We start from the raw sequence: 144,179 nt of genomic DNA, 5'->3' as shown, positions 1-144,179 counted from the left end.
TTTGTCCTGAGGAATTTTGCTTCCATTACGATGGCTACACAGGTGATGATGACAAGAGCTTAAGCCTAGGACCGCCCCCCAAAGGGGAATTCTAGTGGGACACACCTTCATGGAATGGTACCCCAAAGGCTACACCCTTGCAAGAATCAAAGAGAAATAAAACCACTGACCTGGTTTGATATTTGCACTTGGTGGGACAAAAAATTCCCCTGAAAATGAATAATCACAAGCTGTCCCTCACACATATGTATTTGGGGGACATATATATTTGGTCCAAATTCATACGGTCTGGGTGGTCCCCAAACTCCAAATGGTGAAATTTAAAGTACGTGGTACCCTAAGGTGAGGAACAGAAGCAAAAATAAGCTTCCTCAAGAGGATCATAGTTGCACCCAGACCTTAAAGAATTCCCAGGCAGCCCTGGCTGGAGTGGCTCAGTGGATCGAGCACTGGCCTGCAAACCAAAGTGTTGCCAGCTTGATTGCCAGTCAGGGCACATGCCTGGGTTGAGGGCCAGGTCCCCACTTGGGGGTGTGCAAGAGACAACCACACATTGATGTTTCTCTCCCTCTCTTTCTCCCTCCCTTTCCCTCTCTCTAAAAATAAATAAATAAAATCTTAAAAAAAGAAAGAATTCCCAGGCAAATTTTCAATAGACCCAAAACTCGTAAGAAAATAAGGCACCATGAGTGAAAACTGACAGAGTACACAGCAGACTCAGGCTCACAAAATCTTTAGAATTCAAAATTATCAGACATGGATTCATATGTTTAATGTTTTAAAGATAAAAAATAACTTGAAAATATGAACAAACAACAGTAGGATATAAGGCTTAAGATTAGACACAGCTGATTAGCAAATCAGATAAGATCTCAAACTGCTATCCAGAAATTAACGTAGAGAAACAAAAACAAAGAACAAAACAGACAAAAAAAAAAAAAAAAAAACCGAAAAGAGCTGGGAATATTATGGAGGTTAAGACAGAGAGAGAGGTAACCTGAATCTAATCAGAGCTGCAGAGGAAGAACAAAGAAAGATGAAGAAAAGGCAATATTTTCCAACATTTCTGTAAATTTTTCAAAACCATTCATGAGCACCAATCTCTAGATTTAGGAATCACAATAAATCTCAAGTAGGAAGAAAAAAATAAGTTCATTACTATATATGTCATAGTAAAATTGCAGAACACTAAAGTAAAAGACCTTAGAAGCAGCCAGAAATGCAGATTAACCCACCCAAAACCTAGCAGACTACCTTCTCAATAGCATCAGTGGGAGCCAGAGGAAATGGAGCATTAACTTTGATGTGATAAAATAAGAGACATCTCAGCATCCTACATTCAGTGTAAATATTTTAAAGAATGAAGATTAAAGAAAGATATATTTTTTTTGCAAACAAAAACTAAAAAAGCTTACTACTAACAAACTCTCATTAAATATTTTATAAAAGCTATTCTTTAGGCAGAAGGAAACAAATCCCAGATAAAAAAAAGCCTGAGATTCAATTTAAAAATGGTCAATCAAAAACTTAGTAAGATTTTATTGACCACAAACTAGATATGACCCAACCACGTGGCTGTTAAAAAAAGTAAATGCATCCTCTGAACAGCAGCAGAATACACACCCTTATCATCAAGCGCACAGGTAACATTCTTGAGGATAGATCACATGTTTAGTCACAAAGCAAGTCTTAACATGTGTAAGGAGATTAAAATCATACCAAGTACCTTTTCTGATCATAATTAAATGAAACTAGAAATCAATAGCAAGGAAAATTAGAAACTTGAAAAACGCTGTATGCAGAAATTAAACCCACACTCTTTTTTTAACCTGTTTTCCTTTTTACTTATTTATTTTTTAATTGTTCTATTATAGTTGTCCCAAATTTCCCCCCTGTTGCTGTCCCCTGCCCTGCCAATCACACCCCACAGTCAATCTCCACCCTGTTGTCCATGTCCATGGATTATTAATACCTGTTCTAAACCCACTCTTGAACAATCAATGGGTCAAAGAAGAAATCAAAACAGAGATAAGAAACTATCTTGAGACCAATGAGAATATAATGTACCAAAACTTATGGGTTGCAGCAAATGCAGGACTAAGAGAGACCTTTTTAGTGATAAATGTCTGCATTCAAAAGAAGTAGGATCTCAAATAAATAATCTAACTCTACATCTCAAGGAACTAGAAAAAGAACAACAAACTACACCCAAAGTTAGCAGAAGGAAGGAAATGAAGATTAGAGCAGAAATAAACAAAATAGAAAACAGAAAAAGACTAGAAAAAATTCAATAAAACAGGGTTGTATGAAAGATATGGCATATGCATGCAATGAAATATTACTCATCCATAAAAAGAACGAAATCCTATCGTATGCTACAATCTGGAAGAACCTTGAGGACAATTTGCTAAAGAAGACAGAAGGATAAATACTGCATGATTCCACTTATATGATGTATGGAAAGTAGTCATACTCACAGCAGTAGAATTTACAATGGTGGTTGCTAGGGGCTGGGGACAGGGAGAAATGGGGAGTTATTGTTTAATGGGTAAAAAGTTTCAGTCATGCAAAATGAAAAAGTGCTAGAGATCTGCTGTACAATATTATGCTTAGAGTTAACAATACTGTGCTGTGCTCTTAAAAATATGTTGAGGGTTGATCTCATGTTATGTATTTTTTGCTACAATAAAAAAAGTGAGTGAACCTCAGAATAACAATAAAAAAAGTGCAAATAAAAGATTACCACCTGTCAAATTAGTAAAGATTTAAAAATGCTAGTGAGAGTTCCCTGAGGCAAGCTTTCCCATTTACTGCTAGTTATAGTATAAATTGGCAGGCATGACTGTTTTAAAAAATGCTTTGGATATATGCATCAAAGGGTCTTAAAAATGTTTGTACCCTTTGAGGTAATGATGTTACTTGTAGGAATCTGTTCTATAGTAATAACAAGTGTAAATATGTCAGTTATTTATAAGACCAGAAACTAGAAATCTTCCAAACATTCCATAAGAAGGGAATGGTTAATAAATGTGGATGCATATGATAAAACAACAAAAATGTTTAGGAAGTGTTAGTGACAAGAGAAAACTGCTTGCAATATAATATTAAGTGATAAAAGGCAAGGTAATAAATTGTAAAGTATGATTACAGACAGTATCATTCCTACTATGTCAAAAAAATAAAAAAGATAAAGAAAATACACAAAAGTGGTATATGAGGTTACTTCCTGGTAGTGAGACTGTGGATATTTAAAATAAGATTTTTAAAAATCCTTTTTTTAAAATGTTTTCCAAACTTCTGGCAAAGAGCTCCTGTTATGTTCCTAATCAGGAAAAATAGGTATAATTTAGAAATAAAATATGATCTAGGTTTCATGAAAAAAGATGATCAGTTTGTTTTTAAACATATATTTTTATATTTATTGGAAGACTTAAGTTACTCTTTAGTCTTTGCAAACATAAACATGTAACGTAGAATGAAGAGTGACCAAAAATTAGGCTCTTTATTCTAGAAATACTGGAAGGTATTTGATTGATTTTATTTAAGGTATGTTTAAGATAAACATAAACTTTTCCACAAAATCTTTTAATGCTAGGTTAAGAGAGGCAGACATAACAGGGAGAGAAATCAAGAGAAAACCTTACATTATTTATTTGTGTGGTAAACATATGGCCTCTCGTCATCCAAGTAACAGCATCTACTCCCTCTGGGGTGCTGTGGGTGGGTCATCCCCTTCAGGAGAGTGGTTTAGGGGAGACAGAAATGGAATGGCAAGCAGGGAGGGGAAGGGAGGGACTGCCCTGGCGGCCAGGTCCACCAAACCCACTCTGACTTTCACTGAGTTGGCGGATGGCACAGCCAGATTGTCCCACCAGCCTGGAGCTACTAACTAAAACAATTACATTCAAGAAGAGATAAATTCATGCTACAATCAGATTCCAAATATTAGCTGGGGATGATGGGGTAATATTCTAATTGGCTTAAGTTGTGAGCAGAAAATTCTGATAAGGGATGGGCAGAGAAAGGTACAAGCTGGCTTCCACAGGGACACAAACACTGACTCTTTGAGAAAATCATGTTTTTGTCCCACTGCTCAGCTTCCCTCCCTGCTTTGCCATTTAATCTCACATGTGATGTGTTCTATTTTTTAAATAATTTTTCATTGTTATTCTAATACAGTTGTCCCAATTTTCTCCCCTTTGCCCTCCACCACCCATCCCACCCCCATTCCCACAGGCATTCCCCACACTGTTGTCCATGTCTGTGGGCCATTCATACATGTTCTTTGTCTAGTCCTTTCCCCTTCTTTCTGCTTTCCACAATTATCCCCCCACCCCTCTCCTCTGGTCACTTTCAGTCAGTTATTTGTGTTCTATTACCTTCTCTTATATATCCTTCTTTGAAACCAGAGAAAGCAAATTTGTAGATCTTGGGTTTAATCTAGAAAACAGATATGATTTTGGTGGGCCATGTTTTTGTTTTTGTTTTTAGAATACCAAAAAACTTGAATGGATTGATGACAATTAAACATTGAGAGATTTGGCATAAAATTCAGGACTTAGGGCTCTAAAAATATTAAATTTAGCAGCAGTGAGCTGATATTTCAAATGACAATAATCAGCTGGAGATGGGTGACAGATGCCCTTTTAGGTGGCAAAGGGTCACCAATTTGCCACAGTCCTCACTCAGCCCATTTGCCCATCTGCATTTCCATTCCTGGCCCCTGTACACATTCTTGAGGTTTTCATAGCTCAGAGTGATTTACAAAAACTGGTGGGTCAGCCCTGAGCTGTCTAGGATAAAAAGAATCCATTGATACAAAACTCAGTCACTTCCTGTAAGTAACTCTGATAAAGGCAGTCTTGATTAAGCACTACGAACATGCTCAAAGGCATGCTAGGAGAGTAGAAAGAGATGCACCCCCTGGAAGTCAGGGCCGCCATGGACAGATAGAACAGAGGGCCTTAAAAAGGACATCTTAAGGGAATCTCATAGCCTAGTGTTTGGAACTTAGTAGGAGGTTAATAAATATTTGTTTCCATCCTCCTAAGAGCAGATGCAGAGCACAGTGAGGAAGAAATGGAGCCAGAACAGTGTAATGCAATGCACAAAAGCACAGCATGCCAAGAGAGAAGGAGGGAGAAAGTAATTGTAGCCTAGAGAGCAGTAGCAACAACAGACCAAGCCTAGGGAAGTTAGAATGACAGAGCCAGGTACTATAATAATGGGGGTTGCATAATTGTGACATGATTCTGACAGATATTTTCTATTCACATATCTATATGGTATGCAGAACATAGAGTAGATAGAGGAAGACAGCATTAATCAAGCAGAAATTCAGGCAGAAATTCACACCAGGGCACTGGTCATGGGAAAGAATTCAACCCTTTAAGGAAGGATTGTTGATTAAAACTATAACAGAATAAGTATAAAGATATAGAGAATAGGTAAAATTTGCAGAATAGCTGTATTCAGTTGAAGGATAGAATTTCTTTACTTAGCTGAAATAAGTTAATTCTTTAAAATTGTTTGGTTTTGTTTGGGCTTACCACTGTAGTTTTAGTAACTTTGGAACAATTTATTTCTAAAGCCTCAACTTCCTGAAGCATCATGTCACTACATTAATCACCTGTCAGAGAACGTTAGAACGTGGGATGGAAGGTTACAGATGCAATTATTTCCTTCCCAGCCCTTTCTTAGGGTCTTAGCCAACCAGTCACTGTTTTACATATGGTAGCTTTTGCAGTATTTATTTCTTTAAATATTTAATAGTCTTGAGAGGCAGTGACTGGCAATAATACATAGAGTTTCTAGGATGTTGTGAATGCTTAATAAATGGTTAATAATAAAATCCTGCATGATGAAGACAGCAGTCAGTAAACCTATTATACTCTAAAATATTTTAAAGCTGTAGCTGTAACTATTAGAAGAGTATAAAAAGCAAGCATAGTACATTGACTAAATTATGGTAATAAAGGAACATTTATTTATTTTTTAAAGTATATTTTATTGATTATGTTGTTACAATAATTCCAATTTTTTCCCCTTTGTTCCCCTCTGCCCAGTACCCCACTTCCCCCAGCAAATCCATCCCCCTTAGTTCATGTCCATGGGTCGTGCATGGGTCGTGCATGTAAGTTCCTTGGCTTCACCCTTTCCTATATTATTCTTTTCTTGAAATTAATTAATTTTTTATAACGATAAAAAATAACAATTCCCCCCTCTCAGACTTAAGACCCTTTATAATCTTATAAAGGATAATGGGTGAAGGTCTCATGCTCAATAAAGGAACATTTACATTCACTAAAAAGTTCACCCAGGTAATTTCCTTAAGGTGAATTCCTTAAGGAATTGGGGGAAAGTGGATAGAACATGGATTTAAGAAAAAAAAAAAACTTTTTTTTTTTTTTTTTGTAAACCATGTGGAAATCTGCTGACGACGAACCGGGTTACCTACATCCTGTACAGTGGCAGGGTGCTTCAAGTCCCTTCAAAACTCCCTCTAGTCCAGCACCAGTTGGCAAAGCCTTTTCAATTTCTAGACGTCTTCAAGCTTTGAAGGACTTGATTTTGGAAGAGGAGGCACGCAGGTGCGTGTGTGCGACACCTCTAGATGTATGCCGCAACATAGTGACACCAGGAAAACAAATGCTCTTATACCCGCGAGAGAAAGTTCCTGATTTACATTTAAACCTGGGAAACTAGGCTACCTAGGAACCTGGACCGCTGCGATTTTGAGATCCCGCGCAGCCTTTAGCGGCGGAAAACTCGGCGAGGGCTGAAGATCTAGTGCTGTGAGTTTAAGAAAGGGAGCGAGGGGGGAAAAAATAGAGCTGCTCCTTTAAGAACTTCCTTTCCCTTTACTCTATGTTTACATAACATGGGGGCCGATCCACCTCGGAGCCGCCGGGGGAAGGCGGGGAGTGGGCGCGGGAGGCCCCACGCACAGTGGGAGGGAGCGCCGTGCGGGTCCAGGGTTGGGGACCCTCGGCGGGGGCGGAGCGGCTCCCACCTGCCTGCGCGTGGCGGGGCGGCTCCACGGTCCTGCCCCCGCCCCTCCCCCGCGCGCTGCTCCCGCCCTTCCCTCCCTATTCTGTTCCCTTCCTCCCTCCCGCGGGGCTTCGGCGGCGGCGGCGGCGGCGGCGGCGGCGGCGGCGACGCTGGGCGCGAGCAGGTCCCCTGCTGCTTAGTCCCATTTGTTCTCTAGTCTGGCTCGGGGCGGCCGCGGCTCGCGGAGCTCCAGGGAACCCGGCGGGGCAGCCGCACAGCCACGACGGAGCAGCCTCGGGACTGGCCGCCCCGCGCCCCCTTCGCCGCCGTGCCCTTCCCCGGCGCGCTCACCCCCTTCTCGGGATGGGATTGTAGCGGCGGCGCGGACTCAGCGGGGATCGCGGCGGCGGCGGCGGCCGCGGAGCGGGGCTCCATGTTTTCCCCCGACCAGGAGGAGCACTGCGCCCCCAATAAGGAGCCGGTGAAATATGGGGAGCTGGTGGTATTGGGGTGAGTCCGGGCATCCCCGACCTCGGGAAGCTTGGGGGCGGGCGGCGAGCGCTCCGGGCTGGGTAGCTGGCCCGCGCCCGCATCCCGAAGCGGTGCCAGCGGGGTGGCTCGGGCACTCTTTGGGGACCACCAGGGCGTTGGGAACGTCTGGAGCAGCTCGGAAGGCTGGGACAGCGGGCGCTGAGGCGGGAGCTGGGATGCGCTATCCGCACGGAGGACGGCGGGGGAGGAAGTGGAGGAGTGGGGCCGGTCCCGGGAGGCGGCAGCGGGCACTGGGGCTACCTCACGCCCCGCGGGGCTCAGTACTCGCGGACGAAGTCCTTGGTGTTATCGCAGGGGCAGGGATTCGACTTCCCGGAGCGTGCTGGGCCCCGGAGGGTCGGTAGGGGCCGGGGCTGAGGCGCCACCGTCGCAGGCACTTCGCTGTGTGGCAGGAGACCCCTCGACTGGCGGAGCTGGGAGGCTCGCGAGGCCCGGCCCCGAGGGGCCCTCTATCCCAGCTCCCTGTGAGCCCGGGGTTGGGCGTCCGCGGGTAGCGCGTAGCATATTGTTATGGTGGCCGCGGCAGGCAGCCGCAGCCCTCGGGCAGTGAACTGTCCCTGACCCGGGCGGGCCAGCAGGCCCTCGGTTCTCTGCGCCGTGCGCGTCCTGGATCGGCAGGGACGCAGCGGCTCCGGCCGCACCCCCTCTGTCCCTCCACCCCGGGCCGCGGCCTCGCAGATGTCCTCCCGGCGGCGAGGAGCTCGCCAGCCTCGGCGCCCTTCCTGGCTCCCTCTTCGCTTGTGGAAACCACATTTTGAAGATAGTAATTATCCGCAATCGTTAAACGGCAGCAATTAGAGACTTCATCTACTTACCGAGTTTCCTTGTGACATTTCTATTGTTTACCCTTAATAAGCTGGGAGGGAGGCTTCGCCGGATTAAAGCTGGTAAAATTGGGCAGTGAAAGGAGAACGGCGTGGGGAGGGGGAAGTGCAGGAAACTCGGGAGAAAGAGCAACTTGGGTTTAGTACTGGAGGAGAAAAGATTATTTTCCCTTGGCTGTGTCACTCCCGGGAACCCGCGCTTTTGTCCTTCTCTGTTGCAAGACGTGTATTGAGAACATCATGAGTGCTGATAGGTAGGTTTAGCGTCCATGTGAGAAATCATGAGTGTGGGAAACCTCAGAACTCTGAAGAAAGTGTTTTGATAACTGAGTACCTTGAAGTAACTGCCGACTTAAAAATAATTTTATACAAGTGTTTTTAAGAGAAGCTTCCAGACACAGTACAGCTCCCAGTTGTCTAGTCCTCCTCACTTTGTTGCTACAGTGGTAAGTGCTGTGTTATTGGAAATCTCATTGCCTATTTTGAAGCTATGTGACAATAAACGTTTTTCTCATCTGCATCTAGTTGCGCTTAAAAGACAGATGTTAGGGTTCACTGGAAGGAGGGAGGGATGACAGGAACCCCCCCCCCCCAAACTAGGGTTTAGCTTCTCTTATGTAACCTCAGCCCAAGCTAATTTTGTGGAGTTTGGTTCTGTTTGTGTGGCTGGCTGCAAAGTATGTTTAACATTGTGATCCTGGCAGGAAAGATTAACATATGCCAGAACTTGATCTCATTATTTCCTTTTGAGGAAATCATTGTTAAAATGTTTCAGAAAAGCCATGTGTGAATGGGCCTGGAGAGGTGTTGGGTTCAGAGCTAGCTTTAAAATGCCCTAGAAAGGTTTTATACCCTAGATTGTCCTGGTATCATAGGCTTACTGTAAAGTAGGCTAGGGAAACACATGGCCAATTGCATGTTCTCTAATGCTTTTCCAGGAGACACTGAGTATGACAGAGTTGGCACTCACCGGACACTCAGCAGTCACATGTGTACCTACTATGTGCCAGCACTGTGTAGGCGTTGAGGACCAGCAGGGAACAAGGAGCTTTCATTATAGTGTGATGTGGGAGGCATAAACAGAGAGAAACATGTAAACAAATGAATAATAAATGACAATTTCAGGTGTTGCCAAGTGTTCAGCAGAAGTGGGTTAACTCAGGGAATGTCTGCTCTAGGCAGGTGTTTTCTTTAGGAGGTCAGGGCAAGTCTCTGAGGAAGTGAAACATGAGTTGAGACCAGACTGCTAAGAAGATGCTAGTTTGGTTTTCGAGTACTTAAGAAGAATTGTGGTATTTTTCTGTTCTTTTTTGAGAGTAGGTTTTTGAGTCTCTGGCAATATTGAATGCATCAAATAATGGTGGGGGAATAGGAGAAAGCAGGTAGGCTTTAAAAAGACCCTTAATTCATATTCCATCCTTAGGACTTGAGATAGTATCTTCCCTCTTAAAGCAGCAATAACAATAAGTAATATCAGCTTTGCATGCCTGATCATCTAGGACATAAAATATTGATAAACAGATAATTTGTAGATTTTCTTACCGATAAAATTAATCTTGAGATCTAAAAATGCTCAATATTGAGGAAAAAGGACTCATGGACGGGGACAACAGTGTGATGATTTCTGGGGGAGGGGGTCTAAGGGGACTAAATGGTAATGGAAAAAATACAATAAAAACTTTAAAAAGTGCCCAATATTGATAGAAGCTTTTGTAAAATACAAAGCTTTCTCCTTTTTTTTTGAAACTGTTGTGTGATTGTCCTTTCCAGTTCTCCTTTAAATTTTATAGTAAAATGTCACTGAGAAATCCTGGAGCACAGACAGGAATTGTGTGTGTACTGTATATGTCTCTGTGCGTGTGTATATATGTATATGTGAGAAGCTATATATGTATATATCTGTGTCCATGTAGAAATACTTAGGCGTTTTTTCATGTCTTACACAGTATTAAGGGTATTTCCAGGTATTTAAGATTTTAGTAGGGTCATCACTTTCTTGGCAGGTAAATGGAATTGAATTATTTCATGACTCCAACCGGTGAATTTATCATATCTGCAACTTTTTGTTGTGCTCATGACATTGAAGGTAGAAAAAAATGATTGGTCTGTGAGGTCTTTTTCACAGTTTATTTTAAACCTGAGTACAGGTTTAAAGTTGGGGAAGTGTGGCAGGATTTGAGAGGCAGTTGGTGTGGTGGAGAGAACATGAAGGTACAGACCTGGATTTTATTCCTGCTTTCTTATAGACTGGCTTTGTGATTTTGGCTTAGTCCCTCACTGTCTCTGTGTTTTTAGCGCTAATTAGGTAGTCATCAAGGGCCTTCCTGGTCTGTACCCTGAAGTACTGTTAATTGGCTGAAACGTGGAAAATGTATAATTAATGTATTCTAGGTACCCTGGCTTGTGTTGATATTGTATATTCTTGAGCTGATGTTGCTAGAATTTGAATGAGAACTCTGTTTAAATAGCAGAAAAGACCAATACTGTGACTGCTTTTTATGAAGTAGGTATGTGCAAAACAGGTTATTTAAAACAATGACAGTGGCAGACATATATTTGTCCCATTGGTGTTAGGCTGTACATGAGGGCATTTAACTTTGGTAAAACTTTTCTGTTCCAAGTTTAAGAAAGGCAATGATGTTTTGAAATTAAGCTAAGTAGGTTGAAATAGCTAGCATAAGGAAGAGATAATCAGATAGAATTTTAGAGCTTGAAGGAGCCAAAGAAGTCCCAGTACATGTTCAGCCCTTTTATTTTACTGATGAAGAAACTGAGGCTCCAGGAAGGAAGGAGACTTTTTTAAGTTCATAGCTGAGCTGAGCACTACACTGCCAGGTCACTGCTTTTTCACTTCACTGCTGTCAGTTCCTCAAAGCTTCAGGTGTTTTTTTTTTTTTTTTTTTTTTTTGTAACTTGCGTTATGGGAGCTGAATCCCTTTCTGGATTCAATTTGAAGCATACAGCTCTCTTGCTGACTAATGGCCCATCATGGTTTTTGGGAAAATATTGCTTATACTCTTAGTTTCTCTAACCTCACAGTTGAATGGATAGTATATCTTGCAAGGCTTTACTTTTCATTTGATGTTTCACAAATGGATTTTTATTGGCTCTTTCAACCAAGGGTTTTTCATCTAGGGTCCACAGATGCAATCCAGGGAGTCCTTGAACTTAGGAGAAAAATTGCATCTCTTGTTTTCACTATAACTCAGACTGAGATTTAGCATTTCACTCAATTGTGAGAATAGACAGCAAACAGACTTACTGCTAGATTTGTTAGTTACTGCATATATACAGACTACACTTACTAATGTGTCACGATTTAAAACTATCTTCATAACTAAAGGTAGTTGACTTTACTTGTAATCCTTTGTATTTTACTTTATGCCCTTAAAAACATGTTTCTCAGCAGGCTTTCCCAGAATGCTAATGGGATCCTTGGGACAAAAACAGGTTAAAACCTCGAAAATGAAGGCTTATACATATGTCTGAAAATGAAATATTTTAGTGGAAACTGACCAAGGTCTAGATGAAGCTCAGGAAGTACCTACTTTTTTCCCTTTGGATGGTATAGTGTTCTATCAAATAAGACAGAGGACCATTGCTTAAAAAGTTTATGGTCTTTATTTTTTAAACAAGCAGCTCCTTATTTCTAGATGCTGTTTTTGTTTTCACTTTGGCACTTTGCCTTGACTCCCCCTCCCCTTGGCAGTAATAAGAAACCTTAAAATATACCCTAACACTTTCCCTTTTCTCACCCTCCTCTCTAATTTGGGCCCAAAGACATCAGACACTAGTATACTTGATAGACTAAAGGCCCTTGAACTAACTTTCTTTCTTTCTTTCTTTCTTTCTTTCTTTCTTTCTTTCTTTCTTTCTTTCTTTCTTTCTTTCTTTCGTCTTTTATAAAGCAAAATCTTTACTGTCATTCATTGTCACTTGGTATGTGGGTTGATTTGAAGAGCTCAGATCTGTTGGTGTGGACGGAGTGTCTAATTCTGTAGGCTATTAAGGGTCATGATGTTATTGGCTTTGGGTTGCTATATATTCCTTTACTAACTTTAGCCTTGTTTGGGGTATGTGGCTGTCTGTATGGCTTCTCGTCTGGCTTGCTCAGATTTATTTATTTCTCTCTCTAAACACACCAAGACTGAAGCCTTCATTAGGACTATTCATTTTTGGTTGCATTTCATCATGTGATCAATATTTGGGGATGTTTTATGTAAACAAAAATAAAACCAGGTTGATTCAGGTCCCAGCAATTTTACCAGACATGTTTTATGCAAAAGATAAAGCACGTACCCAGAACCCTGCCCCCCCACCAACCTTAAAACATGCTAGTTGCTATATTTGGGGCAGACTAATATTGCCACATCTGGGCAGTGGTTTTGTATCTGCTGTGCAGGGATCAACGGTGACCTCTCTGAAGCAAACGTGTGGGGCTGTAGACTGGCTTTTGAATGGAGACCACAGCAATCTGTTGACTTCACTGGTGTGGGAGAAAAAGGTATTTTTAACTTCTTTCCATTTAATTAAAGGTTTTTCCTGGGGTGTGCAGAATTGTTTTATAAAAGGAAAAGTGAGGGTAAGAATGATTTGTTATTAGTTCTTGCTGGACTTATTGTCACCTTCATCTTTTGGAAAATAAAATAATGAGAGCAGAAAATGTTTCATATTTCTTAGTTTTGTCTAAATCAACTATTTTCAACCAGTATCTCAACTGCCTCATATGATCAAGCTTGAGGTATGTGGCCAGTACTTTATGACAAGTAATAAAGTGTGGATCTTTCAAATGATTCAAAGATGTCCCTTTAATACTGTCATTTTTTTTTTTTTATTCACTTGCATTCTGGTATGTTTTCTCAAGTGGGAGAAAAAGGGGTGGAGTTACATTAGGCAAGCCAGTAATTTATTCATTCAACAAATATTTTTAGGGTGTCTACTCTTCCACACAGAGAATACAGCTAGACAAGGCAGACACATTCCTGTCCCTTGTGAATTGCTATCCTGTTCTTGTCACAGACCCTTAGTGAACAGTCATTACCCATATACAGTTCGTTTATTTATTCCAGAAATATTTGAGTGTCTCCATGCTCTGCCCAGATGCAGTGATGAGCAGGGCAGGGCTGGTCCTTTTCTGCGGAGCCTATAGTCCAGTTAGGGAGATAGCAACTTAGAGCATTAACAGGCATCTCACCCTGTGCCAGGAAGAGGATGGCCAGTGGAGGTGAGAGGCAAAGAGAGATGAGGAAGGGGAAACACTGTATTCTGAGACCCAGGGGTGAGTGCTCCAATTGCTCCTCACGAGAACCAGGGAAAAGAGTGGCTGAATGAAATACTGAGAGAGTGAGAATGGGAGAACAGGTTATGAAAGGCTTGTAAGTTATTGGAAGGATTATGGATTTTATCCTAAGGGTGTGAGAGACTGTGGCTGGTTTTCAGCTCTGAAATGGGAGTGGGGAAAGTAAAGAGGGATGCAGCGGGAAGTGGAGAGAGAAGCTGAGGCTGGGGCCCCAGAGACAGGCAGAGAGAATGCAGTGTGAGCTAGCAGGCAGCTGTCCTGGTTCCGGTTTCTGGTTCTAGTCCCTCGGAAGACCTTGTCGCATCCCCTGCCTGGAGTTCTGTGTAGTCGGTCATTCATTCATTCAATGACTCAAAGGTACTGACTGAGGACCAGCACTGCCCTAGGCACTGGGCCATACACAGCAGCAAATGAGATAGACTATGACCCGACCTGCATGGTTGGTGGCAATTCAGCCAGCAAAAGGGTAGATAAAATGTTTAATCTCAGAGAGTGCTATGAGGAAAGTAAAGCAGGACAAGGGGGGAAATAGGTGATAGGGTGGACAGGAGTGGGAACTGTTGGGGTAAAGTGCTACAGATAAGGTAGTGGCGGGATCATTGTAGACAGAATAATCAGGAAAAGCTTTTCTGAGAAAATAGTCCTGTGTCCTCTGAAAGTGCCCACCTTTTCCAGTTTTTATTTACTTTCTTATGTTTAAGCTACCCTGCGTGGGTTTTGCTCCTACAGCCAGAGGATTCCTAGCTTTCCATTAGTTAAGGTGGTAAAGTATGTACACAGTTTACCAAAGGGAAAAGAGAAGTGTGAACAAATATAAGGACAATTATTTAACGTTCCTAGACACAAACTGGGTTCAGTCTACTGTGCTGCTTGCCCAGAGTGGTACTTGCATTGCAATAGAGCTCATTGAAACTGTCTGGGCTTCCCTTTGAGGGTAGGAACTCTGACTTCCGCCCCCCTTAAAGTGCGGACCACACCTTTATGGTGGGTACTCTCCGAGTGTCTTGAAGGAATGGGTTTCTGTGACACACTCCAGTGTGCCCCACTCAGCTCTGAGGTGTCTCTGGGGCTCAGTGAACGGTTCTCGAATTGAAAGGAACGCAGATTCTGTAGCACTGCTGTGGCTTTCTAAACAATCCTCCCAAACCGTAAGGGCCTGAGTTAAAGGCTCCCTGCAGTACTAACCGCCTACTTTACTGACATCAGATACTCCAGTTTCAGCCTTTGTTTATTTTTCTTTTTGTCAGTCACCTAACAGTCATTTTGTCACCTGCAGAAAGTTCTGCCTTGAAGGGAAGCAGGCCATCTGTTCTGATTCTGCCAGCTGCTCTGAGCTGCATTGCAGTGCACCACCGTGGCGTTGAAAGGCTGTGGTCATTAGTGCCTGTTAATGATGGCTGGAAATGCTATGGAATACAAGCCTCTTGGATGACAAACCTAATAAATATGCATCGGGGGTATTTTCAGTAGCAGGTTTTAAGACGATTGCAAGTCATTCTCTATTGAGGTTTTATTTCTAGCCATCCACATAATGCTTCTCACTCTCAAACACTTAACTCTGTTTCCTGCTTTTCTGCTTGTGCAGAATCTGTCTTCAGGATAAGAAGCATTATTTCAAGCTTTGTACTTACATTCTAATTTATGCTGGTTTAATAGAATCCAACCAAAGCAGGCAGTTGCGTGTTTGGCCTCTAGGCTTTTGGTATAAGATTGTTCTTTCCTATTACCCAGTGCCTCCAAGGAGCCTCAGAAGTCCCTCTTCCTTTCCCACCCATGCCTGGCCTTCTTGTGCTTCCTGCGACACAGTCATGGAACATGGAACTTGTGATGCAATTAGAGTTTTCTCAAGCACTTGATTGATTACCTTATCTGCACAAGGATTCTAGACACAAAGTAGTATGCTTCACACCAAAAAATTAGGCAGACTGGATTCTTGCTGTCATACAGGAGATTGCATCGTATCATAGTTTGGGTTCAGGATAGAATCTGTATTTTTCCTTGATGTGTTTGTCAGTAGTTTATGCTTCTCAACATAGTTTTTCACATATTTGAACTATTTTCACTTAATAAGCTTTCAGTTGTTTAACCCTATAAACTGTCTAATGAAAGGATTGTACCCAATGGCCATGTTATTGAGGTGGACATTACTCAGCTTTCCTAGTTGGTCTTGCAGCCAGATTGGAGACCAAATAAGAGAACTCTGGGTTTTGACTCCCCTGCTATCTTCAAATACAGTCAGCAGTAGTTCCTTAAATATGTGGGCTGGACTTCCCATAAGAAGGAAATTCTCCTCCTCTTGAATCTGGGCTAGTTTTGTGATTTGCTTTGACCAGTCTGTATAAAGGAAGCGAAGTTTTGTGACTTCTGATGTTGCCTTACAGGGTGTTGTAGCTTCTGTTTTTGTTCTCTGTATTAGTTTACTACAACTGCCATAACAAAACACTACAGACCAGGTGGCTTAAAGAACAGAAATTACTTTTCTTACAGTTTTTGAGGGTAAACGTCCAAGATCAAGGTGTCAGCAGGTTTGGTTTCTCCTGAGGCCTCTCTGCTTGGCTTGCAGATGGCTGTTCTTGCTGTGTTTTCACATGTTTTGTTTTGTTCTGTTTTTCCTCTGTCTGTGTCCAGCCCTGGTGGCCCTTCCTTTTCTTGTTAGGACACTAGTCACATTGGATTAGGGCCCACCCATAGGACCTAAGTTAACTTTAATTACCTTTTTTGAGACCCTGTCTCCAAATACATTCTGTGGTATACTGAGCATTAGAACTTCAATATATAAATTTATGTCATAACACCCTCTGAGAAGACAGTTGCCATGAAAAGAAGCCTGACTCTCCTGCTGGAGAGAATGGTTGTGGTGGGTGAGAGGTTACAAAAGTAGAGGAGACCCGGCCAAGCCCTAGGCAGTCCGGTGGAGGCCGCAGACATGTGAGAGAAGTCATCTTGGATCCTTGAGCCAATTGAGCAGAGGTGAGCTGTTTCTGACAAATTGAAGAACTGTGAGTGCCACTTGTTTTAAGCTGCTATGTTGGGATGGTTGGTTACATAGCAATAGACAAGTCAGACACCCAGCACTGTATCTGCCTGTGGTTCAGTTGTCAGAGCGGACAGACTAATACAAAAGAATTCACCGGGTTTTTGTTGAGTGGTTTTCTGTTTTGTTCAGGTTATCAATTATGTTAATAAGCATAATTTTAGCCTTTTAGATGAGTTACTCCAAATATTAAGTACTATATGATCTGAAAATTTTAGCTAACAGAAGCATTTGTGGAATAACTTTATCAGGTGTAAGTCATCTGTGAGTTTCTTTGCACTTGTTAATCTCCATAATCAATATTATCTCCTGAAATTCTTTGAGGCACTGCAGTTGAAGAATGGCCTAGCTTAGCTGAGAACCATGCGTCTGGTAGACTCGTACATAAGGAGCTTTCATCAAGGATGGCTAATATGTGACACAGGTTTTCAGTCCTTTAAAGGCCACCTGACATGAAATAATACATCTAACAGATTTGAGTACAGCAGGCCATCTAGACCAGCATCTTGCAGGTTTAGGACAGTGAATGGGCCAGAAGAATGTTTCAGCACTGCAGTTGGGAGCAGAAATAATAGGATGAAAAGCTCACTTATATCGGTTATTCCAGTGGAGGTAGCCGGCCCAGTTTCAGCTTTCTGAGAAGGTGAGTTAACTCATTCTCAGGACAGAACTTATTTGAAATCTCCAAAAGGGTCTGTGTTTTCTGTCATTCATTTCCTCCTCTGCATCCCTTCCTCTGCATGGGACAGTAGCTCATGCTGGCCCTAGCCTTCCCCTGAGAGATGGTCATGGAGGGATAAAGCTATCATTCTTTCACTCAGGAGTGTGGTTTGGAAGCTTGTGCTGGAACCTGTGAATGTTTTGGGGTCAAACCCCAACCGGCAGAGCAACCAAGAATCAAAGAACCTTTATGCTCTCAGCCAGCTGCCCTCTGGAACCTTGGTTCCCCTGAATGACCAAGTGATGGTGTCCCATGTGCATTGCCCACCAACAGAGAGGATCTGCAGCCCCCTGGCCCTCCTTCCCCAGCCTCCATGGAGGCTGTGTGAAGACCATTCGTGAGCCACCCTTGTGGAGGAATAACTGGGTGTTCCTCCTACAGGCTGTTATGGTAGCCCAGGGTCTCGGCTGTCTCTGGCTCAGTTGTCCCCAGCAGCACAAGTATGGGGACAGGTGGGACTGTATTGCCCATAGAACAGCCTGTCTGGTGGTGTATTAATCCTGTTGCTGGGAGAGCAGAGCAGATTCACATTCTGTTTGCAGCAGGTACAGGGTCTCTGCTCACTGTCCTGTTTGCTTTCCCTGTCTGCCCATTACTCCCATGTAACCTCTGCCTCATCTTCAGGGCTCTCTGCTCCTTTTGAATTGAAGTGCAGATCCCTGGTTAGATTAGAAGCGCACAGTTAAAAAAATCATCATTAAAGAGGGAGCATCAGGATCTGAGCCCCCCCACCCCACCCCAAGAATGAGGAAATTCTGGCTAGGCTGTTGCTACTTGGTGGCCTGGCTCTTTCTTTCTTTGGGTAGGTGCACAGAGATAATGTCTTAGTGCTTTCTAAGGCTGACTAAGAGTGCTTTCTCTTAGTCAGGTCCTGTGCAGAGTGCTGCTCACGCTTGGCCTTCTTATGTTCTGACCAAGGCAGATGGGTACCATCACTCATGCATGGCTATTGAGAAACTGGTCCAGGATCGACGGAGCTCTGATTTGAACCCAGGCCTTTCTGATTTCAACACGCTTGTTCATAAATCATCCCTCTGCTGTGTGTGTGGTTTTGCACTTTATTAATTTTTTAACCAAATTCTTTCCATACTGGGTATTCTTACTAAACATAGTAGCAAACCTTTACTCATTTAATGATGTTACTAGTAAGATTAAAAAAATTTTAAATGTTCACAACATATCTGAACTCTTTTGGGGAAATTGCCTACATATTTATTTGGCCCACTAATGTTCCTAGTGTATTAAAAAAAAAATCAAATATATGATCTCCTACGAGTAAAAATATGAATTCTCCTCACATCTGCATTCATATTTACTGGACTATATTACAATTAAATTAATGCTTCAAGGAAGTACCTGCTTTTATAATCCAAAATAATTCAAAGTTTATTTCTCTGATTTTGAAGCTGTGCATTGAGTTATTCTTCGTGCAGAACAGCTCTCTAATCTCATGCGCTGTGGCATGTACCCCTAAAATCTTTCTTTTCTCATTTGCTATTACTGGTGATAATTTAGGCTAGCATGTGTATTTTGTTTGTAGCTTGGGAAAGGGGCTTCAAGTTCTGTCTTCTCAAGTACAGGTCTGTCTTTGCCTGGATACTAATGTCACTGTATGTTGATTTTTCCTTTCCTGTCTCTTGCTCTTCCTGTTAGTATTGATTAAGGGAAAAAACCTTCATAGTTCCTCTTCGTCTCCTCACTCACAGTACTTAATACAGCTTGTTCTGGCAGTGACACTGGTTCAGCTAATCCAAAAAGCACAGGCCAGGAAAAGTGTCTTTTATTTGTTTATTTTAAGTGTTAACTTAGACCAGATGCCAACTTGAAGGCTTTGATGGAGCTGTTGACTTAGACCCTTCTGGAAGCTGGCATAGCTTCATGCTGTACAGTTTCAGCCTTCCTGTGAAGGCAGTTAAACCTTTTCGGTTACAGATGTGTTGAGGCGCATTAGACCCAGGATTTCTGGGGGAAAAAAAAAGTTCTTAATAAATAGACATCCTAAGGTATTGCATGGCAAAATATCAAAGGACAAATATAGCATCTTGATAAGCAATATTAGATGTTATATTGAGAAAAAGCAGAGACTTGGAAGCACTACAGGGAACTAATTCAATCAGGTGGTTCTGATAATGTAATAAACTACACAAGGGTGAAACTTGAGTGGTTTACACACCCTAGGATGCCCTTCAATTGAATTAGTGTCTCATAATGGTTCTCTGCCCCTGTACTACTGTTCTAAATATTAAAAAACTACAACTCACATTTTCCTCAGATGGGAGAGAAAAGACACAAATCTTAATCAGTATAATAATCTGTGTGCCCATTTTCCCATCCCAACCCCCTCCCATGACTGTCAAAGCTCACGTTTTGGGTTTATTAGTAGAAATACTGTTCTGGGTAATTAAGCATATAGACTCTGTGTTGTAGAAGAAATCAAACTGCTCCTTGATTTTGCTGAATACAGTTCACCCATGGTGGCAAGCCTGCAGTCTTCTCTAGCTTCTAGGGGAGCCCGCCCACATCCTGCATCCTGCCCCGGAAGAGAAGGTGGTTCTCCTTTCCCCTTATGTTCATTCTCCTGGCAGTTCACCGACAGTAGGAGGCAGTAAGAACTTGGGATCCCTTGCACAGTGTGAGAGACTTGCAAGGGGACCGAGCCCCTGCCAGGTGCTAGTTGCTCCATTTCAGCAGGCCTCAGAGGATGTGATGTCACTCTTGTAGAGAAATGGGGAAACAGAGATGCCAGGAGATTGGAGGGACTCCGATGATCCAGCCTGGTTGTTAGTAAACTATTTTGAAGTTTAGGAATTTGAATCCAGGTCTCAGTTCTAAAACTTACACATATTCTACTTTTCAAAGCATAAATCCTACATCACTGTCAGTAATAACTTTTAATAACGATCTTAGTGTTTGGCATTAGGTTCTAAAGTTGTGTTTATAACAACAGAAATGCTGGTGATGTCCTCAGTGGACCATCTGGGATGGTGGACATGGTGTAGGGGGACAGCCCTGCAGGGAGCCGGCCCCTCCGCACTGCTTGGTGGCTTTGCCTGCTAACAGTTCCCTTTATGCTCCTCTCGGGCCAACGGAAAGGGTCAGAGGATGCTTGCCCCTGTTTTTCCTGTTACCTCCATTCAGATCAAATGTGGACAATAGCACTCTACTCCCTCAGGAGATGGGCTCTGCGGGGCTCCTTAAACTCAGTCGAAGTGAATTTTTCTGTGACCTAATTGTTTGTTTTTTTTTTAATTGACTTGAAGGCTCATCATGTTAGTTACCATAAATCATGTACTCTTCCATTTTGCTTGTGTAGTAATTTCACCCCAATTTCTCCTAGGGTTAAACCACTTTTAAGTTATATGTCATAGGTTCTTATGAGTTTTAGATGTCAGCACTAATCATCAGCACTAATCACTTAGCTTTCTTCCACTGACAAATTTGTAAATGGAAATTTTTTAAGCAAACCATTTATATTCAGCTAATATGGAATTAATTAAGAAAGCTCTTTGCTATAAAGCTGATATATAAAGAACATTAATGAAATTTTGGAAGAAAGAAAAAAAATGTTAAAAATATTTTTATTTTTCTGCATACACTTAGTTATTGTCCATCTACAAAAATATTTTGTATTCTTCATTTTATACATACTGTATGTCCTGCTTTTTAAAGTGTTAGCTAACCGACCTTCATTTTAAGAATTTGATTAATGCTAGATAAGCCTAAGATATTTTTCTTGATCAGAGCAGATATGTTTTAATAGCTTATCCGAAACAAATTCTGTTTTTTGGGGTGGGGTGGGGTGAAGTATTAGGAATTGCCATGTGATGTCTAAGGTTCTTATCTGTTCAGTCAGGGTATATGAGAGAAGAAATGCAGGTTTATTATATCCACTGAGATATTCAAAAGATCTCGGAAAGACTAGCCTGTGGCTAAGGACATGGTTTCTGAAAATAAGTTTCTTAGGTATTTAAAGGAAAGGACACTTTGAAAGACACATCTCCCCATGTCAAGCCCAAGAGAACCTACTTTTTTGCCCTTTGGGCCTACCTCCCGACCCCCATTAGGCATTCATAGAACTTTCTTCTTCTTTTCTTCATCTACTGTGGTTTTTACACCTCATTCCCTCTGCTACATCCTGCTCACCTAGGATGTAGTTCAGGTGTCACTTCCAGCATGATGCCCTTCCTGACTCCTCCTCCCTTTTGCTCTAGCCTGCAGCAGTTATTTTTAATGGGCTCTCTGTGCCTTGTAAATGTCCCCTTCTTCAAGAGCCCCTTCAGGCCAGTGGCAGGTCTCTTTCACTTGCTCTCTGTCCCAGCACCTTGTGTAGGACCAAGCACTCAGCAGGCTGGTAGGTGAGTGGATGGATGGGTGTGGTCAAGGGTATTTTATCAAGTGGATGAAGAAATGCTGCCCTGGAAATAGAAGCATTCTAATATGATGGCTTCCTACTCCTTTCTTTGCTCCCTGCTCTGATTTTAAAGAATGGATTATTGACTTTTAAATGGGTATTTATTTGGTTTATTTATATTACTTTAATTAGCTTCCTGAAAGCATTGTCTTCTTTGCATCTTTTAAGTTGCATGGTTTTTCAGGACATACATTGATGGGCGCTCATTGACAGTTGTCTGTTTGGCCCTGACATGAGATGGTGGTAAATTTTCAATTTTCCTTTTAAACTTTAAGAAAGAGAAGGGATTAAAGTGGATGACTACAGGGATGTGGTCTGAAGCTGACAGTAATTTCAGTTTTAAATGATCTTAGTGTGTAGTATTAAAAATCTTTCAAGAAAAAGCAACAAATCCAAACATGTTTTGACAGTGACAAATCTTTATTTTTACTCAAAATTAGTTGCTCTGGTGTCTTATCTTTCCTCTCTGAAGCCACAGATAAATATTCTTTCCATTATATTTTCCTGATGCTTATCACAGTGGGCTTTTGTGCTCGTGTGCTGGCTGGGTCTGCACTTTTTCACTCTGCATCTTCTATTTTCCAAGTCCTTTCCTTAGGTTTTTAGACAGCTTTGTGCTTATAATGTATATGTGATATTTGCTGTTTAGCCGAATTCAATGTGTTCTTTTTTTATGTCCTTACAGATATACTTGTGTGTTGACTTTTCCCTTCCATCAGACCGTATTGAGTACAGCTTGTTATATATTTGAAGCAAGACAGGTGGGATACTCTGGAAGTCAACTTCAGCTTTATTTGTTTGTTTGTTTATTTATTTATTTATTTTCATTTCTTTTCTTTTTAAAAATCATTATCACAAGGAACCAGAGATCTTGCCATAAAATGTTTCTTTTGCTGGAGAGAGCTGTGTACGGCAGAGGGATACAAGCCATTTTTCTCCCCTGCTTTTCTTTTATTCTGACTCCCCCCTCTACCCCCAGGCCAGTGTCACACGCAGACTGCAGTCTGTAGAACTCACCAGTGAATATTTGTCTTCTTTCTTTGTTCCCACTCTAGTTCTTATAGGGACCATAAGAGATAACGATTTGTCTAAAATTCAGGTTATCCACGGGATTTACAACAAATGAAAGGAAAATATGGTAGTAAAACACGGTGCACACATAGCAGAGTGCGGCGTGGTGGTATACACTACTCTGAATTCAGGCCCTTGTCCTTCTCGGCGTCTCTGCAGCCCCAAAGCTGTGTTCTAAGTACCAACCTCACACAAGTCAGGCTCTGTGAGCATGTGTGCTGCCTGCCTCATGACTTGACAACGAGTAGGAGGGAAATGGTCTGTCCTCAGTGTGTGTGAGTGCAAATCGCTGGCAGGGGGCTGCAGTCCAGTTGATTTGTGAACTGTGGTTTTGTAAACTGGTTTGATGAACTTCTTCATTCAGTTTTGATTGACTCATAAAAAGAGACTGTCTTATGATGAGTACTGGGCTGATTCCTTTTGCCTTGTAGATTTTTCTTTCTGGTATATTATGGACACCTGCTCTCAATAATAACAAAAAAAAGATACAGAAATTGCAGATATTTTCTCAAAATGAGAAATAATGTTCAGGGATGGTAGCCCAGAGATTTTGGTAGAATGTTGGTGGCTGATGAGTCAATTTATTATTGAAGATCTGTCTGAAGTGAGACTTCTCCAAGAGCTGACACTTTTGACTTTTCGTTGTAAATGTATTAGCTACACCTGGTGACTATTTTTAAATCAAAAACGGCCTTTAGTTTTCTGATAGAAAACATTCCAAAAGCTAGAACTCTTGTCTCTTCTGGACCAGAAGTAATTGGGTAAAAAGAGACTAACAATTTGCTGAATTTTCTGCTTATTAAGAAAATTGAGCCAAGCTTTATATAGTAAGAATTTCGGTTACCCAGGGTGTTTCAGGCGTGGCATACTTACGGACCATGGAAGTTTTAGATTAACTGATGATTAAGTAGAAATCTCTATAGAGGATTTTTTTCCGGTGATATAATTGACATATAACCTTATCTTAGTTTCAGGTGTACAACATAATGATATATTTGTATGTATTATGAAAAGACCACTACAGTAAGTCTAGTTAACATTCATCATCATACATAATCACAATTTTTTTTCCTTGTGATGAAAACTTATACAATCTGAGGAGGATGCTGATAAAATGCAGTAAGTATATGGAGTCTGCTGAGTCTTGCTTTGACGGCTTAGGCTCGCCTTGTTGATCCCTGTGAACATTAGTGATCGTTGAATAACACTGAATTTGAAAGCTAGAAAAAAGGAATCCTATGAAAATCTTTTTAAAAGATTTTATTCCTATAAATAAAATTTTGTAAATAAAAGTTATCTATTACAGGCCACTTAGCTCTCTGTCAGAGCAGATTGTAGGGAAGGCATGTCCGTTGGTGCAGTTCCATTGGTTCACTGACATTCTGCGGATTTGGGTTTTGCAGCATCTCCCTGGGGGTGTGGTGTAGTGCGCCATCCCCAGCTTCTTTGATTGTGCCCAGAGGCGCAGGATTTAGGTAGTGTGGCAGCAAAATAAACACGTTTGCTTCCGTAAAGCATATAATTTAGAAGCATCAGTGTTAACTGCCAGATTATATTTTTAACCTTTTAACTGGTGGTTTCTCTTAATGCATTGGGGTGTTGAAAATGAGATTAAATTAGGGTTTCAGCTGAGGGGAATTGGTACCAGAAAGCAAAGCTAGAGTATGCCATACATTTGTGAGATATCATTCTCCAGGGCTGTTCATTTGGAGGGATGCCTTTGTTTAAATAAGAATAAAAATAACAATGGACTCCTTCAGCCCACTGACCTTGGTAATTGTGGCAACCTCTGATGTAATTTATTGAATGCCAAGTGTATTTAATTGATGTATAAAGCATGGAGTTTATATGGGACGCCTGCCAGTGGTCTCACTTAAAAGTTGAATGGGTATCTTTCTTCTCCTTTTTCTCCTTCATTCCTCTGTTTTCTCTTCCTCCTCCTTTTCTTGTTGTAGGTGAGCACTCTGAGATCATTTCTTTTCAGGAGACTTTGGCAGTTTGCCTTTGGCGACTTCCAGTAGGATTTTCACGTGGAGAAGAACCTGCCAGCATAGAATTAATCTGTTTCACAGCTCTCCTGTAAAGCTGCTTCACTCTTTCTTGCCTTCTGGATAGAGGTGACTGTTATTAGGGTTGGTGTCTGGTCCTGCAGAGCTGGGAAGGTTTGGTTGGGTGTTAGCATAACAATGTAAATTTCACCCACCCAGTAGAAACTTTGGTTTCATTTGCTTATTGCATTAAAGGTGAGGGCATCAAGTCTACAGGGAGGAGCCCAAGATAGGGTCTGTAACCTCTTTCAGAAAGTGGTTTATGGCTTCTCATTAACATAAGAATCCCAAAATAACTTCCCTTGGGAGGTGCCTAGTAAGATGATTTTCTCAACTGGAATTTTAGAATTTCTTTTTGGCCATCAGAGTGGGTCATAAGAAAAAAGGGTTTTGGAAGCCACATTAACAAGTAATTGCTTGGTATCTTGTTCAAAGTAGAGGAAAAGAGTGAAAACCTAAGCTATTCAGAGTTTATTGGGCCATTAGATCCTGCTCTGTGGCCAGGACAGCACACTTTTTCCAAGAAGTGTGGTTCTTTGTCACCTCCAGAACATTGCTTATTTGAGTATCTAGATTTGATTCTTCTGCAGATGATCCGGCACATGTGTAGGCAGGATGGTTTTGTACAAGCTTCCCCTTTTTAGTATACCAGGGAGCATAGTTAGTGTATGAAAAATGACTACTCACATTAATATGTGGTCTCTAACATTTTCATCAATCATTAAAAAAATAAGATTGTGTGATCAAAGTGAGGCTGTTTGTTTGGTTTTAAGATCTTAAGCCATTCTGAGTTAATTTAAGTTGCTTATGTGCTTTATTTAGCTAGTCAAACATGTTTTTTCATCTTGGTAGAAGAGTTCAGAAAACTGTAAGAGTGACGCTTGGATCACTCTCATAGGAATGTTATCTGACTCCAAACATTTCTACGGAAGTGGGGACAGTGAGCCCATCGATCTGCTCTGGGTGGCAGGTCCTTGCCGACCATCACTTCTTTCCTCTGCGGTTCTGGGAGGCTCCAGGATGCCTTTTTTCCCTGCTCTTTGGCTGCAGACATCCCCGGAGACGGTTGCCCTGGGCACTGTCAGGTGTTCCTATGTGTGGGGCCAGCCCTGCCGTGGGGCCAGCCCTGCCACTCGCCTGCCTGCTCTCTGCACTGGCTTGCCAGGGCAGCCTGCATCTGTTATTCGCTCACCGGAGCGTTGCAGTGCTCAGAAAATTGCTTTCTCCAGGGGCTGGCTGTTTTTGTTTAGAACAGTCATTTTTCATGAGGAGGTAAAAGTAACTTCATGAGTAGTCTTTGAAAATTGTACATGTACTTAGTAAAAAGTGCTGAGTCCCAAAGCAGGTGGTGTGTTTTTACATAGGTTTTGACACAAAGCACCTTACATTGGGCGTTTTAATCCTATCATGGAATTGGAAAAGGCATTTTTCCAGGATTTGAGCATTTCCTCTCTTTGGAATCCCCTACAACTTTCTAATCAAGTCAAAATGCAGGTGGTTCTGTGTTTTTTTTATTTTATTATTTTATTTTTTTTTATTTTTTGAAGACTGAGAAACTATTCATCAGTTGCTATTTTTTGTAATAGCTGTATAAGAAAATATTGTGAAATGCAGCTTCCTAAGAGGAATATTATCTAATAAGGTATTTGCCAAATTGAAATTTCTATAGCTGTGATTCAAGAGACATTGTAAAATGATCTATTTGGCACATTTAAGAAAAAGTCAGGTCTTATTGTTAGAGATGTATGAATAATGATGGAATATTAAAATTTCAAAGATTTAATCTACCAAGTTAATAATAGCATTTATTTCTGACTGTAGCTGATTTGTGACATAATTCAAAGATAGAGTGAGCAAATTGTTTTCAATATATTGTCAGTCTAGTAATGCTATTGTTCATTCATTCACCTAGTTTGAAGTCTCAATAGTGTGATTATGGAAACACTTAGTTCATGTTGAAACAATTATTTCTACTGTGTTGTTGGTGTGTTTGTTTTCTCAGGTGCCTTTTCCCAGCCTGGCTTTTGCTTGCTTCCTGCTGACAAAGTTGATGAACATGTGGGGAGGTGGTGGGAAAAAGTGGGGTTACAAGTGATTTAAGCTGGCTCAGCCACAGAGAGCTGGAGGGGTTTTCATAGTGTCGGCGACATAGTTGCTGGGACAGCTGGAGGTGGACTCGTTGGATAAACCACAGAATCCTTAATCATCTAACTGTGTGCCTTGACTCTTGGACACCCTAAATGATAGAGCATTACATACCCTGTCGTTTTCCTCTGTTTGCTGCCCACAGGGGGAGGAGGAGGAGGGTCACGGGGAGGAAAAGGAGACAGATGGGCCAAGGAAGGTGGACCAATAGGAGAGAGGGCAAGGTGAGAGAGACTGTGGGGCTGCCAACAGAGTGGGAATGAAACCTTTGGGGTTTTCTTTGTGTTTGGTAGTTTCAAGCTTATTCTCTTAGACTGAGTGTGAAACTAGACCGAAAATTGGTGTGTCTGTATTTTGTATTCAGTTGCTTGTGTTCTAAGCAGAGTACCATGTAGGTTTTTGTTTAGTGCTTTTGAAGTTCATTTCTTACTGAACTGACTCCTTTTTCCCCTATCTGTTCCTCCTTTTAACATTGTTTACCTTTTCTTCCGGTATGTTTATATTTAGGTTTATTTTTTAAATCTTAGATTTACTGTTGATCTAGTGCCTTAGGTTCTTTTTAAAAACACTTACTGCCTTTTGTATTTCAGCTTTCCTTTTTTTGTTACTGCTGTTCTTCCATGTTGCAAAAAAATTTTTTAAAGTTAATTTTCTCAAAGTATAATTCTGGTAACCAATAGGACTCCACCAGCACAGATGAAGAACAGAAAAACTAGGGCCATGAGAAGTCCTGACAATAATCCTATCACATACCTGCCCCATTAGCAAGCTCCGTTAGAAAGGATGGTGAAAACCAACTTCATTATTAAAAGGGAGAAGTGGGATTTTAGTATTTCAAGCTTGTTATTAGTAGGGCATTTCATTATTGTTTAAATTGGCTTTCATCAGAAGTTAATGACTAATTGAAAATGGGCCTTTCTTGCCCCCACCCTTCTGTTTTCTCCCTTGTTAACATTTTAGTGCATGTATGAATGAAATGAAAATTCAGTCCTGTGGGGTTATGGCTAAGTCATGCATCATTTACACTGGAATTACACTTGACATGTGTAATTCAGACACGAGTATCTCAGTTGAGTGTACTTATATATGAGAAGTTTGTAATTTTATAGAACTGATACATATTTCCCATTGATGTCTTTAGGAGTTGTAAAGAATAGTTAATAACAACTCCCTCCCAAGACACAAACAAATAAACAGACTCATTCCTCTAATTCCAGATACTCATTTAAAATTATTTAAAACAGTACCAATGGTTGCTTTAAATGAACCATTTGAATATATTCTAGTTAGGTGCAAATTAGTCTAATTTTTCAAAAGTAGTAACATCAGCAGTAAATACAACAGCATTGAATTCTTAATTTTTGTTTTACTTTTACAGTGAGGTCTAAAAAGAAAAGGACATAAATTTAAGTAAATCTTATGCAGACAGAGCACAGCCTTCAGCAAGGTCACTAACCCTCTTTAAGAAGGTCTTTGTCAACATCTCCTTATGAAATGACAGCCAGAAAAGAGAATGTTCTAAGCGTAAGAAGGACTTAGTTGTGTTTTTAGTTTGAAATTTTGGTTCAACCACAAGTCAGTGAAAAATTAATGATCCAAGAACTAGAGCCTTGGGGTCTAGTGGATAAGTGGGCAGTTGACTTGATATCAGGAGATGACCGTCCTTCTATACGCACTGGAGGGAGGGTCAAGAGAATGGGCAGTTACATGGAACTTGGCAGGTTTGCTGGCCAGAGCATGTAGAAGCTGACATAGCAGCTGAGTGCTTATTTCTATCCTCTTTCCCTCTTGGATTATTGTTTCATTGTCCTATCAGCTGAAGAGAGCATTGGTTCAGTAATATAAGAATAGCAATCCTGCCCTGGCTGGTGTGGATCAGTGGATTGAGTGCTGGCCTGTGAACCAAAAGGTCGCCGGTTCGATTTCTGGTCAGGGCACATGCCTGAATTGCAGGTCAGGTCCCCGATTGGGGGGTGTGCGAGAGGCAACCAGTCAATTTATCTCTTGCACATCACTTTTTCTCTTCTTCTCTCTCTCCCTCCCTGGCCCTTCTCTATAAAATAAATAATTAAAATTAAAATCTTTAAAAGAAAGAGTATCAGTCTTGTCTGGTTCAGTTAGAACCCAGAAGGCTGGTGGCAGTCTTGGACCATCAGGCTGGGGTGGAAGTTGCATGGTACTGAACTGTTTTTTTTTATAAATCTGGGATTTCCTTGGATGAGATAAAAGTATAACTTGGTTTGTTTGCATTTCTTTCAGTTTTGAAATATAACTGACATTCAGCACTCTTAAGTTTAAGGAGTGTGCAGCATAAGGACTTAACATTTGTTGCAAAATGGTTATCCCAAGTTCAGTGAACATCTGCCACCTCATATAAAAATATAACTTGTTTTAATCATTTGAAGATAGAGTGATAATTTGATTGACAATGAAAATGTTCAACACTTTTTGGGCGTTATTCAGTCTACTACACGTACAGGTCTGGGAAGTTAAATGCAGGCATGAATGGTAGACCAGAATCTCGCCTGTGCCTCCAGTGCTCCTGCTTCAGGGAACTGGCCGGCCTGTGAATGGCCAGTTAGGCAAATAAGCACCTGTTTTTTGTCTATGATTTTTCTGAGTGGAATTAGCCTCACAGTTTTTAGGAGGTAATTTGTTTCATGGGCATTTTCATGGATTTGAAGTATTATACTGCAAGGAAAATGCTTTTGTAGCATTGTACAAAGGCATTGGGAAAGCTTAAAAAATGCAGATGCATTGTGGTCGTTCAATATAGTATCAATTTAGTTCTCACTTTTTCCTGTTCTAAAGTTCTTCCATGAGCAATGATCACTAATTTACTATGACCTGAACTTGCTCATCCCTCTTGAGTGGCCTTTGACATAGAGGTAGCTGTGGGCTTGCAGATACTGACAGTGGTTTCTGTTCTACCTTTAAAATATTTACTCACCCTTTAAAGTTTAAAAAAACCTTGTTTTCTTCAAGTAAATAACCGATACGTGTATTACACATTTGTAAATCTGTGGTGCAGAATGGGGACACGATGTGTCTTCAGTGTCTTCTCTAATGGGTTTTTTTTTTTTTTTGTTCTTCCTATGGCACTGTCCTAATACGGGAGGCTCACACCAGGAATTGGCTCCATGTACCAGTAATTGTGCTCAGATCTCTCACAGTGGGCAACTTTGCAGAGTTGGGAATTTAGTGCTTAGAGTTGGTAGATTCTCCACTAACTCTGAGCTTCTTAGCCAAGAGATACTAGATTTTAGAAACTTTTAAATATGTTTCATACAGAGAGAGCCATGTCTTCCCAAATCTGAAAATGAAATCATTTTCTATTCTATCATTTCCCTGAACACTATTATTAGAAGAAAGGATTTCCATAGAAAATCTCAGGGTTACCAGAAATCTACAGGTAACAGCAGTGGAAAATTGAAATAATACCTCCCAATTTCTTTTTATAAATAAATGCCTTTCCTTAAGTAAGCTTCAATGTGTTTGGAGGGAAATAAGACACCTCACAGGTCCCACCACATGGAGGAGACAGTGGCCACCTGTGTAGTGTTTCCCTGACAATCCCTAAGCCCCTTCCTGGTCCTCCGCAGGGCAGACCCACAGTGGCTGGAGGGCCAGTGTGGATCAGCTCCTGTGACAGGCCTTAAACTGCTTCGTGGCTGCTGGGGCGGGTGCTTATGTGTTTCTCTCTCCCCACCCTAGGCTCTATCACAGCGTCCTGTGTCCGATAGACTGCATCCTAGCGTGTGCTGTATTCTATATTCGTTTATTTGGCTTTTGTGTCTCTTACACTAGAATGTGTGCTCCTCTAGCCTGAAGACAGTTATATCTCTAAAGCCTGGCAAGTGCCTGCAATATCAGAGGGACTTAGTAGAAAAATATTAAGCAATGAATGAACAAAAAAATGAATGAATCATTCAGGCCTTTCTCTTTGCATACTCACATATGTGTAAGTACATATACATTTGTCCTTAACAAAATTCTTTACAAAATTCTCAGTTTGATTTCTTTTTTCTAGATAGTACAGTTACTTTTCATTTTAGACACAGAGGATACGATTATAATGACACATATTTTCTTTAAAAGGCACTGAAAATTGATATTTATAATATTTATTTTTAGTAAAAAGAGAAGTACACAGTTTTCCAATTTTAAATTAGAAAGATCCAGACTACTGTACTATATTTAAAACTTTTAAAAAATGCAGGGCCAAATTTGGATCTTTTTTTTTTTTTTTTTTAACCTTAGCTCTCTTTTTTTTTCTTTTTATAATGTATAATTTCAATCTTACATAAAAATTCTAAAAATAGTACAGAGTTCCTGCACACCTTTTACCCTGCTTTCTCTAGTGTTTTCAACTTGCATAACCACAGAACCATGATCCAACCCAGGAAATTAACACTGACAGAACACCAGTACCTAAAACACAGATCTGATATGAATTTAACCAGATTATGCCCTGATGTCTTTTTTTCTGTTCTAGGATCCAGTGCAAGATCTCACATTGCATTGTCTATCATGTCTCCTTAGTCTTCTCCTATCTCTGACAATTCCTCAATTTTTGATGACCATGACACTTTTCATAAGTACTGATCAGTTATTTCGTAGATTGTCACTCTTTTGGGGTTGGGCGTCATGTGTTCTCTGTGCAGTTTTAAGTCATAGAAGTAATGTGCTCTTCTTGGTGCATCATTAGGCGTCCATGAAGATGACTGTCTTACTTTGACCACTTGGCTAAGGTGATGTCTGCTTAATTTCTTCTCTGTAAAGGTGGTATTTTTTTCTTTGTAATTTGCTAAAGATTTGGGGGGAGACACTTTGAGACTAATTTTTGTGTTTCTTCTTAAACTTTTCTTAATTTGCCATAGTTTAGCATTCATTAGTGGATCTTCACTGCATTAGTTTTTAATATAATGTTTGCCTAATAGTGATTTTGTATTGGATTGCCCAAAAAGTCTGTTATATTTTTTCATAAAAGACACATTTTTCATTTTCACCGATAACTTTATTGATTTAGATATCTTGAGTATGTTGGCTATCTCCTGCTATTGGCTTCTAGTGGGTAGAGGCCGGGGATGCTGCTAAACACCTTCCAATTCATAAGACACCCCCACAGCAAAGAATTATTTGGCCAGAAGGTCGATAGTACCAAGAAACTTCGCAAACCACTTTCGACACATTTGATTAGTCATAGCACCTTCTCCATATACTGCATAGATCTTTTTGTGTGTTTCAGTTGTGTTTTTACCTTTCTTGTAATAATGAAGCATAATACACTGAAAATGTTGCATATCTTTTCCATTTTCAATATTAAAATGGCTGCACAAAAATTCACCAATTTTGCTAATTTTTTAAAATGCACACTGATATGACATCTGTCACAAAACAATCTAACAAAATTGTTTCGAATGAAGTTAAAGACAACTGAGCACTACTAGAGCCATCCTATGGTAAAAACATAATGGACTTTTGACCAACCCAATATTTGCTTCATTTCTTTGACCTTTATTAATGGAAATTATTCTGTAAAGAAAGCTGTCTCTTCTCTTTCATGTGTATTTGTTATTTATATCAAAATGCAGTTTTGGGTATTTTAAGGATTACAATCCAGAAGTGTTAACTATTTTTTTGCTCATGTTGTTCCAGATTTGGTCAGTTAAGAGCCCCTGCAGATTGGTTCCTTTTTGATGTTTTGGAGCACTTCCTAGTTTTCTGCCACCATGAGATGTTCAGGCTCATCCTGTATTTTTGCTTCCCCAGCTCTGGAGTCACCCATTTTTCCAAGAAGCCTTGATTTCTTTTATTGGAGAATGATATTCAGAAACCCAGATCCTGGTGTTAAGGGAGCTCATTGCTTCTAGGGCCCTTTCAGTGGACAGAGCTAGGAAAAACAGATACGTACTAACCTATGCTTGCATGCACATCTATGTTTATTACTATATCTATTTATTTATTCTAGCCCTCCCCTCTTTCCTTATTCCCCCTTCTTTCTTAGACGATGAGATATGTGGTTCTCATTATCCACAGCATATTTAGTTATGTGTTCAGTCCTGTTGTTGTATCATTGAGTGTTCAGTCAGAGAAATGGAACTAGAAGAAGATACATTAAAAGACTAATTGCAAGGAAATGTTTCCTGTGATTGTGGGGGCTGGCGAGGCAAGTGCTGCAACTTACAGGCGTGGGGTAAAGCTGCCAGGTGGAATTTCTTCTTCAGGGAAGCCTCAGCTTTGCTCATGAGGCCTTTCAATGGATTGAATCAAGCCCGCATAGTTATCTGGGGTCATTTCCCTTACTTAAGATGACCTGACTATAGACTTTAATTACATCTACAAAATACCTTCACAGAAACACCAAGATTTGTGTTAATATTATTGAGTAACTGGGGGATGTAATCTAGCCAAATGGACCCATGAAACTGACTATCACTCTTCATACTGCATGAAGTAGTTACAGAATTGCTAACACATACTTCTGTGAGAAACAGTTTGGTTTTTAAGCACCGTTTTCTATGTAAAATGTATAGATGCGACAGTGAACATAGAATAGCATTTGTCACAACCTCCAGTTAGCTCTGCTTTTTATAAGCTTATTTATTGTCTGTCTCCTTCACTTGGACCCCTATTCAGTCTTTCCCCGTGTCCCCAAGAGTTGGTGTGGTGTCTGGTACAGTGAACAGCTGTTGAATTAAAAATGAACAAGGTCATTCATCCTGTTATTTCTTTTTTGTGAGCTTTCCTCTCTGTCAGTGTTTGCATTAAGAGGGAGGGGGTGAAGGGGAAGACCCAGTTTGGAAAGGATGGAGAGAGACCCAAAGATGGGTGTTAGTTTAAAGCCTGGATTCCAAGGAAATATTTTGTTCTCTTTACTTTGGGTTAGTACTGAAATACTTAATTAATAGACAGAAACCTATTCCTTTCACAGAATGCCTGCTGGCCCTCCCTTCTCTTCCTACGTCTTCAATAAGTTCTGCTTGGTTTTTCTATCCTTGAGAAAGGGATAACTTCACATAATTTAAAGCTCCTGAATAGATTCATTTGCGGGCATTACCAGACAGAAGCAAGGCACATTTTTGCTGTTTTGGAGTAGTAGTAGCAGCATAATGCAAATTGTCTCCTTTATTCAGCCATATTTTATGAGTTTTCCTATGCCATGCATGCATTTGGACTAACAGAGAACAGGATACAGACTCTGCTATTAAAGCATATGTACTCCAGTGCACTGTTTTTCTAACTTGGTAATACATGGTTCTGTTTCAAAGGGAAAAAAAAAAATCTGGCATCCCTAGTGTTGATTTACATTACTTTGGTAATCATGTTATTTAGGGATGCACAAATACATAACTAGGAATAAACACCTTATGCTTATATCTATTTTACAACTATAAGCCTGAGCCAATTTGTAATGAAATATAAAACTACAGAGTCACTGGAATCTAGATTAACTATGTAATTTAATGTGATGGATGATATTGTTTTGCTAAAACAAAGCACCGTTTGTGATACAGAATACTGCATTGACTCATAAGGGCCAAGGTGCTTGAGTTCAGAGTGCCTTCCTTTTCTGCCTTGGGGTGACTCAGTCTTCCCACCAGCAGCTCCCTTTTGGAATGGCTGGAGTCCTTGTGTGATTTATTTGGCCTTGTGTTGATCCACTTGCATCATCTGCATAGTAGGTTGGCCTCTGTTGGTTTCTTGTTAATACCAGACAATGGAAGTGGTAATAGTCAGCCCCATCCTGATTCTAAATGCAGTACAGACTGGGACACTGAAGGGGAAGGTAGAAAATATGCTTCTTGATATTTTATGGAGCCCCAAGAATATGTCCGTGAATCCCCATTGGAGAAACATTGATTCAGTAAAGAGGGGGGTATGCACACATACAGTTACTGTATGCAGGCTGAGGGCAGTACCAGAGGTATGTACAGGTGCCCTGGGATGGTGGGGAGGGGTCAGCATTTAAGGTGAAACTTGAAGGGTGAGAAGGACTTTAGAGAACTAACAGCCTATAGACGGTTGTGGGGACCTGGTGGCATGGGTAGCTGGGTCCTGTTGGACTATACTGCAAAGGAGACCTTTTGAAGTCGACAGTAGCATTCTTACACAGTCCTTATTATGGAATTCCGGTGTTTACAAGTTGAGAGATAAATTTTGCTTGTATTATAGCACTGTAATTAAAAGCCTTCATTTTGCTGTTAATGAGTATCTGTTTTTCTTTTTTACAGCTTTATTGAGGTATAATTTATGTGCCATGTAAGTTACCTATTTCAGTGTACAGTTGAATGGTTTTGCAGATTTGTATGTTCATTTATAAATTCATCCTGACAATGAAGTTTAGAACACTTTCATCGCCCCAGAATGTTTCCTTGTGCCAGTTTGTAGTAAATTCTTGCTCCCACCCTCCAGCTCTAGGCAGTCACTGACCTGCTTTCTGACCCTGGAATTTTGCCTTTTCTAGAAATCTCCTGTAAATAGGACCATAGAGTATGTAGTCTTTTGTATCTAGCTTATTTCATTTAACATAATGTTTTCAAGAGGCATCCATGTTGTAGCATGTATCAGTACTTCATTCCCTTTTATGGCTAAATGATATTCTTGTCTTATGGGTGGTTGTTTATCCACTCACCAGCTGATGGACACTTGGATTGTTTCTGGTTTTTGGATTTTATGAATAATGTTGTTATGGACTTAGGCTTGCATGTCTTTGTGTAGACATATGTTCTTTGGTAGATACTTAGTAGTAGAATTACTGGGTCTGATAATACGTGTTCATTACATTTTTTAAGGAACTGCCAGACTGTTTCCAAAGATGCTGTACTATCTTACTGAGTATATGGTCTTCTTGACAAGAATGTTGTCATTTGCAGTTATGGGGACAGCAGCACATGCACACGGGCAGAGGGAAAGAAAAGATGTGGTAGTCACTGTGGTGGAATGGGTTGTTTTCTTTTTCTCCCACTTGATATTCTGAATTCCTATACCAGCACCAAAATGCGTAGGATGACATTCTGAGGATATTGCTTTCTTTCTTTGTAATGTCAGTATAATTTTTTTTTCTCTTTATGAACTCTTGTTTTTTGTGAACCTTTTATCAGACACTGGAATAGTGCAAGAGTGCCCCAGTAGTGACCCCCAGCTGTGCTAAAGTATCCCCCCCAGAACTGTCTGTCCTTTGATGGAATCCTTTGGCCCAGCTTTTAGAAAGTGAGGGAGAAGCGAGAAATGTGGAGGATGAGTGGATTTTTTTTAAGTATGTGGTTTGGGTGTATGTTGAAAAGGAAAACTAGAGTATGGTTATGTCATCATTACCCGGGCGGTATTTTGACCACAGCTTATTAGTATGACAAGTTGTCTTGGAATCAGCCTCTGTAAGTAGCCCACGGACAGACAGGTTGAGGTTTAATATTTTAACAGCAGTGGATGGGAAGTACAGGTTGTTTCATATATTTTGGTCACAGTATGAAGTTTAGCACCAAGATCAGTATCTCTCTTCCCTCTTCAGTCTGATCCCGACTCTGGGTATTGGCATCATAAGCCCTGCAAACCAGAACCAGGATTGAGTCAACCTCGATCCTCCCCCCACCTCCCACACTGTATGGCTCGCTAAGTTTTTAAAAACTTTTTGCCTTCCAATTTGCCTTCTCTTTCCTGTCCCCTCCATGTCTGTCACCTAGTTCCTTTTCATCTTTTCTCCATTCCAGTGCATCCTTCTTTGTGCAAGTAGAGAGCTATGTCAACAATGAAAGGCAATTTACGTGACCCTCTTAGGATTTATATAAAAAAGTATGCGTACATATGTCGATTGTAGGCTGAAGTGTAAACTTTCTGTCTCCCTTGGTTCCCTGCACGTTGCCTACAGCCTCGCGGATCTGTGCGTCGCTGCTCAGGTGTCCCTAGTGCCCTGGAGCCTGCAGTCTCGGCAGATCCTGCTCTGCGTGTCTGGGAAACCCTGTCCTTCACCACCCTGTCTGCTCTGAATACGTCAGTTCTTCCTTCCAAGATATAGAGGTGGTGCCCAGGCCACCTGCCACCTTTGCAGACACCCTCCCCTCCCCACCCTCCCCTCCTGTTGCCTCACAGCACTTTCACACACCTCTCTGTTTGACTGTCCCAGAGCACTGTGGCCGTGTGCTTGCGCCTCTGTCCCCTTGCTGGCCTGTGTGCTCCTTTCCTTACATGTTTGTGACCCTGACATTTAGTACAGTGTGTGGCACCGAGCGTGCATCAGTGAGGATTTGCAGGTGAGAGAGCTGAGGAGTCTGAGCTCAAGGTGGGGCTGAGCGACAGACAGGTGCTTGTGGGAGATGGGAAGTTGCCCGTGAGCATCAGGAGGAGGCATGTTGGGTCACTGTGCATCTTTCAGGATTAGACCCGACCCACTGCTGATGGATAGAGCGTCATCAGATACCACCTCCTGTGCGACTATTTCAGTAATCAGAAGCCCTCGTGCTCAGAAAATGTGGACTTATATTTTACACAAACCCTTTATGCTAGGGTTGTAATGAAATTGTAACAAGAATTGTGAAGTTAGATGCCAGAGTGTGCAAACCAATTAGATCAGCCTTAAACTACATATCCACGATTACGGAAAAGTGGGGGCTTTGCATAGGGTCTTTTTTCCTGTTTAACTTCTGCTTTATGCATAGCTCTGCTTTGCTCTGGTTAGGTATTCTGGATGCAGCAGCTCATTCTTTGTCCTTTTTTATTTCAACAACTTGCCAGGTGTGATCACAGGTGGAATTGTGCATTATAAAAGAAAGCCTGCCTGAGGTGCAGGGAGTCCATGAAGGCAATGCTATGAAGAAGAAATGTACAACTGTATCTCATCACCAGTACTTCTCTGTTTGGTTTCAATAGTTCCATTTTCCTTGGAGATTGGAGCCCACCATCTACTTTTTTGTAAAATCGACATCACAGTTGTGAAGAATCTTTTTGTCATTCTGCCAGATTAATTTTTACCTGAACTTCAGGAGTTGTATTGCCTCAGTTCATTTCCAGATCATATCACTTCTCATACCTTGAAGCACCTGTGAATAAGGTGTTAAGATCTCTATTTAAAATATTGCATACCTTATATTTTTGTACTTGTCCTTAGAGTGCAAGTGTCTGTCAGAGGATAATGCAAATATTTTTTGTCTTTCTCTTTTATATTTAAATGACATTTAATATCTTTCCTTGCATGTACAGAAACACATTTTTTCTGCTCTCTTCCTTTTTTGGTGGTGGTGGTGGGAGACTTTAACAGGTCTTGCTTCCCGCCCTGGTTGATGTGGCTCAGTGGATTGAGCACCAGCCTGTGAACCAAAGTGTCGCTGGTTCGATTCCCAGTCAGGGCACATGCCTGGGTTGCAGGCCAGGTCCCCAGTTGGGGGCGCGTGAGAGGCAACCACACATTGATGTTTCTCTCCTCTCTTTCTCCCTCCCTTCCCCTCTCTCTAAAAATAAATAAAATTAAAAAAAAAAAGAAAAAAGGTCTTGCTTCCCAATAACTTTCTATGCTTGTCCTAACTACGTTGTGGGGAGGGTTGATGGCTTTTCGAGATATCTGTGGGATAGTCATTACCAATATTGTTATTAAGAGGAAACGTTAAAACTTAGACCTCTGTAATTATACTTGCTATCTTCCTTCTCAAGGCAGGTGTAAGGATAAATACTAAAGTGCTTTGATCTCCTCAAAAGCAGAGGAGTTTAAGGAGGAAATATTATGGGGATTATGTTCCTGGCAAAAAGCATTATGTAACTGTCAGGTGTGCCTGGTAGTTAACATTAAGATTCAGTGTTAAGTGCCAAAATGCCAACTTAAAGGGAACCATTTCCTCATGGATAGCCAAAGTAAAGAAATTCATTTAAACCGAGTTTAAGAATGAAGATGGATTTTAATGAGTGCTGATTGATCTGATAAAAACTTATAATTTACCCCATTCATTATCTCTTACCCTTTTGTTTAGTGTTTTCTTTCTTTTACCATTTTAAAATAGTTTTCAAGTAGTATTTTCAGATGAGTCTATACTGAGATAATGCTGTGCAGTGGCATATTAATGAATTTTGGGAGTAGATACTTTACATAAATAATTATGTTTAAATAAATGTTTAACTATATTTTGAGGTATTTATAGAATCTGGAAAATATCTTACAACCTTTTATTTCTGTGATGCTAGGTGTTTGAAGGGTTGTCAGTTTCTGTGATTCTAGGTGTTTGAAGGGTTGTCAGATAGAAAAAGGCGGCTTTAACCTGGTATAAGGAAGATTTAACAGAGACAAGGGCGTCCTTGAGCGGGCCTTCCCTGCGGCCATGTTTCAGTAGTGGTGACTGGTTGGGCCTCTGTCTCAGAGATAGCAGAGGGGCGGGCCTCTTGGTGGCAGTGGAGAGGCTGGGCCAGGTGATGCCCAGGTTCCTTCAGTCCTAGATCCCGAGAAATCTGGTAAGAAGACTGAGGTGTGAAAAAGATTAAATGATTTTGCCTCTTTGATGTTAAGAACTTAAGGAAGTGAGACGTTCAAGCACCATTGTCGTGTTACAGCTGGAGCTTAGAAAGAAAAGGTGAAAATGAGATTGAAGGTAGTTTAAACTGGGTGCTGCTGATCAGTTTTCTGACGGTGTCGTCTGCCCACACGTACGCACAGGACCCTGTGGAACCTTTTTGGAGCATCTTTGCCCACCTTGAGAGCAATTGCGGGGGTTTCATGTCACATGGTCTTTTGCATACACAGTTTCTCTGTTCCTCCCTGCCCCTCCTCACGTTTGCCTGGTGAATTTTTACTTCCTATCCAGTGGGCTGCTCTGCATTTTTCTCTGTGAACTCTTCTTTTGACCCTTGCCTACCCCAAACTTAACTGGCTCCAGGGGTTCCATCCTTGATGCTTTGTTACTTACAAAGACCTATTTTAGAACAGCACCCTGTATATGTGTTATTCATTTCTCAAGGGATTGAACTTGCTAAACATGTTACATGAATGTGATAATTCCTTAACCATTGGGACATACTGCATGGCTAATGGTTTTCATCTCAGCTCTGTAATGGTAGACAGGTTGCCCCAGTTTCTCATTTTGAATAAGGGTAATAACAGGGCCTCCCCCATAGGATTGTTAAGAAGATCAAATGAGTTAGTACATGTGAAGTGCTTAGAACAGTGTCAAGTAAGCATTTAATAAATTCCAGTTATTATTCGGACCAAAGCTAAGAACTGAGTTATTAAGAAACAAATTATTAGTAGGGTTTGTTTAAGAAGACAAAGCAAGTTTGGGGCTTCAGTATAATGAAGTTAAGTTCCTCTTAACAAAGATAACCCCCAAGTCACCTAAATACTACACCTGAAATTTAATAAACATTTCCTTGCTCATGAAATAGCCTAACATTGAGCAGTTCACTATTGCTGTGGTCCAGAGGGTCATTCAGGAACCCAGGCTTCTCTCATGTTGTTACTCTCAGGAAGTTGGTCTCACATAGTATGAGCTGTCCTAGCTCCCGTCTGTGTCCTTCAGGGAAGAGTAAGGTCAGGGAAAGTGGTTTCAGTTTTAAGGAGAGGAGCCAGAAGTTTTATGCATCACTTACGGTCCCATTCCATTATCCCATCCAGTCACATGACCACATCCTAAACTGTCTTTATTTTAATTTTGGCAGGTTGTGAAGACTTTATTAGCTTTGTATTTGAATTTGGGAAGAGGGAAACTTAGGGAACTTTCCTCTTACGATTGGTTAGTGTCCCGGCTCTGCCACTGAATAACTGTGAGATGTTGGGAAAATTGCTTAACCTGTCTGTGCCTATTATATTTAAAATGGGGTGATAAGTGTATGTATCTCACAGGGTTTTGGTGAGGATTACATTAAGTGAGTACATGTAAAGCATTCAGGACAGTGCTTGGCATAAAGGAGGCACTATGTGGATGTCAGTGATTGTGACTGTTGCATTACTAAAAAAAAGGAAGAAGGGAGAATGAGTATTGGCGGGAAAAGGGAGGAAAACCAGACACTGGGGCTCCCTGGCCTGCCTCATGACCTGGGGTTTCTGAGTGGCCGCAGCTTTACTCTGGTTACTGTGGGTCCCAGGAACTTTGGGGCTCCTGGCTTGCACAGGACTTGTTTAGTTGTGCTTGGGTCATTAGGAGAAAGGCTTATGAGCTGTGTTTTCATTTTTAGCTCGCTCTTCACTGTAGCTTGTCATGTATATACGAAGGGCGTAACTTAAAGGAAACATTTTACTTATAACAATATTAATTTCTCATTTCAACACTCATTCCTCCTTAATGGTGTATATAACAGTCAGAAGATGGATATAAAGTGAAATTTCATTCACTGAAATCCATTTCCAGTTGGTGTCATTAGACAATGTGTACCGTCGTCGTCGTCGGCAGCCGTCCGTCTCGAGAGACGATGGTGTAGCTTCTTAAGAGTCTATCTGCACCGCCGAGAATGGTTGTGCAGTCCGACTCGGGAGTGACACGGTATCTGTCTCCTCCCGTGTTGAATCGACATCTTGCGATGACGCTGGAGTGTCCTCTCCAGTGAAGCTGAAGCTACAGAGCCTTTCTGATGTCATTAGAAAATGGGAAAGGCAGTATGCAGCCCAGTTATTTCTAACTTTTCCTGTTTTTTCTTCAAGACATTATTATCCCATATCTTTTAGTGACACGGTGGGCTGCATGGTATATACACACACATCAACCCTGGCAGTTCTCAAACTTTGCTGCTTAGAGCACTGTTCTAGGAGATGATTTTGCATGTGCCATGATAGTAGAGCATTAGGTTAAATAAATTTGGGACACACTGCATGCTGTATGTGCCACTTGGAGATTCATAGGGCATATTAGCATATTAAAATTGTGAGAAGTGTGATAGCAGAAAAAGCTGTTTAATTTTTTTTAGCTTACCTAACAAACTCTTTTGAAAATGAACTTTTTTGATTTATTGGTTTATTTTTGAGTACCACTGCTCTCTTAAGTATTCTGGGAAACTGGGTTCTGTACATTCTGGTTTGGACGGTACACAGAGTCCTGATCCACCTCAACGTTTACTACATATCAGGCTGCTAATTCTATGAGTTGGCTGAAATTCCTGCCCTTGTTTGTCATCAGAGCTTAGAGAAGGCGTCAGAGAGATGATCCTGTGTGAGGGAAATGGAAGTTTGACATTGCTTAATATGTAGTGTCAAGAATTCTCTCCTAGGAATTAATCTAGAAATAAATTTTTTAGATTTAAACTTTTCAGAGGTCTGTTAGTACTCTTAATGATAAATTGCGTGAGTTAAAAATTTGACTAAAGTTCTATATAAAAGAATTAAGTATATTCATGTCAAGAATATCTGTGGTAGAAATAGAAAGCTGGGGATGTTTTTTAATTTAAAAGTACAAAAACGATAGATGCAAGGAGTTTTTTTTTGTAGAGTGACAGTTTTCCCAACTGTGAAGAACTTACTTTTGCTTCTCTGCCAGAGGTAATCCACGCATAAATGCTGTTTGTGAATGTAGCCATTTAACAGTTTAGACACATCGTGGCCTTCTATTGAGTATAAATTTATATTTTCTTCCCATCCTAAGAGTTGATTTTATTTCTGGGTATTGTATCAGAAACAAAATGAACACTATACCATTGGAAATTAAGACAATGAGACCACCTTATTTAATGAAATACATGCTTTTCTAAATGTTTCATTCTAATTTTTAAAAATACTCAATTTTTAGTCCTGACTGATGTGGCTCAGCTGGTTGGGTGTTGTCTGGCAAAGCGAAAGGTCGCTGGTTCAATTCTGGGTCAGGGCACAGGTCTGGGTTGTGGGTTTGGTCCCTGAATGGGGCATGTATAAGAGGCAGCTGATCGATGTTTCTCTTCCTCTCTTTTTCCCCTCCCTTCTCCTCTCTCTAAAAATAAATAAATAAAATCTTTTTAAAGATACTCAATGTAGATATTTAGAAGACATAGAAGAATATAAATAAGAATGAAATCACATAATTATGCTGTCAGTAACCATTGTCAATATTTTGGTGTATTTCAGTTTTTCCTATGAACACTTATTTTGAACTCATTAGTGATACTCTATGTACATTTTGTTGTATTCTCTTGTTCTTGTAATCCTTTTTCATTGCTATTAAGAATTTGTTGCGAATAGAATTTCATCATGTAAAATTGCGTTATTTACTTAACCCATTTATTAAACATGTAGGATATTTGCAGTTTTTCCCCATTATAGGCAATGATATAATTTAACATCTTTGTGCGTAAAACTTGACTTGCATTTCAGGACTATGTGCTGACAGTAGATCTCTCAAATTAGAATTACTAGGTCAAAGAACATGAGTACTTATATATATATATATATATATATATATATATATATCAACATACACATGTTGATATATGTTGCTAAATTATTTTGCAGGGAGATTATACCAATTAAGATTCTCACCAATGGTGTATTACTATTTCACTTCAACAGTTTGGTAGTTTTATTGGCAAATAATGAACTCTTGTTTTCATTTGCATGTTTTTGATTCATGATGAGATTAAAACATTTAAAAATATTTATTAGTTATAGTTAATTTTTCTTGGATTTTCTACTTCTGTTCTGTTTTTCTATTGTGTATTTATGGGAATGTCTGTTTTTCTCTTTCATATGTAAAGACATTTATGTATTAAAGATACCGAGCTTTTGTCATATTGTTGCCAATATTTTTTCTAGTTTTGTTGGATGTGTAATTTTATAATTTTTGATATGAAGAAGTTTCAGATTTTTATATATTTAAGATCTTTTACTTTTTTCCCACTGCTTTTATGTTCTTAACATTATTTCTGATTCTGGGCTAGTATAAACATTCAACTTTTTTTTTTTTTTTTTTTTTTTTTTAGTTTTATGATTGTTCACATTTACCTTTGAGTATTTTAAATTTTGTTTTGTGTTAGACTGTAAGATGCAACTCTAACCGTTTTTTTTATTTTTTTTCTTTCAAAGTAGCTAGTCAGTTTCTGTACACAATTAATTGAATAACCCAATTTCTTTCCCATTGACTGGTGGTCCTTTATCCTCTATTACTTTCTTACAGAGTTAAGGGTGTATTTATGGAGAAAAACATCTTCTGTTCCATTGATTTGTGGTTCTTGTTCTCAAGTACTATATTAATTATTATAGCAATAACACCAGTTTTATATGTTCTTTTCCTATAGTTTATACCCCTTATTTCTAATTCAGTGGTTTTGGTTAGTCTAGGATTTTTAGACCAGAGTTTAATACAAAAAGGTAACATCCTTGGTTTGTTCCTGATTTTTAATATAAATGCTTTAATGTTTTTTCTTTAAATAATTTATGGGGAGAAAGTCATTTTTTATTCTTGGCTCTTTAAAACATCAATCAGGAATGGATAAAAAATTTTTATCAAATCCCTTTTAAGTATCTGTATTAGGACTGAATTTAGTAGTTGTTTTTATAAGTGAATCACACTTTACCAGAACTTACACTGAATCCCAAAATGTGTCCCTAGAGAAAAATACTTTGGCTTTGAGCAAAATATATTTTTTGATGCTAACATGTTTTCTTTCCCTCAAAAGGCAGTAGAACATTTTCTTAATTATGAGATAGAAAAACATCTTCAAGCAAGAAATGGAGTTTGAGAATGGCTCCTAGTCCTCGACATTATTCATAGGAACTCACTTAGAAACACAGTGTCCAAAAATTAACAAATTCTAGAAATCTTGAGGGCCGAATTGCACTAGAATTCAGAATCCTACTGCTGGTCAGGCATGCAACCAGGAAGGTGCCTCCTCATTTGACTTGCATGAGCATCTGCCCCAGCGTTGTCCGAAAGAAAGTTTGTGATGGTGGGAATGTTCTGTAGTAGCTCTGCCATGTAGCCTGTAGCCACTGTCTACATGTGGCTGTGGAGCCCTTGAAATGTAGCGCATGGGAAGAATTGAAGTTTTAATTTTACTAAAATTTAAATAACCCTGTGTGGCTAGTGGCTATCATATTGGACAGTATAGCTCTCAAACTGTGTTTCTCTGAATAGGGCTATAAATTTCCTAAGAATCTTCTTATATTTTAAGACTTTGTAACTTGGGAGATGGGGTGTGGGGTTCTGATGTGTTCTGATTCTTAGGTTATTGATAATATACTCCCTGTATTCACATTGTGTACATGGCTGTTGACCGACTTCTATATCCATGTAAACATAATGTGTTATTTGTGTTAATTAAGTTAATGTACTTTAATAGTGAAGATGAAGGTGGTAGTGTGTTTTTTTTTCTTTTTTGCAGCTTATGGCTTAATGCTTCAAACCAAAATTAACTTCTTGATAGCATGCATTGTAGCACTGAAGGGTTGGTTAACAAAAATTATTTACTACAGAGAGGCTCAGAACGCCCTTTTGTATAATTGATTTGATTCACCTACTACTTTGCTGTTATAAAATGAGGTTTTAGAGAGTGCTTTCATTTTTTTAAATAAACGGATTTTTGAGTACATTTTTATATCTAAGTTTTTTAAATCTTGTGTTTTACTTATTAGTTATATGTAGGTGTCCTAGAAATAGAAAAATCTTCTTTAGAAAAGTTATGTGAAAGGGAGTGAATCTGTGTAGCATCATTAGACATGACATAGAGCTGCGAATGTCTTCAAGCTTGGTAGCTCAGTAAAAAATTTATATTTGGTTTAAAATTACTCCTCTGTCCCCCAAATTCTGTCATGGGTAATTGAATAAAGCTAATATATTTTATAACAAATTGTCTTGAGGACTTAATTGTTGTATACGATATCAATTATATATCTTTTTAGTAAGTAATTTGTCAGGGCATTGACCAGTCATGTTCCAAATTTGGATATGCTTGCTCTGACATGCTTATATTTCTAGGAATTTCTAAAAATTCTCTGTATACTCTAGAAATTTAAACTAAATAAACATTAGTAAAGTAGCACATATATTAGTGTGATTATTTTTAGGAGTAGTAAGGGAGGCTTGCCATGAAATTTTTAAAAAGGAAAGGAGCCCTGACTCTGGGGCTTAGTTGGTTGGGCATCGTCCTGCAAAGTGAAAGGTTGTCGGTTCAATTCCCTGTCAGGACACAAGCCAGGGTTCTGTGTTGGGTGCCTGGTTGGGTTACATACAAAAGGCAACTGATCGATCTTTCTCTCTCATGTATGTTTTTCTCGTTCCCTTTCCCTTTCTCTCTCTCCCCCCGCCCCGCCCTCTCCCTCTCTCAAAACAAACAAAACTAAAAATGAGAAAAAGGGAAGAGATTGGAAGTAATTATTTTTGTAGTTAGGAGTAGTTCTGATGAAGTTATGCTACAGAAGAGATTCCAGTACTAGATTTAATTTCTGGCTTTAATACTTACTCAGACTTTGGGCCAATAATCAAATTTCTTTGTACTATCAGGTTCTTTATTTGACATGCCCATAGCTTAATACACATTCAATGGTGGCCTTAATGTTAGTTTAAGATGCTTCCCTTTTAGGCAGCCTATGAGATGCTTACTTTTTAGAGGCCTCTATAGTAGAAGTTGTATATAAACAGATTTAAAAGAATCAATGCTTTGCCAAATAATTACTAAATTTTATACTGATTCTTTTATGTCTAAATTTGGGTTTTAGAGATTAAGACCTTTGTATACACATTATTTAGGTTATTTGAGGGATGATAAATTTCAATTGATAAAATAATTTTTGAAAAGAAAAAATGTACAATTATATTTCATCTTCCTCTTTGAAAAAGTATACATTAAAATATTTCTTTTTTCTTTCAGCCAATTTAAAAAGGGACACAGTTGAAATTATCTCTAATTTTAGACTTCTTCAGAATAAAAGAGCATTCTTCTATTTAAAATATTTTGATGGGTACATATTTGATATGTTATGTATGTGTCTTTAGGCCCAAGTTTTTAGGTACTGAGGAAGTTGCTTAAGTTAATTTGCTTTTGAAATGCAGGGTATTATTTAATGTTTGCTGGGTGATGCTGTGTAACCAGTCATCGCCAACTCAGTGACCTAAAACAACAGCCATTTATTCTCATGAATCCGTGGGTTGTTGAGGGATCTGCTTTACGAGTGGCTTCACTTCACGCTGCATTTAAGTGGTTTGGGTCTCCTCCGTGTGTCTCTTATCCTCCTTGGCGGGCTGGTTGGGACATGCTTTCCTGTAACTGTGGCACAGGTGCCAGACGATAATCCCGACTGCCAAACACACTTCAAGCCCCTGCTTGGGTCACATTTGTTAACATCCCGTTGGCCAAAACAAGTCATGGGGGCCCACCCAAAGTCCAGGGCAATGAAATTAACTGTAATGATAAAGTCATGGTGAAGGGCATGTCTTCAGGGAGGAGTGAAGAGTTGGCACCAATAGTTCAGTCTACCAGAGAGAATTTATACACCTGACCATTGTAATTTAGGTGATGAGAGGCTCAAATAAAGTGATGGGAAAAGAGTATGTAGGATTTAATGTTTTTCAAAATTATAATTGGTAAAATGAATAAAGAGGTGTGGAGTAAGATAGTGCTAATTCAAGAATAAAATCTGATAAATCTTTACCTGGCTGTTCTTGAGTTGTATAAATCTTGTACTATATCAAATCCATTTCTTGGGTTTTTCTCTTCATGTGATATTTCTTCTTTTAGGAATTAAACATTACTGCAGGGTAATACTTAAAAAATAGTTTTCACCCACAGGGTAAAAAATAGATTCTTTCACATAAAAGCACTAATGTTATTAATACATACTTATACAGAAGTCTTACCTGTTTTAAAAGTGACAGAAAGAGCCTTCCCTATAACTGACTTGTTGCTTACCTTCAGGTATTCAGTGAAAATAAGCTCTGCTGTTGGCCCTCTAGCTATGCTGAAAAATCAGGTTCAGTACAGTAAAAAAACTTTATCTTGTGTGATTCAGTGACAGTATGAGTTTGAATGGAAAAGACTTCAAAGACAAATGGATAGCTATTAGATAATAAATATTCTTTTCTTAAAGTTTATTTTTTACATAGACTAGATTTGCTTTGCATGTTCTTGTCTTTTGTTGGCCTTGTTGAAGGGAGAGCCAGTAGGGAAGTGTGATTCTTCCGAGTCCATAGAGCCTGAGAAAATGCAGGAAAGAGCACTGATTGCCCAGGGGCCAGGGCAGGTGTGGCACTCTTGAGGCTGGGGTCACCCTTCCGGGCCTCTCCTGAGCTCCCTTGCTTTGCCCTAACCCAAACCATAGAATGCTATGCTTTCCTACTTTATGGGGAAGGAAAGCAAAGTTCTGCGTTCAGGGACTTGGGCAAAGCCACATACAGGATTGGATGCAGAGCCAGGATGTGGTCCCCCTCTTGCCGTCACACCCTACCTTCTGCTGCAGGGGGCTGGATAAGCGCATGTGTGCAGCGTGAGTGGTGTAGACCCTGAACGAACAGCTTAAAACCTTCTGAGCGTGGGGGGAGTACTGTGGTCCTGATATTAAAAAAAACACTTTTTAATGTTTCACCCTGAAGCTAGAAAACCTCGAGATAAGAGAAAGGTAACCTGGAAAGGTATACCTGCCATATATCAACCTCTGCAAGGATGTGGGAGTCCTTGTGGAATGGTAGTCAGTGGTTAGAATAACGACCGCCGCCTTCACCTTCATTGGGCAGGTGGCAGATGGATGAAATGCCTTCTGTGTCCATGTTGAATTGAAATATCTGAAAGAGGTTTGGACATCTCTTTTTAAAACTGAATTTGGAACTTTGTGTTGTTTTCTTTGTAGCTGAGGAAACTGAGGCCCGTCTTGGGTAAGCTTGCAGCACCAGCCAGGAAAAGAGCGGGAGCTAGAATTCCTGTCTTGATCTCTACACCACTATCATTATTTCCATACCAACGTTGTGCCTGTTTTGTTGAGCCCCTCCTTAGCTTTAAGGTACTATGCAGAGCGCAGAGGTGTGTGTAGAGAAACGGGAAACTTCTCAAAGAGCATCCAGTCCAAATGGTATAAGTGGAAGATTAACCTGTGTTGTCACACAGGTCTGGTACAGAAGACTGTCATTAAGGTTCTGTGACTCAGATCACGTGTAGGAAACACAAGACACCAGGGTAGTGTCCTAATTCAAAGCTTTCTGCTCTGATTTATGTTTTTGCCATTGTATTTTGTAACTCACTTTCATTAGCATTTATCAGTGTTGTTTTATAGTCTTATTACCTTGCCTACCTTCTCCACCTGACTGAGTCATTGAGAGACAAGGTGTCTTTTTGTATCACTCGCCCCTTACCACCCAGCCCTGGGGCCTGACTTACCTGAGGCGCTTCATTTGATGCATTCTGAATGAATATATAGATTTTCATATTCAGTTGTTCTTATGTAGCTACTTGGAGCAAAGATCATTTCCAGCCAGAAATGGGACATTGAGAATTTTTGTTTTAAGGCCAAGCCTTAGGAAGATTTTCTGAACGTGTTTATGTTTAGAAAGCCGAAGCAGTGAGTCACCAGAGGGGGTAGACTTGTTACGGCGCTGCTCGTTCTCTGGCTGTCAGTGAAAGCCTACTGTTTATTTTATGAGACCCTACAATATGCAGTATTTGTGAGGCACAGTGAAATAATGTTGTGTCTCTGGGCTTTGTATGTAAAGTTCATTCAGGCCGGGCAAGTCCAGATGTGGATGGCAGGTTAACTAATACAGAGTGGGGACCATAATGATGTAAAGCTGGTGTCAGGCACTTACTGGTTTCTGAGCATTTTCTTACGCACAGTTGCAATTGTGCATCCACTGTTGTGGTGAGTTAGTTGTGCTCCTTCAAGACAGGTGCTGCGTGGCAGGGGTTTATCAGACTGTGCCCTGCCTTTGTGCCTGTGGTCTCTAGTGTCGCCGATCCATTCATCTGCCGTGCACAGTCTACTCTGGTTGCAGTAGTTGCCTGTGATTTATCTGTGACAGAGATGTTGCTTTCGAGGGAGGGCAGAGCCTTCAGTCTGTAACGAGAAGCAGGCGGCCTGTGGAATGTGATCATTTGATGCTGATGATGCCTCCACTCTGCAGCCCACTTTCTCTTTCCCAGTTCCACGTGGATGCTGCTCTGTGTGTTCAGGCTGTTTTAACACCAAATGCAATGCCTCCAAATTGTGACTGGGAGCCCCCAGCACCCTCTCTTGCTGTTGTCTCCTATAGATAATTCTTAGGGATCGAGCAAAAAGGAAAACGGACTCACGAACATGGACAAGAGTGTGGTGATTATGGGAGGAGGGGGGAAGAAGGGGGCTAAATGGTAATGGAAAAAAATTCAATGAAATTTTAAAGAAATTTTAAAAACTGAAAAAGAAAAGAAAGAAAATTCCTTTTGACAAATGCATTTTTAGATGGCAGGCATCTTCTCAAGACTCTGTGTTGTATTCCAAGAAATGCCTTTGAATTTAAAAATCATCAGAGTTGCCTGCTGGAAAGAGTATGACATTTGGAGTCATTTCGAGCCAGGTGTGGATTCGGGTCCCGTCTGCCCTGTCCTAGTCACACAAATCTGTGTGTGCAAGCCTTCAAGCGTTTCCTCTGTCCACTAGGAGTAATAACACCTTCCCACCAGGGTTTCTTGGTACTAAGTGCACAGAAAATGCTATTTAAAAAACATTAATATGTGACCTCTGAATTTGCAATCAAGAAAAACCCTTTATTACTCCATGAGGTTTCTTATACAGGTTTTCCATTTGCTCTGCCTATATGAACAGTTAAATTTTCATCACACATTTACTAAATAAGTGGATGTCTTTAAGTATCCAGATTTTTTTTTTTTTTAATGTGAAGCCTGAAGGGCAGCTTGTAGGTTTGACTCGCAGTACCCCTATTCCTGTGCAGTAGCTGAAACAGGTATGTCAGTAGCACTTGGAAATCTTATTTCTACAAATGAACTGGCAGAACAGCTAACCAGGCCAGGAAACATTCCAGCCTTTTCTGTGGAACAGTAACTTTTTGCCTTTGTAAACAATTTCATCTGTATGTCTGGGTTCTGCTCCACTATACAGAAGATGGTCCTTCTCTCCCATCATGTAGTTGATTTGGAGGGTTTCAGTGCCTACCATGTGCCCTGTGCAGTGGGCCAGGTGTTGAAGATGGACCCCCTGTTCCCTAGGGGGAAGAGGGGCCAGGTGGGGAGGCAGGAAGAGGGAGAGGAAGATTTGGTGATAGTGTTCAGGAGGAGGTGACACTGCTTAACTTGAATTAGATCAGGGGATGAAGGAGAGACCGGGAAGCAGGGAGAGGGAGACTGCTGAAGGGTTGGGGCTTGTTCCAGGCACCTATTTCTGTGTAACCAGCTATGCCGAACTCAGTAGTTTGAAACAACCACCATTTTATTTATTGCATGATTCTGTGGGTCTGGAATTTGGACAATGGTCTGTTGGGCAATTCTTCTGCCCCACATGGTATTGGCTGAGGTCGCTTGGCTAGTCTGGAGAGTCCAGCATTGCTTCACTCTCTATGGCTAGTACCTTATCAGGGTGGTTGGAAGGCTGGCCTCAGCTGGGGCTTGCAGCTGGAGTGCCTGTCTGTGTCTTCTTCAGCATGGTGGTCCCAGGCTTCTTTCATGGTAGCTCAAAGCTCCCAAGAGACACAGGGAGGAACTGCAAAGCTTTTTCAGACCTGGCTTTGGAAGTGTCAGACTGCCACTCCCTCCCCATCCTGGTGGTAAATAAGTCACTGTGGCCCACCCAGGTTTAGGGAGAGGGACTTAGACTCACCTCTCAGTGGGATAACCAATGGAAATTTTGGCCGTCTTTGATTTACCACACTGTATTCCTTGATAGGAGAGCCAGTTGAATGGAGTGGTAGGTGCGTGATGCGTGACCAGCTTTGGAGGCAAAGGTAAAATGACAGTGGATTGAAGATTCAACAGGTGTTGGAAGTGACCGAGTGGATGTGCAGTACTCTTCCCAGGTTCTTGGCTGTGAGAAGATAGAAATGGGAGTGGAGATCAGAGTAAGACTGATGATTGGAGGGATTTGCTTATTTTTCAGTTTGCTTGTTTGACTTGAGGATGGGTGAGGTGACCAATGATCCGATCTTTTCCAGATCATATTTGTGGATTTTTGTTCTACTAACTGATTAACAGTGTTGAAATTCTCTCTTGTCTTTGGTGATACAACTTTCTTCGGTCCTCATCCTTCTAAGCCTGTGGCTAAGAAGGGGTTCTTTCTATGAATGGTTGTATGTCCCAGGATCTGGCCTTGCCCTTCTTTATTCTGTATTTTTCTTAAGTAATCTCACCTACTCTCATGACTTTAACTGCCACATGTATGGAGAAAGCACCCAAGTCTCTAACTTTGTTGCCTCCTACAGGTCTTCCCTGGATGTGGTTTAATTTCCTTTTCTCTTTTTAATAATGCTATCACTCTGGCCTAGGCCAGAAGCCTATATGACATTCACTTTCTCTGTCCCTTGCTCTGTGTAGCTAAACAGATTACCAAGTACTATTGATTTTTGCCATTAAAACCAAGGTTCACCACTGTGGCTGCAAGTAAGCATCACCTGCGGACGTTTTAAAATGTGCATACCTGGAGCACAGCCCCAGAGCTACTGAATCAGGGTCTCTTCAGACTTAGGCATGCCTGTTTTTTGAAAGCCCCCCTGGTGATTCAGATGTTCATCTATTATTGAAAACAACTCTCTAAAATTTTTCTCTAATCCTCCAACTTTACTTCCATCAGCAGTGCTTTGGTTTAGGGTTTTAGTTTCCTGTAGCTACCACACAAATTACTACCAGCATGGTGGCTTAAAATAACAATTTATTCTTTCACTGTTCTGGAGGCCCCAAGTCTGGAATCAAGGCATGGGCAGGACCCTGCTGCCTCTGATGGCCTTAGGGGAGGAGCCTTCCTGGCCTCCTCCTTCTTTTGATGGTTCCAGGCACTCCTTGGCTTGTGGTTGCAGACTCCAATCTCTGCCTCTGTCTTCACACAGTTATCTCCTCCCATTCCCTGGGTCTCTTACAAAGACACTTGTCTTTGGATTTAGGGCCCACCAGTAACCAAGGAAGATCTCATCTCAAGATCTTTATTTTGACTACCTCTGCAAAAATATTTTTTTCTCCAAAAAGGGTCGCATTCACAGGTCTGGGACATGCACATATCTTTTCAGAGGCTGCTATTCAATTTACTGTACTACTTCTATGGTTAGGATAGTTCTTCCCCACCTGATCATCTTGACTCTAATCTGGCTGCCCATCCTGCGCTGTGCTGCAGTTACTTTATACAGCAGGTCTTTGAATATTGTCATTTTGTTCAATGTCATCATTTTGTTATAACGTTGATGAGATACCATAGGAACTTAACTCTCATTTATATTAATTAGCCTATAGTAAAATTGGTTTCATAATGCATCGTTTTTCTTAAAGTCACAGAACCTACTTAACAACATTACGGGAGAACTTACTGTATACCCAATCATATTGTTACAGAAACAGGGGAGTCCAAAAACAAACCCCAGAGTTTTTGGCTGGGAGATAGGCAGCAGGAAGCAGCTTTCAGGATGCCCTTGCATGCCTGGAGCTAGTGGCTGGATACATTGTTGCAAAGATCCGCTTTACTTCCAAGACTCGGGAAGATGGGAGGGATCTTGGACTGTGGGCTGATACTGGACTGTGGGCTGATACGGAAGAAGCAGACAGAGCCTTAGGAGGGTTCTGTGAATGGTCAGAACGGTTTGCAACACCGACTGCATGAGAGGACGCAGGGGGAGAGGGAGGGGAGGAAGAGAGAAGGAGCTGCGGACATTTTGGGCTGGCTCTGGCTCTAGGAGGCTCTCTCTCTCAGGCTCTCTCTGGCCCTCACGCCCTCACTCTCTGGCTCTTGTGGGCTCTCTCCATCTGGCTTGGAGCAGGGGTCTCCAGGCTGCTTTAAGAAGAGGCTCTTGCCAGGCTGCTTTGAGAAGGAGAGGAGATCCATGCGGTTTGCAGGAAGAAGGCAGTTTACAAGGAGGCTGAGAATCCAGGCGGTCCTGCATTGAGAGCTGGAGGGCACCACAGCACAGAAAGGACCTCCCCAATCAGAACTGAGTGATTGGCAGCTACTGGTAAAGCTGAACTGTGCCTAGGAAGTAGGGAAACGGTGTTTCTGACTTTCCTAAGACTGGCCAGGTCTGGGAGGGGGAGGCAGGACTTTGTGTAAATAAACAATTCTTTTCCTTTTCACCAAACTCTGGTATTGAGAGTTATGATTCTGGCGGCGGGCAATCAGAACCCTAACTAAACAGCCCGTGGGTTCTGTTTCAATCAGAGCAGCCCAGGGGTTCTGTTACAATATTAGTCCTTTGCTTAAATCTTACCAGATTCCCCATTCCCCTGAGAGTAAAAAGCCATGCCCCTTATCATGGAGTATCAGGCTGTTACAACCTAGCCCTTGCCTACCTTTTACCCTTCTTTCCCAGTATTTCCTCTCCTTTTGAACTGTATGCTCTGGAAGTACTAAATTATCTGTAGTCCTCCTTGCCTTTGTATATACTATTGCCCTGTGTTCCACACCTAGTCTTGTTCAGAGTTTAAGACAGTTCAGGCGGCATCTCCTCCGTGAAGCTTTCCTTAGTGCTACTAATGGACAAAATGACTAGTGCGCTCACCTGTGTTTTATCACACTTGGTTTTGTGCCTTTCTTTCCTTTTATCAGAGAGCTCTGTCAAGACAGGGAAGACTGATATTCATTATTGTGGCCCTGGTACTTGGTATTATAAATATTGAGTGAAGGACAGTGTAGCTTAACCTAATTTAGAAACTTGTCTCATCTTAACGTTGGTTTTCCTCTGCTACCTTAGTTATTTCGAGTAGGATTTTTTACTGATAATCATCTAAATGTATTAAGTAAGAAGTCAATGTAAGTAGACTGACATTTTATTTGCTTGACCTGCAATATTTTCATCTATGCTCAGGCAATTTAAATTAAGTGTTTCTGCATATGTTAAGGTTGACATTTCTGGTTTTTGTATTTTTCCCTTTATATTAGATATGATGTGTAAGTAGCAGAAACCAAATTGAGTTAGCTGAAACTAAAAAGAATTTCATGAACAAGAGTCAAACTGTGTCTGGGCCCTGGGAAGCCCTCATGGGTCCACCCTTTTCATCTCTCTGCTACTTGTCTCTGTGCATCTGCTTCAGTCCAGACTGCGACATCCCCACAGCTCCGGTGCTTGTGTTGTACAGCTCTAGCATCCACAGAGACTGGCTGGGTGTCTCTGTCCTGTTTTTGTGTTTTCTGGGATGAGACTGTCTTTGGCCAGCTTGGACTAGATGCCCACCTCCAGCCAGGGCAGTGCAGATGGTGTTGCCCTGGCCATTTCATTCACCCGTGGTGCTGGGGCTCTCTTAAGTAGTTAAGGGATAGATTTCCAAGAACGAAGTGTTGTTGACAGCAGGTCCCTAAAGAGTGTCTGCCATATTCTTACTAGGTAAGATCCTGTTGACCAGCAGCAGATGGTTGAGAGGAAGATGCATCAGAGAGCCAGGGAAGCATGAGGGGCGCAGGAAACCTTGCCAGATTTTGTACCAGTTGCCTGTGGTCCACAGTGGTGAAAATGGTCTTCTGAATTGTGTAGAGTCCTGGCTTTAATTGATTCACATTCCTCTTATTACAGAATGTTCACCTTGATTTAAGGGATATGAAAATATATTAAAACATAGTGGGTTTATAGTGGTAGTTTATTCACAGGTATGTACATTATACTAATAATCACAAACATGTTTTAAATAATGCACATTATTCTGATCTTGCTGCAGAAAAAGGAGATGAATACTTGAAATAAATTATCTATATTATAGAGACATTTTTGTATAGCTGACACTCCTTTGTGATGGCAATGGTAACAGATGAAAAGCACAGCAGGAATAACTTCTGGTGATAATTTAAATCATTGTCATACTGTCGCTACGCAATTGTAAAACAAACACACAAAAACACTTGGTTTCAACTTTTACTGTTCTCAGTGGGCCTGATGTCCTTTCTCTGCCATACTGGCCACCGTGCCCTTTCTTGACAAAGGCAAGGGTGTTAGGACAGGGACTGTTACCAGATGTGCTGCCCCTGACTTTGGTGTTCTGAAGGAGCCCTGGAGCTGTCATACTTATCCATGTAAATATGACCTTCTTTCAGTTCTCTTGGAAAGAATTGCCAAGGGAGAGGGGAAGAATAGCCATGTCAGTGTGGCAGCTTGTGACAGCAGTCAGAACATACAAGAACCGATTAATCCAGAGTTTGAAAATTCAGCTGAAGACAGAAAAGCAACCTGCAATCCTGCATTTGTTTCAAACACTGGTATTAGCTTAAGGTATTAATACAGGGAATCTGCTTCAGGGCATGAGGTGTTTTCCAGGTGACTTCTTATATTATTATTTGACAGTTTGTGGACTAAAACTCATCTTTTTTACCTTCAGGCCATTTTGTGGGCAACCTTCCGGTAGTCATATTTTATGTTTAATTTTTATAAGCTATTTTTTGGCTCACCTGAGTATGTGGGGCTCAAATAGAAATGGGAATGAGCGTAGAGAATTCAGAACTTATAAGAATGCAAGTAACTAAGTTTTGGTCTTCTTACAAATAAAGATCCTCCAGACATTAACATGATTTGAGAGTGAGAGATGAGGTTTAATTAATATGCCATTTTCTAACTAGTTCATTTAAAAATATTTCTTAAACGTTTCTCTGGGGTGCATTAGAACAGCGCTTGTTGAATGGAGCCAGCGCTAATACAGCCTGTGTAGAATTCTCACTTGCTTATTTATATGCTGTCTCTTTCCAAAAAGATGTGAAGAGTCTGATTTTACAGGATAGGAAACCTGTAATTACCTTGTGCACCAGTCCTAAATTAACTTTCTGGAAGCATCTGACTTTCGCTATAGCTGACGTCTGTTTTGCAGCCCTTTCCTTTTGTGGGGTGTTTAGTGGGCAATTCTTTATGACCATTCCTCTCTTTTCCCTGTTCTATCTAACTTTTCTTCTTAAAACTTTTAAAACATCCTTGAATGAGTGAACTCTTTCATCTTTGTTTATAGGTACAATGGTGCATTACCTAATGGAGACAGGGGCCGGAGGAAAAGCAGATTTGCTCTCTATAAACGACCTAAGGCTAATGGAGTCAAACCCAGCACGGTCCACGTGATATCCACGCCACAAGCATCCAAGGTAGGTGGTCCTGGACCGCTGGGAGGGCTTGGCAGACAGTAACTCATGGTGATTTTCTTGTTACTCCTTGTCCTTTCAGTGTTATTTCTCTCTGGGACAGTTTCTCAACCATTTGAAGCTGGATAAATCTTGGTTGTGAAGTGCTGTCCTGTGCATTGTATGATATGTAGCAACATCCCTTCATCTAGTAGATGCCTGTAGCATATCAGTCCCCCCCCCCCCCCACCAACTGCCACCAACATTGTGACAACCAAAAATGTCTCCAGACTTTGCAGAATGTCCCCTGGAGGGTCGAGTGAGCAAATCCCTCCTGCCCACCTCATAAACCACTGCTTTAGGTTATAGTGATTATATATATTTAGGTTATGTATCAATTTAGAATAGTTGTGGTAGGAAGATAAATGATGTTCTTTAGTCTAAGGAGTGTTTTTTATTAACTCTTGGTATAAACTTCATTAAGATTTATTTTCCTTCTGCTAATTGAGTAGTGGGTGTTTTCACATAATTTTCACTAATGTGGAATTGAATTTGTGTAATTATTAAAAGGATTGAAAGTAAACAGAGCTAAATGCTATAAGAAGTCTACACATATTTCCTATCATAAATTTAAAGCGAATAAAATGTTAATTTTTAGAATTATTTTATATGCTCTGATATAAAAGTGGGGACATGAATCTCAGTTTCCATTTTGGTTGATCTGTTCTTCCTGTTTGATGACAGTTTTCCTTTTAATTAAATAAATTCTTTTATGTATAATATAGTTTCCTTTTCTATAAAACAATTAGATTTACCTGAAGTATTTCATATGGAGCACTGGCTGTGCATGTTTATCATCGTGGGTTAGACCATCTGGAATAAATAAGAGACTTGATTCTCATTTTTACTGAAAACCCATGTTCAAAGAGAAATGAATGACTTCATAGAAGCACATGTGGTATTTATACTCAGTCTTAGAAACAGATCACTTTTGTTAATGTTTTTATTTTAAAAGCTCCTGTGGTTGTTTCTGAAGCTGTGCCTGGGAAAAGTTTGCTAGAATGTACCAATTAAAATTGTCTCACATTAATGAGGGAATGGTTAGGCAAGGAAGTATAAGGCTCCAAAGAAATAGGAAAAGAGAGATTAATATTTAGTGGCAAAGTTTTTGTCTAGAGAAGGGGGAATAAAGTAAAAGTTTTAGGAAGAGAAGGACATTTTGTCAGGAAAACAAAGAAAATTGGGCTTACAAAGATTCTGAGAAATGGAGGAAGTGAAATAGCAGCAGAATCTGCGAAAGTCAAGGAAATATGAGAAACATTTTATAGTCCAAAAATCTTTGGTGTGGAAGAACACCAAGACAAGTGTTTTCTAAGCATGGGATGAGTGCCAGAATATCTTGACATTATCGACATGGTCCTTATAATATTGTCTATATGTTGACATTTATTTTTCTTTCCTCTGGCTTTGTACCTTTTTTTATTACATTAACTTTTCTTCTTTTAATCTCAGATTTTATTTTAATACAATGGCTTTAGATATTTTTAAAAATTTTATAGAAATCTTTGATTACTCAGGCTTCATGTTATGATACAATATGAAAATTAGATAGTATTAGAAGGTCAGTGGCTCTTATTCATTACCCATCTCTGTCTGCTCCAGTTTTAGCTTTTTATGTTTTATACTTATGACTGCATTTTACCTGATGTCGTTTTAGATTATAAATCTCTTGCTAGTTGTCTTTCTAAATCTGTGTTTAAAAATATCAGCCATAATACTAATAGCAAGGCAACTTGGGTTTTGGTCTTGACCCTCTCCTCTTGTAACCTAGGAAAAATATATCCTCGTTTACAAAATGAAAGGGTTGGCTATAGGCAGGAGCCACATTGAATCAGATAAGATACTTTGGTGATAAGGAACATGAATGATTCTGGCATAAAAATTAAAAAAGCAAAAATGGAGAAATTATTAAAGGGTAGTGAGAGAATAGCTCTCAGAAATGGGGGAAAGTTGAGTAACTAGGTTTTGTGAGAACCTGGGTATCAAAATGCATTAACGTGGATTTTCTTTCAAGGGTGTTGTAAAGTGACTTGGCTCCAGCTACCTCCTATCTCTTTTAAAGGTTTTAAATTCTTAGGAAAGAGAATCTGATAGGCCTGGTCTAGGTCAGTCAACCATGGTGAAAGGAGATGAGTAGACCAGACATATTTATTGCGAGCTGATGAACTGCCCTGTACGACCTGTCCCTCATGCATCTTATTCATTTTCGTACCTGCAGGTTGAGAACCTCGCACCTAGTATTCCATCCTTCTCTAACCTAGCACCTTAGTCACAAACTCCTCACTCCTGTACCCACCCAGACTCCCATCCCTGATCAGTTCTGCCCTTCCACCCCAGCTGCTACCGTCTCTGTTGGCACCCTTGTCAAAACCCCTTACATATTTGACTTAGATGGTCCTCTTACTGCTACAATTTAACTGAGTCCTGGTTTTTATTGATGTGCTCTTTTTACTCTTTTTTTTCCACCTTTTCCTATTCCTGGAACTAGAAATGATTTCATTCTATTTCCATTTCAGTCTCCCTTTTAACCATACATTATTAACTTAAGCTGCCCTAATCCTACTCCTGACCTCACTGACCTAGAGTTCACTCTTCTGCATCTTCCAGTGATTCAGCACCTAGGCAGGCCCATCTCTGTTTCTCCCCAACACCTGTTTAAACATAAATTAGCATCCATGATTCATACAGTGCTTTAACTCAGTTTCAGAGACTGTCACTTCCTTTCCACTTTTCCCACTGTCATTTGAAAGGGACCATAATCTCTACTGTGTTTAGCTTTAGCTTCTTATCCCATCAAGACATCTGGCTCTTTCGCCTGTCCTTATTTGCCCCCATTGTTAGCCCACTGGACTTTTCCATCTGTGTTGCTGACTTCATCCCACATTCCCTTTCCCCAGTACCTTTTGGCACTGCTCTTTGTGGATTTGTGGGACCGGGCCCTGCCAAACCCCACTGGGTTGTTTTTCTTTCTCTTGCTCACCTCATTTCCCACTGGAGTGCCATGGTATGTGGTGGTACTTGGCAAAAGCTGCTTGTCCTCAGTCAGCAGTGGTTTGTCTGCCCTGGAAGTTCTGATTCTGCAGAATTGATCAGGAAAGGGTCGTTTTTGAGTGAAGTTCTAACAGTGAGAGCTAGAACGGTAGTTGTGCTTACCGTGGTTCCATTTGAGCACTTGGCCTTCTGACTGTTATTTCTTCCCTCTGCCCTAGTCACATCCTCTGCCCCACAGTCTTGGGCAAACAAGGGAGTGCGCCTTTGCTGATGGCAGCGGCCGCTGGGAGACGGGAGCTCTCAGTCTTCTGTGCATGCCAGTGTCCGAGCTAAGTCAGGTGAGGATGGCAGGGCGTGCGGCTATTGGGTAATCTCTAGCTGTGTAATCCTCGGTTGTGTACATATTTGCTCTTGCAATGCTAATACTCAGAGAGATTTCACTTAAAAAAAAAGACAACCCTTCAGTCCTGTTTTACTTTTGGTGTGTATGTTACACAGACGTAGGGTATTTAGCAATTTATTCATCCATTCGTTTCCTCACCAAATATTTATCTAGCTAGTTCTTTCTGTGTCCAGGTATCATGTTAGCTATTAGATACACTAAAGTCAACAAAAAATGCCTGCATGGAGCTAATTGTCTAGCAAGTAGGCAAACAGTAAGTAATCATGTGAGTACGTATTTAACTGCACATTGTGGAAAAGCACAGTGACGGAGAAGAATAAGGTGCGAGGGAAGACGGTACAGAATTGAAATTGGGTAGGCAGGAAAGACTGAAGGAGTGGCTTGTGAGCTGATAGCTGTAAGCTGTAGGAGGAGTTAGCCAGGAGAACAGTCACATTTGGAGCTCTCGTGAGTCTTCTGGAGAATTCGGATATTTTTCTGAGGGGAAACGTGGAAGGGACCAGCATGACATGACTGAGAGTTTACGCTGATTTATGTTTGTTCATTTACTTTTTAATGAGAGAGGGCAACTGGTTTGCTCTTACATAATCAGTAAATAGTATGATGGTGGTGGTGGTGGTGTTGCCGGAGAGGTGAATGTGTTGGTAGCAACATGGTTTAAATTTAGCAACATCACTGTGGAAAGCTCTTCCCTCCTGAGATTGTTCTATGTGGAAATCTCCTTTTTCGGTTATTTTTCTTTTCCTTTTAAATAGTGACTGAATATCACTTCGTTCCAGTTTGCATATTTCAGTATGGAAAATATCAGTGGTCTTAAAATGACATTTTAGTGAAAAATTAGGGCTATTTAATGTGATTGCTACAGCCAGGACTGCTCTTCAACTGTTTTCACTGGAGTGGCTCTCCTGTTTGATAAGATAATGAGACTCTTCCTTATCAGTCAGCAAATAATGTATTGTAACTGGGTAAACTGGTAGAATTAATACATAAATTTCAATGTAAACTCATTAGTTCAAGCTAATTTTATAGGCTACAATCAGGTTTACTTTTGAGGCACTTACTGTCTATCTCTCTAGCCTTGGATCTTGGTGGCAAGGGATCTTGGTGGCAAAGGATGACCTAGCTCCCATTTGAAAAGTTTTATACTTTTAGATATCATAAGCATGAATATTCTGAACCTGTCCAAGAAGAAATAAAAAAGAAATAGTAGTAATAAGTTGCAGTCCAGAATATCTTTTGATAATATACAATAATGCAAACCTAAAACAAATAACTTGTGCTTCCATAATGGAGTACAATTTATTTCAACAAAAAGATTTAAAAATGAATAACCTAACTTTATACCTTAAGGAAGAAGAAAAAGAAGAAGAAAGGAAACCCAAAGTTAGTAGAAGGAAGGAAATAGCAAAGATAAGAGCAGAAATAAATAAGATACAAAAAAAATAATAGAAAAGCAATGAAATTAAGAGCTGGCTTTTTGACACATCTTTAGTGAGACGCATCAAAAAATGAGAGGACACAAATCAAATTAGAAATGAAAAAGGAGATGTTATAACTGATAGCACAAAAATGCAAAGAATCATAAGAGAATTCTGTGAACAATTATATGTCAACAAATAGTCAATCTGGAAGAAATGGATAAATTCCTAGAAACATACAAGCTACCAAGACTGAATCATGAAGAAATAGAAAAACTGAACAAACCAGTAAGGAGATAATTTAAATTTAAATTAAAAATAATTTTCTGTCTTAAAGGGTTTTTTAAGACTTTAAAAACAGTTTTTATGTGAATGTATCATGGCAGCTCAGAGTTCTGGTCCCGATGGTTGCAAAACGTATCTGCTGAGATCCGAAAACAGCTTTCAGAAAACCTAAACCAAGCCTGTGAAATTTCTGTCATTATTGACAAAGCTCTAGCCACTTCTCAACTATATGGTTTAACAATTTACATACAATATTTAAGACTTTGAAGATAGATAATAGTTTTTGTTGATTGTTTTGGAGCTGGAAGGAACAATATCTGAGATATATTAAGCTTTATTGTCATAATCAAGAAAAATTGTCTCAGGGAGTAATGTTTAGCTGAAAACTATGAATTTTATACAGATGGTGAAAGTTTAGTGTTAGAAAAAAAGTTGTCTCCTGAAATTCTAGAAAAACTTTGGGATATTTTCATTTGATGCTGTCTTACTATATTTAGCTAACTCTGCATGATGCCATAGAAAGATAAAAGTAAAGTAGGCTATTTAACATTTTTCTTGATATTTTTATATTTATTTTATATCAAATCTATGCCATCAAGTTAAATAACATATCTGAGAACTTAGGATGGAAATAATGCTATGTTTAAGTTTGGCAGCTTGACTTGCAGTAAAGCAGCGTAATTATTTATCACCATTTTCCCTTCAGATTTATGTGAGTCTCTAAGGTAGGTTGTAAGATGTTTTAGTGTATTTTTAAAATTAAAATTCAAAGTATGATTTACAATATCTACTGTGAATAATTCTAGAAAGTTGAAGAGTTGATTCAGAATATCACATTTTTCTTAGTTTCTGCAGTTCATATAGTTTGACAGTTATATTTTTGTTTTTCTGACCCTTGTTCTAGTATATATAGTTTCATTGTTCCAGGCACTAATAACTAATGGGATTTTTGTGTGTGACCTTGCGATTACAAGGTCATTGTCTTCTTCATTTCTGTTCATTGATATTTAGCATAAATCTCTGCTTTGCTGTGTGGTTTGAACAGAATAATTTTTCATTGTTTTCTGGCAGAGAAATCTATGTCTTTTCTGTATTTATGATGTGGTTGGCAGAATAACGGCTGCCAAAGATCCCCACCCTTTAAATTCTCGGACCTGTGTTTATGTCCTCTCACAGCCGAAGGGACTTTGCAGATGGCATTGGGTTATCAGAGTGAGCCCAGTGTAATCACAGGAATACTTAACAGTGGAAGAGGGACGTAGAAGACTCACAGAGATGTGAGGGAAGAAGGGGCAGGAGAGTCTGGAGTATGAGCAAGACTCAACATGCTGTCCCTGGCTTTGAAGACGGAGGAAGGCGGTCATGCGCCAAGAAATGTAGCGCCCTCTAAAAGCTGCAAATAATTGGCAGGCAGCTGTGAAGGAAACAGAGACCTTAGTCCTGTATTACACAGACTCAGTTCTTCCAACAACCTGAGTGTCCCTGGAAACGGATTCTTCTTCCCCAGAGCCTCTATAAGGGGCACGGCCCTTGATTTTGGCCTTGTGAGACTTGGGGGGAGACACCACCAGATCTGTGAGATAATAAATTTGTGTTGTTTGTAGCTGCCAGGTTTTGTGGTAATTTGTTGTGGCAGCAAATGAAAACAGATATATACTATTTTAAGGGAAATTAAATACAAAGTACCTTGGATTACTGAGCAGCTCTTAACCTTGTATTGGGGGAAAGGAAAGGATGGGGAAGCCATGAAGGAATTGGGGGACTGGGAAAGAGGTTTGTGTGATTGCTCTTTTTAAAATTCTTTTGGATCCAGAGCGCTGGCCCTGAAAAGTTTGACTCTAGCACTCAATAACATATTTTGTAGTGTAATTTTCTGTATTACTCTGTATTACAGATATATAATAATGATACTATTGACTTGATGCAGGTATTAGTTGGAAAAACCACATTTAATTGGTGTCATTAAAGCACAATTTTATTAGAGTTGCTTTTAGTATGTCAATGTGGGAGAATACTTGTGTTTATACTTATAATTATGCCTTTACTAAAACTTACTTGAATTATGACCCTGATTCAGGCACTAACACCCATCTTGGTGGGTTTTTGTGTGTGTGTGGAGGAAAAGAATCTTTTCTTGTAACTTTCGTTTGTAAAAACATTGAACATGAAAGTTGGAAGGAACTTATTTAGACTGACTCCTCGTTTTATAAATGAGGGACTTGAAGAAGTTCAGAGAAACCCAGTATGGAGTCTCAGGTCACTAAGCCAGGTGTGTTGCCCAGGACCCAGGAGTATTGGTCTGTTGTTGCAGGTGGCAGGTGGCAGGTGGAAAGTGCTATGAAAGATGGGAACCAGGCTGGGTCCCGCCCTTGATCCTCCCACCTCCCAGGAGTGACTTGGAAAATCCATTTATTTCCAAACTAGGACTGCTGTAACTATAAAACAAATTAATATAATTGTTAGTAAAAGTGGAAGTTTCTCTGGAGACTAAGGATTAGTAGCCCTGTTAGGATAAAGCTGTCCAGTCTTAAATCAGATTCTGTTCAGGGAGAACCTTTGTTTAACAAAATGAACAATGATGGAGGCTTGAGTTCAAGTAGTTGGTTTGTTTGCAGTGGTGGTTACAAAAGTGAGCGGTAAAAGCTACATCAAAATAAATTCTGTGCAGCTCAAAATAAGTGAAAGCCTGTAAGGGAGGGTCACAGACGTGTCATTGACCGACTTGACTTGGCTGTGGCTTCTTTTGTTACACCTTCGCCTTTACAATAAAGTACAGGGTTGACCTTCTGTCTGTGAGAAGGTACTTCAGCCTCTTTGAAGTCCTGCTGCCGACTGATTCACAGGGATACCCCTTTACAAGCTCTCCCTTCATCACACCCAGGTCACCAGGGAGGCGTGAATGAGTGGCTCCAGCAACCTTTAGTTTTGTCTTACAAAGTGAGAGTTGATGGGAGCGTATTGGAGCCCGGGCACAGGAGCTCCAGATAGGTAACTCATCCTTGTCTTGCTGCTTATCCTTAGTCCGCTGTCAGCAAGCCTTGCAGGGCCGGTCCTCTCTTCTCTGTGGTCCAGCCTGCCCATTCAGGTGAAACTCCCCCCTGCCATGTTTTCCCTCACCGTCACGCCTTCCATGTTCCCATTTATTGGAAAATGCTTCAGCCTTCTGTACTAACTGATACTCCCACTGTTCTTTAGAACATGACCCAGTTGTCATTTCCTCCTAGAGACCCCCCTGACACTCTTTTCTTTCCCAGCCTCAGTGAGAAGTCCTTTTGTGAACTGAAGTTCCAAAAACGTGTACATCCTGCTGTGTCAGTTGCCCTACTGTCTTGTCATGCTGGGCAGCAGCTTCTTGAGGGCAGAGACCGTCTTTCCTGTCTGCATTCCCGTGGCCCAGCACAGTTTCTCGAGTGTGTAACCAAATAGTGTGGCCTGCCTTGGGCATGTGTGAGAACAGCTGGTTTTCCAGATGGGTCTGTAACTTCTGTGTGGTGTTCTGCAAACCCACAGGCACATGCACTGATCAGTTTATAATTCAGGTACATTTGGTAATTAAAATTACTCTTTTCATGCTGTTTTTGATTTTTTTGTATTATAGACACCAATCATGATAACCAGCTTTATACAAAAACTTGTGTATATCTCTGACCTTTTTTCCTTTGATCTCAGGAATCACATATTTGTTATTGACAGTTTTAAGAATAAATAGGTAAGTTTTGTAAATTATGAAGACAAGAATTGAATGAAAGTGTGGGCTTTGGAGTTTAGACTCTCTGAATGCTTAGTTTCCCTTGTTTACAAGCTGGGGACTCTGGGGCAAAATACCTTTCTGTGACTCACTTTCCATTTTTAGAAAACAGATTTGTGTCAGTCTGTATAGGTCACATTATCCTGCAGTAACAAACAACCTCTCAACCTCAATGGGTTTACTACACAGAATATTTATTACTCACATTTCATGTACATTGTGGATTAGCGTGGAGGCTGTGTTCATTGTGGTAATTCAGGGACCCAGGCTGATGGAGGGAACATCTTGACTTAACACTTCAAAGATCATGGATGAGGTAAGAGAAAGACTGAGCTCTTAAAGCCTTTATCTGGAAGTGACATGCTTGCATTTCATTGGCTAAAGCAAGTCTCGTGGTGAACTGAATTCAGAGTTTGGTGATGCACAATCCTTTTGCAGGGAGAGGCATCAGATACTTGCAAATAGCAGTCTCTGCCTGGAGGTAGTGACTCATGAAGGAAACACTTTGAATATACCATATGGCTAGTATAGTATTGGGTTGGCCAAAAAATCTATTTAGTCTTTTCTATGAATTAAAGGACACATTTTTCATTTTCACCAATAACTTTATTGATTTGGATATTTTTAGTATGTTGGCTCTCTCCCACATGGTATGACATTGATTGTTCTCAATTAATGTCTCAATTTGATCACTATCAACTTCAACTGGATTACCTGACCTTGGAACATCATCCAGCAAGATATACACAGCATGAAACTTCGCAAACCACTTTTGGCACATTTGATCAGTCACAGCACCTTCTCTGTACACTGCACAAATCTTTTTTTGCATTTCAATTGCATGTTTATCTGTCTTTAAATAATAAAACATAATATGCTGAAAATGTTCCGTATTTTCTTCCCTCTTCAGTATTAAAATGACTACACAAAAATTCACCAATTTTGGTAACTTTTTTTTTTAATGCACGCTAATATGACAGCTGTCACAATACAATCTAACAAAATTGTTTCAAATGATGTTAAAGACAGCTAAGTGCTACTAGAGCCATTTATGGGGAAAAATGAACTTTTTGGCCAACCCTATACATGGTAGTGATTAATTAATGTTTGCTAATATTATTAGTGATTGGTTTCTCTGAAAAGCATTAATTATCTCTTACAAGAAATTATAAATAGGCCCAGGATATGATGAAACCTTGCATCCATATTAATTATTAACAATTTGATTTTATGAAAACTTTACTTAAAATGCACTGATGGATTAAAAATTAAAGCCTGCAGCTTCATGATATGAATATAGGTTTTCTTTGTAAACTTGAGAATTTAAATTTATCATTTTTTAAAGGATCACAGCATTGGATGTTGAAAAAAAAATAGTTGCTGAATTATTGAACTCACTAACTTTGAGAATCAGTGCATTTCCTCCCTGGATAATGTACTTATGAATTAGAACATTTTGATAAGGCATTCTTATGTGAAAATGCATCTGGCCTAAATGAGTTTTGGTTTGTCATGCATTCTTCAGACTGCCAACATTAGCTTCATTCTTTGCTTTTTAAACAAAGGAGTAGTTCTGTGTTTTCTAATGTGGATTTAAATCTTGGTTTCACATGAGCAGTTAGATAAAAATCTTTTTTGGTCCTTCTATAGTGCCTGCTTCAAATTGTTAATATGAATATCAGCATTAAAAGAAATTATTTTATTCTGTAATTTAATATCGTAAATCCAAGAATACCATCTGTTTAACTTCTAAATACCATCAATATTTAAGTTTTATAAACTAGGTAGAGCTAATATTGTTATAATTGGTTCCCCTAAAGTGCAAGAGAAAGAGAATTCTGGTAAACAGAGCTTATCTAGCATTTTTCATTTTAAGAAGACTTTCTTTATGCAAATCATAAATGTGGAGTTTGAGAGATTTTCATAGCTTACATACCTTTTTAAGCAGTAGCCAGATCAAGAAACAGTGTTACTAGTACCCCAAGGACCCCGTTGCTCCCCGACTTTCACTGCCCCCCCCCACAGTAACCAGTTAACTGTCATCAGGACCCAATGCTGTAGTTTAGTTTTTGTATTTTCTATAAATTGGATCTATAAAATAGATTGTTCATTGCTATATAGTATTCTGTTGTGTGAATTTACCTTGTTATCCAGTATGATTTACAATTTTTTAAAAAAATTATTTATTTTTAGAGGGGAAGGGAGGGAGAAAGAGAGGGAGAAAAACATTGACGTGTGAGATACATCCATCGATTCCTCTCACACGCCCCGAACTGGGGACCTGGCCCGCAACACAGGCACGTGCCCTGACTGGGAATCAAGCCAGCAACCTCTCGGTTCGCAGGCCTGTCCTCAGTCCACAGAGCCACACCAGCCAGGGTGCTTTACAGTTTTAATTGCACTAAAACCTCAGTTAAGTTTTTGTAAATTATTTAAGGTATTGTTTTTTAAGTTAGCTATTTTACTTTAGGACATGAAGTCAGAATACACAGAAGTCAGTAATAGCTACCAGCATTCACATTTATAGCTTACAGCAGTGTAAAATCTGGTAACTTCACTTAGAAAACTGATTTGCCTGTTAAAACAATAATTACAGAATTGAGTATTTCAGTGAAGAACTCTTAATTGTATACTGAACTTTGAATTTTATGGTGTCTTGTATTCCTCTCCTGAAAAACATATACCTGTGTTACAGCTAAGGGCCTGAATGGCACATTTTTTTCACTTTTTACATTTGTGAGATAGGGAGGCAACCTGATATTGGAGGCAGGGAGAACACAGACTCTGATGTTAGATGAACCTAACTGTAGTGGGTCTTAGCTCCTCCCTTTGCTAATGATGTGACCAGGACAAGCCACAGGGCCCCTCTGGGTGTAACAGCCCCCTTCAGCTGTGAGGATTAGATAGAATGAACAGTACACACACCACCTGCCTCCTGACGTGGGTGGGCTCTTGGGAACTGTTCTTCTAGTTACCTCACAAGGGAGTTGTAAGGATGCAGTGGAATCATGTGGTATTTCGAGAGCCACTCTGTATCCCTATAGTAAGCTATTATTGCTCAGGGGAAACATAATCAGTGAGTTGAAAAGACTTTAGAATGATTCCCCTTTTAAAGTGCTAAAGGTGCTTATTCTCACGGGCTGTGTAATTGGATTTCAATATTTAAAAATGAGAGCACATCCTTAATATTTAAACCTTTACTAATTGCACACACACACACAGAGCATCCTTAAAACTTTCTTCTGAAAGGCGAGTGAACTTCCTTCTGAAAGGCAAATGGCCTTTCCCTCACTTGTGAAATCTGTGTTGTCATGCCCCTCCCTCAACTTGCATTAGTCTTGTCCCCAGGAGTCTATGTTCCCAGTGGACTCAAGCTCCTGGAGAGCAGGCCCTGCCCTGCAGACAGGCGCCCAGGGGAGAGTGTTCGGTGACCAATGGAATGAACAACAGCCATCCATGATTTTAGAATCCCTTACTGCCCAATTAATTTACATAATTTCCTGAAAGTACAAAGGAAATGAATAATTTTTGGTCAGAGACATATGAAAGCTTTTCTCAGAAAATACATATTTTTAGCATTCCAGATAGTTGAACTGGTTGATAAAGTAAAGAATAATGTATATAAAAAAAAGAAATAAACTAAAACAGGAAAAAAAGAAACCCAATAAAACAAAAAAATGTTTTAAAAATAATAATAATATATAAGTTGGGAGGTGGCTGATTGAAGTTAGATTTTTCTACGGTCCTTGTAACAGTATTACTTAATTTTACATTTTGCGGTATGAGGTATGCATGTTAAAATGGCTAAAGTAACCCTAAGGGATAGATATAGAATATGGAACTTTCAATGACATAGAAAAGGGGGGGAAAAAGGAATGAAAAAGATGGCAAATGTGGTAATCCTAAAGAAAGTAAAAGAGGAGAAAAATAAGATAACAATAAGGAGAGTCTACCTCTGGCAACGCCAGTGGGGCTCCGATCTATCAGAGCAACCCTCCTAGAGATAGGAATTCTGAACAAAATATACAAAACAGCTACCTGAAGCCTCCAGAAAGAGCTCAAAATCAGGAAGGATGTAGAGGGGAGCCAACATTTAAAAGAAGGAAGAGCTTCTACATGCAAAACTATGTACAATCTTACAAACATAATATTGAACCAAAGAAGCCAAAAACTTCAAAGGGTGTTGCTGTGTAATTCCATGTGTATAAGTCAAAAGCAGACAAATGTAGAGTGGTGTTGGAAGTCAAGGTCTGGTACCCTCTGTGGGGGATGGGAACTGGCAGGTGTCTGGGGTTGTGAGCAGCAATGGTCTATTTTCTCGATCTGGGTGCTGGTTGCATGGGTGTCCTCGCTCAGTGAAAATGCATCAGCATTGAGAGTATGCGCCATTTCCTATATCTGTATGACGCTTCGGCATACAATTTTTAAAAATCAAAAAGGGAGCAGAAACAAGGTGACAGGCAGACAGAGGATGACTGAAAAGGGGCCTCAAAGTCAGACTGAAGAGCTTGCACGTGACCCTGCAGGCATGGAGACACTGAAGGGGTTAAGGGGGCATTGAGCTGTCAGGGAAGCTGCTTAGCTGCAGGAGGAGCGTGGCTAGCAGAGGGGAGAGCCTGCCTTGTGGGACATTATTGAGAAGAGTGGCCGGAGAAGAGCGGGTCTAATGATGAGGACCGAAGCCAGGCTAGAGGGTGTGGGGTTGGAGGAACAGGAGAGATTTGGACATAAAATTGAAAGAACTGTAACTGCACAGGGACCTTATTTTCTTTAATCTGGCCTTTTATTTTATTTTTTCCTTTGACCCAAGCTGGCCTCACCCAGCGCCCTGGCTCACCCACCTCCCTCCTCCTTGCTTAATCATTAATCCCTCAGGACAATGAGGTTCTGGTCAGCCTCCAGTAGTCCTGGGCCTAGTGACTACAGAGTTTTCAATCAAACTAAAGACAATATCTTGGCCTCAGTTGTGTTTTAGCTCCAGACCCACAGAAGGCAGAACAATCCCACAGAACAAATCCTTGTGAAATTGGACAGAACAACTCCATGGCCGACATCAGGACCAGATGCAATGATCAATTACCCCCCTACTCTAGCACTAATCAATCAGTAGAGACCACGACCCTAACTCCTTTAGTAACCACGATTAATGATGTTTTCCCTATATAATTCATCCCCCTGGAAGCTATTGGGGAGCCAGGTCTTTGAGCATTAGCTACCTGTGACTCCGGGCATGGCGCCATCGCCTTAATAAATCCTTACTTTCTTGGCTGCAAACTCCTGTTAGTGTCTTATTGGGCTTTGATGTGTGCAGGCAAATGGACCCCTTGAGTCTGGTAACAGGACTTGGTGGTTCATTCGATGCATGAGACCAGGTGAGGAGAGGGAGGAGTCCAAAAGGGTTCTGGGGAGAGGCTGGTCACTGCAGCGAGTGAGGGGCTGAGTGAGGGGCTGCTGGGAGAAGCAATGAACTTGAAGGAAGGATTTTTGCTGAGAGAAAAGTTAGCCATGTTCACAGGCCACAGGGAAGAAGCAAGTAGAGAAAGAACTGGGACAACACAGTCCCCTGAAGCAGCAGGAGGGAACGAGAGGTGCAGGGCAGATACGAGGTGGACAGGAGAAAATTCACTATGGTGGATGAGAAAAGGGGTTCTATGGAAAGTAACCTCACGGGGAGATTTGATCATAAACTCCTAACTGGGCAGGTCACTGGGTAGTCACACCCCAGGCATGTAAATTTTTACAATTAGTAAAAGCTTTATCTTTGCTTCGAGCAAAACCTTGTGGATGCAACATTAAGTATAGTTCTTTTGTAAAGGGACTTATCAAGCAAGGAGCCCTGGAATTTTCGATTTCATTAGCTTCAGGGTAAAATTGCTTCTGGTGCCAATGGTGAGTGAACCTTTCCTACTTCTGAGGCAGGACGTGAAGCTGCTTGCTTGGAATGAAAGCAGCTCCCATTGTGCTCTGCCTTACTTTTCCCAATGCACAATGGGCCTTACTCCCCTCTGCCCACAGTGCCTGGCAGAGAGAAATAGAGCAAATGGCAATGATTTATAGAAAGCAGTAGGAGGGCTATTTGTGTGCAACAACCCTGGGGAGCAGGCTTTGTCTTCCGTATTAGCAATGAGGAGGATGAGGGTCAGAGGGGGAAAGTCTCTTACCCAAATTCACTAACACTAGTGAGAGGATGAGCTGGGACTTGAACCTGGGATAACGTGACTCCAAATCTACGGCCTTTCCAAAGCCAAGCTGTAAAGATGCACAGCAAAGTTTGTGGAGTAAGTGATTTAGTAAATGAGTGCATGAGCGAATAGTAAATGAGTAAGTGATGAAATCAGCTAGTGAAAGAATGGGTGAGGAAATGGAGACGAGATAAAAAGATGAAACAACAAGCTTACTTATGGAACATTTGACGTGTGCCAGGTGCTGTGCTAGACTCTCGTGGATCTTATTGTCTAGTGGAGAAACCAGATATTATGTGCCAAGAAAAGGGAAGTGGACCAGATGCCTTGGGAACTTACAAGTGGACCTCACTTATGTGGGAGACCTGAAGGCTTTTAATATTTGAGCTGAAATCTGAAGTGGTGGAGCTGTAGGTGTTAGCCAGGGCAGAAGGCTGGAGAAAGGGGTGCCCAAATGTAGAAGGCCCAGACCTAACCTAGGAGCCTGGCTCTTTGAAAAAGCTCAAAGGAACTGAGGGATGGTGGAATGGAGTCGGGAAGGGAGTACCATGCATGCAGGCGAGCTGTGGTCTAGGTGTGGGGCGGGATAGGGTGGGGGGATTAGGGAGGTCAGCCAGCAGTCAGATTGCTGGGTTGAGGCGGGCTGTGTTTTTGATGATTGCCCCAGCTTGTCCTCTACGTAGCCAGCCCCACCCAGAATAGGCAAACCGTTAGGGACGGTGGGCAGCTCTGCTAAGTCTGCTTTGGGAGTCTAGGCCACAGTTCTAGCAAGTTAGGGGTTGGTTGGAAGTGGGGTGACTCATAAGGAAGCTCCTCCTTCCCTTTTTCTACTTAAGGTGGGAGAGGTTCCTCATTTATGGACTTCCTACCATGCACTTGGCACAGTGCTAGGTGCTGTGGATGCCCCAAGGACTAAGATATGCAGCTCTTGCCAGGGTGGAGCTCTGCCCAGCAGGGGCTGGCCTACTAATGGAGTCATTGGAATAAAGGGTGATGAATATTTTGTTGTGTAGGGTGGGGCTGGAAAAGTGGGCTGGGCGTGGTCATGGAGGTCCCTGTAAGTCACACAGGGCCTCATTTGAAAGATAGTGGGGATCCATGGAGAAATTTTAACAAGTGAGGCATTGCCTTTTCTCTCTCTTAGGAACACTGCAGAGAGTGTAACGGTCAGCTCTTTGAGAGAAAGGGGCAGTGGCATTGAGGAACGTCTAGACCAGACATGGCTCTGAGTCCAAGGGCCAGTGTGGCCCTCGATGAAGAACCAAAGATGACACCGAGTCTCAACTCCACCGGGGCCCTAGTTTAGGCTCTGGCACCATCTCTGGGCCAAACCCAGATACAGACCTTGTTCCTATCTTGAATCCACCCGTGAATCCTGGCTTGGCTCTTCTTCCAGACCTTAATCTAATTCCGAGTCCTGTCTCTGAGCCAGCCCCTGGCCTGGTGTCTGATAACAGCCCCAGGCCTGTTGACAGTGAGGCCATGGCTCCAGCCTCCCTCCAGATCACCACTTCCCACTCTGGTGAAGCTCTGGGCCTGGATAGGAATCACATCTCAAGGCCCAGCTCACAGGGGCCCCCGTGTTCAGCCTCAAACCTTGTTCTGAGCCCTGGCTCTACTGAGGCCCAGTGTCTGAGCTGGAACAACTCCTCGGGGCTGAATTCTGAGGAGGCCTTCAACTGCCACTCAAGCACAATTTTTGATTTGGGTCAGAGTAACTCCAATCTTCCCAGGCCTGAATCAGATCCACTTATAAGGTCCTATTCAAGAGAAGCCCTAGCTCTGGGCTCATGTATCTCCAGGCCAAGCTCAAAAGGCCTCCTTACTCAAGCCTCAAACTGTTCTCTGGATACCAGCTCCAATGACCTGCTCAGTGTGGGCTCAAGAGCTACCTCCAAGCTGGACCTGAATGTGGCTCCAGGTTCCTGTGGGACCCCAATCCCAAACACCAACGAGACCATCACTTTGGTTTCACATAACACCTCAGGGTCTGTTTTGAAAGGAGCCTTTGGTACAGCCTGGAACGCGAGTTCCAAGGGAACCATCAATGTGGCTTCAAATAGCAATGTGAAGTCTGATTTGAACATGACCGTCACTCAGGCCTCATGCTTGGCCCTGAGTCCTGGCTCCAATGATGATATTAGCCTGCACTCCAGCACCTATGGACCCAATTCCGCCTTTTCTCCACCCTCATACATGACCTTGATACTAGGCTCCAAGGAGACTCTGAGTCTGGGCTCCAGCGAGACTCTGAATCTGGGCTCCAGCCTCATCTTCAGGGACATGTCCACGCTGACACTGAGCAGCCAGCACGATTATTCTGAGGACAACACCATCCACACTGTGCCCCTGGAGGAAGATCAGCAGAGCTTGAGCAAGATGGCTGGTGCTGAGGTGGGCCAGTTCCCACTGTTGTTCCCCACCCACAACACCACAGACAAGGACACCAGAGCCTTCCAAAGTGTCCCTGAACGTGAGTGTGGCAGGGGTGACAGCCCTAGAGAGGGCACTGTCCTGGAAGAAACTTGTATTTAGACTTGTGGGGCAGGGAGGGGAGAGGAGAGGGGAAGAAAGGGAACATCAATCAGTGGATAACATGCAATATATTAATTATGCACAAGAGATTCAGTGCTCAGCCTCTGCTTGTTGAGGGATTTGGGACAAGCTACTTAATCTCTCTGAACTTCAGTCTCCTTAACTCTAACATCATCCATATGATAATACCTTTATTATGTCCAGATTACAAGTCAACTAACTATACCTTCCTTTCAAAATGTATGCCTCTTTCTTTTTTGATAAATTTCAGACCTGGCTCTCCAGATCAATGGAGGAGGCAGGCTCTAGGCTCAGCTCACCTCTATTATAGAGCGTTTGAGGTTCCCCACCTGAGCAAGGCCTTGGGGTCCTATCTGGAACCTTCACTCACTTCTGATATACAGGTGTTTTGGAAATGAATCTCCTGTTTTTGATGTTGTAAGGATCTCTCAATTATTTAGATCTCTAAATATTTATGTTTGTTCGTGGACCAATACTATATTGCAATTAAAAAATTACCATGGCTTTGCAAATATGTATTCGTATCTGGTAGGGTAAGAATCTCTTTAAAATGTCTCAAAATTATTCTGAGGGTAACAGCATCCAAACCATGCTCTGATGTCTATTAGCAAGCCCTCATTCTTCCATATACATTTTATTATACTTTTTAAAAGATTTTATTTATTTATTTTGAGAGAGAAAGGAAGGGAGGGAGAAAGAGAGGGAGAGAAACATCAATGTGTGGTTACCTCTCTCATGCCCCCAAACGGGAACCTGGTGTGCAACCCAGGCATGTACTCTGACTGGAATCAAACTGGCGACCTTTTGGTTTGCAGGCCGACGCTCTATCCACTGAGCCACACCGGGCAGGGTCCATATATATTTTAGAATATGTTTGTCTAGGTCTTCAGAAAAATCTTGCTGGCATTTGTATTGGAATGCTATTAATTTATCCATCTATTGAAGTTTTCCTTTATATAGGATATAGCTTTTACTAGAACTGAAAAATTCTCCCTCAAGATCTATTGTATTTTTCGATAGGTTAATTCCTATGTACTTTATAGTTTTTATTGCTTGCATGAATCATATCTTATTTTTTAATACAATTCCTCTTTTGTACTGATGATGCTTGATGGTATAGAGAAATTTTGTTTCTGTATGTTGAACTTTTTAAAATACAACTTTATTGAGTTATAATTTAGATATCATAAAATTTCCCCACTTTAAGTGTATAATTTAATGGTACTAAAATACACACAGAATTGTGCAACTATCACCACAATCAACTGTAGAACGTTTTCATCAACACCCCCCACCCCCCAAGAAACCCCCAAACCTCTTAGATATCATCCCAAACCCATTGTCCCCCAGTTCTAGGCAACCACTAATCTACTCTCTGTATAAATTTACCTGTTTTGGACTTTTCATATAAATATGTGGTCCTTTGTGATCGAAACACAGTAACCCCACTTAATTCCTTCCCCCTAATTTATATGCTGTCCTGGTAATGCATATTCATTATTTTCTTAATCCTATAACATCATTATTATTTTATGTAGTTAATGTTCTTATAGTTACCCAAATATTAATCTTTCTTTTATTTCATTGCTTATTGCATCTCAGACCTTCCATCTGACATTGATTTCCTATGGCTTGAAGAGCATACTTTAGAATTTCCTTTAGTGAATTCTGCTGATGGTAAACTTTTATCATTTTTTGTCTGAAAAAGATTGCCTCTAGTTCTCTTTCATTCCTTTAAAACATGTTAAAACAATGAAAACTTGAAGAAAAATTGAAAGCACAGTATAAAATTTTTTGTCTGTGAATAATTTGATTAAATGGCCAAGTGATGTCCCACATCCCTGAATTTTGTTTTTTATTTCTTACAAAAAAGAACAAAGGTTAACCATCAAAATCATGAAATCAATGTCAATACACTGTTACCATCTAATTCGCAGACCCCATTCAAATGTCACTGATTGTCCCGGTAATTTTTTCTGGAAGAAAAAGATCCAGTGCAGAATAACTCACTGCACTTTTTTGTCTAGTTTGTTTTGTTTCCTCAGTCCTCACCTCAGCCTTTCCTTGACTTTCATGTTCTTTTTTTCTTTCTGAACATGTGCTTCAATGAGCTGTCAGGCCAAGGGGGCAGCAGCTGAGCAGAGCTCAGGGCCTAGAGGGGAGTCACGCACGGCTCCCTTTTGTCACCTCAGGAAGCCTATTTTTTTCCTTTCAACCCTGAGAAAGTGTCAGAGGCTTGGCTAGCAGTCTTGTGGATGGTTTTCTGGGTGTACTTGGCCACCCCGCCCATGGCTGCAGCCTGGGCTACCCCTTCCACTTGTGCTTCAGGTCCTGCAAGCCCTTGCTGGCTATGGCTGCAGGGGGCCTCTGAGGAGTCAAGGGTAGCTGAAGCCACATTGGATCTCCGGACTTTCATGTTCTTGATACATTTGAAGATTACAGGCCAGCTGTTTTGTAAGTTGTACCCAGGTTTGGGTTTGTCTGATGCTTCCCCATGATCACCTCCGTGTCATGCGCCTTTGGCAGGAAGAGCATGGAAGGGGAGCTAGCCTTTTCTCATGGCGTCCCACCTGGTGGTGTGTGATTTTGGCTTGTTCCGTCACTGATGATGCTCACTTTGGTCACATGAGTGAGATGGTTGCTGCCAAGTTCACCACTGTGAAGTCACTATTTACCCCTTCGTAATAAATATTGTGTGAGGAGGTTATCTGAAACTGTGTAAATACCCCATTCCTCATCAAACTTTCTACTTATTCATTTACTTGTTTATATTAGTATGGAGTTGTGGCTTCCTAGTTTATTCAATGGACTGTATCATGTGTTGCTGCCATTATTTATTGTGATACCGAAACTTTCCCCAGTTTGACCAGTGGACTCCTCTTCAAGCAAGCTTTTGTGCCCTTTGACATAGCCTCATTGTTGCTTGAGTTCTCTTGTTCTCCGTTTCAAGATGTCTCTTGTCTTCTAGCTCATCTTCTATTTTTTGCCCAAGTCCTAGAATCAGCCCAAGGAGCCTTGTTCCTTTTAGTGGAGAATGGTACTTAGAAGCCAAGGTCTTGGTGCTGGCTGTATTTACTACTATTGGGATGTCTCTGCTTCTTTCTCTTGGCTTAATGCTCCAGCAGCCTCTGGTGGCCAAGAGGGCCCTGAAGTTCTAGGCTCTCATAGGTCCTCAGAAGGAGAAGACACACTTTCTTAAATAAAGAGCTCTATTGCCCTGCTCACCCAAGAGCCCATCCCTGGACCAGTCACTGTGGCGGTGGGCACAGGGCTCTTTTTATTGGCCAAGCTTGGGTTGCAGACCCGCGCCTATTTGAAGAGGGGGATAGGTGGGGCTTCAAGGGTTCAGCTTCATCTAACTATATGGAATGGGTAACCCACAGGGAAGGCAGGAATTCTTTTACCAAAGGAAAGATGAGCAAACCTGGGGCTGACAAAATAGCAAGTATCTACTACTATAACAAATGAGAGTTTCATTATAAATTGTGATAATGGTTGAAAAAAGAGAGTAAGCTGATGCACAAGAGGATCACAGTGGGACCCCCATTAACCCAAAGGTCAGGGGAGGCCTCTTTGAGGAGAGGCAGGCAAGCTTAGACCTGAAGGACAGGTGTGGGACCTGGGCAAGGGGACGTGGCAGTGAATTGGTCCAGGTAGAGGAAACTGCCTTGTGCAAAGGCCCTGAGCCTGGAAGCTTGTCTGGCCAGTGTGGCCAGAGCATGGTGAGTGAGGGAGAGCAGCGACAGTAAGGCTGGGGGTGGGGTCAGGGAGGCTGACCTGGCAGGGCCTTGAAGGCGCTGACAAGGATGCTGACTTTATGCTCAGTGAACTGGGGTGCCATTGAAGGGTCAGGGTAGGGGGAGCCCAGTCTGGCTGCCGGGAGAGTAAGGATTAGAGAAGCCCAGTTGGGGAGGAGAGAAGGGACTGTGGGTCCCTAGGTATATTATATCTTTCTACTCCTTTCTTCCCTCATCGAAACAACGACATGCAGAAGCCTTTGATGACGTGGACTCATGCCTGGTGAACGTGCCGGGGAAGAAAGAGGATGGCAACAAAATGACTCTGGTATGCATCCTGCCCAACAAACAGCTGACTTCCTGGGATGCCCCCCAGCCCCCACTCCCCAGCCCCAGCCATCCCTGTTTCTCTGCCCAGCTCCTCTTTTCTCCATGGTGTTCATCACCATCCGATGCACAAGAAGCTTTCCATCTTTTATCGGTCTCTCTCGCTATATGTATCTCCTATGCACTGGGCATTTTCATCTGTCTTATTCCCAGCTGTATTCCCAGCATCTACTGTGGTGCCTGGCATATCAGAGGTGCTCAGTAAGTTTTCTAAACAACGAAATGAATTGTGAGAGGGTCTGTACTGGAGACAGAAAGGCTGGAAATGGCCTGTTTCAGGACATAGGCCTGACGCAGGTCTTGGCCACGCACCAGGCCTCGGGAGGCCAGAGAAAGCCAGTGTCTGCAGGACTTGTTGAGGGCCAGTTGGGGCAGACGGGACAGGCTGGTGGACACGAATATGACACACAGAATGTGGACAAGGCTGGCTGATGGACAGAGTCTGGAGGTAGGGGATAAGGACTTATAGGGGGGAGGCCCTGCCCTGCCCTCAGGCTGATTCAGAGTCCAGCTCAATGCAGCATGTGGGTGGGGGTGGGGAGAAGGTGACAGAACTATGAAGAGGTGTTGCATTTGGGAAGCATCTGTCTTTACCCCACGGCATTGTTCCAGTTGTCCACCTTGCTCTTGCCACACTAGCCTTCTTCTGTTCCATACCAAACTCATTCTTACCTCAGGGCCTTTGCATTTGTTATTCTGTCAGGAAGGTTCTTCCTATAAGATAGGCCTAAATAAAACTGAAGTGAGGTCTGTGTTACATAATGTATGCACAGCACTGAGCACGGTCCCTGCACAGAAAGACTTTGTTACTGCAATCACTCGGCAAATTTAGGTGAGCCCTTGCTATGTGCCAGGCACTGTTTCAGGCACTAGAGATACACTAGTGAAATGACATTCTACTTTGGAGAGACAGACAGACCCTCCTTCTTGTTTTTCACATGGCTACCTCTTTCTTGTCATTCAGGACTCAGTCTAAATATTATCTCCCCTGAGAGGCCTTCCTGGACAGTGTTCTAAGTGAGCCATCCCCCTCCCATCACTTTAGTAGCCAAAGTCATTAATCGCTGTTTAACAAACTGCCTCAACACTTAGTGGTTTAAAAGTTCACTCTGACAGCCAGGGAAGTAAGGATGGAAAGGGCCCAATTTCTCATGATTCTAAAGTGTGACTGGGCTCAGCGGGTGGTTCTTCTGCTCTGTGTGGTGTAGACAGAGATCACTGGGGGAGGGGGCCTGGAACATCCAAGATGACCCCATCTTCCCAAGTCTCTGTGTACCTGACGTTGCCATTCCATGGCAGCTGGGTTCCAGAGGGGAAGGGCTGCCAGTTCCTTTAAGGGTTAGGCCAGCAACTGCACAGCAGCACTTGCATGGCCTTCTGTTGGTCCAAACGAGTGGTGGGATGAGCCCAGAGCCGTCTTGATAGGCAGAGTAAGAAAGAACTTGTGGGATCTTGAACCCACCACACTGTTCATCTGATTACCTTGTTTTGCTTTCTTTACTATATGAAGTCATTTTATTCATTATTTTATTTATTTCATGTTTTTTTCTCCTCCTTCTGCCCTAAGATAAGGAGAATGAATAGATGAATTGGACCTTAGTAAATGTGTTGCCTCTCTCAGGTAGCAGAATGCCTTAATCTGATTAGGACGTGTCCTCAAGAAGGGTAGATAGCAGAAGGCCCATAGGAGGTATTACATATGGTGAGATTTCAGCTTGAGGTGTGGGGGACCCTTTCTGTCCCCGCAGCCGCTGCTTCTCCCTTAGTTGACTGGCAAAGGGGGAGAATTCTGCAGCCCCTGATATCTGTCCTCTTCCAAACGCTGGACTTCAAGGATTATCCACACACCCCTGCGGTCACCTTCTCAAGGCTCACCCACTCCCCAGATGTTCCCTTTGTGGTTTCTCATTTCTCTTGAGCAACGCTGGGGCTGGCAGCTGGGGAGGAGCAAGCTGACATGCCTGCAGGCGGCGGGTGGCTGATGCAGGGGTAGGGACAGCCCCTGAAAGCTGGGTTCAGTGCGGCTCTCACCCTGTGGCTTTGCCCTCTGCTGCCCCCGAGGCTGTGAATGTCATCACCCTCCAGAATAGCCAGCATGTGCTGGAAGGTGAAGGAGAGAAGAAGACTATGGTGAAGAAGATGATGGTGCGAGAGCCACGTCTGGTCTGTGGCATTGGGGTGGGAGGAGCGGAAGTCCTGAGTCTACCCACTGATGAGACAGGGAGCTAGGCAGGGAGAGGAGAGACGAGGAGGCAGGGCACTTGGCCTTGAGTCTCAGCTCCACCTCTAGCTGTTCTCTGCCTGTCTAGAGGGAGCCCAGGCAAGTCATGTCCCTTCTCTGAGCCTCACTCTGCTCACCTGTGACAATGCCTGTGTCACTGCTTGGCGGGGGAGAACACAATCCAATGGTTTACTGTAGAGCATTGTGTACCTGGGAGCAGTTTTATTACTTAATACCAAAAGTTAGTTCTGGTGGGGAATTTTCTTATCATTTTGCTAAATACAGTCATTTCTCAGTTATCCACCAGCATGTGCTGGGTGGGGATAAGCAGAGAAGTTTCCAAAATCATACTTAGCTTTGAGTCCCTTAGAGAGGGAAAATATCCCTGCCCTTGATACCTTCATTTAACTAATATTAATTGAGCACCTATTGTCTGTAGGTAGTAAATCAAAAGTGAGAAGTAATTAGAAGGACATTTTAAAAGGAATTCAACTGGATTTCTCTCAAGGGCCCTTTGTGGTGTTTTTGCTTTGGGCTAGTAAGTTTGTAGAGCAGTTTCTACTGAAGTTCTCCATGATTCAACTGCATTTTCTGCTTCATATGGTCTTGGGTCAGTTGCTTCCTTTCTTAAGTGATCAAATTTGAAACAGATTCTATTTTTTGGATCCAAAAACTTTCCATTTCCCACATCACCATGTTCTGTTATCAATACCTGATCTTCAGAACCTTCAATTTTTACTGGAGTAAACTGGTCCAAGTTATATTGTGCAAATGCATGGGCTGCTCCTTCTCTGAGAAGATTATCATTATTAAGCAGTAACTGAACATCGTTAAACACCTCATTAAATTCTCCAGGAGGGGCATGAATGATGAATTTTGCTGCGATACGTACCTTCTCCTCATCAGACAACTGCTCCTCCAGGTCCGCCATTTCCCTTCGGCGACAAACCGCGGTGGCAACGGCGGCCCTGCGCGCGGCGCGCCCCCTCTTGAGGGTTTCAAAGGCTGGGAGATTTGGGGGAGCTCTAGGGGAGATCTCAATAGCATGTTCATTAGCTTTCTGCTGAGGAGCCAAAATGAGATTTATTTCCCTGACTTCATCTGTCCTTGGGTGTGGTTGGCACTAATTGGATTTCTGTTATCTATGTCAGTGAGTAGGGTGATTTAAGTTATTTATCCTCTGGTTAGGAAACAAAGGATTTCACGATTTACCAGATGGTTGTAAACTGCTTGGTCATTTAACTATCTCAGTTTGCCTGTTCCACTTGTCCTGGTCTACAAGCCTGTGTCAGAAGAACACTTAACTGCTTTTCACTGGTGCGTTGGCATGAGCAAGGGCCCCATTGGCTGGGAACTCCTGTGTCATCATGTCGACCTCACAAAGACTGTAGCACTGGCCTGGGCTTGGGGGAGCCTAGGTAACCTGAGAGGTGGCTCTGGAAACATTCCAGGAGTGGGGGCAGCCTTCACAGCCTTCACAAGGCAGTTACGGTCTTGACCCCACCCACCCTTCCTGGGTAAAAGTCTCTCTCCTAGGGTTTTAATTCCACAGTTGGAACTTCATACCTTTGTCTTAAAGCTGAATTTTCTGTTACCACATGGATACTCCAGAAGGAGGTAAGGCATTGAACTTTACACCAGCAACTTCAAGCTCACGGAGAAAATTTTGTGAGTGCGGTGGGTGAGAGTTGGGGGCAGGTGAGGAGGAAGAGAGAAGAAGACTCAAGGAGGCAGTCCCATAGGTTGGGGGACAGAGAAGGCAGACAACCCGGAAGCAAGACTTGGTCTTTTTCTCAAGTCCCCCTGCCCCCACTGTACCCTTACCCAGGGGGAGGAAGAGATGGTGAGGATGAATATTTATTGAGGGCCTACTGGGGGCCAGGCCCTGTGATCATCACTCTCTGCATTATTCACTTTGTTCCCTACAGTAATCTTGTGGATTGCATATTAAGATTGATGCTCATTGTGGTAAGGCTACGTGCCCAGGCTAACACAGCTGGTGGGAGACAGAGCAGGTTTTGAATTCAGGTCTATCTAATTCCAAAGCCCGGGGTTTGTGTATTATAAGCATTGGGAGACTTTTGTTGCTTTCATTGATCTTTTCCTTTTAGGATAGAGGCTTAATAGTGGCAGAGGGTTTAGAGAATGAGAAATGGGAAGACGTAGATTCACTCAGTGATTCATGCTTGGAGAATCTCTGAAATATTGTAGGGAAACCTGAGTGTAGAGGACCTGGGCTTGAATCCTGCCTCTGCCACTTGCTGGGGACTTTGCAAAAATCACTTTATATCTGTGAACAGTCTGAATTAATATGCCAGTAAATAAGGTTAATGACACTTACGTTGAAGAGTTGTCATTCATTCATTCATTCAATTTTTTATTTTATGAATATTTTCTGAACTTTCCCTGCGTGCTAGGCACTATGTCATGTGCTGGGAAAACAAGGGTAACTAGACAGCTAGACACTCACTAAGCTCATTTTCTAGATGGAGACGTATATGTACAAGTAAATAAACAGAGCAATCCTCTGATAAAAGAGTTGCTCATGTGAGGAAGGTTCCTCACCCACATTTGAGGGTCTCAGGAAGACTCCTTGAAGAAAGAGATTCTTAAGCTGGCATCTAATACGTGACTATATGTTAGCCAGGGGAGGTGATGGAAGTTTAGTTGGGTAGCCTTGGGTAAGTTTATAGGAAGAAAGAAGAGTATTTGCAAAGTCCCCAAGTCAAAAGGTTGGTCAATGCACTTGAGGCACTGGGAGAAGTTGTGAATGGCTTGAGCACGGGATGCAACTTAATTGAGAGTGACTCAAGGATTGCACCAGGGAAGGGGATGGATGTCGCTGAAGAGATGGAGGGGTGAGGCATGTGGGCAGAGCTTACTGGTAAAGGAAATACACATATCAGACAGCAGATCAGGGTGTCCATCCACCAGCTATGTGATCATTACTTTGGGGAGAGGAGGTAGGGAAGAGCTTGACCAAAAGGCTGATTCCTGGGCCCCTTCAGAGCTACAAAGTAGAGTTTCTGAGAGCAAGGTCCAGCAATCTGTCTTTTAAAAAAATATGTAAACTATACCCCCACCCCAGAGTCTGAAAGCCTATGAGAAGTCACAGAGGAGGTCCGAGAGGGAAATGGTGTAGTTGGATTTACAAGCATTTTTCCTTTATTTGAGAATATCAATATTTCCACTTAATTCCTGAAAGAGTCTTGACAGAAAATCTGTAGTTGGCGGTTCTTTTCTTTCAGCAGCTGAAAAATGTATAGCACTTCTCTTTGGCCTCGTGGTTTCACATAAGAAATCCACTGCCATTCAAAGGGATGTTCTCTTAGAGGTAATGTTCTCTGGCTTCTCCGAAGATTTTTTTTATTTCTCTTCTTTTTCTTTTAGTTTTCAGAAGTTTAATCATGATGTTTTGAAATGGATTTCTTTGGGTTTATCCCATTTTGGATTTTCTCAGCTTCCTGAATCTGTATGTTTATATCTTTCACTAAATTTGGTTTATTTTCAGCTACTATTTCTTAGAAATTTTTTTTTCAGCATTCTTTCTCTTCTCCATCTGGAATTCTCATGATAAAAATGATTATATCTATATATATAATTTCCTCCTACATATCTCTGAGTCTGTATTTTTTCAGCCTGTTTTCTCTTTGTCAGTGAAATTAAGTAAATTTATTGATCTGTTCATCAAGTTCATTGATTTATCGTCTGTCATCTCTACTCTGCTATTGAGCTCATCTAGCGAGTTAAAAATTCTTTTTTAGTTATTGTGCCTTTACAATAACTTCTACTTTAATTCCAGTTATTGTATTTTTAATAACTTTATGTATTGATTGAGATTTTGTATTTTTATATGTTTCAAGAATGCTCAGAAATTCTGTACTTCTGATTCATCTCAGTGTTGGCATTAGTTGATTATCTTTTCTTAAGATAAGATTTTCCTATTTTTTGGTATGATGAGTGATTTTTGATTGTATCTTTGGTGCTCTGGACATCAAAAGTCTCTTGACCCTACTTTAATCTTCTGTTTCAGCAGGGAGTCAACCTTGGTCTGCTTTGTTCCTCTGGCACTGCTGGGGCTGCCTGTAGGGGCAGACGGTGCTTCCCTGGGACATGTGTTGTCCTTGGAGATCCAGGAACTGTGGGACCTGGCAAGTTCTCTGCCACTGGGTGGAGGGCCCAGAGATGCAGGGCTCTGCTAACACTGACACTGAAGTTGGATTGGCCTGTCACTGCCTAGATGTAGATGAAGAGTGGGGATTTGGGCACCTCACTGGGACTTCCCCTCTATTGGACTTCTCCTTTCCTGATCTTTTGGTCAGAAAGCAAGCTTTTCTTCTCCTTTTTCTCTCTCTGTGCGCATGTGTGTGTGCGTTTGTAAGCATTCTTGGCAGAACTGTGTTGCAGGCCTCTCTGGTGCTCAGTCGGGGTTTTATGGGAGATAAAAAGAAAACCGGGGAGCACTCACTATCATGTCATCCCTTAAGTCCTGAGGTCTCTAGCTAGTTCACTGACTTGTCTGTTGAGCTTTTTTCAGGGTATTTAGTTGTATTTAGGAGGCAGGAGTAGGGAAAAGTGGGTCTATCCCCTGTTGTCTGTAACAAGCATTTAAAAATTGTGATACAATACACTTAGCATAAAATGTATTGTTAGTAACATTTAGTACCTTCACAATGTTGGGTAACACCACTACCTAGTTCCAGGATATTTTTTGTCAGTCCAAAAGGAAACTGTGTACCCATTAAGCATCACTTCCCAGTCCCTCCTTTCTCTGCCCTGGCAACTTTTTTGTCTGCTTTAATGTGCTTTCAGCATCTCTAGATTTGATTATTCTAGTTATTTTATATAAATGGAAGCATCCAATATGTGACCTTTTGTGTCTGGCTTCTTTCACTTAGCACATTTTCAAAGTTTATGTTTAGCATGTATTTAATTCTTTTCTATGGCTGAATAAAATTCCGTTGTATGGATATACCATTTTTGTTTATCCATTCACCAGCTGACAAACATTAGGGGTATTTCTACCTTTGGCTGTTGTTAATAGTGCTGCTACGAACATGTGTGTACAAGTTTTTGTTGGAACACCAATTTTCAATTCTTTTGAGTATATACATAAGAGTAGAATTGCTGGATTGTATGATAATTCTATGCTTAACTTCTTGAAGAATTACCCAGTTGGTTTTTACAGAGGTTACATCATTTTACATTCCCACAAGCAGTGGGATTCCAACTTCCCACATCCAATTTGAGGGCTCCAATTACTATACATCCTTGCCAACACTTGTAATTTTCCATTAAAAAATTATAACCATCCTAATGGTGTGAAGTAGTATCTCTTTTTGGTTTTGATTTGCATTTCCTTAATGACGAATGATGTTGAGCATCTTTTCATGTGCTTGTTGGTTATATATATATACGTATATATATATATATATACGTATATATATATATATATATATATATATACACATTTCTTAAAAATATTTTATATATATGGTCTGTCCAGAAGGTATCCAGCCATGTAATATGAAAAATAGAGACATTTATTGAAGAAGCTACAGGTTACAAGAGACATTGTACATAGGACAATGATGCCCCAGTTCCCTTCAAAGTAGGCACCTTGGGACCTCACACAGTTCTCCCAGTCACCATCAGCTGCCCTGTGGTATTTCCTGAAACTCATTGGTTTTAGTTTTGGGGAAAGCCAGAAGTACCAAACCTGGGCTGTAAGGGGGGCCGAGTCACCTGGGTGATTTGATGTTTCACCAAGAACTCTGCACAAGATGTGATGAATGAGCAAGCACATCGTCCTCATGAAGCTGCAATCACCTGTCGCTCCTAGCCGCAGCCTTCTGAGTCATGCGAACAGTTTCTTCGGAGGCGTGTTCAAGCTGAATGCAGAACCGATGCAGATTCATGCTCTACTCGCTCAGTCACTTTGGATGTGACAGCCACGCAGCACACATGCTCACTCAGCGGTGGCTACCACCTTCACTGACTAGTACAGTGCAGTCATCATCATTTACACATGTGTATTCCAGTCCACTCGCCTTGGCTACCAGCTTACATTGGTGTTGCACAAACCTTTCTTGTTCTTTAACCATGGCTGGACTTTTTCCAGACGGACTATTTTTCAAGTATATATGTGTGTGTGTGTGTGTGTGTGTGTGTGTGTGTGTGTGTACCCCCCCCACTTCCTTTGGAGAAGTGTCCTGTTTAAGTCATTTGCTGATTTAAAAATTGGGTTATCTTTTTGTTGTTAAGTTGTTAGAGTTTTTTTAATTTTTAGTTTTCTCTATATTTTTATTTATTGAATTGATTGGGGTGACATTGGTCAATAAAATCATATACGTTTCAGGTGTATAATTCTATATGCATCAGCTGTATATTGTATTGTGTATTCACCACGCCAAGTGGTGAGTTCTTTATATATTGTGGATTCTAAACTCTTGTGAGATATATGATTTACAAATATTTTCTCTATTCTGTAGATATTTCTCTTCTTAAAAGTATTTTTCTTTTAAAAAAGATTTTATTTATTTATTTTGAGAGAGAAAGGAAGGGAGGGAGAAAGAGAGGGAGAGAAACATCAATGTGTGGTTACCTCTCTCATGCCCCCAAACGGGAACCTGGTGTGCAACCCAGGCATGTACTCTGACTGGAATCAAACTGGCGACCTTTTGGTTTGCAGGCCGACGCTCTATCCACTGAGCCACACCGGGCAGGGTCCATATATATTTTAGAATATGTTTGTCTAGGTCTTCAGAAAAATCTTGCTGGCATTTGTATTGGAATGCTATTAATTTATCCATCTATTGAAGTTTTCCTTTATATAGGATATAGCTTTTACTAGAACTGAAAAATTCTCCCTCAAGATCTATTGTATTTTTCGATAGGTTAATTCCTATGTACTTTATAGTTTTTATTGCTTGCATGAATCATATCTTATTTTTTAATACAATTCCTCTTTTGTACTGATGATGCTTGATGGTATAGAGAAATTTTGTTTCTGTATGTTGAACTTTTTAAAATACAACTTTATTGAGTTATAATTTAGATATCATAAAATTTCCCCACTTTAAGTGTATAATTTAATGGTACTAAAATACACACAGAATTGTGCAACTATCACCACAATCAACTGTAGAACGTTTTCATCAACACCCCCCACCCCCCAAGAAACCCCCAAACCTCTTAGATATCATCCCAAACCCATTGTCCCCCAGTTCTAGGCAACCACTAATCTACTCTCTGTATAAATTTACCTGTTTTGGACTTTTCATATAAATATGTGGTCCTTTGTGATCGAAACACAGTAACCCCACTTAATTCCTTCCCCCTAATTTATATGCTGTCCTGGTAATGCATATTCATTATTTTCTTAATCCTATAACATCATTATTATTTTATGTAGTTAATGTTCTTATAGTTACCCAAATATTAATCTTTCTTTTATTTCATTGCTTATTGCATCTCAGACCTTCCATCTGACATTGATTTCCTATGGCTTGAAGAGCATACTTTAGAATTTCCTTTAGTGAATTCTGCTGATGGTAAACTTTTATCATTTTTTGTCTGAAAAAGATTGCCTCTAGTTCTCTTTCATTCCTTTAAAACATGTTAAAACAATGAAAACTTGAAGAAAAATTGAAAGCACAGTATAAAATTTTTTGTCTGTGAATAATTTGATTAAATGGCCAAGTGATGTCCCACATCCCTGAATTTTGTTTTTTATTTCTTACAAAAAAGAACAAAGGTTAACCATCAAAATCATGAAATCAATGTCAATACACTGTTACCATCTAATTCGCAGACCCCATTCAAATGTCACTGATTGTCCCGGTAATTTTTTCTGGAAGAAAAAGATCCAGTGCAGAATAACTCACTGCACTTTTTTGTCTAGTTTGTTTTGTTTCCTCAGTCCTCACCTCAGCCTTTCCTTGACTTTCATGTTCTTTTTTTCTTTCTGAACATGTGCTTCAGTGAGCTGTCAGGCCAAGGGGGCAGCAGCTGAGCAGAGCTCAGGGCCTAGAGGGGAGTCACGCACGGCTCCCTTTTGTCACCTCAGGAAGCCTATTTTTTTCCTTTCAACCCTGAGAAAGTGTCAGAGGCTTGGCTAGCAGTCTTGTGGATGGTTTTCTGGGTGTACTTGGCCACCCCGCCCATGGCTGCAGCCTGGGCTACCCCTTCCACTTGTGCTTCAGGTCCTGCAAGCCCTTGCTGACTATGGCTGCAGGGGGCCTCTGAGGAGTCAAGGGTACTGAAGCCACATTGGATCTCCGGACTTTCATGTTCTTGATACATTTGAAGATTACAGGCCAGCTGTTTTGTAAGTTGCACCCAGGTTTGGGTTTGTCTGATGCTTCCCCATGATCACCTCCGTGTCATGCGCCTTTGGCAGGAAGAGCATGGAAGGGGAGCTAGCCTTTTCTCATGGCGTCCCACCTGGTGGTGTGTGATTTTGGCTTGTTCCGTCACTGATGATGCTCACTTCGGTCACATGAGTGAGATGGTTGCTGCCAAGTTCACCACTGTGAAGTCACTATTTACCCCTTTGTAATAAATATTGTGTGAGGAGGTTATCTGAAACTGTAAATACCCCATTCCTCATCAAACTTTCTACTTATTCATTTACTTGTTTATATTAGTATGGAGTTGTGGCTTCCTAGTTTATTCAATGGACTGTATCATGTGTTGCTGCCATTATTTATTGTGATACCGAAACTTTCCCCAGTTTGACCAGTGGACTCCTCTTCAAGCAAGCTTTTGTGCCCTTTGACATAGCCTCATTGTTGCTTGAGTTCTCTTGTTGTCCGTTTCAAGATGTCTCTTCCTTGTCTTCTAGCTCATCTTCTATTTTTCCTGCCCAAGTCCTAGAATCAGCCCAAGGAGCCTTGTTCCTTTTAGTGGAGAATGGTACTTAGAAGCCAAGGTCTTGGTGCTGGCTGTATTTACTACTATTGGGATGTCTCTGCTTCTTTCTCTTGGCTTAATGCTCCAGCAGCCTCTGGTGGCCAAGAGGGCCCTGAAGTTCTAGGCTCTCATAGGTCCTCAGAAGGAGAAGACACACTTTCTTAAATAAAGAGCTCTATTGCCCTGCTCACCCAAGAGCCCATCCCTGGACCAGTCACTGTGGCGATGGGCACAGGACTCTTTTTATTGGCCAAGCTTGGGTTGCAGGCCCACGCCTATTTGAAGAGGGGGATAGGTGGGGCTTCAAGGGTTCAGCTTCATCTAACTATATGGAATGGGTAACCCACAGGGAAGGCAGGAATTCTTTTACCAAAGGAAAGATGAGCAAACCTGGGGCTGACAAAATAGCAAGTATCTACTACTATAACAAATGAGAGTTTCATTATAAATTGTGATAATGGTTGAAAAAAGAGAGTAAGCTGATGCACAAGAGGATCACAGTGGGACCCCCATTAACCCAAAGGTCAGGGGAGGCCTCTTTGAGGAGAGGCAGGCAAGCTTAGACCTGAAGGACAGGTGTGGGACCTGGGCAAGGGGACGTGGCAGTGAATTGGTCCAGGTAGAGGAAACTGCCTTGTGCAAAGGCCCTGAGCCTGGAAGCTTGTCTGGCCAGTGTGGCCAGAGCATGGTGAGTGAGGGAGAGCAGCGACAGTAAGGCTGGGGTTGGGGTCAGGGAGGCTGACCTGGCAGGGCCTTGAAGGCGCTGACAAGGATGCTGACTTTAAGCTCAGTGAACTGGGGTGCCATTGAAGGGTCAGGGTAGGGGGAGCCCAGTCTGGCTGCCGGGAGAGTAAGGATTAGAGAAGCCCAGTTGGGGAGGAGAGAAGGGACTGTGGGTCCCTAGGTATATTATATCTTTCTACTCCTTTCTTCCCTCATCGAAACAACGACATGCAGAAGCCTTTGATGACGTGGCCTCATGCCTGGTGAACGTGCCAGGGAAGGGAGAGGATGGCTACAAAATGACTCTGGTATGCATCCTGCCCAACAAACAGCTGACTTCCTGGGATGCCCCCAGCCCCCACTCCCCAGCCCCAGCCATCCCTGTTTCTCTGCCCAGCTCCTCTTTTCTCCATGGTGTTCATCACCATCCAATGCACTGCTTTCCTATTTTTATCGGTCTCTCTCGCTATATGTATCTCCTATGCACTGGGCATTTTGATCTGTCTTATTCCCAGCTGTATTCCCAGCATCTACTGTGGTGCCTGGCATATCAGAGGTGCTCAGTAAGTTTTCTAAACAACGAAATGAATTGTGAGAGGGTCTGTACTGGAGACAGAAAGGCTGGAAATGGCCTGTTTCAGGACATAGGCCTGACGCAGGTCTTGGCCACGCACCAGGCCTCGGGAGGCCAGAGAAAGCCAGTGTCTGCAGGACTTGTTGAGGGCCAGTTGGGGCAGACGGGACAGGCTGGTGGACACGAATATGACACACAGAATGTGGGCAAGGCTGGCTGATGGACAGAGTCTGGAGGTAGGGGATAAGGACTTATAGGGGGGAGGCCCTGCCCTGCCCTCAGGCTGATTCAGAGGCCAGCTCAATGCAGCATGTGGGTGGGGGTGGGGAGAAGGTGACAGAACTATGAAGAGGTGTTGCATTTGGGAAGCATCTGTCTTTACCCCACGGCATTGTTCCAGTTGTCCACCTTGCTCTTGCCACACTAGCCTTCTTCTGTTCCATACCAAACTCATTCTTACCTCAGGGCCTTTGCACTTGTTATTCTGTCAGGAAGGTTCTTCCTATAAGATAGGCCTAAATAAAACTGAAGTGAGGTCTGTGTTACATAATGTATGCACAGCACTGAGCACGGTCCCTGCACAGAAAGAGTTCGTTACTGCAATCACTCGGCAAATTTAGGTGAGCCCTTGCTATGTGCCAGGCACTGTTTCAGGCACTAGAGATACACTAGTGAAATGACATTCTACTTTGGAGAGACAGATAGACCCTCCTTCTTGTTTTTCACATGGCTACCTCTTTCTTGTCATTCAGGACTCAGTCTAAATATTATCTCCCCTGAGAGGCCTTCCTGCACAGTTTGTTCTAAGTGAGCCATCCCCCTCCCATCACTTTAGTAGCCAAAGTCATTAATCGCTGTTTAACAAACTGCCTCAACACTTAGAGGTTTAAAAGTTCACTCTGACAGCCAGGGAAGTAAGGATGGAAAGGGCCCAATTTCTCATGATTCTAAAGTGTGACTGGGCTCAGCGGGTGGTTCTTCTGCTCTGTGTGGTGTGGACAGAGATCACTGGGGGAGGGGGCCTGGAACATCCAAGATGACCCCATCTTCCCAAGTCTCTGTGTACCTGACGTTGCCATTCCATGGCAGCTGGGTTCCAGAGGGGAAGGGCTGCCAGTTCCTTTAAGGGTTAGGCCGGAAACTGCACAGCAGCACTTGCATGGCCTTCTGTTGGTCCAAACGAGTGGTGGGATGAGCCCAGAGCCATCTTGATAGGCAGAGTAAGAAAGAACTTGTGGGATCTTGTACCCACCACACTGTTCATCTGATTACCTTGTTTTGCTTTCTTTACTATATGAAGTCATTTTATTCATTATTTTATTTATTTCATGTTTTTTTCTCCTTCTTCTGCCCTAAGATAAGGAGAATGAATAGATGAATTGGACCTTAGTAAATGTGTTGCCTCTCTCAGGTAGCAGAGTGCCTTAATCTGATTAGGACATGTCCTTAAGAAGGATAGATAGCAGAAGGCCCATAGGAGGTATTACATATGGTGAGATTTCAGCTTGAGGTGTGGGGGACCCTTTCTGTCCCCGCAGCCGCTGCTTCTCCCTTAGTTGACTGGCAAAGGGGGAGAATTCTGCAGCCCCTGATATCTGTCCTCTTCCAAACGCTGGACTTCAAGGATTATCCACACACCCCTGCGGTCACCTTCTCAAGGCTCACCCACTCCCCAGATGTTCCCTTTGTGGTTTCTCATTTCTCTTGAGCAACACTGGGGCTGGCAGCTGGGGAGGAGCAAGCTGACATGCCTGCAGGCGGCGGGTGGCTGATGCAGGGGTAGGGACAGCCCCTGAAAGCTGGGTTCAGTGCGGCTCTCACCCTGTGGCTTTGCCCTCTGCTGCCCCCGAGGCTGAGAATGTCATCACCCTCCAGAAGAGCCAGGATGTGCTGGAAGGTGAAGGAGAGAAGAAGACTATGGTGAAGAAGATGATGGTGCGAGAGCCACGTCTGGTCTGTGGCATTGGGGTGGGAGGAGCGGAAGTCCTGAGTCTACCCACTGATGAGCCAGGGGGCTAGGCGGGGAGAGGAGAGACGAGGAGGCAGGGCACTTGGCCTTGAGTCTCAGCTCCACCTCTAGCTGCTCTCTGCCTGTCTAGAGGGAGCCCAGGCAAGTCATGTCCCTTCTCTGAGCCTCACTCTGCTCATCTGTGACAATGCCTGTGTCACTGCTTGGCGGGGGAGAACACAATCCAATGGTTTTGTGTAGAGCATTGTGTACCTGGGAGCAGTTTTATTACTTAATACCAAAAGTTAGTTCTGGTGGGGAATTTTCTTATCATTTTGCTAAATACAGTCATTTCTCAGTTATCCACCAGCATGTGCTGGGTGGGGATAAGCAGAGAAGTTTCCAAAATCATACTTAGCTTTGAGTCCCTTAGAGAGGGAAAATATCCTTGCCCTTGATACCTTCATTTAACTAATATTAATTGAGCACCTATTGTCTGTAGGTAGTAAATCAAAAGTGAGAAGTAATTAGAAGGACATTTTAAAAGGAATTCAACTGGATTTCTCTCGAGGGCCCTTTGTGGTGTTTTTGCTTTGGGCTAGTCTGTGGTTTAAATAAACCTCCCGACCATGGGGCTTCAGAGACGCAGCTGGTTAGAACGTGGGGTGTTTGGGTGGCTTTGAACTGAGGCTCCAGACAGGTCTGAGCAGTGAGCTGGCTCCCTCCGACTGGAGGCTGCCAGAGCGTGGAGGTGGGGAGTTCTGCCCAGGCTGAGGGGCTGCTGTAGCTGCTCCTGGAGGGGTAGCCGCAGCCCTGGTGGTCTGCAGCGGCCTGCTCCCCTCATCGGCCCTTCTGTGTGCCCTGCTCAGAGGCAGATCCAGGAGGAACCACTGGATTCCCTCTCCAGCCCCGTCCGCCAGCAGGCCATGGAGACCCTGACGCAGCTGAGGTGTCCACAGCCCCTCCCCGACACCCATCTCCTCTTCTTCTTGCCATGGGCTCCACCTCTGTCTTCTGGAGCCTCTCTGCTGTGCCCTAACCCCACTCCTGGGCCTTCTCCTCTCCCCGTGCCCAGTCCCTCCCAGGGCTGTCCGCCCTCCGCACCCACTTCCCTCCTCCCCCCACCTCACCTCACCCTTTGTGGATCTGAATCTCAGGCCCACGCCTGGCACCCCGTCGAGGTACCCTCGCCCCAGCCCTGCATTCATAGCTCCAGCCTCCCTCACTCTATGCCTTTGCTTTCTGTCTCCTCACCAGTCACAGCCATCCTGTGCTGGATCTTTGGGAAAGGTCAGAGCTGGTGAACACGTGTGTGAAGAGTGTGTTCTCCCTGCCTTCTGTGCAGGCCATGCAGGAGAAAGATGAGGCCAAGGCTGACACCGTACAGGTAAGCAGCGCCCTCCCCGGTGGGTCCTAGGGTGGTCCAGGGTCCTCAGAGTGAGGTACATGGTAGGACTCCCAGCAGGGAAAGGAAGGGTGCTTGCTCGAGTTGCAGGGCCTGGGGCAATGTGCTGACCCTCTCTTGGTATGAGAGGGATGTTTGGTGAGTGAACGGATTTTTGGAATAGGGATCAGTCTCTCATCTGGAGGGTTCTATTGACTTCTGAGCCCTGCCCAGTGAGAGGCAGGTGGGCAGGCATTGGTATGGCCAGAGGAGGTAGCCAGGATTGAGAGGAGGCTGGTTGAGGGCTAGGTCACAAGGAAGAAAGACTGGCTGTGGCCCAGAGAAGCAGGACCTCAAGGAGCTCAAACACATGAAAGCCTTTCAACCTCTGCAGTTGTCCTAGGAGGAGCGGTCAGAGGTGACCTTTAGTGTAGGGTGTAGGGTCAGTGGGGGAAGTCAAGGGAGTGGTGTTTCGGCTCAGAGTAAAGCTCATTCATTCATTCATTCATTCATCCTTTCATTCATTGAATATTAACGGAGGGCCTACTAGAAGCACAGGGGTGGGATAGAGGAGGCGCAAGGGCAGGGGTGAGATAGACCTTATCAGAGAATTATGCAGTTAATGCAAAATTACAACACTGGTACATGCTGCGAGCAAGAAGTACTGCTGCTATGAAGAGCCTGGAATGGAGGGGACCTGGCCTAGGTGGGCGGGGGTTCAGGATTCTTGGTGCTGGAGCTGAGAGGTTAAAGAAGAGCTTGTTAGCTGAAGGGAGTGGGGCTGGCAGAAGGAAAAGCATGCCGGGCCGAGGGAACAGCCTGTGCAGAGGCCTGAGGCTGGAGAGAACATGGTGACAGCAAGGATGACACTGAGGCGGTGTGGCTGGAGCCCAGGGTCGGGCGAGAGTGCTGAGAAGTGAGGCTGAGAGCTGTGGGGGCAGACCACGTGGCGGTAAGAGGGCTCTGGGTCCCAGAGGTGGTGCCCTGAGATAAGACCCAAAGGAAGGGCGGGCAATCCTTGTTTGGGCCCAGGAAGGCGAAGGACCCCTTGTAGTAACAGGTCCAGCCAGCAGAGGACAGCGCTGCACAGTGCTGGGCTGCAGATGAGAAGGACCGAGGGGCTTAGCTGGAGAGTGAGGTTTGCTTGGTGGTTGTGGTGCAACCCTGGTGTGAATGAACAGACTCAGGAAGCCTGGGCAATACCAATGTGAGAGGCAGACATGGGGAACTGGCAGGACAAGGGAAGGCAGAGGAGAGAGGGCCTTTCCAGAGTGGCTCCAACCCATAGCTCAGCCTTGTGTATGTGTAATGCCTGCACCTTCCTAAAACCGAGGCCTGTGGTGTGATTGACAGGGGAGGAGCCCGGGCATGGGAGAGGTGGCGGCCCTGAAGAGGCGACTTGGAAAACCTATTTAAGTCTAGGAGTAGCAATTAAAAAAAGAACCAGAGCGCTTCCCTAGAGACAATAATAAAAGTTTACCTAGCTCTTAGAGTTCTGGAGCATTTTCCCACTCACCCTCTCATTTGTTGCTTACTTGGCCTATGGTAGATTCTTAGTGAATGTTGGGTATCTGCTTCCTTCACTATAAGGTAAAAAGTGCAGCGATAATAACGACCAATTTGTGGATAAGGAAACTGTAACCCATGGAGGGGAAGTAATGTGTCCAGTATCATACGTTAAGTTAGTCTCGGGTGGGACCGAAGAGCAGCTTCCTGGGTCCACACAAGGGGTTGCCTGGGGTGAGGGTCTGCTCCAGAGGCCTGCTAGTAGCTTGGTCCTTCTCCTGTCTACAGACACTTTACTGTCATACCTTGGAAGCCCTGCAGACACTGCTCAATGCTCTCTTTGTTGAGTGCCCCATTGCTGCTGGGCTGACGAGCATTTTGGAGGTGAGGGGACAGGGGGGAGGGGAAGGGTGGAGAAGAAAGGAGGATTGGCTTAGGAGGAGGGGGTGATGGGTGCTGGACCCAGAAGGAGTGATTTGATTTCAGGATGTGATCTTGTGCGTGTTCTGCCTCCCTGTCCCAGACCCGTGCCTCTTCACTCTCTCCCTCCCTTCCATACTCCCATGGTAGCTGCCCCCGTATCTTTGCTCTGTTCATTCATGCCCCTGTCTTCTTCTTTGAGCCTCATGATTCTCCATTTTTCATCTCTCTCCTCATTGACCATCCTCCCTCTAGTGTTTCAGTCCTATTCTCAGCTTCTGGACCCCATGACTCCCTATGCTCTAAGAAGAAGAGAAGATCTGTGGGGAGTGGTCTTTATGCTCTCCCCAGAAGCTGATCAGTGAAGACTGGGCTGCCCACCCAGGCAGTAGGGGCTGGCAGCCAGCCTGGAGCTCTGAGTCTTACCCTTGTCCTCACAGCCCCTGGGGCCCTGGATGAACTCTGGAAAGGCCCATGAACGAGCTCTTGCTGTGAGCAGCAATGTTTCTGTGTTGAAGCACACACTTCTCACCCTGCCTTACTCTGTGAGTGGCCTCCGGGAGATGGGGCGGGGGCCTCCTGGGGGGAATATTCCCAGTTCTGAGGGAGCCTGTGCACCTGTCCAACCTGTCCAGAGATTCCCAGGTGGCTCTTACCGTCCTCAGAGGGCTCCGCTATCAGGGACAGACATTCCATCTCTTTTTACCATTTGCTGTATAGCATTATTGAACCTATAAGACTCAGTCCCTAAGATTATTATAACACAAATAGGTACGTTTCGGATTCACGGGCCTGGGGCTTCTGCTGGGAAGACTCACCGTTCGCATCGGGGATCCCGATGAGCATATTGGCCGGGAGGCTCTGGAGGGCATCGCCATCCTTTATACCATCCTGGACCTCCGAAATCGTAAGTCTAGAGCACCTCTGAAGCAAAGCTTCTGAGCAGGCAGGCATTCAGCTAGGCACTTGACTAAGGCAGTAGCAAGGCACTGGTGGGTGGGAGATGGTGGAGACCAGCACAGGGTCTGATGGGGTATGTAGAGGTACAAAGAATTAGTCCCCACAGGACCAGGGACAAAGGCCATAAACAAACCTATTTTGATTGAAGCAATCCTTCTATCTAAGCTTTTCCTCATCCTTCCAAATGTAATCTGTGACTCTCATTTTCACATTCCCGTGGAACCATATATACTCAGGCATGATAGCCCTAATCTCTTAGTTCCTGGTCTGTCTTCTCCACTAGACTATAATCTCACTTGAGGACAGGGCAAGGCTGTGTCTTGTTCACCGATGAATCCCCAAGGGCTAGCCATGGGCCAGGCACGTGGTGGGTGCTCAGTGAATATTTATGGAATGAATGAACAAAGAACAGATTGTATCTTAGAAGCACAGTGGTTCAAACCTGTAAGTGGAGAACATTCCTGGGATGTTCTTCCAGGGAGCTAGCGTTGCAGCATGGGCTGACACAGGTGCCCAGAAGGCACTGCACCTAGAAGCGCACCGTATCATCGATTACTTGTGTCCTTCTTTTTTCCACAGTCCCAACACTGCCTCAAACCAAGGGACCTTGGCATGTTGTTTAAACTGCCCTGGCTCTGGAGGCAGAGTGACCTGGGTACAAGACCTGGCTCTGGCCCTCCCTAGCTGTATGACCTCAGACAAGTACTTTCCTTGTCCAGGTCTAGATTTATTCATCTGTAGAAAAGGGTAAAATAGCATATAACTCGCAAGCTTTCTGAAAAATTAAATGAGATCATATATGTAAAAAGACCAGCTCAGTACCAAACATTATAGGCACTTGTCAAATAGAGCTTTCTTTTTTCTTTCTTAAAGACTTTATTTCCTTGTTTTTAGAGGCAGGGGAAGGGAAGGAGAAAGAGAGGGAGAGAAACATCAATATGTGGGTGCCTCTTGTGCACCCCCAACTGGGGACCTGGCCTGCAACCCAGGCATGCGCCCTGACTGGGAATTGAACCAGTGACCCTTTGGCTCGTAGGCCGGTGCTCAATCCACTGAGCCACACCAGCCAGGGCAAGTTTTCTTTTCTCCATGCCTACAATGATGGTCTTATTAGTTTCAGGCCTTTGGGATCTGTCTGGTGTCCCTGCTTTTCTTGACCTCTAACATTTGGGACAAAGATTTGTCCCCTGGACTATTTTCGCTGCTGCCCAGGAACCACTCAGACCTCCTGAGTAATGGGTAAAAGTGATATAAGTCATGTTAATAATCAGCCTTAAGGTCAGGAATAGTATAGACCAAGTTAGTATTGCTAGATTTTACAAATAAAAACACAGAACACTCCCTTAAGTGTGAATTTCAGATAAACAATGAATAATCTGATTGAAAGTATTATATATTTGAGATATATTTTCACTAAAAATTATTTGTTTACCTGAAATTCATATTTAACTGGTTATCCTGTATTTTATCTGGCAAGCCTAGGCCAAATCCACTCTGTTAGATTCTGCAGGAGAAAAGTGGTTTGTCTGGACCCCCTGACCGTAGGAAGCAGCAAAGCTAGAATATAAAACCTGCGTTTGCCTGATTCCAGGTCCCAAGCTCCTTCCCTTTACAAAAAACCCACGCACTTGGTTCATGTGGTCACTCCACCTGATGGACCTTTCTCATGCCCATGTCTTGCCTACACTGGGAGATCCAGGAAGGACCCAGGTCAGGCCATAGTAAGGGCTCATAAAATGCATCTGAAATGTTTTTCCTTCAATAGAAAATACAAACCATCATATGCCAGATACTATTCTAGGCACTGGGACATAGCAGTGATGAAATAAATATAAAATCAATTAACCAAATAATCCACCCTGTTGAACTTACCTTCTTGTTGTCAATAGACAACAAAATATAAAAAGTAATACCTATAGTAAGTCAGATGATGATGAGTCCTAAAGAAAAAAGAAAGCAGAAAAGGGGAGTTGGGAATGCCAGGAGCAGGGGGATTGCCGATTAAGGGGCATTGCCATACGCCTACCGGAATGGCAAAAATGAAAGGGACAGTGCCGCACGCTGGTGAAACGTGAGCCACTGGAGCTCTCAGGATCTGCGGTGGGAGCATCACTGGCCTCCACCGCGGAAAGCTGTTTGTCAGTATCCCCTGAAGCTGAATCTATGTCTACCCAAGGACACAGCAATTTCTCTCCTAGTTATCTGCCTAGCAAATGTGTCCATGTAGTCAGCAAAAGACATGATTAGACATACTAGAGTGTTTATAGCAGCACTATGCACAATAGCTGGAACCAACCCAAATGTCCATCAGAGGTAGGACAGATACATAAATTGTAGTATATTCATACCATGGGAACTTGGGCAGCACTGAGGATGAATGAAGCAATGCTGCTTGCAACAGGGGCCATGAATCTCACCCACATGATGTTGAGTGAAGGCCAGACATCAAGGATCGCATAATATATAAGTCCATTTGTAGAAGTCCAACAGTAAGGTTATCTAATCTGTGGGCTGAGAAGTCGGAATAGTGGTTACCCCAGGGGAGGGGAGGGACAGAGTGGACTGAAAGAGGGCATACGAGGGGCTTCTGGGGTGCTGATCACATTCTGTTTCTTGACCTAGGCACCAGTTACGTGGATAGGTTGAGCATTTGAAAATTTATTTAGCTGGGTACCTATGATTTATGCACTTCCTACATCTATGTTTAACAAGAAGTTTTAGAGAAAGGGTGATCAGGCCTCACTGAGAAGGTCCTCTTCTTACAGGAGCCAGGGATGAGAAAGAGATCCCCAAGACGGAACTGTATGAGAGCAACAAGCGTTTCCTGTGGCCCTACAACCCCGTCATCCCACGCCAGAACATTCAGCGTGTGCTCATGGTGACTGCTTGCTGCCTGCCAGCCCTGGGCCTTCCCGGGAATGGGGGAGAAGGGCAGCACCAGCCTGCCCAATGCCCTCCCCTCCTCACCCATGTTCCAGGAAGGCTTCCCTGACCACGTGGGCCATCCTGAGTGCCCATGACCCCTCTGGTCTGAGCCACAGTGAGTGGGCTGAGTCACCCAGCTCTGGGGCCACGTCGCCTCTTGTTTTGCAGCTCCTCCCCAGAGGTTGCGGGCTCTCCCTGCTGACCTCTGGGTGTGCTTGGTGGTGTTTATGCAACTGTGTATGGCTCATTCAGGGTCTGTCCACGTGTGCCAGCATCTCTGTGCCTTTGTTTCAGGAATTCAGAAGCTTCCTGGGGCCCGAGGAGGTAAAGGACGTGTTGCTAGCAGCCCTGGAAGGGCTGAAGGGTGCCTCGGAGGCTCGGGGGAAAGACTCAGGGGAGACGATGCCGCTGGCCTCAGAGGAGATACTCCGCTCAGTGCTGGTGTGGTACGAAGACAGGACACTGGAAGTGGTAAGGCCCCTGGGAGTGGGGGCTGGGCTGGGAGACCCCACAGGGCCTGCTCATCCCTCAGGTAAGGCAGGGGTGGTGGTGGCTGAGTTCAAGGCGGGGAAGAACTCACCCATCCAGTGTGGGGCAGCGGGGGTGGGCAGTGAAGACAGAGTAGCTCGCTTTCAGGGAAGGAGCAGGCACTCTGCCCACTTCCCCTTTTCTCTCCTGTGTGTCCCCTTCTATCCTGTCACTCCTTTCCTCCTCCGTCTCCCTGCCCCCACAACTCCCTTGGCCTCGCCATTGGCCCTCTGCGTGCTCATGGCTTCCCGCCGTCCTCCAGATCCCAGAAATCGTGGAGGCTGTCTACGTGCAGCTGAGCCACATCCAGGAGCCACAGGCCCGCAAGGTGGCCCTGCTGCCCGTCTCTCTCCTGGCCCGCTCCTTTATGCCCAAGGTCGTGAAGGCCCTGCTCCTGTGCCCTCTCCCACTAGACAGGTACCAAGGTGGGGGTTGGCCTCAGAGGGTTGAAGCAGCCCCCGCCCGGGCCTGGGACTCTTCTTCTACCCAGAGGAGTCCCTTGCCCTTCTAGACGGCCCCTCTTCTGTGATCTGTGGTACTACGACGACCATTAGGCACTTCCCAAACACTGCTAGCTGTCTTTGCTCAGCATTAATAGTGCAATAACCCCATTCTACAGATGAGGAAACTGAGGCTCAGGGGAAGTTTCTTACCCTAGGCATCCACTGAGCCAGCAACAAAATGAGGACCTGAACTCAGATCTGACCAACTCCAAGCCCAGAGCTCTATAATGATGCCATAGAAAGGAGGCCTGAGTGACAGTCCTGACTCAGCTTTCAGCTGCTGTGTGGTCTTGGGTAGCCTGCTTGTGCTCTCTGGGCTTCAGTTTTCCCCCACAGGCCAAAGGAAGAAATAATGCCTGCATTCCCACTCCATATGGGTGGTTGTGCCGAGTAACGCAGCCAGTTGTGCCGGGTCCGTGCAGGAGGGCGCACTGTGCCCTCAGCCTTCAGGGAGCGGGTGGTCTGATGGGCAGAGGGGACTGTGGCCAATGGTGAGCTCATGGCCAGGAGAGACCAGTGTGACTGGTGCAGCCTCCTGGCCCTGGAAATGCTCCCACACCTTTGAATGACTAAATCAAGGCAGAAAGCGTGTGGTCCACATCTTAAGATGGTTGGTTGAGAGTGAAGGTAACAGAATTGTGCAGAGCTATGCAAATGGGGTGTGTCTCTAAGAAGGAGAGTTGGTGTCATTCACAGAAGCCAAGGACATCAGTGGTGAGGGCTGGGGTGACACATATCTGTCCTCCCACCTGCAAGAATTTAAACCTTGTGACTGCACTGCCCACCAGAGGGTTTGCTTCTTGGAGCCACTAGACATGCAGACTCACAAGGCTGCGGAGGCCACACTTGAAATCAGAGTCACTCAGGATATAGGACAGGATGGCATCAGGGGCTCCTCTTTGCAGGAGACCTTGCAGCAGCCCATGAAGCTGGCCAGACGGAGCAGGAACAAAATTCAAGGAGGCCCTTGCTCTCAGGTGACCTGCCTGCCTGCACTTGTGTGAGCCTGAGAGTGAGGGACTCCTTACGTTTTGTGCCCTGGATGCTTCACTTCCCTTACCCCAGCCTTGGCCCTGGTTCCAAGAGTTGGTCTCGTGGGTCTCAGGCGGAAGGTGCGGGAGCTGCCTTAGCTTAAGTGGCTCAGGCCACACGGGGACTAGCATTTCTTCTAACAACTCTATAGACTTGGCTTCCAGGGTCCCCGCAGGGACAAGCCCAGTCACCCCAGGAAGCTCAATGCTACAATGTCCCCATCGGTTCTTATAGTTAATTTATAGTTCCTCCCAGCTCAGATGCAATTTACCAGTTGGGTCACTTTTCCCATAAACAATGTTACCTAGCAACATAGTTGACATACTATCTTTATCAGGTTTCCAGGGGAACAGAGCTGGAAAGTTAATGGGAGGCTCACATGTTCCTGCAGAAGGTAGAAAGGGCTGGGTTAACCCTGTAGCTCACCGGCCCATCAGAATGCCCGCAGGCCGGTGCCGCCTGGCGCAGGCGCCTTCCCCTGCCTGGGGTACTGCCTCCTAAGGGACGGGGGCGTGGGCTTCTTGATATCATGTGACAGATGCAGGGTCCAGGCCCCAAAGGGCTCCTTGGCCTGAGGGAAGGAGCACAGGCTTTGGGACACCAGACCCGGTCACTTCTTGATGATACAACTCATGAGCTGTGTTGTCTTAGACTGGTGACTCCACGTCTCTGAGCCTCAACTCTCCATGTCTAAAATGGGAATAACAACCCACCTTGAGGGTCATTGTGAGAATTCAGTGACCCTGAATGTCTTAAATGTCTGTTCGTATCTGTATCCCCAGAGATATGCTTAGTGCCTGGACGATAGCAGATGCTCGATATTTGCTGAAGTAATAAATTGTCTGTAAAGCACCTGGCATAATAGCTGGGAAATAGGGTTTTGTATCGCTGTTAGCCCCCTGCCTCACAGGGAGTGTTTTCTGGACCATTCCAGGAATTTGCTAGCATGCCCATGGGTAACAGTGGGAAGCTGGGTTGCCCCCGCGGGCCTGGTCCCCATAACTATCTTACCCCCAACCTCCCAGCAATGGAGCAGAGATGTGGAGGCAGCTGATACTGTACAAGCAGAGCCGTGACGTCGTAAAGGTCCTGGACCTGCTCCTGCTCATCCTGAAGGAGGAGCCTGTCACCAAGAAGGGCGGGGCCTCCAGCAAGCCACTAGCGGTGAGACCTGTCTGCCTGCCCCTTTTCTCCTCCCCCCTCCTGCTGGAGTCAACCCGCCCAGCTTCTAGGGTGCTGCTCTGCGAGCAGCTAGTTGTGTGGCCTTGGGTAAGTGTCTGTCTGTCTGCTCTTGACTGTGATCCATCGATGGCAGCAGTGCTGCTACTTACAGTTACGTCAGTGGCCTGGAATAGTAAACGTCTAACATTTACCTGGCACAGAGCAGATATTCAAGAAATTTCAACTGATATATTTAACAATTGTTTATTGAGCACACGTAAGTTCTGGAGACTCAGCAGAGAGCAAGACATTCTGAGGGAGGGAAGCAAATAAGCAAAGATATGGGGAATGGAGGAGTGGGTGGTATTATCCTTTACAGAGGGAGATCCTCCTGTTTAGGAACAGTCTGTGTCTTGCCCAAGGTCACACAGCCATTGAGTGGTGGTGGCAGGACTCAAACCCAGATCCCGTGCTTCCCCATCGGATCTCTCTGCCAGCATCGAGCTCTATGGATCAGGCGCCCCGTGCCCTCCCTGATTTCGGCATTTAATTCACTCCTCCCATGTATTCTCCAGTCACTCATCCATGCGTCTTGCTGAACAAGCATAGTTTGAGCATAGATACGGCGTGGGCAAATTTTTACCTTGTGGCATTGATACACCATTTGAGCAAGATTAAGCCAAGAGCAGAGCCTTATGGCACATCACCAGAGGCTTTTCTCTACACCGCAGACTGCTATCTTTGAATAAAGTATTAGTTTTGGGCTGCTGACAAGTGGAAAGGCTTTGAGTCCAAGAGACTCATCTTAGCTCTGCCACTGCCTCTCTGTGTAACCTTGGCCAGTCACTTCCCCCTCCTTAGCTTTCATAGTAAGATCTGTCAAATGAGTAGTCATAACTCCTGCCTCTCTGTCTTACCTGTTGAGAAGAGTGAGATAGTGGATGCGTGAAAGGGTTTCCTAAGCCGTGAATTACAAATAAGGGCCGTTTATTGTTCTCCTCCAGCCCACATTATGTCATTTATTTCCATGGGAACAAGTCATGGGCTCTTTCACTTCACAATTAAATGGGTCAGCTGCATGGTGGCACAAATTTCAATCATTTCTTTAGGAAACAGTCTCCCTTCTCCTTCATTCACTTCTCACCACATCTGTGGGGCTGGCTGGACGAGGCCCAGTGACCTCACCTTATGGAGGATGAATCTGAGGCTCAAAGTGGGGCAGGGAGCGGTGGAGCCAGAAAGAGCCATCAGGTCTTGTGACCCCAACCCATTACTGCCTGCTCCCTGCCCCCACATTGTCCTGCAAGTCAGGGAGGATTCAGTGAGCCCAGTGTGAGGGGTGGGCCCAGGCCAGGACCAGAGTGAATGTAGGTGGGGAAGTTGGAGGGGGACAGCGGTGAGTGCAAATTTGGTCCTTGGGAACCTGGTGGGACAAATGCCAACGAAGCCAAATTCCCAGGGCTTGGGAGGATTGGTGTCGGGGAGGGTGCGTGAGGCAGGTTGTCATGGAGTTCAGAACAGGTCCCTCCTGGCTCCTGCTCCAGGCTGTGGCTTGTTTCTTTTAGCTGCTGGCCACATGGGGAGGCAGTGAGGGCAGTCCACCTTAATGGCCCAAAGTAAAGGGTCAGCTGGTGCCGCTTTGCGGTCTGTGTTCCTGTGGTACAAAAGAGGACGAGGAAGGGCATGCCACAGCCCTATCTGAAACCCTCGGTTCAAGACTCAGCCCTGCACCCCAGGGGCTAGGTGACCCTTGGGCAAGTCCCATCACCCCTCTGCTCTTGTCTCCTCACTGGCACAGTGGGATCAAGACCACCACCATGATCTTCCAGGGGTGTGTCAACATCAAAGAGGCAGGCTTTTGTTATTGCTCCAGTGCAGGGCTCACCCACAAAGCCAGAAGTGGGAGTCGGGATTCGGGAAGATCTGGGCTTTCCCAGGCCACGCCAGAGTAGAGCAAAGATCCAGGTCTGACCTCCTAGAGAAGCAGTCCACCCCCTGCCAGCAATGCTGAGACAGTGGGCCAGGACTTCCCACACGCCTCTTCTCTGCCCCCAGGCAGCCAGCGGCCTGTGTGAGCTCCTGTCCGTCGACAGCTGCCTGGACCATGTGAGGCGCATCTATCCCCAGCTGCTTCTGGCCTTGCTCCTTCAGGTGCATTACCACATCGGCCTCAACCTGTCTGGCCTCGTGGGTTCCCACAAGGATGCCAAGGAGGATGCACAGCTGTCTGCCTTCGTACCTGTGCGGTATGCTCCTGCTGTTCCTGGCTCAGGGAGGGCCACCCCCCAAGGGCCCTTCTGAAAGTCTTTAGGGCAATCGGTAAATAGAAATCAGCTGTGAGACTTGAAGAGAAAACAGAACCACACTTCTATGAGAGGCAATCATTTGTTCAGCAACTATTTGTGAACCCTTGCTGTGTGTCAGACTCTGCTTAGTGCTGGGCTGCGGGAGAGAATCGGCCCTCCCCAGGGGGGTTTTATCTAAGGCCTGAACATCCAGTTTTAAATGATTAATTGGAATAGGTAATAAATGCACATGGTAAAAATCTCAAAAGACATTTTCTTCACCCAGTCACCCTCCCCAGAAGGACAGAGTTCTTTCATGACCTTCCAGAGGTGGTGTGTACAAAGATAAGCACACATTTATTTCTCTGTTTTTCTACCGATGGAACTGTGACCCTTACGCAGTTACACATTTTCGCTTTTAGCATATATTATGTCTTGGAGATCATTACATATAGTGCCACCCATTATTTTTCACAGCTGCATGATATTTCCATGTAAAAAATTAATTTCAATGTACCGTAATTTATTTCACTAGAGTCCTCTTCATTTAGGCACTTTGAAGCCCTTTTTGATTACAAACAATGCTGCCGTGAGTTTGCTTGTCCACATGTCTGTATGTGCACACATGCGATCGTATGTATAGGAGGAATTCCTGACAGCAGAATGGCTGCAGCAAAGAAGGTTTCTGCATCTAAATAGTCAGGTGGAATAGGAATGTGTGGGGAAAAGGGTTCTTGACCAGTGATGTGATGGAAGAGAAATTGCAATATATCCTAAAGCAACGAACTTGCCAAATAGCCTCCAACAAGGGCACCGCCACCAGTGGTGTATGAGTGTCTGTCTCCTTGCATTTTGCCAGCACAATACTGTATAAAACATTTTCATCTCAGCCAGTCTGAGAACTGGGGGAAAAAGGGTACAGTAGTCCCTCTCTATATCGCAGTTCACTTATCGCAGCCTCACTGCATCAGGGAATTTAAAAAAATATATTTGATTATTTATCGCGGATTTTTCGCTATATCACGGGATTTTGCGGTACTGTATACGTATGGTGTTAAAGTTACGTAGGTTTCAGAGTGTAGAATAAATGTAAGTTTCCTACTTCACGGGGGAGGGGGCTCTAGAACGTAATACCTGCGATAAGTGAGAGAATGCTGTATTTTGCTGCAATTTTAGTTTGTGTTTCTCTTCTTGTGAGCGGGGTTGAGGTTGAGATGCTATTTGTGTTTTCTGTGAGCCACTTGTTCTTGTCCTTTGTCCAATTTTATACAAAACTGTTGGGAATTTTCCTTAATTATTTGTAAAAACGCTTTACATATTAAGGACACTGCTCTTTGTCATTTATATTCTAGTTTGTTACGTGACTGGCAACTATTTTATTGTTTATTTATTTTTTGTTTGTTTGTTTTTGCCACTCAGAGATTTTAAATGTATGTAGACCGGTTTGTTAGCTTTTTCCTTTTCTGGCTTCTCTTGAGTGTTATGCTCACAGTGGTGCATTTTGAGGGGCACAGGGCAAGCAGTTGTGCAGCTGGGCTTGGATTTGAGTCATGGTTCCACCACTTTGTGCTTTGCACTTTAGGGAAACTACCTTAACGTCTTGGTGGCTTGTTCCTTTGCCTATAAAATGGGGTAAGAGATTTCTACCCCCTAGGTGTGTTGTAAGGACTAAAGAGGATGGCATCACAGCAGGACACTGGCACTCATTCCCCTGGCGCTCACAGGTGCTGCCATGAGGGTGTCACCCCTGACTCAGAAAGCTGGTGGCTGGAGGGAAAACAAAACCAGAGGAAAGTGGAGGGGGAACTGGAGGAGGAAGAAGAGGAACACATCGTGGAAAAGTCCTGGGCTGCCGAGTGAAGGTGCAAACTCCGGACATGGAGGGCTTCAATCCGCTGACGCTTGCACCAGAGAGCTGGAAGAGAGCCTGAGCGCCCACCCTCACCTCTGCCTCGCAGGAGGCAGCACCTGAGACAGAAAACCAGAGGTGGGCAAGTGCCACGCTGAAGGGGACCAGAAAAGCCACAGGGTGGTACCTGGGTGGAGAGGGCTGCATGCTGGGTCCCACCTGGAACCTCCAAGTGTGACCTTATTTGGAAAAAGAGTCTTTGAAGATAATTGAGGAGCTTGAGATGACATCCTCCTGGACGAGCCAGGTGGGTCCTAAATGCAGCAGTAAGTGTTCTTACACGAAGAGGAAAAGACGCACACGGAGGGGAAGGCCACGTGAAGAGAGGCAGAGACCGGAGTGCCGCAGCCACAAGCCAAGGAACGCCATGAGTCACCGGAAGCAGGCGGAGGCCGGGACGGGTGCTCTCCTTGACCTTCAGAGGGAGCAGGGCCCTGCTGGCAACTGGATTTGGGACTTGTGGTGTCCAGAATGGAGAGAGAATAAATTTCTGTTGTTTTAAGCCACCAGTTATGTGGCCGTTGGTTAGGGCAGCCCGAGGAAACTAGGCATCGGGGCGTGGAAGCCAAGTGGGTCGTGGGTGCTCCAGGCCCCGGTGAAGGAATGGAAAAGCTCTAAGGAGATGGCTAAGTGCACAGAGACTGTCGCACCCTCCCGTGAGGAGAGGTGGGTGGAGGCGATGAGTGTGGGCACCAGCTCTGTCACACAGACTTGGGTTTGACGGGGGTGGGGGCGTCCTGCTGGACCGGACACCATAGATAGAGCTTGACAGTGCATCCCGTGCAGTCCAGCTTCCATGCTCTGCAGCAGCCCCGGGCTCTGAAGCAGCTGGTGTTAGATCCTTGCTCCCTGCCCTCTTCCCACCCCCCATCCCAGTGCAGGAACAGGGCAACACTGGCTCCATTTGCTGGGAAAAGCCAAGGACCTTCCAGGAAGGTGAAGCTCGCAGAGTTGGTGTTTGGAGAGCCGAAGGAAATGCACCCCCTACCCCGCAGCTTTCTCCCAACAGTGTACCTCTGCCTTTTTACAAAGCAGCGCAGGCTGGCCTTCTTTCGGCTTTTCCAGGTGTCTCTTCGGGAGTGAGGTGGGGAGGAAGGGTGATGAAGAAGGTCATTTTTGTTAAACTTTGGAGCCTTATTGAGAAAGTGGTGAAGTGAGAGAAGACAAACTATGAATGACGTAGCTCTGTGTTTGGAAGTTTTGGCCTAAATCTACATTCTTTGTGGGCTGCACAGATGAGGTCAGGGGTCTACTGTGACTGTCTGAAACCTCTTAAGTCACATTCTTTCCTGTGGAGCTTCTGAGCCCTGAGCTCAATGCTGTCCCCAAACCAGTTAGCGAGAGGCGACCAACTGCCACCGGACATGGAGACACACAACAGAGAGCACACGCAGGTGGTTCGTTCTGTTTTAATTAAAGGTGCTGCTAATACTGGAACTGGAAGGTATAACCTTCCTTCTCTAAACAAAATGCATAAATCTCAGCTTAGCCAGTGCTGGGAGTTTCAGGGGCAGAGGGAGGACAGTGGATGGGAGAGTTGGGGAGGGTGAGCCCTCGGCTGTTAGGGTGAACAACACCTGGGGTCTGCCCCACTCCATCCCCTCGTGTGTGTGTGTGTGTGTGTGTGTGTGTGTGTATGCATGTGTGTGCATGTATGCACGTGTGTGTGTAACTAGAAACTCTTAACGGCATGGCTGGTGAAGGACTGTCCCCGACAGCACATGTTTCAAAGAATCCGCACAAGGATTGCATGACTTGAATTTCTACACTGGACTCATATTCGTTACAAAACCCCAAACAGAAAAATTCAGAGCAAATTCCTGAACATCACCTGAGTTCCAAAATGCTTTGATACCTTGTCCGGGATCCTGAGAACCACCAGCCGTGGGCATCAGCTGAACTATGCCCACAAAACCGTGTCTTAAACTCTTAAAGCAAGGGTTTGGCTTTCTGGAAAACTGTGTTTAAATGTAAACTTTATTACACACATTGTCAGTTTTTATTTTACTAAAGGCTCATACACGCATGCACAGATCTAAACGCGTGCATATCCAGACACACACATATACAAGATATTCCCATGAGCAGCCGGGGCCGTGGCAGGCATGCAGGAGGATGAGAGCCCCTGGCGGAGCCCTCCTCCTGCTCCCTCGTACCGGGGCTCCTCAGGCCCACCCAGGGCCTTCAAAGCACAGACCGGCGTCCGAGCCTGATAGTCCCTGGGTTGCGCAGGCTCCCCAGGAACTTTTGTTGTGCACCTAGACTTGGGACTCACTACTTAAGTGTCCTGAGCGAATGAAGGACTCAGGGTTGGACAGGAGACTGTGTCTGAAGGAGCAGAAAGGACTGTCCCATGGAGCTCCCCCCGCCATGGGCTTGATGGGGGTGGAGGGCAAGGTTGAGGCAGGACCTGGGCGGCGGGAGGCTCCAATCCAATCTCTCCATTCAGTAAAGAAACTCAGGGGAAAAGAGAGGGTAAAGCAGCAGCTCCAAAGAGAGGGACGTCTTGCTTCTGTTTACTTTCTTGTTCTCAAAGCTAAAAATTGTTTGTAAAAAAGCCACTTTTTGTGGATCCACTGGACACCACTAGCTATTGATTAGCATGACAGAGAGGAGCTTGTCTGGCCAGATGGGAGCTGATGGTGGGAGAGTCCTGGGTGGAGGGCGGCCCAGCCTGCTGGGGGCGGGGTGACATGAGGTCTCAGCTCCCTTATCTTGGCAGCTGGGTGGTCAAAGTGGTGAAAACCCTGCTGCTGAAGATGGGCTGCTCGTCCGAGGCCACCTTTCTGGATGAGCAGGGCGGCTGGGAGCTCATGGGACAAGCGGAGAACCACCACCGAGGAGTGACCCTGCTGGCTAGGTGAGGCAGGGGTTGGAGGGAGGGGAGGGACCTCAGCGTCTTCAGACAGACTTGGGTTTGCATGTCTCTGGGCAAAACCCTTCCCTCAGTCCATCACCTCTCCTCTAAAACCAGCAGATCCTGTCTGCCTTGGTGGATAGACAATATAGATGTGAACGATGGTACATGCTCTTCAGAGCAAACTGCTTACCACAGTACCTGGCAACCGCAGAGCACTTAGGTTGTTTATAAAGCACCTTTCCTCACAGCATCATGAATTTAATACCCCCGATGCTACAGAAATGATGGGATGGCTGAGAGGTTCAGAGTGTGGCCTTGGAGGTAGTCTGCCTACGTCTGAATGCCCGCTTGCTGTGTCCCATCTGTGTGACCCAGGGCAAGTTACATCCCTGTCCATGTCTCCGCTTTCCCTTCAGTAGTAAGGAAGTAATAATAGGACCCAGAGCCAAGATTTGGGGTGAGGATTAAGTAAAGAACTTGGAACAGCCCCTGGCATATGGTCAGAGCTCAGACACACAGGTTAGCTCTTACTATCGTTATGCTGCCTGGTGGGGCAGGAATTACTGATGCAGAGGACGATGCCAGAGAGGGACAGTTGTGTCCCAAAGGTCACACAGCCAGGAAGTGGCCAAGCTGGGAAATGACCTGCTGACCCCAACTGGGGCTCTTCCCTGCAACCACACACAGCCTCCCATGGGGTCAGGAGAGGACAGACACCTTGATTTTAAAGATGTGAGTCCTGCAGGAATGCCTGCCTCAGCCCTGCACCAAGTGCCCAGGATGGGGTCTCCTTGGGGTCTCAGGATACAAGCACATTTATTGAGCACTTACTATGCTTGAGGCACCATGCAAAGAGCTGTATGTATGTGGATTATTCCATTTAATTCTCACCGCGACTGATGAAATAGTACTACTGCTATCCCAGTGTTCCCAAAGAGGAAACCAAGGCACAGAGAAGTTAAGTGACTTGCCAACGTCACACAGCTAGTGGTGGGGCCAGGATTTGAACCCGAGCTGCCTTACTCCAGTCTCTGTGCACAGCTGCCACACTTCCTGGGTTCACTGATAATGGAGCATAGTGCAGTGGTCCCCAGACTTGAGCAAGCAGGGCTTGTTTCAACACTGATTGCTGGGCCCCACTCTCCGAGTTTCTGATTCAGTCGGTCTGGGATGGGGGCCCGAGAATGTGAATTTTTGACACGTATCTAGGGATGCTGATACTGCTGATCGAGGGGCCACGTTTTGAGAACCACTGACTTGGTACAATGAACAAGGCAGCTGGAGTGGGGGGCCCTGGGCTGCGGTGCCAGCTCTGCCATTTTTCCAGTTCTGTGATCCTGAGCAGGTTACACTTGAAGCCCCTGTCCCCTTATTTACGAAAATGGGAATAATAATAATGGTAATCTGCTCGAGGCTTAATGGGGAGGATCAAATGCAATAACAATGTGAAAGCACCTGGCTGCTGCCGGGCGCTTAGTGAGTGGGTCCTCACACCCTCTCCTTCCGGCCTCCTCCTCCTGGGGTGGTCCTGTTCAGTGGGCAGTCTGAAGCCAGGCTGTCTTACTGATTTGCCCTGTGCTGTTGGGCAAGCCACATTCCTACTCTAAGCCTCAGTTTCCCCATCTGTAAAACAAAATAGTTAAACTAGATGGCCTCTGAGGTCCTGTCCAGGTGGGAAATCCTGGGACTGCAGAAGCCCAGGTAACCCTGTCTTGTCCATGGTTTGCAGTGTCTCAGCCAGACTCCCGCACAGCAGGCCTCCCTGGGGCCGGAGAGCCTGAGGGACTGCTCCCCTTCCCCACCTGCAGGGCCATGGTGCACTGCTCCTGCGAGGACCTGTGCCGCATCCTCTACCTGCTCATCCCGCTCCTGGCGCGAGGCGATGAGAAGCACAAGATCACCGCCACCGCCTTCTTTGTGGAGGTACCAATGGGGCACCGCGTGCAGGATGGGGCTGCTCCCAGGCCTTCCCCTGAGCATAGGCTTCAGTTCACATTAGCGGTCTTTTTTCCCGCGCAAGTAGTACTTAACAATTGACAGTCTGTCGTGAGCATGAGTTCTCCTGAATGTGAAGAGCTCCTTCTTCCCTCCCTTTTCTCCTCCTCTCTCCACTCCTTCACCCCATTCCACTCTTCTCAGACCCCTTCTGTTCCCCAGGCAACCGCTATCCTTTGCTGGGCATTTCTGTATGCCAAGCACCAGATTGGAGCTATAAACATACGTTTGACTCTGTCCTGCCCTCAATGAATCCTTGGTGCAACAAAGGAGCGAGAGGACATCCCCGTTATAACATGGGGTGCTGTAGAGTGATGTGTGCTATGATGGGGCTCATCAGGGAGGGCTTCCTTGAGCAAGTGACATCTAAGCTGAGTGAGTGTGTGTGTGGGTACTAGGAAGGGGTTGCTGGGGAAAGATGAGTCAGGACATGGATAGGGTCAGACCCAGAAGGGGAGACTGACTTATAATAATAGAACATGTACTGAGCACTTACTACCTTCCAGGCACATTCTAGGAGCCTTACACATACCGATTCATGTAATCCTCACACAATCCGGTGGTGCAGATACCATTCTATCTCCCATTTCAGAGGAATAAACAGGCACAGATTTAAATAACTTTCCTAAGGCCATGCAGCCTGTAAGTGGCAGATCCAGCATTCAAACCCAGACATCTGAGCTCTTAGAACACTGTGTGTATGTGTGTGTATGTGTGCGCGCGTGTGCGCGCGTGTGGTAAAATACACATGGGGCAAGAGTAGGTTTACACTTGTGAGTACATTATTTTCGTATTATTATTTATTAATTATTGTATTATTTTCCATACGAACAGCTGTAAGCCTACTTTTGCCCCACCATGTATATCATAAAACTTACTGCTTTAATAATTTTAACTGTACAGCACAGTGGCATTAAGTGCATTCGTAGTGTTGTGCAGCCATCACCACCATCATCTCCAGAACGTTTTCATCTTCCTTCCCAAACTGAAACTTCCCATCCCCCCTCCTCTGGCCCCTGGAACCACCTTCTACTTCCTGTCTCTGTGAATCTGCCTTTTCTAGGTTTTGGATAAGTGAAATCTACACTATCTGGCATATTGTACTTAACATAAGGTTCTTAAGATTCACGGATGTTGTAGAATTTCGTTCCTTTTTAAGGCTAAATCATATTTCGTAGTATGTATATACCATGTTTTGTTTATCCATTCATCGGTTGACGGACACTTGCAAAACCCACTCTCTTAACCTAGCCCTGTGTGCCTCTTTTGACTTGCCGATTGTCGTGGAGCGGGTCAGGGCTATCACCGGGGTCTGTACAGTGGGGCTCAGAGGCAGGAGGCTCAGTTAAGGAAGGCTTCCTGGAGGAGGTGCCATTTGAGACAGGCCTTGACAGGTGAGCCAAGTCTGCCAGGCGGACAGGAGGCAGCATGGCATGCCACGTACTCCTTGCATATTTTCTGCCTCTGCAGAAGTCCTCTTCTGGACTGCGAGTCTGCAGAACAGGGGCCATGCATTGCAGCCCCAGACCCAGTCCTCAGAGGGCTCCCAGATGGGGAGATTGAATAGAGGAGTGAGGGTCGGAATGGACACTTTGCCTGGCTTTGCAGGCACCAGCAGAACATCACCTCCAGGATGATAAGCATGGGTCTTACTTCTAATTTTCCGCATGGTTCCGGTGTGGAAAGGGAAAATACCATTTCTTGAGGGCCTACTATGTCCCAAACCCTGTGCTGACCGCTTTCATTTGTTAGTTACCCTTCTAATCTGCACAGCAGTGCTGCAAAGGAAGACTTGTGAGGCGCAAGTTTAGGGGCATTTTTCCAGGTCACGCAGCTCAGGAAGTCCAGAGAGCTTCAGACCACGTCTCCATGACTGGCTCTCCTATTGCAATCAGCCTTAGTCTTAAGTGGCTGCCACACAGTTTCTTTGGGGAGGGGGTGGAAAGTTGGACCTTGCCAGATCTTGGGGGATGCTCTTGTGTTCACCACAAGGTCAAGGACTCTAGACTTAATCTTCCGCAGCATTCCCCTGGAACCCTGAGCAGTGGCCCTTCCTCTGGGAGCAAGGGTCCTCCCCTAGGCTCTCCTACTTCCCAGAAGAGGTGGTGGTCTGCTCCTGGCCAGAGCCAGGCCTGCTGCGTACACTCTGGAACTTTGATGTAGCTCAGATGTTCCTCCCTAGCCCCCCAGGCCCCTATGCTGTGAGTGTCGTATGTGTACTTGCTTCTACCAATGGCCGGAGAACTCCTCTAGGGAGCTTTGTGACCTTGGGTGAGTCACGGAACCTGCCTGTGCCTCGGTTTCCTCACCTGTAATACGGGGATAATGAACTGCCGATCTCATAGGTTTCGATGAGGATTCAGTGAGTTTACATCCAGCACTCAGAACAGTTCCAGGACACAGGAAGTGCTCTCTGTGAGTCAACTCTGTTGCTATTATTACCATCATCATCATCTTTACTCTTTCCTGTATTTCTAGTGCCCAGCACAGAACCTGGTGCATAGCAGGCCTGAGTATCTTGTATGGATGGGTAGGAGCCCCTCTCCCCAGCTCCCTCTTCTCATTATACAGACACATGGTCTCACTAGTCTCAGTAGATATAGGGCAAGGTAAGAGGTAGGAGAAGTGTTTATGAGGACAACTAGGAGGAAATTGAAGAGCAGTGGTTGTGGTGGGTGGGGAGGGTGTGGAGGGAGAGGAAGGAGATGAGAGTGATGCCTGGTTTGGGGCTGGGAAAAGAACTGGGGGTGGGGGGATTGCTAACCCTGCAATGGGGACACAGGAGGAAGGGCAATTCTAGTGAGGAAAGGATCCAAATTTCATGTTTCAGGCAACAAGTGTCCCCTAAGCACATATGCCACAACACAGCTGTCTCAAAGGGACCCAAAGGAGAAACACTCATTTGTGTCCTCAAGGAAACCCACAATGGGAGAGGGCAGGCAGATACATTAGCAGAGGGGAGTCCTAAGGTCTCCATGTTCAGGGCCCTAGGGGGCCCAGAGAAGGGAGCCAGCTGCCGAGGTGAGTCTTGGGGGCACTGTCAGACATGGCTTCTCAGGGGCTGAGTTCTAGATGGAGTCACGCAAAGTAAGCATGGGCTAGAGCGGAGGTGGCTGCTGTGGCAGAAGGGCATCCTGTCCACCCTAAAGGGACAAAACAGTCTGGGTCATTCCATGAATGGTGCGCAGCTTGTTTAGAAGCTGGTTGATAGTGAGTGTGGCTAGAGGGCAGGCGGGCACGAATGGGGCCCCAGAGCAATTAGGGTTGATGGTGGAAGGCAATGGGGGAGAATGGGGGCTCTGAGCTGGGTAGTGACATGTTCAACTCTGACATGAGGTGCTGGACATCCAGTGGAGGTGTGCGGTAAACTGTTGGTTTTCCAAATTGGAAGCTCCAGATGGAGGCTGAGCTGGAGGCACAGACTTAGGAGTTATTTACCCAGGGACAGCAGTTAAGATTCTGAGAATGGGGGGCTCACTGGGAAGAGTAGGCAGAAAGGACAGGGCACAGGGCCGTCACCACTGAATGCCGGGTGGAGACAGAGGACCAGTGGCTATCACTAACCAAAGCTGGACTGTCCAATATGGTTGCCACCAGCCACATGGGACCTAGTGACCCTTGTAATGCAGTCTGAATTGAAATGTGTTTGGAGTATAAAATTCACACCAAGTTTCAGTGTGAAATATATCAATAATTTTTATATTGATTACATGCTGAAATGATACTAGTTTGGATATACTTGGTTAAATAATATGTATTAGTAAAGTTAATGTTACCTATTTCTTTTCACTCTTTTAATGCGGTATTAGGAAGTGTAGGCCTGTACATGTGGCTTGCATTGGACGTTGCTGACTGGGCAATAATTGTTCGTGCCCCACACCCGGCCCCTGGTCATCCGGCCTGTGCTACCAGTGCGTGGGGACCCAGAGGGCTGCCTATCCCCTCCGTCCAGGGAGTAATCACTGTTCCTCCCTTAGCTCCTCCAGATGGAGCAGGTGCAGCAGATTCCTGAGAAATACTCTTTGGGGCGGATGGTGGAAGGCCTGAACCACCGCGATCCCATCATGAAGGTTCTGTCCATCCGAGGCCTGGCCATCCTGGCCCGCAAGACTGAGAAGGTAAGCCAAGGGTAGAGGAAAGCCCAGCCCAGCTGGACTCTGGGTTGGAGGAAGGACGGAGCTTGCTGTCATCGACTTTCAGATGCCGGTGGCTAGAATCAGAATCGGAGCCTGTTTCTGTCCCTTCCTCAGCTGCTCCATCTGTAAAATGGGTATCCCTTAATAATTCCCTAAATACTTCATTTGTTTTGAAGTAGTTTGTAATCCAGAGTTTTCATAATGTCCCTAAAGGCAGCGTGTGTGTGAGAGGGGCTGGGGATGGCAGTAGTTATTCCTGCTTTACAGATTAGGAAACCAAGGCTAGGATTGTTGGGACATCATTAGCATTTCTTAAAGTGCTTTGTTTTTTTCTACCAAGCACTGTTACGGCTCATGATATATATATATATATATATCTATATATATATAGCAGGTGAAATGACAAGATGTAGACTCTAAAGCTAACTAATAATTATACAAGGAAGGGAGTAGACAGCCAAGTGCTTCGGGTATTCAGGCCAGGAAGGAGTCGGCAGGGCCAAAGAAGGCTCTGAGGACAGCAAAAGCTTCAGTGAGGGTGTCCCAGGCCGGAGGGATGGCAGAAGCAAAGGCCTGGAAGTGAGCCTTGTTGCACTGAGTTCTTCTCGGTGAAGCAGAGGCTGGGTCTCCCACCTGTTAGCCCAAGTAGGAGGCCCCATTCCAAATGCTCCTGCCCCACAGACCACCAAGGTGCAGGCTCTTCTGCCCTTCATGGTGAAGGCTCTGAAGAATGTGGATGGGCTGCTGTTGATGGAGGCAGGCGAAAACCTCAAGACCATCTTCAAGGGGCTGGACCACAAGAAACTGAATGACAGCTCAGCCTATGTGGAGCTGCTGCAGATCCTGCTGCCACACTTCAGTGATGTAAGGGACCCCCTTGGGTGTGGGTGGGAGGGGTGGGAGTTGGCCATAGAGGATGGTTCTTTACTTCCCTGCAGGTTGCCATACCTCCATGGCCCACTGGCACCTGGGCAGTGCCAAGTGGGCAGGGCCAAGTCAGCCCAGGGGAAGGGGTACCTCATTCATCATTCCAACTTGTCTACATCTTTTTGTAATAGGTCTGCATAGAAAGGTCCTTTTCTAATTGGCTTGCATGGAGGGAGCTCTTCTTTTATAATCAAGTCTCCCAGTGACTTGCTTCATTGCTATTGGTCCACCTACAGGAGGTGCATTTCTTATTGGTCCAGGCAGAGGGCTCATTTTCCCACTTGACTCTAAGACATGTTTTGGGTGAGCAGGAGGCCTGGCTGGGAAGAGCGGGAGGAGCTCCAGACCTGGGCTCCAGCAGGGAGACACCAGCCCCAGATCAGGCCCACCAGGGGGCCTCTGCTCTTCTCTGTCTCTGTGCCTCCTGTGCCTGGAGGGCCACTCAGAATGAGTGGAAGGAAGGCCGTGGTGTGTCCCTGTGAGGCGCAGAGGCCCAGGCTGCCTCCTGGAGGAGGGAGCGTGCCTGAGCCTCCACGTCTCTCCCAGTCACGAGAAGACGTGCGCTCCTCCTGCATCAAGCTGTACGGCAAGGTGGTCCGGAAGCTGCGGTCGTCGCCCCGCACCCCTGCCATGGAGGAACAGCTGATCAGCGCCTTGGTTCCCCTGCTGCTGACCATGCAAGAGGGCAACACCAAGGTGGGCCCGGTGAGTGTGCGCAGGCCCCTGGCCCTGCGGGTGCCTCTCCCTCTATGGAAACTGATCCGGAGTCACTAACCACTCTGGTGAGAAGTCTGTTTTCCGAAAGCACCTGTGTCAGAATTCCTCTTCCAAACACCAGCTGCACTTGTCCACTTCAAATAGGAATTGATTTTCCAAAGTGCCGTTTCACACGACTTTCTTCTGGAACATGTTCTGGCTGTCCCGGAACTCCACAGCTCTGGTATTCTCTTTCTGTTGGTCCTCAGTGCTGCGTGAAGACCCTGTCCCGCTGTTCTTGCTTCATGGCGTGGGACTTGCCAAAAAGAGCTTATAGCCGGAAGCCCTGGGACAGCCAGCAACGGACGGTGGCCAAGATTTGCAACTACCTTGTGAGTGCTTCCAAGACGCCAGTGGTTCCTTATGAGTATGTTGGAGGTGGGCAGTTCTTTCCTTTCCTCTTCTTTCTTTTTACATCTTGACTGGAAATTCCAATAGCACCCATGAGTTGTTGGCTCCTGAATGTTCATCTCGGTCTCTAACTTCTCTCCTTACTCCTAGTGTTCCCTTTCCAGGGGTTTACCACACACAACCCCCAAACTGAACCACACGCACTGCAAGCTCAGCATGTCTCTTCCAAACTTATGACTTCCTGTTGCAATTCTGCTCTGTCCCTCTTGAGCCCCAAAGCTGAAACCCAGAATCGGCCTAGACGCCTTCATCTCCCTCACCTTCCACACTGGATCAATCTTAAATATCTTAAATACGTCTGAATCTGATTTTCCCTCCCCACCCCCACTGTCACTGCCTTTAGTTCAGGTCATGGATGTCTCTCAGCTAGGACTTGGGTCTAGCCCTCCAGTGGGTCTCCCAGCTTTTAATCTCACCTTTCCAATCCATTCCCCACTCAGGCCACCAGAGTGGTCTGGTGAAAACACACATCTGTTTATCTTGCTGAAAGGGCTTTACCGGCTCCCTTTTCTACAACAGGAATTCCCAGAGTGTCTTGTCTATGACAACAATTCTTTTGTTTCTTTTTATCCTTACCTGAGGACATGCTTATTGGTTTTTAGAGAGAAGGGAAGGGAGGGGGAGAGAGAGAGAGGGAGAGGAACATCGATGTGAGAGAGAAACATCGATCAGTTGCCTCTTGTATGCACCCTGACAGGCCCGGCCCCCAGACCTAGGCACGTACGCTGACTGGGAATAGAACCCGAGATCTCTTGGTTTATGAGATGATGCTCCAACCAAGTGAGCCGCAGCAGCCAGGGCTATGACACCAGTTCTATAGGATATGCCCTACTGGGGAGAAAGGATGTTCTCAGACGTCCCAAACTAGGTTTGGGAAACACTGCATTGTCATCTTCCTCTTGGGTATTTGCAGCACCATCAGCTCTTTGAAGTCTCTGAGATGTTCCGTGCTAAGGGCACGTTTCATGGCTGTTTAATTTACGGTTTTCCAAACTTATCTGACCACACAGAACCCCTTTTCTAGGTAACACCTGAGAACATCCTAAGGTAGTAAAGTGCTGGATATGGCCCAGTACCTCTGCATAACATTTAGGAAGCTTTGCCATCTGGTCTCATTTACGCTCCCTGTTGTCATGGGCAGGGTTCCCCTGGATGCAGACTCTAAGACGGATTAGCACGCACAGGGTTTAAGAGGGTGCACCCTTGGGGTTAACACCTGCAGAAGGGAAAGCGAGGAGCAAGAGTGGTAGAGCAGTCAAGCCTCCTCGTGGTTGCAGGGAGGCCTCAGCCAGCACTTCGTGAGATTCCCCAAATTGGAGTCGGGGGTCATATCTTTACATCCTGCCTGTCTCTGGCCGCCAGCCCCCCCTGGGAAGGGATGTGACCTTGGGTTAACGGTTTTCTTCAGCCAAAGCAATCTCCATAGCTGGGAGAATGCATTTTTCAAACCCAAAGGGAGATTTGGACCGAGCATGTCAGTATTCCCCATACCAACCTAACAAATATATACAAAATATCAGATTGGGAAGATGTTTCAGGACCACCATTCTCAGGAAGGCTCAAAATCTCCTCACCCAGTGTCTAATATCGTTACCATCATTTTACACAGAGAGAAAACGCCCTGGAGGAAGTGCTTGGCCAGGGTGCTAATTCACATACTTGCAGTGCCCAGGGACTGGGCAGACATGATCACGAGTGACGTGGCAGCGGTAGTGCCTGTGGCAGCCTGCAGGGCCCAGTCCCTGCTGAAAGCCCGAGTGGAGTGCTCCAACTCACTGTGCAGCCACTCTTGCCAGGTCTTCGCCTTCACAACAGAAGCTAGAAACCCAGATTTTTTTTTTTATTATTAGAGAGAGAAACATTGATTTATTGTTCCACTAATTGATGCATTCATTGGTTGATTCTTGTATATGCCCTAACCAGGGATCTGACCCATAACCTTGCCATATTGGGAAGACATTTTAACCAACTGAGCTACTTGGCCAGAGTGAAACCCAGATTTTTATAAGACATTAATCAGTAATCAGTTTAGCTTGCTTAAAACACTGTGTGGGTCACCACTCGGCTGGTCACTTATGGCCCGTGGGCTGCCAGCTTGTGACTCTGCAGGATTCTCTGTCCCTAGTTTTGCTCACGCGAAGGTTAAGTTCTACCGTTTGGTTTAGGAAGGGGTTGGGAACCTAGTCATCAATTCATTCATTCACTCACTCACTCATCCATCCATCATCCAACAGTTTCTGGGCACCTGCAGCATGCCAAGTCCTGTGCAGGGCATTGAGGCCCTGAGTGCAGTGAGATGGCTCCTTCTCTCTGGGGAGCTTAGGATCCAGTGGAGGAAACGGGTATAAATAATTACAACACAATGTCATAGGTGCTGTGACAAAGATTGTGCAAGATGCTGCAGAAACATCACAGGTGCTGGGATCAGCTCTGCCTGAAGTTTGCGGGAGCTTCAGGGAGGAGCTGGCTTCTGAGCTGAGCCTCAAGGGATGAGAGGGAATTCCTCAGATGAAGAGAGGGAAGGGCGCTGCAGTTAGGAGCAACTGCTTGTATCAGGCACAGATCTGAGGAGAACTGGGCTACATCCTGGGACTGGAGCATAATGTGCATGGCAGGTGAAGGCAGTGCGGAAGTTGAGGCCGAGAAGGAACATGATCATAAAGGCTTTGCGTCATGCCCAGGAGTTCACTCCCTGATGTGGAGAGTGTCAACAGGGGAGTGATCAGATCAGATTTCTCTTCATTTCCCACAACAGCCTCTTAGCAAGATGTCTGCCCCCTAGTTTCTACTTGATCAAATTCATCCCAAGCCCCACTGTCAGATTATTTTGCCCAAATTATTGCTTTGCCATCACCTTATCAAGAATGAATGTTGGGCCCTGGCTGGTGTGGCTTAGCCGATTGAGCGCTCACCTGCAAACTAAAGGGCCTCTGGTTCAATTCCTGGTCAGGGCACATGCATGAGTTGCAGGCCAGGTCCCTGGTTGGGGGCGCGTGAGCAGCAACCATATGTTGATGTTTTCCTCCCTCTTTCTCCCTTCCTCCCCCTCTCTCTAAAAGTAATAAATAAAATCTAAAAATAAGAAGAAAAAAAAAGAATGAATGCTGGCTTCCTATTTTCTAAAGCATAAGTCAGCCCTGTACCTGCTTGGCTTTTAAGGGCCTTTAAGAACTTCCTCACTTTCCAGTTTATTCCCACCTGCTCTGCAACTTGAATCCTTCACCCTGGTCAGATCTTTCTCCTTATCGATCATGTCCCTTGTACGTCATGTGCATCCTCACCTCTGAATGGACTTGCATTTTAGAATTTTCCTTCCAGCTGCAGCAGGGGGGTGGGTTGGAAGAGGAGACACTCAAGGCAGAAAGACCACAAAAGTGATTTTTGTAATCCGCCAGGAGAAGATGAGGCCTGGCCTCTGGGGGCTCAGGCAGAGATTTTCAGGAGGCAAGAGGCCAGGGCTTGGCTGCCTGACAGTCACCATTCCCAGCTTCGGGAGGAGTGGATGAGTAATTAGTTCTCATGAGGGCTCAGCACTTTGGGGGTTCTCTTTGTCCCAGGTGAACACCCACCGAGACAGCGCCTTCACATTTCTCAACCAGAGTCTGGAGTACGCCAAGAATTCCCGAGCCTCCCTGCGGAAGTCCTCCGTCATGTTCATAGGTAACCTACCCGGGCACTAGTGCTGCTCCTGGGGCTCTGCACAATCTCCAATGTGGAAGGAAGCTGCCAGCCCTTTGGGCACCTGGATGGGTGCCTCCCCTGGGGTTTGAGGGTTGGTTAGGGGATAGTTGTGGTGCAAATTAGAAAGGTCTTCTCTCCTCTGAGATCACTGCGTGGACCACAGGCTTGATTCAGCCTGGAGTCCTTGTGCAGGTCAGAACCTTGACAACTATACATAGCAGAACAGTTCCCCCTGGAGTGCAGCCTGGGCCCAGGCGCAGCGGGGACCTGCCACTGTGGACGTGGAAAAGTGACGTCGAATCTCAGCTCCATGATGCCCCCTCTTTGAGCTCAGTTTTCTCACCTGTGAGATGGGGAGCAACTCCTGTTTCACAGACTAGACAAGAATTTTTTTTTTTTTTTTAACGTGAAGCCTGGCACGTCAAGGTGCTCACTCAGTGTTAGTTACCTTCATTCTCGCCACAGTGCCAGGCTCTGTCTCTGTGTGGAAAAAACAAATAGCAGAGTCCCCTCACCCAGAATCCCCTGCAGGACCCTTCTGATGACATGCTGGGTATGTCTTCTCCCAGCTATACTCCCGCTCCCCACAAAATAATTACACACCCTTCACCGAAGACCAGGAAGCCCTGCTGCAAAGAGGCTTAGAGACGATGATGCTCCCAGCCCTGTACTTTGTAAAGTGATGTTTCCTTGACTTTCCTCAAATCAGTTGCAGTTTTTTATCCATCCATCCATCCGTGGATCCCTTCGGTGGTTTGTTTAGCAAATGGTGGTTGACCCTCTACTCTGTGTCAGTCACTATGCTTAGTCCAGGGAAACAAAGAACCCTTCAGGGGGTGATGCTGTTCACATGATCAGTGATGGGACAGAGGAGTCATGCCTGGACTGGGGGAGCCCTCAGAATGTGGGGGCCTGTTCAGAGGCAGCTTCTCCCGGGGAGTGACATTACTTCCTAAATCTTGTTCCAAATTAATCACTTCTAAAAGTGTTGGTGTTTAACACCGCAGGAGTCTCCTCTCTGCCAGGCGCTGTGCTGGGGGAACACAGTTGAGCAATGCCAGCCTTGCCCACAGACAGCCCCCACTGTGGGGCAGGACTCCAGCCTCCATGGGTGACCGATCTTTTGTGAGACTCTGAAGAAAGTTAGGAACACCTATTCTAGGAAAATGCATATCTGCATACAATTGTGCTCATGCTCTAGGATCCTTGGAGACTGCCCTCCCTCTCCCCCAGGGAGTTTAAGCTGAAGAAACTCCTGGTCTGATGGGAGAGTCATAAGTCACATATAAAATACAACAGGCCATATACAGATAGAGAGAGACTCACAGGGACTCTGGGAACCCAGAGAAGCATTTAACCTAGCTTGGGGGCAGGGGCAGGAACGATTTCCTGGAGGAGCAACTATGTTGAGCTGAATATTCAAAAATAAATAGGAATTAGCCAGGTAAGAAAGTGTAGGAAGGGCCTTGCAAGAGGTATAGGCCATTTAAGGATCTGGTGGCACTTTGGGAGCCAGGCATGCAGGCTGGGGGCAGGGGAGGGCTAAGTAACATCGCTGAGGAGCTGGGTCTCAGCCCCTCCAGGGGCCCTGCCAACTGCCTGCCTGGAGGGTATACCAGGCACTTGGTGTCTTTCATGTTATTGTGGTTCAAACTCCCCAGAGAAGGGGCAGCTGGGGCAGCACCGCCTCCAGTCTCAGGTGAGGATACTAAGGGCCAGTCTGACTAAGTGACTGCCTGGGGCTGTCTGTCAGAGTTGGCTACAGCCCACATCCTGCCCCTGTCCTGGTGCCATCCCTGCCCTTTGAGCCTGCCACCTCTCCCAGGGCCTCTGTTGCAGGGTCAGAATGAAGCTCTCCTTTTGTGTCCCCATTTGCAAGGCTGGAGAAGGGTAAGGGAGAGTTTCTCTGAGGAGGTCTGGTCCGAGGGTGGAATGGGGGTGGGGTCAGAGTAAAGAGGTAGATATGCTCACCTCTCGGATTATGCTCAAGGGTCCCTGGTCCCCTTCATGAAGATCGTAATGACGGAAGAGCATCTGCATGAAGTTAAAGCCGGTAAGTTGTGCTCTTCGTTGGTGAGATTTCAGGGGCCAGTGAGAGAATGCGTAGGCCCACAGTGGGTCATAGAAGAGGAAAGGGATAAGTCCCAAGGGAACGGTCCTCAGCTCAATTCAGTTGTGTTAAGTCTTTATGCAGATGAGTACATGTTATGTACCATGGAGTCGCCAAGACAGAGGACATAGCCCCATCCTAAGGGAGCTTATAGTCTAAGAAACCAGACTCAGAGAACCAGACTCAAAATCACTTAGTTCAGGGCAAGCACTTCAGACTCTTAAAAGGGGAAGATTAATTTTGTAACTGGGAAAGCTGATGGGAAAACTGAAGGTAGGCTGGGGCACTCCAAGAAGACTTCCTGGAAGAGGCAGGTTTTGCTTCAGGCGTTGAAGAAGCTGAGAGGAAGGTAAGATGAGGGGAGGTTGAACAAAGGGTGCCGAAGCCATGTCATGGAAGTGAGAAGGAAGGTAAGGTGTGAGACCCATGTGGAGACCTGGTCTTCACAAGTGGCCCCTTTCCTTCCCATGACTCAGCTCTGAAAAACTTGAGACAAGACCCAGAAGCCTCAGTATGTATCTGTGCGGCCCAGGCCCAGGACAACATCCTGGCCAGCTGTTGGCTGAACTCATCGCCACTGCCACATGGGGACTCAGCCATCATACATCGCGGGAGTCCTAATGATGAGAACCTGCCCACTTGCCATCGGCGGCGCTGCTGGATCATGTGGGCACTGGGCTTCTGATCGATGTCCTTGAAGCAGTGTTTTGATATGATATGGTTACAATAGTTCCAACTTTTTCCCCTTTACTCCCCTCCACCCAGCAACCCCGCCCCAGCAATTCGCCCCCAAGTCCATACCCATGGCTCGTACGTACAAGTTCTCCTGCTTCACCCTTCTATGTATTCTTTTTATCCTTCTTCCCCCTTTAATAAATAATGATTTTAAGAATAAAAAATAACAATCCTTCCCTCTTAGATATTAAGACCCTTTATAATCTTATAAAGGACAATGGGCCAAGGTCTCATGCTCCTCTAGCTGCTTCAAGCTGGACATGGTCATCATCCTACCTACCCTTGGGTCCAGAAATCCCTAATAAGAGTGGGGGTGTGGAGGGGAGGGTGGCCTTCCCACATGGGGAAGGATCGTGCAGACTCCAGGTCAGTTGGCTGTCTCCGGACAACGGCGTGCTTGGTTAAACAGGCTGGCATCCTTGTTGTGTTCTGGGGGCAACATATTTGGCAAAAAGGGTTAAAAGACATCATTCAATCCATAACCACTAGATGACAAAAAGCAGGGATTAATTTTTCAATGTTCCACATTAGGGGAAAAAAAAAACAAAAAAAAAAACTTCTTTGGAGGAAGGTGTGCTAGGCACATCTCACTTGTCCAAAACCCTTTTGCTCATTATACTTAGTTTTGGCTGAGGGAAATATTTTAGGTTTCCCCCCTCTCCAAATCTCTGGGCCCTTTCAGTCCACCCCATTAGGATAGAAAAGAGAAACCAGTTTTAAAGTGAAGCCCACAGACCACCCCATTCTTCACCAACCCAGCCACTTAGTTCAGCCAAACCGTTGAGTCTCAGGAGGCAGCGCTGCAGACAGAATTAAGTGAGGCCTATACGTGCAGACAATCACTCGGGTAATGCGGTCATAGGCTTATGCCCTTTGAAAACAGAAAACACATGTTAATTTATGTATTATAACCTACAAACAAGTCCCTAAATCTGTAAGACTGTCTTATTGGAAAGACATCCAGTTGCAAGGCACTTGACATTCTTCTTGCCTGTAACTTAAATATCTTTGATGATACCACAGACATGGTTTAACTTTCAAGTGAAAACATATTTTAAATAAAAAGAAACTTTAGAGACGGTTAGCTGCACTACTTTATAGTCTACCGCTGATCATTGTGATTTTCCTTGAATAATGGTTTTTTTCCCTAAGATTACCCTCCTTGTCATTAAAGGGACTGCATTAAGTCCATTTTTAATTTATTCTGTTCATTTGCATATACACAACAAGAGCAGCAAATGATCACTTATGATCTTTAGTTTTGCTTTGCTGGAACTTACCCAAGGAACATTTAGGGTGACCTTCAGTCTGCTCTTCAGGGCACAGAAGCTGGGCCACACACCTGGCATTCAGCCTTGCCTGTACACTCCTGTCTTTTCTAAGTCCTTCTGGTTTTTCATTGTGCCTTAAGGTCCCTTCTAGCCATCTTTCAGGAAAACAACCTTCGTTCCTTCCCTGGAAAGATTGCTGTGGACCGTACAACCAACCATGGTACCAGGCCTTTTATCTCGCGAGCTTTTATTACTTTCGAAAGTCATTCCCAGTTCCTCAGGGCTTTTTGGCAACAACCTGAGCCAAAGCATGTCTCCTTTAGGCTTGACATTCCAGTCACAGTCTTCGTCAAAAAAAAAAGAAAAAAAAAACAACAACCCTCTATTAACAACTGGTCTTATTAGTTTTATGCAAATAAACTTATGTTATTACTTACTTCTTTAGAATGCCAAACTCTGGAGGGATCAAATAGGGAGAAAAATATACAGTGTGAAGGAAATTCCTTGTCCTTCTAATATTCACTAAACTGGCATTTCCATTTTTCATATTTTCATTTTTGCCCCACTAAAAATTTTTTTGTCTGTTTTCCCATTACAGTTGTCTCACATTTTTCCCCCTCTTGCTTCCCTGTCCCTGTTCCCTCCCTCTCCAACATTTAGTCCCCACTCATCTGTCTATGTCCGTGCGTCATCTATATATGTTCTTTGACTAGACCCTTCCCCTTCTTACCCCCTTCTCTCCCTCCCGCCTCCCCCCTTGTTACTATTAGTCTACTCCTTGTTTACATACCTGTGGTTCAATTTTTCTCATTTCTTTGTGTTGTTCATTAGTTTCCTGTAATAGGTGACAGCATAAGGTATTTTTCTTTCGTTGCCTGGCTTATTTCGCTAAGCATAATTCTCTCTAGTTCCATCCGTGTTGTTGCAAATGGTAGAAGTTCCTTCTTTCTCTCTGCTACATAGTACTCCATTATGTAAATGTACCACAATTTTTTGATCCACTCATCTACAGATGGGCACTTAGGTTGTTTCCAGCACTTGGCTATTGTAAATAGTGCTGCTATGAACATAGGGGTACATAGGTTCTTTTGAATTGGTGTTTCAGGATTTTTTGGATATAATCCTAGCAATGGAATTGCTGGTTCAAAAGGCAGTTCCATTTTTAGTTTTTTGAGGGAATTCCAAACTGTTTTGCATAGTGGCTGCACCAGTCTGCATTCCCACCAGCAATGCAACAGGGTTCCCATTTCTCTGCGTCCTCTCCAGCACAAGTTGTTTGTTGATTTGTTGATGATGGCCATTCTGACTGGTGTGAGGTGGTATCTCCTTGTGGTTTTTATTTGCATCTCTCTGATGGCTAGTGATGTTGAGCATTCTTTCATATGTCTATGGACCCTCTGTATGTCCTCTTTGGAGAAGTGTTTGTTCAGGTCCTTTGCCTATTTTTTAATTGGGTTGTCTGTATTGGGTGTTGAGTCGTGTGAGTTCTTTATATATTTTGGAGATGAATCCCTTGTCTGAGATGTCATTGGCGAATATATTTTCCCATATGGTTGGTTTCCTTTTCATCTTGCTGATGTTTTCTTTAGCTGAGCAGAAACTTTTTAATTTGATGTAGTCCCACTTGTTTATTCTTTCCTTTATCTCCCTTGCCTTAGGAGATATATCAGTGAAAATGTTGCTACGTGGGATATCTGAAATTTTCCTGCCTATTTTTTCCTCTAGGACTTTTATGGTATCACGGCTTACATTTAAGTCTTTGATCCGTTTTGAGTTTATTCTGGTGTATGGTGTAAGTTGGTGGTCTAGTTTCATTTTTTTGCATGTCCCTGTCCAGTTCTCCCAACACCATTTGTTGAAGAGGCTCTTTTCACTCCATTTGATATTCCTTCCCACTTTGTCAAATATTAGTTGATCATATAGACCTGGGTTTATTTCTGGGCTCTCTATTCTGTTCCATTGATCTATATGTCTGTTCTTATGCCAGTACCAGACTGTTTTGATTACCGTGGCCTTGTAATATAGTTCGATATCAGGTATTGTGATTCCTCCTGCTGTGTTCTTTTTCCTCAAAATTGCTGTGGCTATTCAAGCTCTTTTTTGGTTCCATATAAATTTTTGAAGTATTTGTTCTAGGGCTGAGAAATATGTCATTGGCATTTTAATAGGGATTGCATTGAATCTATAAATCGCTTTGGGTAGTATGGCCATGTTAATGATGTTGATTCTTCCCATCCATGAGCATGGTATATGCTTCCATTTATTTGTATCTTCTTTAATTTCTTTCTTCAGTGTTATGTAGTTTTCTGAGTACAGGTCTTTTATCTCCTTGGTTAAGTTTCTTCCTAGGTACCTTATTTTTCTTGTTGCTGTGGTAAATGGGATTTTTCTTTCAGTTTCTCTCTCTGAGTTTTTATTGTTGGTGTACAGAAATGCCTTCAATTTCTTAATATTGACTTTGTACCCTGCTATTTTGCCGAGTTCACTTATTAGGTTGAGTAGTTTCTTTGTGGAGTCTGTAGTGTTTTCTATGTACACTATCATGTCATCTGCAAATAATGACAGTTTTACTTCCTCTTTTCCAATTTGGATGCCTTTTATTTCTCTTTCTTGTCTGATTGCTGTAGCTAGAACTTCCAAGACTATGTTGAATAGGAGTGGAGAGAGTGGGCATCCTTGTCTTCTTCCTGATCTCAGGGGGAATGCTCTCAGCTTTTGCCCATTGAGTATGATGTTGGCTTCAGGTTTCTCATATACGGCCTTTATTATGTTGAGGTATGCTCCCTCTATTCCCATTTTGCTGAGAGTTTTCATCATAAATGGGTGTTGTACTTTATCAAATGCTTTTTCTGCATCTATTGATATGATCATGTGGTTTTTGTCTTTCATTTTGTTTATGTGGTGTATTACGTTTATTGATTTGCAAATGTTAAACCATCCTTGCATCCCTGGGATGAATCCCACTTGATCGTGGTGTATGATCTTTCTAATGTGTTTCTGGATCCGGTTTCCCAATATTTTGTTGAGGATTTTAGCAACTATGTTCATCAGCGATATTGGCCTGTAGTTTTCTTTCTTTGTTGTGTCTTGACCTGGTTTTGGAAGTAGGGTTATACTTGCTTCATAGAACGAGTTTGGGAGTCTCCCCTCTTCTTGGATCTTTTGGAATAGTCTGAGGAGGATAGGAGTTAGTTCTTTCCTAAATGTTTTGTAGAATTCCCCTGTGAAGCCATCCGGCCCAGGGCTTTTTTGTGCTGGGAGTTTTTTGATTACTGCTTCAATTTCACTAGCTGTTATTGGTCTATTCAGACTTTCTGCTTCTTCTTGATTCAGTTTGGGAAGACTATAGGTTTCCCGGAATTTGTCCATTTCCTCTAGGTTGTCAAATTTCTTGCCATACAGCTGTTCATAATAATATCTTACAATCCTTTGTATTTCTGTGGTATCGGTTGTGATTTCTCCTCTTTTGTTTATGATTTTATTTATTTGGGTCCTCTCTCTTGTTTTCTTGATGAGCCTGGTTAAAGTTTTGTCAATTTTGTTTATCTTTTCAAAGAACCAGTTCCTACTTATGTTGATTTTTCGAATCGTTAGTCTCTATGTCATTTAATTGGGCTCTGATCTTGATGATTTCCTTCCTTCTACTTGATCTGGGCTTTGCTTGTTGTTCTCTCTCTAGTTCTTGTAGCTGGAGGATTAAATTTTTTATTAGAGATTTCTCTCTCTTTTTTAGGTAGGCCTATATTGCTATGAACTTTCCTCTCAGAACTGCTTTCGCTGTATCCCATAGGTTTTGGGCTGTTGTGTGTTCATTATCATTATTTTCCAGAAACTTTTTGATTTCTTCCTTGATGTCATTGTTAACCCATTTATTATTTAATAGCATGTTATTCATTCTCCATGAGTTTGAATGTTTTTGAGTTTGTTCCTTGAGGTTGACTTCCAATTTTAAGCCGTTGTGACCTGAGAAGATGCTTGATATAATTTCTATTTTCTTGACTTTGTTGAGGCTTGTTTTGTGTCCTATATGTGGTCTATCTTTGAAAATGTTCCATGTGCACTTGAGAAGAATGTATATTTTACCTCTTCGGGGTGAAAAGTTCTATATATATCGACTAAGTCCATTTGATCTAGAGTGTTGTTCAGTGCCTCAATATCTTTGGTGTTTCTTTGCTTTGAAGATCTGTCCATTGTTGACAATGGGGTGTTAAAGTCCGCTACTAGGAGTGTGTTGCTGTCTATATCTTTCTTGGAGTCTTTCAAATTTTTCCTTACATATTTGGGTGCTCCTAAGTTGGGTGCATATATATTTATGAGGGTTATATCTTCTTGATGGACTTTTCCCTTAAGTATTATGAAATGCCCTTCTTTGTCTCTTTTTATGGCCTTTGCTGTGAAATCTGTTTTGTCTGATATAAGTATTGCTACCTCAGCTTTTTTTTCATGTCCATTTGCTTGAAATACTTTTTTCCATCCCTTCACTTTTAGTCTGTGTAGATCTTTTGTTCTAAGGTGGGTCTCTTGTAGACAGCATATATGTGGGTCATGCTTTCTAATCCATTCAGTTACCCTATGTCTTTTGATTGGTGCATTTAACCTGTTTACATTTAAGGTTATTATTGATAGGGACTTATTCATTGTCATTTTCCCCCTTTGTACTTGTGTTCCTTTCTGTCTCTCTCTGTTTCTTTATCTTCTTGAAGCAGACCTTTTAGCATCTCTTGCAATGCTGGTTTGGTGGAGATGTATTCTTTTAACCTTCTTTTGTCTTGGAAACTCCTTATTTCATCCTTTATTTTGAATGAGAGCTTTGCTGGGTAGAGTATTCTAGGTTGTAGGCCTTTGTTTTTCATTACTTGGAATATATTTTGCCATTCCCTTCTGGCTTGTAGTGTTTCTGCTGAGAAATCTGATGATAGCCTTATTGGAGCTCCCTTGTATGTTATTAGTTGTTTCTCTCTTGCTGCTTTTAGGATTCTCTCTTTGTCTTTGAATGTTGCCATTTTAATTATGATGTGTCTTGAAGTGGACCTGTTGGGGTTCATCTTCATTGGGACCGTCTGTGCTTCCTGGACTTGCATGATTCTTTCTCTCTTCATGTTAGGGAAGTTTTCTGTCATTAGTTTTTCAAAGAGGTTTTCTATCCCTTGCTCTTCTTCTTCTCCTTCTGGGATTCCTATGATACGGATATTATTACGTTTCATGTTGTCCTGCAGCTGTCTTAGAGCCTCTTCAGTCTTGTTCAGTCTTTTTATGTTTCGTTGCACTGTCTGTGAGTTTTTGTCTACATTGTCCTCCAGCTCGCTGATCCGATCTTCTGCTTCCTCTAGCCTGTTTTTAATTCCTTCTACTGTGTTCTTCAATTCAGAGATCGTATTCTTCATTTCCTCCTGGCTCTTATTGATAGCTTCCATGTCCTTTTTGATGCTGGTATAATTCTCAGTAAGTTCCTTATAGTTCTTCTGGAGTTCACTGTAGTTTTTCTGGAGTTCTTTGTAGTTTCCGCTGAGCTCATTGAGCTTCTCCATAATACATGCTTTCAATTCCATATCTGATAGTTGGCTGCCCTCTATTTCATTTAGCACTCTTTCTGGGGACTCTACCTTTCCTTTCGATGGGGTGTTGTTTCTCTGTCTCCCCATTTTTGTGACTCCTGTTGTTTGTTGGTGCTTCTTAGAATGATCTGCACTTCCTGAATCTGCCCCTGGTGGTGTCAGATCCTGTACCAGTCTGGTCCTAGGCAGCCTGTTGGAGACTTCCAGGGATCTACTGCCTTTGTCTGGCTTCTTTAGTTGTTAATCCAACAAGATGATTTTTATTGTGTGAATTTTCCACACAGATTCAGGCCATTCTGACCAATGCAGACAAGCAGAGAGACTTGGTGAAGTTCTAACAAAAGTCCTTTAGGCAGCAAGTTTCATCAGAGATTCGATGGTGCCTGCCATGTTCAGTCCTGAGCCTCCAATGCCTGGCACATAGTGGGTGCTCAATATCTGTTCGCGCACCGATGGCAAAGTTGAGCTGTCCAGTCCTGTTGCAAAGACTTCCTTCCTTACTCCACTTGTAGCTATAGCCCATGTGGGCAGAATGGTTCTCAGACTAGTACCCAAATTACCATGGATGACCAAGAGACCGGCTTGAAGAGACTGAGGATGTGAGTGAAAGGCCTGTCCATAAACTCTGAGTCCATGGGGGATGTGGGCTGGATGAGATGGGCTCAGTCACAGGAGGTGTGGAAAAGTGTCAAGTTGGGTCTTAACACAGCAAGGGTTTGTGAGGAGATGATGGAAGATGAGGGTGAGCAGAAAACAGAAAGTGGGAGAAATGTGAGCAGAGGGCACAGAGGCAAGCCTGGCTCACAGCTCATACCCGGTGACTCCTGTTCAATCAACAAAGGAGAAATCCGTTGTTTCCATCAACAAATGGATATTTATCATGGCCATGTCCTCCACCCAGGGAGGTCAGTAGTCTTCCCTAAAGAAAATGGTCAGTAACAGAAGGGATGCAGTGGAGTCACTGCTCTTGTAGACCTCTTTCTCCAGGGCAGGAAGAGCAGGAGCTTGGTGAAGACCTGGAGGTTTTTGTGCCAGTTTTTAAATCATTTAAAATATGTTATTTTATTACAGTTGTTCAAATTTTTCCCTTGGTCATGTTGATGGTTGCAAGTGGCCTCTGGAGCCTTGTGTAGGTAGAGAGAGGAAAGACTCGCTGGCCTCCTCATAGTCCTGCCCTTCCCATTTTCCCAGCTGGGTGGTATCCTTTAGGAGGACATGTAGGGATCAGGGCTAGTCCTGGGCTCTGGCCTGAGTGTTCTCCCAGCTCCACCCTGGCCTAGTCCCTGTTCTAAGAGCTTCTGCATGGCAGTAACTCCAGAGCTGCTTGCCTGGACTTGTGCTGACCAAGGTCTCACACAGGTGTGGGCTTGAACTTGGCTTTCCCTGTGAATCCAGCTTGGGGCTGCAGAGCTCTGAAGGATGGCCCGGTATTCTTCCCACAAAGGCTTAGTTCAACAACCAGTAGCCACGCTGGTGACAGTCCTGAGAGGTACCTATCTCTATTGACTCCTCAGAGGAGGTGGCTTTTTCTGAGGCAGCTACCCCAGAGGACACAATTTTCAAATGGAAACACCCACATAAAGTAGTACATTCATTTCTTGTGGCCACTGTAACAAATCATCACCAACTTGATGGCTTAAAAAAACAGGAATTTATTCTCTCTCATATCGGAGGCTAAAGTCTGACATCAGTTCCAAGATGTCACTCATCAGAAATCGAGGTGTAAGCAGGGTGCATTCCCTTGGAGGTTCTAAGGCAGAATCTGTCTCTTGCCTCTTCCAGTTTTGGGAGCTAAATTCCTTGAAACATGACCTCTTACTTCATCTTCAAAATATACAAAGATATAATGAAAAAATTCACATCACCTTATATTCACCTCCTAGTTATAACCAATGATTTGGTCTACAGTGTAATAAAATATTTCCTATGCAAATAGATGTACTTAGCAAAATAAAAATGGGGGAATGCCACATATAGGATTACCCCCTATTTTTATTAAGATACAATTGACCCACAGCGCTGTATTGGTTTAAGGTGTATAGCGTAATGACTTGATTTGCATATAATGAAAAATGATTACTACAATAAATTCAGTTAGCAAACATCATCCCTCAAAAGTGGTTGTTTTTGGTCTCTGTGGTGCATGGCTGTGCTTCAGCCTCACTTCTGTGCTCTAGGATTTTTTAGTGATGTCTTGTTCATGAGGAGTTGTTAGTTGTGTTTCTTGTGGTGGGGAGCAAGGTTGAGGATGATTTATATGGCCATCTCGGTGACGTCAATCTTCTACACATAAGATTTTGTAACGTGCTTTTGTCACATGCGACTATCAGGAAATATTAATCATCATCTAAACAGCTGCTGCCATTTTGTAATTTGTATGTGATGTGTGAACTTACAACAGTTTACTTAATGAATCTCCGTTTGCTTTCTATCAAGACTGCTTCCACTTCTCTTACTAGTATACATAGCATTATAATGAATAACCTTCATTACTTGTCCCATTTTCTGAGGATTAGTACTTAAAGTGGGTGTACTGATTCCAAGTATACTTAGATTTTAAAAACCTTATTGTATGCATTAGCAATTGCTATCAGAAAAGATTGTACCACTTTATATATTCAATATAAAGGAAACTTTATGTCAATTTCTCCACACCTTTGCCTACACTGAATATTTCCAAGAGGCTAAGTGGTATCTTGATGTTTTAATGATTTTTTTTTTATTTATAGTGTGAGGATGCAAAGAGTTGATTATTGTTTTTCACCTGGTGGTTCTATAAGGTTCCTAAAAATTCTATCTTATTGTCAGGCTGCCTTGCTTGAGAAATCATTCAGAGAACAGTGTAGAATTTTACACCAGGTTTATTGAAGGTAAGGAGGGAAAGAAAGGGATTAGAGGTAAGAAGAAAACTCCCAGATCAATTTAAGGGTCCATCAGAGAAAGTGGAAAAGGAAGAGAGGAAGAGGAGAAGAATGGGAGAGAGAAAGAAGGGAAAGGGGGAGAGGGGAAAGGAGGGAAAAGCAGAAAAGAGAGAAGCGGGCAAGGGAGGGGGAGTGGAGGCTCCCGACCCCCAGAATGGTCCAGTCTCTAGGAATCATCTGCCTGTGGTGAGGTTGCAGGAACCGACTTTACACTTTTCTGAACATACATTTTAGTTACGGTGAGTTTACCCATCAAACATTCAACAGGTTATTTACATCTCCACACTTTTCACCAGTCAATATGTCATGCTATGTCAAACATTTCTTCTAGGAATGAGCAAAGTCTATTTTTTATTTCTTATAGGGGAAGCTGGGACCAGGTAACTTTGCATACAGTTCATTTGCATATGTCAAAAGTCCGGTGGACGGCCCCGCTGCTGCCATGTTTTGACAATGAAAGAACAGAAAGTGTAGGCAGCGCAATTGCCCCACGGATCTGGCTGGTGGGAGGAACCTTGGGACAAGAAAAGACACCGGGCGCGGAGCTTGTACAGTAGCGGTAGAAGCCGCACTTTCTCCCGCTGGGCGCGCCGACGGGACCGCCATGGTCTGACACTTATCCTACTCCATTATGTGGATAGACTGTATTTAATACTTTCTACTTTGTTATTTAAGCTGCTTCTAATCTTTGGTGATTTTAAGTAACATTGAGATGAACATCTTTATGCTCCCAGTTTATTGTTTATTGCAGGCCTGTGTGTGTTTTGAGCTGTTTTTAGAGTATATCCCTGGTAGTAGAGTTATGTGTTATATAATATAAACATTTTAATTAAACCACTTCACTGATTCTACTTGCTGCTGGGAAACTTCCTAAGGAAAGAAGACACCCAGGACTCTGGCCCATCAAGCACTTTTTGGTTCTTACCCTGTCCTTATTACCATTTCATCATTTTGTTTATTATCCTTAGGATCTTATCTTTACATGGGTAGCTAAGATCAGGGTTCCTATAAGGTGCTAGCAATTTATTTGGAGGAAGAAGAAGCTTTTCCTATTCTTGTGAGGATCAAGGGGTGGATGAGTGATTTCCATCCTCTCTCTTGCTCCATCTTCAGTCCCAATAGATATTTCTAGTACATTGCAGGGCAGATATGTATTTTTATAAGTGAATTGATCATTTCTGTAAATCTTTGGAATGTTTTGTGTCCACAACATAATTAAACGAGATATCAGCTAAATGGTAATGAGAATAAACCTCGTAATATCAGAAAGAAAAAAAAAAACACTTTAAAATAATCTGTAAGTCAAGACAAAATTTAAAAAGAAAAAAATTCTTTTGGATTAATAACAGCAATAGCAGTACTTAAAAATTGTGGAATGCAGCTAAAGCAGGTAGTGGAAAATTTAGTCTTAAAACATACGAAAAAAAAAACTGAAAGTCTTGAGCTTATCATATCCCAAGAAATTAGAAATTAAAAGTGAAATAAACTCAGTGAAGTAGAAGGAAGAAATAATAAGAGGTAGCAGAAGTCAATGAAATAGGCAAACATACAACACAGAATATTAGTAAAGCAAACATTAAGTGTTTGAAAGTCTAATAATATTGAAAAACCTCTGGAGAATGTTATCAAAAAAAAAAAATGAAGGTACAAATATTTGTTATTAGGAACTGCAATGGAATTAAAAAAAATTCTGCCAACCATTAAAAGAGAAGCCAAAAATACTATACAAAACTTACACTAAGAAATTTATAATTTAGAAAAAGCAGAAACATCACTGCCTTAAACCTACCCAGGAAAAAATGGAAAACTTAGGCAACACTAGCACTATCAAAGAAACTGCATCAGCAATCAAACATTTTCATGTAGGGAACTGACCTGGATGGCTTTCCTATTAATTTCTATTGACATTCAAGAAAGGAAAACTTGTAAGCTACAAAATCTTGCAGAAAAGAGAAGAGAAGGAACACTCTCTCATTTTACAAGGCTGGCATAACCTTGACACAAAGAACAGAGTGAGAAAGGACATTGACAGGTCAATCTCATCAACAATTTAGACACAAAAACCCTACAAAAAAGTATCAACTGCCAAAACCAGCCCATCAGTATGTAAAAAAGTGAAGACAATATGAGCAAGTTAGGTGTACACTAAGAATACAGATCTCATTTAACCTTAGAAAGATCAAGTAATGTAATATCCTAGACAAATTGGAGAAAAATCTTATTATCTCCATAAGAGAAACTTAGGAGAGAAATCTTATCTCAATAAGTGTTTGATAAAATTCAACGTTCACACATGAGAACAAAGATAACCTTTTATCGGATCAAAAGGGACAGGAGGTTTCTTAATGTAATAGACAAGATCTGCATAACCTACGGAAACCATTTACTCAACCTTCATGAGAAAGAAGAGCAAAGTTTCCATGTTTTCCATGAGATTGTTAGAAAGCCCTTCTCTCCTGGCTGCTTTACACGAGGAATGCATGAAACTGGTATTCTCCTCCCAGCTCTTTCCCTTTGGGGGCTTCAGTTTGGAAATGATCTCAAACGGGATCCTTTCAGAGAAGTCTACAGATATGAAAAGGGGGAGGGAGCAGGGCTGGGCCGAGATGGAGAAGATTTGCAGCCCTGTGAGCCCTTTTTCTACCTTTAATCCCAGGTCCCTGGGCCTGATACTCTAACTCTGATGTCTTTCTCTGTTTTTGGGGCCCAGGGCTCTTTCAGCCTGGGGAGATCACAGGGTCCAGAGGCCAAGCTCCATTTTTGCTCTGATAGGCACACATGCAAATTAGTGTGAGAACGGTGTTGCTCAAAGAACCATGAGGACGCAACAAGCAGAAGAAAAGAAGTTTATTTGAGGGAATTAGCAAGTGGGGAGGAAGGCGAGCCGTGAATGGACTGACTTTCGGTTCCTAGGGAAGGAAGGGGCTGTTTTATAGGGGAAAGAAAAAAGAAACTATTGAATTCAGTCATTATCTCACAGCTCTGAGTCTAGGGCAGATCAAGGCCAAACGGAGCTCTGGTTGATGTACCCCACTATCATGGGAAACTCACAGACAACTGCAGACGGGTGGGCGGAGGGGGGTTGGCGTGAGAACCAAGGCTGTCAGTTAGGTGGTGCATCCAGGTGTGAGAGAAGGTGCTCTGATGACCCCTTACTGAGATGGATACTGAAAAAGCATTTGTTTCCTCGCCAAGTTTTGAACAACTAGAATGGGAAATTTATGGGGACAGCCTGGGAGTAGCAGTTTGAAGACAAACCGAAAAGGAGATGATATTCTGCGATGTTATTCCTGGTGGATAACCTGTTGTTCGATTTCTCCCTAGGAGAAGTTAGTGCCTCAGACCTATGCTCTCCAAATCCCATTTTTATGATTAAGCAAGTTGGGCTCTCTCTCTCTCTCTGTCACCCTCTCCCTCTCTCTCCCTCTCTCCATCTCTCTTTCTCTCTCTCTTCCTGTCCCCCTCTGCACCACCCCCATCTATTCTAGTGCACCCGCATTTTGGACTCAGAAGTAACATGGAACTTGGCTTCCTGAGGGGTCAGGTGACATCAGCCAACCAACTGCAATGTCATCCCCATGTCCATGATCTCACAGCTATGTCAGCCAATCCCCAAACATTCCCACATCTGAAAGTCTGCTGATTTCTAGATTTCCCATTTCCCAAAACCTATTTGAGTTAGCTCTTGCTGGGTTTCAGAGACACCGTTCTTCACAAGTACAGCTCTCTCTTGCTTAGCAAACAATAAATGCAGATTTTTGTTTCAGACACTGAATGTTCTTCTCTTCCTGTGATACACCTTGCTGAGTGGCCAGCTTGCTGAGCTTTTGCTTTGTCTGTCAGCTTTGATGTGAGGTAGTGGCCACCTGTGGTAATGTCATATATCTTATTGCATTGGTACTTTTCTTGGCCCAATTTTCTTTTCTCACTGGTACTGCTGTAGACTTGCACCTCCCTAATAAATGATTCACAGCAATGCATGCTTCAGGCTCTGCTTTCTATAGGGTTCAACACAGGAAAAAGTGGAAAAGCGCAGTTTTGGGCATTTTTCTTCTTGTAACTTAAGGCTGAAAGTTAAAGCTCAGAGAGTTTTCTCAGAAATGACACATGAGATAATCTTCCTGAATATCCTTGCATTAAAATATTTTCTTCTCATGGTATCTGCTCCTGGCAGGGTTTGGGTATTTCTTCCCTCTCTTTAACCAAGGTTTATGATGCCTTTTCTTATACTTTTTATAATGAGTTTCTGGAGGGACTGATCAGGAATTTTACCTCAATACTTCCTGCTGGTAAAGCCGGCACTGCAGCTTTATACAGAGCATTCCAAGTTTCTCAGCCCCACTGAGGTAAGTGGAAGCATATCCTGTGCCTTGTAAAGGCAAAGCATCTCATGGGGAAAATGAGACATGCACATGGCAAATACTTTAGTAACAACGGAAGAGCTGGGGCGCAGTTCTATGAGTCCCCAGAAGAAACTGCTGACCTCAGAAGAGGTGATGTTTCCTTGACTTTTCTGCAGACTTCATTCTTTCTGTTTTACAGTTGCGTGATTTTCTAAGAAGAGAGTGACACAGCCACAGAATAATTGACTGTGGACTTTGGTGTGCTCAGTGACAGTTCGGGGACAATGCCCACACAGTGCTTTATTTAATGCCATCGGGGGTGTGACAGGCATGGTGAAACATGGTGCAAAATAAAAATAGTGTGACTTTCAAGGCAAGGATGAATATGGAGTAATAAGTAGAAGAAAAGTGAGAAATAAACTAGTATTTCATAACTTACTTAGGTAGAAGACTTGAAGAATCAATGACAGGAAAGAGAACAGCTTTAGAAGAACGTCTTCGACTGTCCCTGGGAATCAGGCTGGGAGAAATATTTTAAACTGACTTATTGTGACTAAGTGCATTTTTGCATTTTTCTCTGTCCATGCAACAAAAACTTTATCTCTTAGTTTTCCTGGCTCTGTATTTCATTTCTGGTATTTGATCTCATCCTCTTTGCCTTTTTAAAATTACTCTTCAGTGGTGCTATGTGCCGCCTCTTCTTGCATATTCCTACCTCCTCCCATTGAGTTTTCTTTCTAGGAACATGACCTTCTAAAAGTGGAGAACAATTGTGTATTTTCAGTGTAGCCTTTTAATTAAGTTAATTAATTTATTCTCACTTGAGTATGTATTGATGGATTTGGAAAGAAAAGAAGAGGAGGGAAGGACAGTGAGAGGAAGGGAGGGAGGGAGGGAGGGAGGGAGAGAGAGAGAGAGATTGAGAGAGAGAGAGAGAGAGAGAGAGAGAGAGGGAGAGAGAGAGAAACACTGATGTGAGAGAGAACATCAATTGGTTGCCTCCTGTATCCACCTCACCTGGGGATTGAACCATCAACCTAGGTATGTGCCCAGATCTGGATGAACTGACAACCCTTTGGTACATGGGACAATGCTCCAACCAACTGAGCCACCCCACCAGGGCTCATTTAGTCAACTTAATAAAATAACCCCTTGAAAACATGTCATGGAAAAATAACAAAATGCTTGGGGGGTGAGCTAAGGCTGAGAATTCATTTTGATTGCTCAATAACCACAAACGTGACTACAGTGCTATCACCACAAACCACCTACCCATGACTCAGTGTTTCTCAAGAGCCATGGACTCGTTAGTCAATACAGCCACAGTGGGAACCTCAGAGAGATCACTGTGGGCCTTAGATCAAAGACAGAGATGCTATTTTCTGCACATTCTGAGACTTCCATTGTTTGCACCACATGAGAAAGCCAAATCATAGAAATAGCAGAGAGATTGTCCCTAAGGGAAGGGTTTTTATATAACAGAAATGGAGATAGAATGTCCAAGTCGTAGCAATTCTTTCATTCAAAAGGATGTATCAAAGTAGAGGCATGTCACATGGAACAGAGTGACAGATCTCAGCAGGGAGGGCGATGGGAGGGACAAGAAGAGACTAGCCAAAGACATATATGCTTACATACATAGCCCCATGGAAACAGACAACAATGTGATGAAGGCCAAGGGTAGCATGGAGGAGGGGCAAAAAAGGGGAAAATGGGGAGCATCTGTAATAGTGTCAACAACAAAAAAAATATCATATGCAACTTTAGGGAAATAAAGTTGAATTTTCTGTGAAGAGGGGGAGGATGCATTAAGTACTTTGTGTGGGACATTCTACCAAACACTGGGAATCAGATGGTGAGAAATAACAGATTTAATTTCTAATCCTGAGGAGTGACACATACAGTAGCCAGATAAATGCATATGTATATGGTTATGAATGGTGGCAACTACTCTGGGGGAAAAGTTAATCTAACGTTTCATAGGGAGTGGGAAAGGCTTTCTTGAGGACACAACTCTTGCCATCATGGAAACATAGAGTTGATGATGAAAAGTGTTCCCCAATATTGATGGAGGACTCAAATGTTGGAAAATTTTAATTTCAGGTAACAGTTAATAAGCTCAGTAATCAATGTATGTAACAAGCTATTGTTTCAGGAACTAGATATATGTCCCACTTTGACTCCAGGAAACCATAAGCAGTTCAACCTCTGTGCCTTGTGAGGACTGCAAGCAATCACGACAGTATCTGAGACATTGTACTCCAGGGTGAGGTGACCACTGCCCATGACACAAGGACCACTGCCCAAGGTACAAGGACAAGCACCCAGGGCACTGATTAAAGAATGCTGCAGTTTTTATCCAATTAACCTTTTCCTTGATTTCCAAAACCTTACTTACACTTTTCTTATCCTTATAAAAAGGGCCCATTAATACTGGAATTTAAGACAGTCTGTTAGGATAAAAACCCACTGTCTTCTCAGATTGCCGACCATCTGAATAAAGGGCCCATAAAGATTCAATCAATGTTTCTGCTGTTGAAAAATTGGAATTTGAAATATGTAAAGAGATTATTAAAAACCTTAAGGAAAACAAACAACTCAAGTGTTAATGTGCCAGGAATGTTACAGGCAGTTCTCAGAAGTGGAAACTCAAATGGCTAATAAATATTTGAAAAGAATGAAGCTCACCAATAGTCAGGGAAGTGGTAATAAAAACCACTAAATTTTACCACTTCACATCAAGTAGACTGACAAAAATTATTGAGGTTTACAATACTGTGTATTGTTGAGAGTATCAATTAGAACAACAGCAATTGTAAAATACCAATGACAAGTGAAGTCATGTATATGTATTCTATAATCTGATGAGTCCAATTTAAGAATATATCCTAAAGAAATTCTTATACATGTAAACATAGAGGCATAGTGAAGAATGCTCACTACAATCATTTTTTATAGCAAAAATTGAAAATAGCCAAAATTTCTTGAGACTAGGTTAGTAAATTGTGTTGTTTGCATACATTGGAATATTATGTACCCGTTAAAATGAATGAACTATACTCATGTATCACAATGGATAAATCTCAAAAACATATCATTGATTTATTTTTTTCAGGGAGAGAAACAGGATGGCTAGAAGTCAGACTGAGAGGAGTAATTTTATTTCATTGGGACCTAAATCTTGCACCAAGTAAACATATTTCTTTTTAAAAAATACACTTAATTTTAGAAGTGTTGAGTAAAAAAAAGGTTGCTGAGGGCTCATATAAAATTTTAAAAAGTTTTTAATACACATAAAATAAAGAGCAACCAGCTCACTTCTGCTCCCCTCATTGTTTAGATAACTAAACTCTTGTAGTTTAATTCAGATGAACCCGGACTCCTCCCACGGTTGCTCAGCATGAACCACTGCACTGGCTGGGAACCAAAGCTCTTGGTTTTCTTCCCTTATTTGCTTCTGACAGTAAAGACAACAGGGGAAGAAAAATATAGCAAGGAGTAGTGATATATCAGAACCTATACTAGCTGTGAAGGGCTGGGGCCCCGGAGTTGTCATTGTCTTCCATCCCTGGGGGCAAGCGTACAGTGTGCAGAGCAGCCCCTGCCTTGGGTAACCTTCCTGGAAAGCCCGGCTCCTCTGGCTCATCTTGTCAACTGTTCTTCCTTCATGAAAGCAGTTTAGTTCCTTCTGTCAGAAAATTATCACAATATGCTTATTGAGTTAGAACCGGGCACTTTGCTGAAATTGATTATATACATTGTCAGAATAAAGAGATAAATTTGCTGATGTCCACTATATACCCTGCTGGGATTTCTCATTCCTGGTGACCCTAAGTTCAGCTCCCTAGTGAGGGAGAGCTGACCCTTACCTCGGTCCCCTCCAACTGGAGGTTAGGTCTAAGCTTTAATGCTCAGTTGACAAAGTCTAAGATGACTAGCTCAGTCTCTTTTCTCATTATTAGGTCCCTCTTTTTGCATCTTTTTCTTTTCATTGGAAGCTGAGCCAGTATTTAAATTTTCTAGAGAAGCAATGAAGAAGAAAATACTCTTTTTCTTAACCCACCAAATGGCTGTTGGACTTCCTGACCTTCTGCTGATATCCCATGACCCTTAAGGCCTGGGGCCACTCTGCCAGGACCTCCCAGGTCAGAACCAGGTGAGCATTGTCTTGCCTTCCCCTTGACTGGCTCACAGTTCTCCCTGTTCAGGATCTTGTTCTTGCTTCTTTAAAGACCCATGTGCCTCTAATCCGCTTGATGTTCATGTTTCCTAAGAGTCTGAGTGGGTTTGAACCTGGAAAGAGAAGGACTAATGTCCCAGGAGGGAGATATGCAGACTCAGCTCTACAGGTGATTCTGAACTATACCTGCCTCACATTTCTCTGTTGTTCCACTGAAAAGCTTTGTCATTGTCACTCTTGGAGTTCATGGTATTTATAGTAGGTAAAATCCTAAAATGATTCCTAGGGACCCTCACTCTTGCTTGTATTTTCCCATTTCACTGGAGTGTGGTTGGAATCTATGAACACAATGAGATGTCACTTCCGTGATTATGTTAAGACTG

At 43.5% G+C, this 144,179-nt stretch overlaps 1 long non-coding RNA gene and 1 pseudogene across 1 annotated transcript; both read left to right on the top strand.

Moving 5' to 3' along the window:
- The first annotated feature begins 7,427 nt into the window (after nucleotides 1-7,427).
- LOC150015985 (uncharacterized) lies at nucleotides 7,428-60,539 on the top strand. Its single transcript, XR_016510026.1, has 3 exons — nucleotides 7,428-7,500; nucleotides 57,051-57,180; nucleotides 60,426-60,539. It is a non-coding gene; the product is annotated as an uncharacterized LOC150015985 (long non-coding RNA).
- Nucleotides 60,540-73,462: 12,923 nt separating this feature from the next.
- On the top strand, nucleotides 73,463-125,521 carry LOC150015984 (maestro heat-like repeat-containing protein family member 7; annotated as a pseudogene).
- Nucleotides 125,522-144,179: the final 18,658 nt, after the last annotated feature.

The sequence above is a fragment of the Furipterus horrens genome, unplaced genomic scaffold (genome assembly GCF_987537825.1).
Source record: "Furipterus horrens unplaced genomic scaffold, mFurHor1.1.pri manual_scaffold_3, whole genome shotgun sequence".
In the NCBI taxonomy this organism is placed as follows: Eukaryota; Metazoa; Chordata; class Mammalia; order Chiroptera; family Furipteridae; genus Furipterus; species Furipterus horrens.
The sequence above is the reverse complement of the archived record's forward strand: the minus strand, read 5'-3'. Positions and strand labels throughout refer to the sequence as shown.